The sequence below is a fragment of the Lissotriton vulgaris genome, chromosome 7, assembly GCF_964263255.1.
Source record: "Lissotriton vulgaris chromosome 7, aLisVul1.2, whole genome shotgun sequence".
NCBI classification, from domain to species: domain Eukaryota; kingdom Metazoa; phylum Chordata; class Amphibia; order Caudata; family Salamandridae; genus Lissotriton; species Lissotriton vulgaris.
Genome location: NC_141695.1, coordinates 1,209,029,985 through 1,209,174,163, shown reverse-complemented (window position 1 = coordinate 1,209,174,163; position 144,179 = coordinate 1,209,029,985).

Below are 144,179 nucleotides of genomic sequence, written 5' to 3'. Positions count from 1 at the left end.
AAGGCTGAGGAATGAGCTTTCTTTTTTTTTCCGTCTCAGCAAGCAGGGAAATATTCCTCTGCAACACTGCCTCCGCTGGCCATTCAGTATAATCTGCAGATGGAAAAGTCCACTGTTAGTCTTTTTTTAGAACTTGAATATTTCAAAACCAAATGCAACACTACCAAAAGATGATTTTTATAAAGGGTCAATTAGCACTATGGCATGTCTCATATTGTGAAAATCCAAAACTCACTAAAAATTAAAATCTTAATTTAGATTTCAACCTAGCAGACTTCTTTCAATCCTCTGCCTCATTTGCTGGTACTCTCTACACAACCCTATCACCTATATGAGGACTTAGATAGAAAGCTCTCTTTGGCAGCCAAGAGATAGAGTACCCTTCTCACAGGAAATATTTCAGGTTATGGTACACCATAGCAATTCAGTGACCTGATACGTTAAGGGAGGAAGGTTTATGCTACGGTTCGTGGGAATAATAAAAACAACAGATTCTAACATCTTCATTTTAGCGCATCCCTATCACTTAACCTATAGAGAACTCCAGAATGGTAAGATCAACCACTCCTTCAAACAAATGTATAAGTCTCAAATATTGTCCTAGGTCCTTTCATCTCACCACCTTAGTCTTCAGCTGGGCATTCTGTCCACATTGCTCCATTTTCTATACCTTGATATAAGTATCCTATTGTGTACTAGGCAACTGATTGGCCCTCATGTCAGATGACACCCTGCTGTAGCTTTGTGATGTAATGGCACCACTTGACCAATCGCCCTGGGTGACGATTACACCGGAGGACCAGACATCAGCAATTACAAACTAGGTAACTATCTGTGAATATGACTGCACAGCAAGTAGGAGGTGTAAGGGGGAAGTACAGTGCGCCATTGAAAGTATTGGGCTCCTATTTAAAGAGGGCTAGAGTTAGAAGAAGCAACTGATTAGCCCTCATGTCAGATGACATTCTGCTGTAGCTTTGTGATGTAATGGCACCACTTGACCAATCGCCCTGGGTGACGATTACACTGGAGGACCAGACGTCACCAATTACACACCAGGTAATTATCTGGGAATATGACTGCACAGCAAGTAGGAGTTGTAGGGGGAAGTACAGTGCGCCATTGAAAGTAGTGGGCTCCTATTCAAAGAGGACTAGAGTTAGAAGAACACAGTTTCTAAATAGCAGTCCATCTGGAGTATCAGAGTCCCACTCACAGAGAGCAGGGAAACAGGTTAAATAGCTTCCCTCCATCTGAATGTAAGTCATTTGCTCTAACCTAAGACAGCTCATTCCAGCCTGAAGGATGGTAATTAACTCACAGGACATATTGCCTGCACAAGTATCTAAAGAAGATTTTCTCAGACACTTAGGCAGACAAAGTCTTTGATAAACTATCATGATGGCCATTGCATCATCCATATTGCTACCGTCTTGGAAGATTATATTTATGCGGAAGACCCCACTAAAAGGCACAGAGAGCTATCAGATGCTATGAACTTTTTATTAATGGCAAAATGATTAATTGAGATTTTGACTTACCATATATATTGATTGAGGCATGGAGAAGGCTGAGGAATGAGCTTTCTTTTTTTTTCCGTCTCAGCAAGCAGGGAAATATTCCTCTGCAACACTGCCTCCGCTGGCCATTCAGTATAATCTGCAGATGGAAAAGTCCACTGTTAGTCTTTTTTTAGAACTTGAATATTTCAAAACCAAATGCAACACTACCAAAAGATGATTTTTATAAAGGGTCAATTAGCACTATGGCATGTCTCATATTGTGAAAATCCAAAACTCACTAAAAATTATAATCTTAATTTAGATTTCAACCTAGCAGACTTCTTTCAATCCTCTGCCTCATTTGCTGGTACTCTCTACACAACCCTATCACCTATATGAGGACTTAGATAGAAAGCTCTCTTTGGCAGCCAAGAGATAGAGTACCCTTCTCACAGGAAATATTTCAGGTTATGGTACACCATAGCAATTCAGTGACCTGATACGTTAAGGGAGGAAGGTTTATGCTACGGTTCGTGGGAATAATAAAAACAACAGATTCTAACATCTTCATTTTAGCGCATCCCTATCACTTAACCTATAGAGAACTCCAGAATGGTAAGATCAACCACTCCTTCAAACAAATGTATAAGTCTCAAATATTGTCCTAGGTCCTTTCATCTCACCACCTTAGTCTTCAGCTGGGCATTCTGTCCACATTGCTCCATTTTCTATACCTTGATATAAGTATCCTATTGCGTACTAGGCAACTGATTGGCCCTCATGTCAGATGACACCCTGCTGTAGCTTTGTGATGTAATGGCACCACTTGACCAATCGCCCTGGGTGACGATTACACCGGAGGACCAGACATCAGCAATTACAAACTAGGTAACTATCTGTGAATATGACTGCACAGCAAGTAGGAGGTGTAAGGGGGAAGTACAGTGCGCCATTGAAAGTATTGGGCTCCTATTTAAAGAGGGCTAGAGTTAGAAGAAGCAACTGATTAGCCCTCATGTCAGATGACATTCTGCTGTAGCTTTGTGATGTAATGGCACCACTTGACCAATCGCCCTGGGTGACGATTACACTGGAGGACCAGACGTCACCAATTACACACCAGGTAATTATCTGGGAATATGACTGCACAGCAAGTAGGAGTTGTAGGGGGAAGTACAGTGCGCCATTGAAAGTAGTGGGCTCCTATTCAAAGAGGACTAGAGTTAGAAGAACACAGTTTCTAAATAGCAGTCCATCTGGAGTATCAGAGTCCCACTCACAGAGAGCAGGGAAACAGGTTAAATAGCTTCCCTCCATCTGAATGTAAGTCATTTGCTCTAACCTAAGACAGCTCATTCCAGCCTGAAGGATGGTAATTAACTCACAGGACATATTGCCTGCACAAGTATCTAAAGAAGATTTTCTCAGACACTTAGGCAGACAAAGTATTTGATAAACTATCATGATGGCCATTGCATCATCCATATTGCTACCGTCTTGGAAGATTATATTTATGCGGAAGACCCCACTAAAAGGCACAGAGAGCTATCAGATGCTATGAACTTTTTATTAATGGCAAAATGATTAATTGAGATTTTGACTTACCATATATATTGATTGAGGCATGGAGAAGGCTGAGGAATGAGCTTTCTTTTTTTTTCCGTCTCAGCAAGCAGGGAAATATTCCTCTGCAACACTGCCTCCGCTGGCCATTCAGTATAATCTGCAGATGGAAAAGTCCACTGTTAGTCTTTTTTTAGAACTTGAATATTTCAAAACCAAATGCAACACTACCAAAAGATGATTTTTATAAAGGGTCAATTAGCACTATGGCATGTCTCATATTGTGAAAATCCAAAACTCACTAAAAATTATAATCTTAATTTAGATTTCAACCTAGCAGACTTCTTTCAATCCTCTGCCTCATTTGCTGGTACTCTCTACACAACCCTATCACCTATATGAGGACTTAGATAGAAAGCTCTCTTTGGCAGCCAAGAGATAGAGTACCCTTCTCACAGGAAATATTTCAGGTTATGGTACACCATAGCAATTCAGTGACCTGATACGTTAAGGGAGGAAGGTTTATGCTACGGTTCGTGGGAATAATAAAAACAACAGATTCTAACATCTTCATTTTAGCGCATCCCTATCACTTAACCTATAGAGAACTCCAGAATGGTAAGATCAACCACTCCTTCAAACAAATGTATAAGTCTCAAATATTGTCCTAGGTCCTTTCATCTCACCACCTTAGTCTTCAGCTGGGCATTCTGTCCACATTGCTCCATTTTCTATACCTTGATATAAGTATCCTATTGCGTACTAGGCAACTGATTGGCCCTCATGTCAGATGACACCCTGCTGTAGCTTTGTGATGTAATGGCACCACTTGACCAATCGCCCTGGGTGACGATTACACCGGAGGACCAGACATCAGCAATTACAAACTAGGTAACTATCTGTGAATATGACTGCACAGCAAGTAGGAGGTGTAAGGGGGAAGTACAGTGCGCCATTGAAAGTATTGGGCTCCTATTTAAAGAGGGCTAGAGTTAGAAGAAGCAACTGATTAGCCCTCATGTCAGATGACATTCTGCTGTAGCTTTGTGATGTAATGGCACCACTTGACCAATCGCCCTGGGTGACGATTACACTGGAGGACCAGACGTCACCAATTACACACCAGGTAATTATCTGGGAATATGACTGCACAGCAAGTAGGAGTTGTAGGGGGAAGTACAGTGCGCCATTGAAAGTAGTGGGCTCCTATTCAAAGAGGACTAGAGTTAGAAGAACACAGTTTCTAAATAGCAGTCCATCTGGAGTATCAGAGTCCCACTCACAGAGAGCAGGGAAACAGGTTAAATAGCTTCCCTCCATCTGAATGTAAGTCATTTGCTCTAACCTAAGACAGCTCATTCCAGCCTGAAGGATGGTAATTAACTCACAGGACATATTGCCTGCACAAGTATCTAAAGAAGATTTTCTCAGACACTTAGGCAGACAAAGTCTTTGATAAACTATCATGATGGCCATTGCATCATCCATATTGCTACCGTCTTGGAAGATTATATTTATGCGGAAGACCCCACTAAAAGGCACAGAGAGCTATCAGATGCTATGAACTTTTTATTAATGGCAAAATGATTAATTGAGATTTTGACTTACCATATATATTGATCGAGGCATGGAGAAGGCTGAGGAATGAGCTTTCTTTTTTTTCCGTCTCAGCAAGCAGGGAAATATTCCTCTGCAACACTGCCTCCGCTGGCCATTCAGTATAATCTGCAGATGGAAAAGTCCACTGTTAGTCTTTTTTTTAGAACTTGAATATTTCAAAACCAAATGCAACACTACCAAAAGATGATTTTTATAAAGGGTCAATTAGCACTATGGCATGTCTCATATTGTGAAAATCCAAAACTCACTAAAAATTATAATCTTAATTTAGATTTCAACCTAGCAGACTTCTTTCAATCCTCTGCCTCATTTGCTGGTACTCTCTACACAACCCTATCACCTATATGAGGACTTAGATAGAAAGCTCTCTTTGGCAGCCAAGAGATAGAGTACCCTTCTCACAGGAAATATTTCAGGTTATGGTACACCATAGCAATTCAGTGACCTGATACGTTAAGGGAGGAAGGTTTATGCTACGGTTCGTGGGAATAATAAAAACAACAGATTCTAACATCTTCATTTTAGCGCATCCCTATCACTTAACCTATAGAGAACTCCAGAATGGTAAGATCAACCACTCCTTCAAACAAATGTATAAGTCTCAAATATTGTCCTAGGTCCTTTCATCTCACCACCTTAGTCTTCAGCTGGGCATTCTGTCCACATTGCTCCATTTTCTATACCTTGATATAAGTATCCTATTGCGTACTAGGCAACTGATTGGCCCTCATGTCAGATGACACCCTGCTGTAGCTTTGTGATGTAATGGCACCACTTGACCAATCGCCCTGGGTGACGATTACACCGGAGGACCAGACATCAGCAATTACAAACTAGGTAACTATCTGTGAATATGACTGCACAGCAAGTAGGAGGTGTAAGGGGGAAGTACAGTGCGCCATTGAAAGTATTGGGCTCCTATTTAAAGAGGGCTAGAGTTAGAAGAAGCAACTGATTAGCCCTCATGTCAGATGACATTCTGCTGTAGCTTTGTGATGTAATGGCACCACTTGACCAATCGCCCTGGGTGACGATTACACTGGAGGACCAGACGTCACCAATTACACACCAGGTAATTATCTGGGAATATGACTGCACAGCAAGTAGGAGTTGTAGGGGGAAGTACAGTGCGCCATTGAAAGTAGTGGGCTCCTATTCAAAGAGGACTAGAGTTAGAAGAACACAGTTTCTAAATAGCAGTCCATCTGGAGTATCAGAGTCCCACTCACAGAGAGCAGGGAAACAGGTTAAATAGCTTCCCTCCATCTGAATGTAAGTCATTTGCTCTAACCTAAGACAGCTCATTCCAGCCTGAAGGATGGTAATTAACTCACAGGACATATTGCCTGCACAAGTATCTAAAGAAGATTTTCTCAGACACTTAGGCAGACAAAGTCTTTGATAAACTATCATGATGGCCATTGCATCATCCATATTGCTACCGTCTTGGAAGATTATATTTATGCGGAAGACCCCACTAAAAGGCACAGAGAGCTATCAGATGCTATGAACTTTTTATTAATGGCAAAATGATTAATTGAGATTTTGACTTACCATATATATTGATCGAGGCATGGAGAAGGCTGAGGAATGAGCTTTCTTTTTTTTCCGTCTCAGCAAGCAGGGAAATATTCCTCTGCAACACTGCCTCCGCTGGCCATTCAGTATAATCTGCAGATGGAAAAGTCCACTGTTAGTCTTTTTTTAGAACTTGAATATTTCAAAACCAAATGCAACACTACCAAAACATGATTTTTATAAAGGGTCAATTAGCACTATGGCATGTCTCATATTGTGAAAATCCAAAACTCACTAAAAATTATAATCTTAATTTAGATTTCAACCTAGCAGACTTCTTTCAATCCTCTGCCTCATTTGCTGGTACTCTCTACACAACCCTATCACCTATATGAGGACTTAGATAGAAAGCTCTCTTTGGCAGCCAAGAGATAGAGTACCCTTCTCACAGGAAATATTTCAGGTTATGGTACACCATAGCAATTCAGTGACCTGATACGTTAAGGGAGGAAGGTTTATGCTACGGTTCGTGGGAATAATAAAAACAACAGATTCTAACATCTTCATTTTAGCGCATCCCTATCACTTAACCTATAGAGAACTCCAGAATGGTAAGATCAACCACTCCTTCAAACAAATGTATAAGTCTCAAATATTGTCCTAGGTCCTTTCATCTCACCACCTTAGTCTTCAGCTGGGCATTCTGTCCACATTGCTCCATTTTCTATACCTTGATATAAGTATCCTATTGCGTACTAGGCAACTGATTGGCCCTCATGTCAGATGACACCCTGCTGTAGCTTTGTGATGTAATGGCACCACTTGACCAATCGCCCTGGGTGACGATTACACCGGAGGACCAGACATCAGCAATTACAAACTAGGTAACTATCTGTGAATATGACTGCACAGCAAGTAGGAGGTGTAAGGGGGAAGTACAGTGCGCCATTGAAAGTATTGGGCTCCTATTTAAAGAGGGCTAGAGTTAGAAGAAGCAACTGATTAGCCCTCATGTCAGATGACATTCTGCTGTAGCTTTGTGATGTAATGGCACCACTTGACCAATCGCCCTGGGTGACGATTACACTGGAGGACCAGACGTCACCAATTACACACCAGGTAATTATCTGGGAATATGACTGCACAGCAAGTAGGAGTTGTAGGGGGAAGTACAGTGCGCCATTGAAAGTAGTGGGCTCCTATTCAAAGAGGACTAGAGTTAGAAGAACACAGTTTCTAAATAGCAGTCCATCTGGAGTATCAGAGTCCCACTCACAGAGAGCAGGGAAACAGGTTAAATACCTTCCCTCCATCTGAATGTAAGTCATTTGCTCTAACCTAAGACAGCTCATTCCAGCCTGAAGGATGGTAATTAACTCACAGGACATATTGCCTGCACAAGTATCTAAAGAAGATTTTCTCAGACACTTAGGCAGACAAAGTATTTGATAAACTATCATGATGGCCATTGCGTCATCCATATTGCTACCGTCTTGGAAGATTATATTTATGCGGAAGACCCCACTAAAAGGCACAGAGAGCTATCAGATGCTATGAACTTTTTATTAATGGCAAAATGATTAATTGAGATTTTGACTTACCATATATATTGATCGAGGCATGGAGAAGGCTGAGGAATGAGCTTTCTTTTTTTTTCCGTCTCAGCAAGCAGGGAAATATTCCTCTGCAACACTGCCTCCGCTGGCCATTCAGTATAATCTGCAGATGGAAAAGTCCACTGTTAGTCTTTTTTTAGAACTTGAATATTTCAAAACCAAATGCAACACTACCAAAAGATGATTTTTATAAAGGGTCAATTAGCACTATGGCATGTCTCATATTGTGAAAATCCAAAACTCACTAAAAATTATAATCTTAATTTAGATTTCAACCTAGCAGACTTCTTTCAATCCTCTGCCTCATTTGCTGGTACTCTCTACACAACCCTATCACCTATATGAGGACTTCGATAGAAAGCTCTCTTTGGCAGCCAAGAGATAGAGTACCCTTCTCACAGGAAATATTTCAGGTTATGGTACACCATAGCAATTCAGTGATCTGATACGTTAAGGGAGGAAGGTTTATGCTACGGTTCGTGGGAATAATAAAAACAACAGATTCTAACATCTTCATTTTAGCGCATCCCTATCACTTAACCTATAGAGAACTCCAGAATGGTAAGATCAACCACTCCTTCAAACAAATGTATAAGTCTCAAATATTGTCCTAGGTCCTTTCATCTCACCACCTTAGTCTTCAGCTGGGCATTCTGTCCACATTGCTCCATTTTCTATACCTTGATATAAGTATCCTATTGCGTACTAGGCAACTGATTGGCCCTCATGTCAGATGACACCCTGCTGTAGCTTTGGGATGTAATGGCACCACTTGACCAATCGCCCTGGGTGACAATTACACCGGAGGACCAGACATCAGCAATTACAAACTAGGTAACTATCTGTGAATATGACTGCACAGCAAGTAGGAGGTGTAAGGGGGAAGTACAGTGCGCCATTGAAAGTATTGGGCTCCTATTTAAAGAGGGCTAGAGTTAGAAGAAGCAACTGATTAGCCCTCATGTCAGATGACATTCTGCTGTAGCTTTGTGATGTAATGGCACCACTTGACCAATCGCCCTGGGTGACGATTACACTGGAGGACCAGACGTCACCAATTACACACCAGGTAATTATCTGGGAATATGACTGCACAGCAAGTAGGAGTTGTAGGGGGAAGTACAGTGCGCCATTGAAAGTAGTGGGCTCCTATTCAAAGAGGACTAGAGTTAGAAGAACACAGTTTCTAAATAGCAGTCCATCTGGAGTATCAGAGTCCCACTCACAGAGAGCAGGGAAACAGGTTAAATAGCTTCCCTCCATCTGAATGTAAGTCATTTGCTCTAACCTAAGACAGCTCATTCCAGCCTGAAGGATGGTAATTAACTCACAGGACATATTGCCTGCACAAGTATCTAAAGAAGATTTTCTCAGACACTTAGGCAGACAAAGTCTTTGATAAACTATCATGATGGCCATTGCATCATCCATATTGCTACCGTCTTGGAAGATTATATTTATGCGGAAGACCCCACTAAAAGGCAGAGAGAGCTATCAGATGCTATGAACTTTTTATTAATGGCAAAATGATTAATTGAGATTTTGACTTACCATATATATTGATCGAGGCATGGAGAAGGCTGAGGAATGAGCTTTCTTTTTTTTTCCGTCTCAGCAAGCAGGGAAATATTCCTCTGCAACACTGCCTCCGCTGGCCATTCAGTATAATCTGCAGATGGAAAAGTCCACTGTTAGTCTTTTTTTAGAACTTGAATATTTCAAAACCAAATGCAACACTACCAAAAGATGATTTTTATAAAGGGTCAATTAGCACTATGGCATGTCTCATATTGTGAAAATCCAAAACTCACTAAAAATTATAATCTTAATTTAGATTTCAACCTAGCAGACTTCTTTCAATCCTCTGCCTCATTTGCTGGTACTCTCTACACAACCCTATCACCTATATGAGGACTTCGATAGAAAGCTCTCCTTGGCAGCCAAGAGATAGAGTACCCTTCTCACAGGAAATATTTCAGGTTATGGTACACCATAGCAATTCAGTGATCTGATACGTTAAGGGAGGAAGGTTTATGCTACGGTTCGTGGGAATAATAAAAACAACAGATTCTAACATCTTCATTTTAGCGCATCCCTATCACTTAACCTATAGAGAACTCCAGAATGGTAAGATCAACCACTCCTTCAAACAAATGTATAAGTCTCAAATATTGTCCTAGGTCCTTTCATCTCACCACCTTAGTCTTCAGCTGGGCATTCTGTCCACATTGCTCCATTTTCTATACCTTGATATAAGTATCCTATTGCGTACTAGGCAACTGATTGGCCCTCATGTCAGATGACACCCTGCTGTAGCTTTGTGATGTAATGGCACCACTTGACCAATCGCCCTGGGTGACGATTACACCGGAGGACCAGACATCAGCAATTACAAACTAGGTAACTATCTGTGAATATGACTGCACAGCAAGTAGGAGGTGTAAGGGGGAAGTACAGTGCGCCATTGAAAGTATTGGGCTCCTATTTAAAGAGGGCTAGAGTTAGAAGAAGCAACTGATTAGCCCTCATGTCAGATGACATTCTGCTGTAGCTTTGTGATGTAATGGCACCACTTGACCAATCGCCCTGGGTGACGATTACACTGGAGGACCAGACGTCACCAATTACACACCAGGTAATTATCTGGGAATATGACTGCACAGCAAGTAGGAGTTGTAGGGGGAAGTACAGTGCGCCATTGAAAGTAGTGGGCTCCTATTCAAAGAGGACTAGAGTTAGAAGAACACAGTTTCTAAATAGCAGTCCATCTGGAGTATCAGAGTCCCACTCACAGAGAGCAGGGAAACAGGTTAAATAGCTTCCCTCCATCTGAATGTAAGTCATTTGCTCTAACCTAAGACAGCTCATTCCAGCCTGAAGGATGGTAATTAACTCACAGGACATATTGCCTGCACAAGTATCTAAAGAAGATTTTCTCAGACACTTAGGCAGACAAAGTCTTTGATAAACTATCATGATGGCCATTGCATCATCCATATTGCTACCGTCTTGGAAGATTATATTTATGCGGAAGACCCCACTAAAAGGCAGAGAGAGCTATCAGATGCTATGAACTTTTTATTAATGGCAAAATGATTAATTGAGATTTTGACTTACCATATATATTGATCGAGGCATGGAGAAGGCTGAGGAATGAGCTTTCTTTTTTTTTCCGTCTCAGCAAGCAGGGAAATATTCCTCTGCAACACTGCCTCCGCTGGCCATTCAGTATAATCTGCAGATGGAAAAGTCCACTGTTAGTCTTTTTTTAGAACTTGAATATTTCAAAACCAAATGCAACACTACCAAAAGATGATTTTTATAAAGGGTCAATTAGCACTATGGCATGTCTCATATTGTGAAAATCCAAAACTCACTAAAAATTATAATCTTAATTTAGATTTCAACCTAGCAGACTTCTTTCAATCCTCTGCCTCATTTGCTGGTACTCTCTACACAACCCTATCACCTATATGAGGACTTCGATAGAAAGCTCTCTTTGGCAGCCAAGAGATAGAGTACCCTTCTCACAGGAAATATTTCAGGTTATGGTACACCATAGCAATTCAGTGATCTGATACGTTAAGGGAGGAAGGTTTATGCTACGGTTCGTGGGAATAATAAAAACACCAGATTCTAACATCTTCATTTTAGCGCATCCCTATCACTTAACCTATAGAGAACTCCAGAATGGTAAGATCAACCACTCCTTCAAACAAATGTATAAGTCTCAAATATTGTCCTAGGTCCTTTCATCTCACCACCTTAGTCTTCAGCTGGGCATTCTGTCCACATTGCTCCATTTTCTATACCTTGATATAAGTATCCTATTGCGTACTAGGCAACTGATTGGCCCTCATGTCAGATGACACCCTGCTGTAGCTTTGTGATGTAATGGCACCACTTGACCAATCGCCCTGGGTGACGATTACACCGGAGGACCAGACATCAGCAATTACAAACTAGGTAACTATCTGTGAATATGACTGCACAGCAAGTAGGAGGTGTAAGGGGGAAGTACAGTGCGCCATTGAAAGTATTGGGCTCCTATTTAAAGAGGGCTAGAGTTAGAAGAAGCAACTGATTAGCCCTCATGTCAGATGACATTCTGCTGTAGCTTTGTGATGTAATGGCACCACTTGACCAATCGCCCTGGGTGACGATTACACTGGAGGACCAGACGTCACCAATTACACACCAGGTAATTATCTGGGAATATGACTGCACAGCAAGTAGGAGTTGTAGGGGGAAGTACAGTGCGCCATTGAAAGTAGTGGGCTCCTATTCAAAGAGGACTAGAGTTAGAAGAACACAGTTTCTAAATAGCAGTCCATCTGGAGTATCAGAGTCCCACTCACAGAGAGCAGGGAAACAGGTTAAATAGCTTCCCTCCATCTGAATGTAAGTCATTTGCTCTAACCTAAGACAGCTCATTCCAGCCTGAAGGATGGTAATTAACTCACAGGACATATTGCCTGCACAAGTATCTAAAGAAGATTTTCTCAGACACTTAGGCAGACAAAGTCTTTGATAAACTATCATGATGGCCATTGCATCATCCATATTGCTACCGTCTTGGAAGATTATATTTATGCGGAAGACCCCACTAAAAGGCAGAGAGAGCTATCAGATGCTATGAACTTTTTATTAATGGCAAAATGATTAATTGAGATTTTGACTTACCATATATATTGATCGAGGCATGGAGAAGGCTGAGGAATGAGCTTTCTTTTTTTTTCCGTCTCAGCAAGCAGGGAAATATTCCTCTGCAACACTGCCTCCGCTGGCCATTCAGTATAATCTGCAGATGGAAAAGTCCACTGTTAGTCTTTTTTTAGAACTTGAATATTTCAAAACCAAATGCAATACTACCAAAAGATGATTTTTATAAAGGGTCAATTAGCACTATGGCATGTCTCATATTGTGAAAATCCAAAACTCACTAAAAATTATAATCTTAATTTAGATTTCAACCTAGCAGACTTCTTTCAATCCTCTGCCTCATTTGCTGGTACTCTCTACACAACCCTATCACCTATATGAGGACTTCGATAGAAAGCTCTCTTTGGCAGCCAAGAGATAGAGTACCCTTCTCACAGGAAATATTTCAGGTTATGGTACACCATAGCAATTCAGTGATCTGATACGTTAAGGGAGGAAGGTTTATGCTACGGTTCGTGGGAATAATAAAAACAACAGATTCTAACATCTTCATTTTAGCGCATCCCTATCACTTAACCTATAGAGAACTCCAGAATGGTAAGATCAACCACTCCTTCAAACAAATGTATAAGTCTCAAATATTGTCCTAGGTCCTTTCATCTCACCACCTTAGTCTTCAGCTGGGCATTCTGTCCACATTGCTCCATTTTCTATACCTTGATATAAGTATCCTATTGCGTACTAGGCAACTGATTGGCCCTCATGTCAGATGACACCCTGCTGTAGCTTTGTGATGTAATGGCACCACTTGACCAATCGCCCTGGGTGACGATTACACCGGAGGACCAGACATCAGCAATTACAAACTAGGTAACTATCTGTGAATATGACTGCACAGCAAGTAGGAGGTGTAAGGGGGAAGTACAGTGCGCCATTGAAAGTATTGGGCTCCTATTTAAAGAGGGCTAGAGTTAGAAGAAGCAACTGATTAGCCCTCATGTCAGATGACATTCTGCTGTAGCTTTGTGATGTAATGGCACCACTTGACCAATCGCCCTGGGTGACGATTACACTGGAGGACCAGACGTCACCAATTACACACCAGGTAATTATCTGGGAATATGACTGCACAGCAAGTAGGAGTTGTAGGGGGAAGTACAGTGCGCCATTGAAAGTAGTGGGCTCCTATTCAAAGAGGACTAGAGTTAGAAGAACACAGTTTCTAAATAGCAGTCCATCTGGAGTATCAGAGTCCCACTCACAGAGAGCAGGGAAACAGGTTAAATAGCTTCCCTCCATCTGAATGTAAGTCATTTGCTCTAACCTAAGACAGCTCATTCCAGCCTGAAGGATGGTAATTAACTCACAGGACATATTGCCTGCACAAGTATCTAAAGAAGATTTTCTCAGACACTTAGGCAGACAAAGTCTTTGATAAACTATCATGATGGCCATTGCATCATCCATATTGCTACCGTCTTGGAAGATTATATTTATGCGGAAGACCCCACTAAAAGGCAGAGAGAGCTATCAGATGCTATGAACTTTTTATTAATGGCAAAATGATTAATTGAGATTTTGACTTACCATATATATTGATCGAGGCATGGAGAAGGCTGAGGAATGAGCTTTCTTTTTTTTTCCGTCTCAGCAAGCAGGGAAATATTCCTCTGCAACACTGCCTCCGCTGGCCATTCAGTATAATCTGCAGATGGAAAAGTCCACTGTTAGTCTTTTTTTAGAACTTGAATATTTCAAAACCAAATGCAATACTACCAAAAGATGATTTTTATAAAGGGTCAATTAGCACTATGGCATGTCTCATATTGTGAAAATCCAAAACTCACTAAAAATTATAATCTTAATTTAGATTTCAACCTAGCAGACTTCTTTCAATCCTCTGCCTCATTTGCTGGTACTCTCTACACAACCCTATCACCTATATGAGGACTTCGATAGAAAGCTCTCTTTGGCAGCCAAGAGATAGAGTACCCTTCTCACAGGAAATATTTCAGGTTATGGTACACCATAGCAATTCAGTGATCTGATACGTTAAGGGAGGAAGGTTTATGCTACGGTTCGTGGGAATAATAAAAACAACAGATTCTAACATCTTCATTTTAGCGCATCCCTATCACTTAACCTATAGAGAACTCCAGAATGGTAAGATCAACCACTCCTTCAAACAAATGTATAAGTCTCAAATATTGTCCTAGGTCCTTTCATCTCACCACCTTAGTCTTCAGCTGGGCATTCTGTCCACATTGCTCCATTTTCTATACCTTGATATAAGTATCCTATTGCGTACTAGGCAACTGATTGGCCCTCATGTCAGATGACACCCTGCTGTAGCTTTGTGATGTAATGGCACCACTTGACCAATCGCCCTGGGTGACGATTACACCGGAGGACCAGACATCAGCAATTACAAACTAGGTAACTATCTGTGAATATGACTGCACAGCAAGTAGGAGGTGTAAGGGGGAAGTACAGTGCGCCATTGAAAGTATTGGGCTCCTATTTAAAGAGGGCTAGAGTTAGAAGAAGCAACTGATTAGCCCTCATGTCAGATGACATTCTGCTGTAGCTTTGTGATGTAATGGCACCACTTGACCAATCGCCCTGGGTGACGATTACACTGGAGGACCAGACGTCACCAATTACACACCAGGTAATTATCTGGGAATATGACTGCACAGCAAGTAGGAGTTGTAGGGGGAAGTACAGTGCGCCATTGAAAGTAGTGGGCTCCTATTCAAAGAGGACTAGAGTTAGAAGAACACAGTTTCTAAATAGCAGTCCATCTGGAGTATCAGAGTCCCACTCACAGAGAGCAGGGAAACAGGTTAAATAGCTTCCCTCCATCTGAATGTAAGTCATTTGCTCTAACCTAAGACAGCTCATTCCAGCCTGAAGGATGGTAATTAACTCACAGGACATATTGCCTGCACAAGTATCTAAAGAAGATTTTCTCAGACACTTAGGCAGACAAAGTCTTTGATAAACTATCATGATGGCCATTGCATCATCCATATTGCTACCGTCTTGGAAGATTATATTTATGCGGAAGACCCCACTAAAAGGCAGAGAGAGCTATCAGATGCTATGAACTTTTTATTAATGGCAAAATGATTAATTGAGATTTTGACTTACCATATATATTGATCGAGGCATGGAGAAGGCTGAGGAATGAGCTTTCTTTTTTTTCCGTCTCAGCAAGCAGGGAAATATTCCTCTGCAACACTGCCTCCGCTGGCCATTCAGTATAATCTGCAGATGGAAAAGTCCACTGTTAGTCTTTTTTTAGAACTTGAATATTTCAAAACCAAATGCAACACTACCAAAAGATGATTTTTATAAAGGGTCAATTAGCACTATGGCATGTCTCATATTGTGAAAATCCAAAACTCACTAAAAATTATAATCTTAATTTAGATTTCAACCTAGCAGACTTCTTTCAATCCTCTGCCTCATTTGCTGGTACTCTCTACACAACCCTATCACCTATATGAGGACTTCGATAGAAAGCTCTCTTTGGCAGCCAAGAGATAGAGTACCCTTCTCACAGGAAATATTTCAGGTTATGGTACACCATAGCAATTCAGTGACCTGATACGTTAAGGGAGGAAGGTTTATGCTACGGTTCGTGGGAATAATAAAAACAACAGATTCTAACATCTTCATTTTAGCGCATCCCTATCACTTAACCTATAGAGAACTCCAGAATGGTAAGATCAACCACTCCTTCAAACAAATGTATAAGTCTCAAATATTGTCCTAGGTCCTTTCATCTCACCACCTTAGTCTTCAGCTGGGCATTCTGTCCACATTGCTCCATTTTCTATACCTTGATATAAGTATCCTATTGCGTACTAGGCAACTGATTGGCCCTCATGTCAGATGACACCCTGCTGTAGCTTTGTGATGTAATGGCACCACTTGACCAATCGCCCTGGGTGACGATTACACCGGAGGACCAGACATCAGCAATTACAAACTAGGTAACTATCTGTGAATATGACTGCACAGCAAGTAGGAGGTGTAAGGGGGAAGTACAGTGCGCCATTGAAAGTATTGGGCTCCTATTTAAAGAGGGCTAGAGTTAGAAGAAGCAACTGATTAGCCCTCATGTCAGATGACATTCTGCTGTAGCTTTGTGATGTAATGGCACCACTTGACCAATCGCCCTGGGTGACGATTACACTGGAGGACCAGACGTCACCAATTACACACCAGGTAATTATCTGGGAATATGACTGCACAGCAAGTAGGAGTTGTAGGGGGAAGTACAGTGCGCCATTGAAAGTAGTGGGCTCCTATTCAAAGAGGACTAGAGTTAGAAGAACACAGTTTCTAAATAGCAGTCCATCTGGAGTATCAGAGTCCCACTCACAGAGAGCAGGGAAACAGGTTAAATAGCTTCCCTCCATCTGAATGTAAGTCATTTGCTCTAACCTAAGACAGCTCATTCCAGCCTGAAGGATGGTAATTAACTCACAGGACATATTGCCTGCACAAGTATCTAAAGAAGATTTTCTCAGACACTTAGGCAGACAAAGTCTTTGATAAACTATCATGATGGCCATTGCATCATCCATATTGCTACCGTCTTGGAAGATTATATTTATGCGGAAGACCCCACTAAAAGGCAGAGAGAGCTATCAGATGCTATGAACTTTTTATTAATGGCAAAATGATTAATTGAGATTTTGACTTACCATATATATTGATCGAGGCATGGAGAAGGCTGAGGAATGAGCTTTCTTTTTTTTCCGTCTCAGCAAGCAGGGAAATATTCCTCTGCAACACTGCCTCCGCTGGCCATTCAGTATAATCTGCAGATGGAAAAGTCCACTGTTAGTCTTTTTTTAGAACTTGAATATTTCAAAACCAAATGCAACACTACCAAAAGATGATTTTTATAAAGGGTCAATTAGCACTATGGCATGTCTCATATTGTGAAAATCCAAAACTCACTAAAAATTATAATCTTAATTTAGATTTCAACCTAGCAGACTTCTTTCAATCCTCTGCCTCATTTGCTGGTACTCTCTACACAACCCTATCACCTATATGAGGACTTCGATAGAAAGCTCTCTTTGGCAGCCAAGAGATAGAGTACCCTTCTCACAGGAAATATTTCAGGTTATGGTACACCATAGCAATTCAGTGACCTGATACGTTAAGGGAGGAAGGTTTATGCTACGGTTCGTGGGAATAATAAAAACAACAGATTCTAACATCTTCATTTTAGCGCATCCCTATCACTTAACCTATAGAGAACTCCAGAATGGTAAGATCAACCACTCCTTCAAACAAATGTATAAGTCTCAAATATTGTCCTAGGTCCTTTCATCTCACCACCTTAGTCTTCAGCTGGGCATTCTGTCCACATTGCTCCATTTTCTATACCTTGATATAAGTATCCTATTGCGTACTAGGCAACTGATTGGCCCTCATGTCAGATGACACCCTGCTGTAGCTTTGTGATGTAATGGCACCACTTGACCAATCGCCCTGGGTGACGATTACACCGGAGGACCAGACATCAGCAATTACAAACTAGGTAACTATCTGTGAATATGACTGCACAGCAAGTAGGAGGTGTAAGGGGGAAGTACAGTGCGCCATTGAAAGTATTGGGCTCCTATTTAAAGAGGGCTAGAGTTAGAAGAAGCAACTGATTAGCCCTCATGTCAGATGACATTCTGCTGTAGCTTTGTGATGTAATGGCACCACTTGACCAATCGCCCTGGGTGACGATTACACTGGAGGACCAGACGTCACCAATTACACACCAGGTAATTATCTGGGAATATGACTGCACAGCAAGTAGGAGTTGTAGGGGGAAGTACAGTGCGCCATTGAAAGTAGTGGGCTCCTATTCAAAGAGGACTAGAGTTAGAAGAACACAGTTTCTAAATAGCAGTCCATCTGGAGTATCAGAGTCCCACTCACAGAGAGCAGGGAAACAGGTTAAATAGCTTCCCTCCATCTGAATGTAAGTCATTTGCTCTAACCTAAGACAGCTCATTCCAGCCTGAAGGATGGTAATTAACTCACAGGACATATTGCCTGCACAAGTATCTAAAGAAGATTTTCTCAGACACTTAGGCAGACAAAGTCTTTGATAAACTATCATGATGGCCATTGCATCATCCATATTGCTACCGTCTTGGAAGATTATATTTATGCGGAAGACCCCACTAAAAGGCAGAGAGAGCTATCAGATGCTATGAACTTTTTATTAATGGCAAAATGATTAATTGAGATTTTGACTTACCATATATATTGATCGAGGCATGGAGAAGGCTGAGGAATGAGCTTTCTTTTTTTTTCCGTCTCAGCAAGCAGGGAAATATTCCTCTGCAACACTGCCTCCGCTGGCCATTCAGTATAATCTGCAGATGGAAAAGTCCACTGTTAGTCTTTTTTTAGAACTTGAATATTTCAAAACCAAATGCAACACTACCAAAAGATGATTTTTATAAAGGGTCAATTAGCACTATGGCATGTCTCATATTGTGAAAATCCAAAACTCACTAAAAATTATAATCTTAATTTAGATTTCAACCTAGCAGACTTCTTTCAATCCTCTGCCTCATTTGCTGGTACTCTCTACACAACCCTATCACCTATATGAGGACTTCGATAGAAAGCTCTCTTTGGCAGCCAAGAGATAGAGTACCCTTCTCACAGGAAATATTTCAGGTTATGGTACACCATAGCAATTCAGTGACCTGATACGTTAAGGGAGGAAGGTTTATGCTACGGTTCGTGGGAATAATAAAAACAACAGATTCTAACATCTTCATTTTAGCGCATCCCTATCACTTAACCTATAGAGAACTCCAGAATGGTAAGATCAACCACTCCTTCAAACAAATGTATAAGTCTCAAATATTGTCCTAGGTCCTTTCATCTCACCACCTTAGTCTTCAGCTGGGCATTCTGTCCACATTGCTCCATTTTCTATACCTTGATATAAGTATCCTATTGCGTACTAGGCAACTGATTGGCCCTCATGTCAGATGACACCCTGCTGTAGCTTTGTGATGTAATGGCACCACTTGACCAATCGCCCTGGGTGACGATTACACCGGAGGACCAGACATCAGCAATTACAAACTAGGTAACTATCTGTGAATATGACTGCACAGCAAGTAGGAGGTGTAAGGGGGAAGTACAGTGCGCCATTGAAAGTATTGGGCTCCTATTTAAAGAGGGCTAGAGTTAGAAGAAGCAACTGATTAGCCCTCATGTCAGATGACATTCTGCTGTAGCTTTGTGATGTAATGGCACCACTTGACCAATCGCCCTGGGTGACGATTACACTGGAGGACCAGACGTCACCAATTACACACCAGGTAATTATCTGGGAATATGACTGCACAGCAAGTAGGAGTTGTAGGGGGAAGTACAGTGCGCCATTGAAAGTAGTGGGCTCCTATTCAAAGAGGACTAGAGTTAGAAGAACACAGTTTCTAAATAGCAGTCCATCTGGAGTATCAGAGTCCCACTCACAGAGAGCAGGGAAACAGGTTAAATAGCTTCCCTCCATCTGAATGTAAGTCATTTGCTCTAACCTAAGACAGCTCATTCCAGCCTGAAGGATGGTAATTAACTCACAGGACATATTGCCTGCACAAGTATCTAAAGAAGATTTTCTCAGACACTTAGGCAGACAAAGTATTTGATAAACTATCATGATGGCCATTGCGTCATCCATATTGCTACCGTCTTGGAAGATTATATTTATGCGGAAGACCCCACTAAAAGGCACAGAGAGCTATCAGATGCTATGAACTTTTTATTAATGGCAAAATGATTAATTGAGATTTTGACTTACCATATATATTGATCGAGGCATGGAGAAGGCTGAGGAATGAGCTTTCTTTTTTTTTCCGTCTCAGCAAGCAGGGAAATATTCCTCTGCAACACTGCCTCCGCTGGCCATTCAGTATAATCTGCAGATGGAAAAGTCCACTGTTAGTCTTTTTTTAGAACTTGAATATTTCAAAACCAAATGCAACACTACCAAAAGATGATTTTTATAAAGGGTCAATTAGCACTATGGCATGTCTCATATTGTGAAAATCCAAAACTCACTAAAAATTATAATCTTAATTTAGATTTCAACCTAGCAGACTTCTTTCAATCCTCTGCCTCATTTGCTGGTACTCTCTACACAACCCTATCACCTATATGAGGACTTAGATAGAAAGCTCTCTTTGGCAGCCAAGAGATAGAGTACCCTTCTCACAGGAAATATTTCAGGTTATGGTACACCATAGCAATTCAGTGATCTGATACGTTAAGGGAGGAAGGTTTATGCTACGGTTCGTGGGAATAATAAAAACAACAGATTCTAACATCTTCATTTTAGCGCATCCCTATCACTTAACCTATAGAGAACTCCAGAATGGTAAGATCAACCACTCCTTCAAACAAATGTATAAGTCTCAAATATTGTCCTAGGTCCTTTCATCTCACCACCTTAGTCTTCAGCTGGGCATTCTGTCCACATTGCTCCATTTTCTATACCTTGATATAAGTATCCTATTGCGTACTAGGCAACTGATTGGCCCTCATGTCAGATGACACCCTGCTGTAGCTTTGTGATGTAATGGCACCACTTGACCAATCGCCCTGGGTGACGATTACACCGGAGGACCAGACATCAGCAATTACAAACTAGGTAACTATCTGTGAATATGACTGCACAGCAAGTAGGAGGTGGAAGGGGGAAGTACAGTGCGCCATTGAAAGTATTGGGCTCCTATTTAAAGAGGGCTAGAGTTAGAAGAAGCAACTGATTAGCCCTCATGTCAGATGACATTCTGCTGTAGCTTTGTGATGTAATGGCACCACTTGACCAATCGCCCTGGGTGACGATTACACTGGAGGACCAGACGTCACCAATTACACACCAGGTAATTATCTGGGAATATGACTGCACAGCAAGTAGGAGTTGTAGGGGGAAGTACAGTGCGCCATTGAAAGTAGTGGGCTCCTATTCAAAGAGGACTAGAGTTAGAAGAACACAGTTTCTAAATAGCAGTCCATCTGGAGTATCAGAGTCCCACTCACAGAGAGCAGGGAAACAGGTTAAATACCTTCCCTCCATCTGAATGTAAGTCATTTGCTCTAACCTAAGACAGCTCATTCCAGCCTGAAGGATGGTAATTAACTCACAGGACATATTGCCTGCACAAGTATCTAAAGAAGATTTTCTCAGACACTTAGGCAGACAAAGTATTTGATAAACTATCATGATGGCCATTGCGTCATCCATATTGCTACCGTCTTGGAAGATTATATTTATGCGGAAGACCCCACTAAAAGGCACAGAGAGCTATCAGATGCTATGAACTTTTTATTAATGGCAAAATGATTAATTGAGATTTTGACTTACCATATATATTGATCGAGGCATGGAGAAGGCTGAGGAATGAGCTTTCTTTTTTTTTCCGTCTCAGCAAGCAGGGAAATATTCCTCTGCAACACTGCCTCCGCTGGCCATTCAGTATAATCTGCAGATGGAAAAGTCCACTGTTAGTCTTTTTTTAGAACTTGAATATTTCAAAACCAAATGCAACACTACCAAAAGATGATTTTTATAAAGGGTCAATTAGCACTATGGCATGTCTCATATTGTGAAAATCCAAAACTCACTAAAAATTATAATCTTAATTTAGATTTCAACCTAGCAGACTTCTTTCAATCCTCTGCCTCATTTGCTGGTACTCTCTACACAACCCTATCACCTATATGAGGACTTCGATAGAAAGCTCTCTTTGGCAGCCAAGAGATAGAGTACCCTTCTCACAGGAAATATTTCAGGTTATGGTACACCATAGCAATTCAGTGATCTGATACGTTAAGGGAGGAAGGTTTATGCTACGGTTCGTGGGAATAATAAAAACAACAGATTCTAACATCTTCATTTTAGCGCATCCCTATCACTTAACCTATAGAGAACTCCAGAATGGTAAGATCAACCACTCCTTCAAACAAATGTATAAGTCTCAAATATTGTCCTAGGTCCTTTCATCTCACCACCTTAGTCTTCAGCTGGGCATTCTGTCCACATTGCTCCATTTTCTATACCTTGATATAAGTATCCTATTGCGTACTAGGCAACTGATTGGCCCTCATGTCAGATGACACCCTGCTGTAGCTTTGTGATGTAATGGCACCACTTGACCAATCGCCCTGGGTGACGATTACACCGGAGGACCAGACATCAGCAATTACAAACTAGGTAACTATCTGTGAATATGACTGCACAGCAAGTAGGAGGTGTAAGGGGGAAGTACAGTGCGCCATTGAAAGTATTGGGCTCCTATTTAAAGAGGGCTAGAGTTAGAAGAAGCAACTGATTAGCCCTCATGTCAGATGACATTCTGCTGTAGCTTTGTGATGTAATGGCACCACTTGACCAATCGCCCTGGGTGACGATTACACTGGAGGACCAGACGTCACCAATTACACACCAGGTAATTATCTGGGAATATGACTGCACAGCAAGTAGGAGTTGTAGGGGGAAGTACAGTGCGCCATTGAAAGTAGTGGGCTCCTATTCAAAGAGGACTAGAGTTAGAAGAACACAGTTTCTAAATAGCAGTCCATCTGGAGTATCAGAGTCCCACTCACAGAGAGCAGGGAAACAGGTTAAATAGCTTCCCTCCATCTGAATGTAAGTCATTTGCTCTTACCTAAGACAGCTCATTCCAGCCTGAAGGATGGTAATTAACTCACAGGACATATTGCCTGCACAAGTATCTAAAGAAGATTTTCTCAGACACTTAGGCAGACAAAGTCTTTGATAAACTATCATGATGGCCATTGCATCATCCATATTGCTACCGTCTTGGAAGATTATATTTATGCGGAAGACCCCACTAAAAGGCAGAGAGAGCTATCAGATGCTATGAACTTTTTATTAATGGCAAAATGATTAATTGAGATTTTGACTTACCATATATATTGATCGAGGCATGGAGAAGGCTGAGGAATGAGCTTTCTTTTTTTTTCCGTCTCAGCAAGCAGGGAAATATTCCTCTGCAACACTGCCTCCGCTGGCCATTCAGTATAATCTGCAGATGGAAAAGTCCACTGTTAGTCTTTTTTTAGAACTTGAATATTTCAAAACCAAATGCAACACTACCAAAAGATGATTTTTATAAAGGGTCAATTAGCACTATGGCATGTCTCATATTGTGAAAATCCAAAACTCACTAAAAATTATAATCTTAATTTAGATTTCAACCTAGCAGACTTCTTTCAATCCTCTGCCTCATTTGCTGGTACTCTCTACACAACCCTATCACCTATATGAGGACTTCGATAGAAAGCTCTCTTTGGCAGCCAAGAGATAGAGTACCCTTCTCACAGGAAATATTTCAGGTTATGGTACACCATAGCAATTCAGTGATCTGATACGTTAAGGGAGGAAGGTTTATGCTACGGTTCGTGGGAATAATAAAAACAACAGATTCTAACATCTTCATTTTAGCGCATCCCTATCACTTAACCTATAGAGAACTCCAGAATGGTAAGATCAACCACTCCTTCAAACAAATGTATAAGTCTCAAATATTGTCCTAGGTCCTTTCATCTCACCACCTTAGTCTTCAGCTGGGCATTCTGTCCACATTGCTCCATTTTCTATACCTTGATATAAGTATCCTATTGCGTACTAGGCAACTGATTGGCCCTCATGTCAGATGACACCCTGCTGTAGCTTTGTGATGTAATGGCACCACTTGACCAATCGCCCTGGGTGACGATTACACCGGAGGACCAGACATCAGCAATTACAAACTAGGTAACTATCTGTGAATATGACTGCACAGCAAGTAGGAGGTGTAAGGGGGAAGTACAGTGCGCCATTGAAAGTATTGGGCTCCTATTTAAAGAGGGCTAGAGTTAGAAGAAGCAACTGATTAGCCCTCATGTCAGATGACATTCTGCTGTAGCTTTGTGATGTAATGGCACCACTTGACCAATCGCCCTGGGTGACGATTACACTGGAGGACCAGACGTCACCAATTACACACCAGGTAATTATCTGGGAATATGACTGCACAGCAAGTAGGAGTTGTAGGGGGAAGTACAGTGCGCCATTGAAAGTAGTGGGCTCCTATTCAAAGAGGACTAGAGTTAGAAGAACACAGTTTCTAAATAGCAGTCCATCTGGAGTATCAGAGTCCCACTCACAGAGAGCAGGGAAACAGGTTAAATAGCTTCCCTCCATCTGAATGTAAGTCATTTGCTCTAACCTAAGACAGCTCATTCCAGCCTGAAGGATGGTAATTAACTCACAGGACATATTGCCTGCACAAGTATCTAAAGAAGATTTTCTCAGACACTTAGGCAGACAAAGTCTTTGATAAACTATCATGATGGCCATTGCATCATCCATATTGCTACCGTCTTGGAAGATTATATTTATGCGGAAGACCCCACTAAAAGGCAGAGAGAGCTATCAGATGCTATGAACTTTTTATTAATGGCAAAATGATTAATTGAGATTTTGACTTACCATATATATTGATCGAGGCATGGAGAAGGCTGAGGAATGAGCTTTCTTTTTTTTTCCGTCTCAGCAAGCAGGGAAATATTCCTCTGCAACACTGCCTCCGCTGGCCATTCAGTATAATCTGCAGATGGAAAAATCCACTGTTAGTCTTTTTTTAGAACTTGAATATTTCAAAACCAAATGCAACACTACCAAAAGATGATTTTTATAAAGGGTCAATTAGCACTATGGCATGTCTCATATTGTGAAAATCCAAAACTCACTAAAAATTATAATCTTAATTTAGATTTCAACCTAGCAGACTTCTTTCAATCCTCTGCCTCATTTGCTGGTACTCTCTACACAACCCTATCACCTATATGAGGACTTAGATAGAAAGCTCTCTTTGGCAGCCAAGAGATAGAGTACCCTTCTCACAGGAAATATTTCAGGTTATGGTACACCATAGCAATTCAGTGATCTGATACGTTAAGGGAGGAAGGTTTATGCTACGGTTCGTGGGAATAATAAAAACAACAGATTCTAACATCTTCATTTTAGCGCATCCCTATCACTTAACCTATAGAGAACTCCAGAATGGTAAGATCAACCACTCCTTCAAACAAATGTATAAGTCTCAAATATTGTCCTAGGTCCTTTCATCTCACCACCTTAGTCTTCAGCTGGGCATTCTGTCCACATTGCTCCATTTTCTATACCTTGATATAAGTATCCTATTGCGTACTAGGCAACTGATTGGCCCTCATGTCAGATGACACCCTGCTGTAGCTTTGTGATGTAATGGCACCACTTGACCAATCGCCCTGGGTGACGATTACACCGGAGGACCAGACATCAGCAATTACAAACTAGGTAACTATCTGTGAATATGACTGCACAGCAAGTAGGAGGTGTAAGGGGGAAGTACAGTGCGCCATTGAAAGTATTGGGCTCCTATTTAAAGAGGGCTAGAGTTAGAAGAAGCAACTGATTAGCCCTCATGTCAGATGACATTCTGCTGTAGCTTTGTGATGTAATGGCACCACTTGACCAATCGCCCTGGGTGACGATTACACTGGAGGACCAGACGTCACCAATTACACACCAGGTAATTATCTGGGAATATGACTGCACAGCAAGTAGGAGTTGTAGGGGGAAGTACAGTGCGCCATTGAAAGTAGTGGGCTCCTATTCAAAGAGGACTAGAGTTAGAAGAACACAGTTTCTAAATAGCAGTCCATCTGGAGTATCAGAGTCCCACTCACAGAGAGCAGGGAAACAGGTTAAATACCTTCCCTCCATCTGAATGTAAGTCATTTGCTCTAACCTAAGACAGCTCATTCCAGCCTGAAGGATGGTAATTAACTCACAGGACATATTGCCTGCACAAGTATCTAAAGAAGATTTTCTCAGACACTTAGGCAGACAAAGTATTTGATAAACTATCATGATGGCCATTGCGTCATCCATATTGCTACCGTCTTGGAAGATTATATTTATGCGGAAGACCCCACTAAAAGGCACAGAGAGCTATCAGATGCTATGAACTTTTTATTAATGGCAAAATGATTAATTGAGATTTTGACTTACCATATATATTGATCGAGGCATGGAGAAGGCTGAGGAATGAGCTTTCTTTTTTTTTCCGTCTCAGCAAGCAGGGAAATATTCCTCTGCAACACTGCCTCCGCTGGCCATTCAGTATAATCTGCAGATGGAAAAGTCCACTGTTAGTCTTTTTTTAGAACTTGAATATTTCAAAACCAAATGCAACACTACCAAAAGATGATTTTTATAAAGGGTCAATTAGCACTATGGCATGTCTCATATTGTGAAAATCCAAAACTCACTAAAAATTATAATCTTAATTTAGATTTCAACCTAGCAGACTTCTTTCAATCCTCTGCCTCATTTGCTGGTACTCTCTACACAACCCTATCACCTATATGAGGACTTCGATAGAAAGCTCTCTTTGGCAGCCAAGAGATAGAGTACCCTTCTCACAGGAAATATTTCAGGTTATGGTACACCATAGCAATTCAGTGATCTGATACGTTAAGGGAGGAAGGTTTATGCTACGGTTCGTGGGAATAATAAAAACAACAGATTCTAACATCTTCATTTTAGCGCATCCCTATCACTTAACCTATAGAGAACTCCAGAATGGTAAGATCAACCACTCCTTCAAACAAATGTATAAGTCTCAAATATTGTCCTAGGTCCTTTCATCTCACCACCTTAGTCTTCAGCTGGGCATTCTGTCCACATTGCTCCATTTTCTATACCTTGATATAAGTATCCTATTGCGTACTAGGCAACTGATTGGCCCTCATGTCAGATGACACCCTGCTGTAGCTTTGTGATGTAATGGCACCACTTGACCAATCGCCCTGGGTGACGATTACACCGGAGGACCAGACATCAGCAATTACAAACTAGGTAACTATCTGTGAATATGACTGCACAGCAAGTAGGAGGTGTAAGGGGGAAGTACAGTGCGCCATTGAAAGTATTGGGCTCCTATTTAAAGAGGGCTAGAGTTAGAAGAAGCAACTGATTAGCCCTCATGTCAGATGACATTCTGCTGTAGCTTTGTGATGTAATGGCACCACTTGACCAATCGCCCTGGGTGACGATTACACTGGAGGACCAGACGTCACCAATTACACACCAGGTAATTATCTGGGAATATGACTGCACAGCAAGTAGGAGTTGTAGGGGGAAGTACAGTGCGCCATTGAAAGTAGTGGGCTCCTATTCAAAGAGGACTAGAGTTAGAAGAACACAGTTTCTAAATAGCAGTCCATCTGGAGTATCAGAGTCCCACTCACAGAGAGCAGGGAAACAGGTTAAATAGCTTCCCTCCATCTGAATGTAAGTCATTTGCTCTAACCTAAGACAGCTCATTCCAGCCTGAAGGATGGTAATTAACTCACAGGACATATTGCCTGCACAAGTATCTAAAGAAGATTTTCTCAGACACTTAGGCAGACAAAGTCTTTGATAAACTATCATGATGGCCATTGCATCATCCATATTGCTACCGTCTTGGAAGATTATATTTATGCGGAAGACCCCACTAAAAGGCAGAGAGAGCTATCAGATGCTATGAACTTTTTATTAATGGCAAAATGATTAATTGAGATTTTGACTTACCATATATATTGATCGAGGCATGGAGAAGGCTGAGGAATGAGCTTTCTTTTTTTTCCCGTCTCAGCAAGCAGGGAAATATTCCTCTGCAACACTGCCTCCGCTGGCCATTCAGTATAATCTGCAGATGGAAAAGTCCACTGTTAGTCTTTTTTTAGAACTTGAATATTTCAAAACCAAATGCAACACTACCAAAAGATGATTTTTATAAAGGGTCAATTAGCACTATGGCATGTCTCATATTGTGAAAATCCAAAACTCACTAAAAATTATAATCTTAATTTAGATTTCAACCTAGCAGACTTCTTTCAATCCTCTGCCTCATTTGCTGGTACTCTCTACACAACCCTATCACCTATATGAGGACTTCGATAGAAAGCTCTCTTTGGCAGCCAAGAGATAGAGTACCCTTCTCACAGGAAATATTTCAGGTTATGGTACACCATAGCAATTCAGTGATCTGATACGTTAAGGGAGGAAGGTTTATGCTACGGTTCGTGGGAATAATAAAAACAACAGATTCTAACATCTTCATTTTAGCGCATCCCTATCACTTAACCTATAGAGAACTCCAGAATGGTAAGATCAACCACTCCTTCAAACAAATGTATAAGTCTCAAATATTGTCCTAGGTCCTTTCATCTCACCACCTTAGTCTTCAGCTGGGCATTCTGTCCACATTGCTCCATTTTCTATACCTTGATATAAGTATCCTATTGCGTACTAGGCAACTGATTGGCCCTCATGTCAGATGACACCCTGCTGTAGCTTTGTGATGTAATGGCACCACTTGACCAATCGCCCTGGGTGACGATTACACCGGAGGACCAGACATCAGCAATTACAAACTAGGTAACTATCTGTGAATATGACTGCACAGCAAGTAGGAGGTGTAAGGGGGAAGTACAGTGCGCCATTGAAAGTATTGGGCTCCTATTTAAAGAGGGCTAGAGTTAGAAGAAGCAACTGATTAGCCCTCATGTCAGATGACATTCTGCTGTAGCTTTGTGATGTAATGGCACCACTTGACCAATCGCCCTGGGTGACGATTACACTGGAGGACCAGTCGTCACCAATTACACACCAGGTAATTATCTGGGAATATGACTGCACAGCAAGTAGGAGTTGTAGGGGGAAGTACAGTGCGCCATTGAAAGTAGTGGGCTCCTATTCAAAGAGGACTAGAGTTAGAAGAACACAGTTTCTAAATAGCAGTCCATCTGGAGTATCAGAGTCCCACTCACAGAGAGCAGGGAAACAGGTTAAATAGCTTCCCTCCATCTGAATGTAAGTCATTTGCTCTAACCTAAGACAGCTCATTCCAGCCTGAAGGATGGTAATTAACTCACAGGACATATTGCCTGCACAAGTATCTAAAGAAGATTTTCTCAGACACTTAGGCAGACAAAGTCTTTGATAAACTATCATGATGGCCATTGCATCATCCATATTGCTACCGTCTTGGAAGATTATATTTATGCGGAAGACCCCACTAAAAGGCAGAGAGAGCTATCAGATGCTATGAACTTTTTATTAATGGCAAAATGATTAATTGAGATTTTGACTTACCATATATATTGATCGAGGCATGGAGAAGGCTGAGGAATGAGCTTTCTTTTTTTTTCCGTCTCAGCAAGCAGGGAAATATTCCTCTGCAACACTGCCTCCGCTGGCCATTCAGTATAATCTGCAGATGGAAAAGTCCACTGTTAGTCTTTTTTTAGAACTTGAATATTTCAAAACCAAATGCAACACTACCAAAAGATGATTTTTATAAAGGGTCAATTAGCACTATGGCATGTCTCATATTGTGAAAATCCAAAACTCACTAAAAATTATAATCTTAATTTAGATTTCAACCTAGCAGACTTCTTTCAATCCTCTGCCTCATTTGCTGGTACTCTCTACACAACCCTATCACCTATATGAGGACTTCGATAGAAAGCTCTCTTTGGCAGCCAAGAGATAGAGTACCCTTCTCACAGGAAATATTTCAGGTTATGGTACACCATAGCAATTCAGTGATCTGATACGTTAAGGGAGGAAGGTTTATGCTACGGTTCGTGGGAATAATAAAAACAACAGATTCTAACATCTTCATTTTAGCGCATCCCTATCACTTAACCTATAGAGAACTCCAGAATGGTAAGATCAACCACTCCTTCAAACAAATGTATAAGTCTCAAATATTGTCCTAGGTCCTTTCATCTCACCACCTTAGTCTTCAGCTGGGCATTCTGTCCACATTGCTCCATTTTCTATACCTTGATATAAGTATCCTATTGCGTACTAGGCAACTGATTGGCCCTCATGTCAGATGACACCCTGCTGTAGCTTTGTGATGTAATGGCACCACTTGACCAATCGCCCTGGGTGACGATTACACCGGAGGACCAGACATCAGCAATTACAAACTAGGTAACTATCTGTGAATATGACTGCACAGCAAGTAGGAGGTGTAAGGGGGAAGTACAGTGCGCCATTGAAAGTATTGGGCTCCTATTTAAAGAGGGCTAGAGTTAGAAGAAGCAACTGATTAGCCCTCATGTCAGATGACATTCTGCTGTAGCTTTGTGATGTAATGGCACCACTTGACCAATCGCCCTGGGTGACGATTACACTGGAGGACCAGACGTCACCAATTACACACCAGGTAATTATCTGGGAATATGACTGCACAGCAAGTAGGAGTTGTAGGGGGAAGTACAGTGCGCCATTGAAAGTAGTGGGCTCCTATTCAAAGAGGACTAGAGTTAGAAGAACACAGTTTCTAAATAGCAGTCCATCTGGAGTATCAGAGTCCCACTCACAGAGAGCAGGGAAACAGGTTAAATAGCTTCCCTCCATCTGAATGTAAGTCATTTGCTCTAACCTAAGACAGCTCATTCCAGCCTGAAGGATGGTAATTAACTCACAGGACATATTGCCTGCACAAGTATCTAAAGAAGATTTTCTCAGACACTTAGGCAGACAAAGTCTTTGATAAACTATCATGATGGCCATTGCATCATCCATATTGCTACCGTCTTGGAAGATTATATTTATGCGGAAGACCCCACTAAAAGGCAGAGAGAGCTATCAGATGCTATGAACTTTTTATTAATGGCAAAATGATTAATTGAGATTTTGACTTACCATATATATTGATCGAGGCATGGAGAAGGCTGAGGAATGAGCTTTCTTTTTTTTTCCGTCTCAGCAAGCAGGGAAATATTCCTCTGCAACACTGCCTCCGCTGGCCATTCAGTATAATCTGCAGATGGAAAAATCCACTGTTAGTCTTTTTTTAGAACTTGAATATTTCAAAACCAAATGCAACACTACCAAAAGATGATTTTTATAAAGGGTCAATTAGCACTATGGCATGTCTCATATTGTGAAAATCCAAAACTCACTAAAAATTATAATCTTAATTTAGATTTCAACCTAGCAGACTTCTTTCAATCCTCTGCCTCATTTGCTGGTACTCTCTACACAACCCTATCACCTATATGAGGACTTAGATAGAAAGCTCTCTTTGGCAGCCAAGAGATAGAGTACCCTTCTCACAGGAAATATTTCAGGTTATGGTACACCATAGCAATTCAGTGATCTGATACGTTAAGGGAGGAAGGTTTATGCTACGGTTCGTGGGAATAATAAAAACAACAGATTCTAACATCTTCATTTTAGCGCATCCCTATCACTTAACCTATAGAGAACTCCAGAATGGTAAGATCAACCACTCCTTCAAACAAATGTATAAGTCTCAAATATTGTCCTAGGTCCTTTCATCTCACCACCTTAGTCTTCAGCTGGGCATTCTGTCCACATTGCTCCATTTTCTATACCTTGATATAAGTATCCTATTGCGTACTAGGCAACTGATTGGCCCTCATGTCAGATGACACCCTGCTGTAGCTTTGTGATGTAATGGCACCACTTGACCAATCGCCCTGGGTGACGATTACACCGGAGGACCAGACATCAGCAATTACAAACTAGGTAACTATCTGTGAATATGACTGCACAGCAAGTAGGAGGTGTAAGGGGGAAGTACAGTGCGCCATTGAAAGTATTGGGCTCCTATTTAAAGAGGGCTAGAGTTAGAAGAAGCAACTGATTAGCCCTCATGTCAGATGACATTCTGCTGTAGCTTTGTGATGTAATGGCACCACTTGACCAATCGCCCTGGGTGACGATTACACTGGAGGACCAGACGTCACCAATTACACACCAGGTAATTATCTGGGAATATGACTGCACAGCAAGTAGGAGTTGTAGGGGGAAGTACAGTGCGCCATTGAAAGTAGTGGGCTCCTATTCAAAGAGGACTAGAGTTAGAAGAACACAGTTTCTAAATAGCAGTCCATCTGGAGTATCAGAGTCCCACTCACAGAGAGCAGGGAAACAGGTTAAATACCTTCCCTCCATCTGAATGTAAGTCATTTGCTCTAACCTAAGACAGCTCATTCCAGCCTGAAGGATGGTAATTAACTCACAGGACATATTGCCTGCACAAGTATCTAAAGAAGATTTTCTCAGACACTTAGGCAGACAAAGTATTTGATAAACTATCATGATGGCCATTGCGTCATCCATATTGCTACCGTCTTGGAAGATTATATTTATGCGGAAGACCCCACTAAAAGGCACAGAGAGCTATCAGATGCTATGAACTTTTTATTAATGGCAAAATGATTAATTGAGATTTTGACTTACCATATATATTGATCGAGGCATGGAGAAGGCTGAGGAATGAGCTTTCTTTTTTTTTCCGTCTCAGCAAGCAGGGAAATATTCCTCTGCAACACTGCCTCCGCTGGCCATTCAGTATAATCTGCAGATGGAAAAGTCCACTGTTAGTCTTTTTTTAGAACTTGAATATTTCAAAACCAAATGCAACACTACCAAAAGATGATTTTTATAAAGGGTCAATTAGCACTATGGCATGTCTCATATTGTGAAAATCCAAAACTCACTAAAAATTATAATCTTAATTTAGATTTCAACCTAGCAGACTTCTTTCAATCCTCTGCCTCATTTGCTGGTACTCTCTACACAACCCTATCACCTATATGAGGACTTCGATAGAAAGCTCTCTTTGGCAGCCAAGAGATAGAGTACCCTTCTCACAGGAAATATTTCAGGTTATGGTACACCATAGCAATTCAGTGATCTGATACGTTAAGGGAGGAAGGTTTATGCTACGGTTCGTGGGAATAATAAAAACAACAGATTCTAACATCTTCATTTTAGCGCATCCCTATCACTTAACCTATAGAGAACTCCAGAATGGTAAGATCAACCACTCCTTCAAACAAATGTATAAGTCTCAAATATTGTCCTAGGTCCTTTCATCTCACCACCTTAGTCTTCAGCTGGGCATTCTGTCCACATTGCTCCATTTTCTATACCTTGATATAAGTATCCTATTGCGTACTAGGCAACTGATTGGCCCTCATGTCAGATGACACCCTGCTGTAGCTTTGTGATGTAATGGCACCACTTGACCAATCGCCCTGGGTGACGATTACACCGGAGGACCAGACATCAGCAATTACAAACTAGGTAACTATCTGTGAATATGACTGCACAGCAAGTAGGAGGTGTAAGGGGGAAGTACAGTGCGCCATTGAAAGTATTGGGCTCCTATTTAAAGAGGGCTAGAGTTAGAAGAAGCAACTGATTAGCCCTCATGTCAGATGACATTCTGCTGTAGCTTTGTGATGTAATGGCACCACTTGACCAATCGCCCTGGGTGACGATTACACTGGAGGACCAGACGTCACCAATTACACACCAGGTAATTATCTGGGAATATGACTGCACAGCAAGTAGGAGTTGTAGGGGGAAGTACAGTGCGCCATTGAAAGTAGTGGGCTCCTATTCAAAGAGGACTAGAGTTAGAAGAACACAGTTTCTAAATAGCAGTCCATCTGGAGTATCAGAGTCCCACTCACAGAGAGCAGGGAAACAGGTTAAATAGCTTCCCTCCATCTGAATGTAAGTCATTTGCTCTAACCTAAGACAGCTCATTCCAGCCTGAAGGATGGTAATTAACTCACAGGACATATTGCCTGCACAAGTATCTAAAGAAGATTTTCTCAGACACTTAGGCAGACAAAGTCTTTGATAAACTATCATGATGGCCATTGCATCATCCATATTGCTACCGTCTTGGAAGATTATATTTATGCGGAAGACCCCACTAAAAGGCAGAGAGAGCTATCAGATGCTATGAACTTTTTATTAATGGCAAAATGATTAATTGAGATTTTGACTTACCATATATATTGATCGAGGCATGGAGAAGGCTGAGGAATGAGCTTTCTTTTTTTTCCCGTCTCAGCAAGCAGGGAAATATTCCTCTGCAACACTGCCTCCGCTGGCCATTCAGTATAATCTGCAGATGGAAAAGTCCACTGTTAGTCTTTTTTTAGAACTTGAATATTTCAAAACCAAATGCAACACTACCAAAAGATGATTTTTATAAAGGGTCAATTAGCACTATGGCATGTCTCATATTGTGAAAATCCAAAACTCACTAAAAATTATAATCTTAATTTAGATTTCAACCTAGCAGACTTCTTTCAATCCTCTGCCTCATTTGCTGGTACTCTCTACACAACCCTATCACCTATATGAGGACTTCGATAGAAAGCTCTCTTTGGCAGCCAAGAGATAGAGTACCCTTCTCACAGGAAATATTTCAGGTTATGGTACACCATAGCAATTCAGTGATCTGATACGTTAAGGGAGGAAGGTTTATGCTACGGTTCGTGGGAATAATAAAAACAACAGATTCTAACATCTTCATTTTAGCGCATCCCTATCACTTAACCTATAGAGAACTCCAGAATGGTAAGATCAACCACTCCTTCAAACAAATGTATAAGTCTCAAATATTGTCCTAGGTCCTTTCATCTCACCACCTTAGTCTTCAGCTGGGCATTCTGTCCACATTGCTCCATTTTCTATACCTTGATATAAGTATCCTATTGCGTACTAGGCAACTGATTGGCCCTCATGTCAGATGACACCCTGCTGTAGCTTTGTGATGTAATGGCACCACTTGACCAATCGCCCTGGGTGACGATTACACCGGAGGACCAGACATCAGCAATTACAAACTAGGTAACTATCTGTGAATATGACTGCACAGCAAGTAGGAGGTGTAAGGGGGAAGTACAGTGCGCCATTGAAAGTATTGGGCTCCTATTTAAAGAGGGCTAGAGTTAGAAGAAGCAACTGATTAGCCCTCATGTCAGATGACATTCTGCTGTAGCTTTGTGATGTAATGGCACCACTTGACCAATCGCCCTGGGTGACGATTACACTGGAGGACCAGACGTCACCAATTACACACCAGGTAATTATCTGGGAATATGACTGCACAGCAAGTAGGAGTTGTAGGGGGAAGTACAGTGCGCCATTGAAAGTAGTGGGCTCCTATTCAAAGAGGACTAGAGTTAGAAGAACACAGTTTCTAAATAGCAGTCCATCTGGAGTATCAGAGTCCCACTCACAGAGAGCAGGGAAACAGGTTAAATAGCTTCCCTCCATCTGAATGTAAGTCATTTGCTCTAACCTAAGACAGCTCATTCCAGCCTGAAGGATGGTAATTAACTCACAGGACATATTGCCTGCACAAGTATCTAAAGAAGATTTTCTCAGACACTTAGGCAGACAAAGTCTTTGATAAACTATCATGATGGCCATTGCATCATCCATATTGCTACCGTCTTGGAAGATTATATTTATGCGGAAGACCCCACTAAAAGGCAGAGAGAGCTATCAGATGCTATGAACTTTTTATTAATGGCAAAATGATTAATTGAGATTTTGACTTACCATATATATTGATCGAGGCATGGAGAAGGCTGAGGAATGAGCTTTCTTTTTTTTTCCGTCTCAGCAAGCAGGGAAATATTCCTCTGCAACACTGCCTCCGCTGGCCATTCAGTATAATCTGCAGATGGAAAAATCCACTGTTAGTCTTTTTTTAGAACTTGAATATTTCAAAACCAAATGCAACACTACCAAAAGATGATTTTTATAAAGGGTCAATTAGCACTATGGCATGTCTCATATTGTGAAAATCCAAAACTCACTAAAAATTATAATCTTAATTTAGATTTCAACCTAGCAGACTTCTTTCAATCCTCTGCCTCATTTGCTGGTACTCTCTACACAACCCTATCACCTATATGAGGACTTAGATAGAAAGCTCTCTTTGGCAGCCAAGAGATAGAGTACCCTTCTCACAGGAAATATTTCAGGTTATGGTACACCATAGCAATTCAGTGATCTGATACGTTAAGGGAGGAAGGTTTATGCTACGGTTCGTGGGAATAATAAAAACAACAGATTCTAACATCTTCATTTTAGCGCATCCCTATCACTTAACCTATAGAGAACTCCAGAATGGTAAGATCAACCACTCCTTCAAACAAATGTATAAGTCTCAAATATTGTCCTAGGTCCTTTCATCTCACCACCTTAGTCTTCAGCTGGGCATTCTGTCCACATTGCTCCATTTTCTATACCTTGATATAAGTATCCTATTGCGTACTAGGCAACTGATTGGCCCTCATGTCAGATGACACCCTGCTGTAGCTTTGTGATGTAATGGCACCACTTGACCAATCGCCCTGGGTGACGATTACACCGGAGGACCAGACATCAGCAATTACAAACTAGGTAACTATCTGTGAATATGACTGCACAGCAAGTAGGAGGTGTAAGGGGGAAGTACAGTGCGCCATTGAAAGTATTGGGCTCCTATTTAAAGAGGGCTAGAGTTAGAAGAAGCAACTGATTAGCCCTCATGTCAGATGACATTCTGCTGTAGCTTTGTGATGTAATGGCACCACTTGACCAATCGCCCTGGGTGACGATTACACTGGAGGACCAGACGTCACCAATTACACACCAGGTAATTATCTGGGAATATGACTGCACAGCAAGTAGGAGTTGTAGGGGGAAGTACAGTGCGCCATTGAAAGTAGTGGGCTCCTATTCAAAGAGGACTAGAGTTAGAAGAACACAGTTTCTAAATAGCAGTCCATCTGGAGTATCAGAGTCCCACTCACAGAGAGCAGGGAAACAGGTTAAATACCTTCCCTCCATCTGAATGTAAGTCATTTGCTCTAACCTAAGACAGCTCATTCCAGCCTGAAGGATGGTAATTAACTCACAGGACATATTGCCTGCACAAGTATCTAAAGAAGATTTTCTCAGACACTTAGGCAGACAAAGTATTTGATAAACTATCATGATGGCCATTGCGTCATCCATATTGCTACCGTCTTGGAAGATTATATTTATGCGGAAGACCCCACTAAAAGGCACAGAGAGCTATCAGATGCTATGAACTTTTTATTAATGGCAAAATGATTAATTGAGATTTTGACTTACCATATATATTGATCGAGGCATGGAGAAGGCTGAGGAATGAGCTTTCTTTTTTTTTCCGTCTCAGCAAGCAGGGAAATATTCCTCTGCAACACTGCCTCCGCTGGCCATTCAGTATAATCTGCAGATGGAAAAGTCCACTGTTAGTCTTTTTTTAGAACTTGAATATTTCAAAACCAAATGCAACACTACCAAAAGATGATTTTTATAAAGGGTCAATTAGCACTATGGCATGTCTCATATTGTGAAAATCCAAAACTCACTAAAAATTATAATCTTAATTTAGATTTCAACCTAGCAGACTTCTTTCAATCCTCTGCCTCATTTGCTGGTACTCTCTACACAACCCTATCACCTATATGAGGACTTCGATAGAAAGCTCTCTTTGGCAGCCAAGAGATAGAGTACCCTTCTCACAGGAAATATTTCAGGTTATGGTACACCATAGCAATTCAGTGATCTGATACGTTAAGGGAGGAAGGTTTATGCTACGGTTCGTGGGAATAATAAAAACAACAGATTCTAACATCTTCATTTTAGCGCATCCCTATCACTTAACCTATAGAGAACTCCAGAATGGTAAGATCAACCACTCCTTCAAACAAATGTATAAGTCTCAAATATTGTCCTAGGTCCTTTCATCTCACCACCTTAGTCTTCAGCTGGGCATTCTGTCCACATTGCTCCATTTTCTATACCTTGATATAAGTATCCTATTGCGTACTAGGCAACTGATTGGCCCTCATGTCAGATGACACCCTGCTGTAGCTTTGTGATGTAATGGCACCACTTGACCAATCGCCCTGGGTGACGATTACACCGGAGGACCAGACATCAGCAATTACAAACTAGGTAACTATCTGTGAATATGACTGCACAGCAAGTAGGAGGTGTAAGGGGGAAGTACAGTGCGCCATTGAAAGTATTGGGCTCCTATTTAAAGAGGGCTAGAGTTAGAAGAAGCAACTGATTAGCCCTCATGTCAGATGACATTCTGCTGTAGCTTTGTGATGTAATGGCACCACTTGACCAATCGCCCTGGGTGACGATTACACTGGAGGACCAGACGTCACCAATTACACACCAGGTAATTATCTGGGAATATGACTGCACAGCAAGTAGGAGTTGTAGGGGGAAGTACAGTGCGCCATTGAAAGTAGTGGGCTCCTATTCAAAGAGGACTAGAGTTAGAAGAACACAGTTTCTAAATAGCAGTCCATCTGGAGTATCAGAGTCCCACTCACAGAGAGCAGGGAAACAGGTTAAATACCTTCCCTCCATCTGAATGTAAGTCATTTGCTCTAACCTAAGACAGCTCATTCCAGCCTGAAGGATGGTAATTAACTCACAGGACATATTGCCTGCACAAGTATCTAAAGAAGATTTTCTCAGACACTTAGGCAGACAAAGTATTTGATAAACTATCATGATGGCCATTGCGTCATCCATATTGCTACCGTCTTGGAAGATTATATTTATGCGGAAGACCCCACTAAAAGGCACAGAGAGCTATCAGATGCTATGAACTTTTTATTAATGGCAAAATGATTAATTGAGATTTTGACTTACCATATATATTGATCGAGGCATGGAGAAGGCTGAGGAATGAGCTTTCTTTTTTTTTCCGTCTCAGCAAGCAGGGAAATATTCCTCTGCAACACTGCCTCCGCTGGCCATTCAGTATAATCTGCAGATGGAAAAGTCCACTGTTAGTCTTTTTTTAGAACTTGAATATTTCAAAACCAAATGCAACACTACCAAAAGATGATTTTTATAAAGGGTCAATTAGCACTATGGCATGTCTCATATTGTGAAAATCCAAAACTCACTAAAAATTATAATCTTAATTTAGATTTCAACCTAGCAGACTTCTTTCAATCCTCTGCCTCATTTGCTGGTACTCTCTACACAACCCTATCACCTATATGAGGACTTCGATAGAAAGCTCTCTTTGGCAGCCAAGAGATAGAGTACCCTTCTCACAGGAAATATTTCAGGTTATGGTACACCATAGCAATTCAGTGATCTGATACGTTAAGGGAGGAAGGTTTATGCTACGGTTCGTGGGAATAATAAAAACAACAGATTCTAACATCTTCATTTTAGCGCATCCCTATCACTTAACCTATAGAGAACTCCAGAATGGTAAGATCAACCACTCCTTCAAACAAATGTATAAGTCTCAAATATTGTCCTAGGTCCTTTCATCTCACCACCTTAGTCTTCAGCTGGGCATTCTGTCCACATTGCTCCATTTTCTATACCTTGATATAAGTATCCTATTGCGTACTAGGCAACTGATTGGCCCTCATGTCAGATGACACCCTGCTGTAGCTTTGTGATGTAATGGCACCACTTGACCAATCGCCCTGGGTGACGATTACACCGGAGGACCAGACATCAGCAATTACAAACTAGGTAACTATCTGTGAATATGACTGCACAGCAAGTAGGAGGTGTAAGGGGGAAGTACAGTGCGCCATTGAAAGTATTGGGCTCCTATTTAAAGAGGGCTAGAGTTAGAAGAAGCAACTGATTAGCCCTCATGTCAGATGACATTCTGCTGTAGCTTTGTGATGTAATGGCACCACTTGACCAATCGCCCTGGGTGACGATTACACTGGAGGACCAGACGTCACCAATTACACACCAGGTAATTATCTGGGAATATGACTGCACAGCAAGTAGGAGTTGTAGGGGGAAGTACAGTGCGCCATTGAAAGTAGTGGGCTCCTATTCAAAGAGGACTAGAGTTAGAAGAACACAGTTTCTAAATAGCAGTCCATCTGGAGTATCAGAGTCCCACTCACAGAGAGCAGGGAAACAGGTTAAATACCTTCCCTCCATCTGAATGTAAGTCATTTGCTCTAACCTAAGACAGCTCATTCCAGCCTGAAGGATGGTAATTAACTCACAGGACATATTGCCTGCACAAGTATCTAAAGAAGATTTTCTCAGACACTTAGGCAGACAAAGTATTTGATAAACTATCATGATGGCCATTGCGTCATCCATATTGCTACCGTCTTGGAAGATTATATTTATGCGGAAGACCCCACTAAAAGGCACAGAGAGCTATCAGATGCTATGAACTTTTTATTAATGGCAAAATGATTAATTGAGATTTTGACTTACCATATATATTGATCGAGGCATGGAGAAGGCTGAGGAATGAGCTTTCTTTTTTTTTCCGTCTCAGCAAGCAGGGAAATATTCCTCTGCAACACTGCCTCCGCTGGCCATTCAGTATAATCTGCAGATGGAAAAGTCCACTGTTAGTCTTTTTTTAGAACTTGAATATTTCAAAACCAAATGCAACACTACCAAAAGATGATTTTTATAAAGGGTCAATTAGCACTATGGCATGTCTCATATTGTGAAAATCCAAAACTCACTAAAAATTATAATCTTAATTTAGATTTCAACCTAGCAGACTTCTTTCAATCCTCTGCCTCATTTGCTGGTACTCTCTACACAACCCTATCACCTATATGAGGACTTCGATAGAAAGCTCTCTTTGGCAGCCAAGAGATAGAGTACCCTTCTCACAGGAAATATTTCAGGTTATGGTACACCATAGCAATTCAGTGATCTGATACGTTAAGGGAGGAAGGTTTATGCTACGGTTCGTGGGAATAATAAAAACAACAGATTCTAACATCTTCATTTTAGCGCATCCCTATCACTTAACCTATAGAGAACTCCAGAATGGTAAGATCAACCACTCCTTCAAACAAATGTATAAGTCTCAAATATTGTCCTAGGTCCTTTCATCTCACCACCTTAGTCTTCAGCTGGGCATTCTGTCCACATTGCTCCATTTTCTATACCTTGATATAAGTATCCTATTGCGTACTAGGCAACTGATTGGCCCTCATGTCAGATGACACCCTGCTGTAGCTTTGTGATGTAATGGCACCACTTGACCAATCGCCCTGGGTGACGATTACACCGGAGGACCAGACATCAGCAATTACAAACTAGGTAACTATCTGTGAATATGACTGCACAGCAAGTAGGAGGTGTAAGGGGGAAGTACAGTGCGCCATTGAAAGTATTGGGCTCCTATTTAAAGAGGGCTAGAGTTAGAAGAAGCAACTGATTAGCCCTCATGTCAGATGACATTCTGCTGTAGCTTTGTGATGTAATGGCACCACTTGACCAATCGCCCTGGGTGACGATTACACTGGAGGACCAGACGTCACCAATTACACACCAGGTAATTATCTGGGAATATGACTGCACAGCAAGTAGGAGTTGTAGGGGGAAGTACAGTGCGCCATTGAAAGTAGTGGGCTCCTATTCAAAGAGGACTAGAGTTAGAAGAACACAGTTTCTAAATAGCAGTCCATCTGGAGTATCAGAGTCCCACTCACAGAGAGCAGGGAAACAGGTTAAATAGCTTCCCTCCATCTGAATGTAAGTCATTTGCTCTAACCTAAGACAGCTCATTCCAGCCTGAAGGATGGTAATTAACTCACAGGACATATTGCCTGCACAAGTATCTAAAGAAGATTTTCTCAGACACTTAGGCAGACAAAGTCTTTGATAAACTATCATGATGGCCATTGCATCATCCATATTGCTACCGTCTTGGAAGATTATATTTATGCGGAAGACCCCACTAAAAGGCAGAGAGAGCTATCAGATGCTATGAACTTTTTATTAATGGCAAAATGATTAATTGAGATTTTGACTTACCATATATATTGATCGAGGCATGGAGAAGGCTGAGGAATGAGCTTTCTTTTTTTTTCCGTCTCAGCAAGCAGGGAAATATTCCTCTGCAACACTGCCTCCGCTGGCCATTCAGTATAATCTGCAGATGGAAAAGTCCACTGTTAGTCTTTTTTTAGAACTTGAATATTTCAAAACCAAATGCAACACTACCAAAAGATGATTTTTATAAAGGGTCAATTAGCACTATGGCATGTCTCATATTGTGAAAATCCAAAACTCACTAAAAATTATAATCTTAATTTAGATTTCAACCTAGCAGACTTCTTTCAATCCTCTGCCTCATTTGCTGGTACTCTCTACACAACCCTATCACCTATATGAGGACTTAGATAGAAAGCTCTCTTTGGCAGCCAAGAGATAGAGTACCCTTCTCACAGGAAATATTTCAGGTTATGGTACACCATAGCAATTCAGTGACCTGATACGTTAAGGGAGGAAGGTTTATGCTACGGTTCGTGGGAATAATAAAAACAACAGATTCTAACATCTTCATTTTAGCGCATCCCTATCACTTAACCTATAGAGAACTCCAGAATGGTAAGATCAACCACTCCTTCAAACAAATGTATAAGTCTCAAATATTGTCCTAGGTCCTTTCATCTCACCACCTTAGTCTTCAGCTGGGCATTCTGTCCACATTGCTCCATTTTCTATACCTTGATATAAGTATCCTATTGCGTACTAGGCAACTGATTGGCCCTCATGTCAGATGACACCCTGCTGTAGCTTTGTGATGTAATGGCACCACTTGACCAATCGCCCTGGGTGACGATTACACCGGAGGACCAGACATCAGCAATTACAAACTAGGTAACTATCTGTGAATATGACTGCACAGCAAGTAGGAGGTGTAAGGGGGAAGTACAGTGCGCCATTGAAAGTATTGGGCTCCTATTTAAAGAGGGCTAGAGTTAGAAGAAGCAACTGATTAGCCCTCATGTCAGATGACATTCTGCTGTAGCTTTGTGATGTAATGGCACCACTTGACCAATCGCCCTGGGTGACGATTACACTGGAGGACCAGACGTCACCAATTACACACCAGGTAATTATCTGGGAATATGACTGCACAGCAAGTAGGAGTTGTAGGGGGAAGTACAGTGCGCCATTGAAAGTAGTGGGCTCCTATTCAAAGAGGACTAGAGTTAGAAGAACACAGTTTCTAAATAGCAGTCCATCTGGAGTATCAGAGTCCCACTCACAGAGAGCAGGGAAACAGGTTAAATACCTTCCCTCCATCTGAATGTAAGTCATTTGCTCTAACCTAAGACAGCTCATTCCAGCCTGAAGGATGGTAATTAACTCACAGGACATATTGCCTGCACAAGTATCTAAAGAAGATTTTCTCAGACACTTAGGCAGACAAAGTATTTGATAAACTATCATGATGGCCATTGCGTCATCCATATTGCTACCGTCTTGGAAGATTATATTTATGCGGAAGACCCCACTAAAAGGCACAGAGAGCTATCAGATGCTATGAACTTTTTATTAATGGCAAAATGATTAATTGAGATTTTGACTTACCATATATATTGATCGAGGCATGGAGAAGGCTGAGGAATGAGCTTTCTTTTTTTTTCCGTCTCAGCAAGCAGGGAAATATTCCTCTGCAACACTGCCTCCGCTGGCCATTCAGTATAATCTGCAGATGGAAAAGTCCACTGTTAGTCTTTTTTTAGAACTTGAATATTTCAAAACCAAATGCAACACTACCAAAAGATGATTTTTATAAAGGGTCAATTAGCACTATGGCATGTCTCATATTGTGAAAATCCAAAACTCACTAAAAATTATAATCTTAATTTAGATTTCAACCTAGCAGACTTCTTTCAATCCTCTGCCTCATTTGCTGGTACTCTCTACACAACCCTATCACCTATATGAGGACTTAGATAGAAAGCTCTCTTTGGCAGCCAAGAGATAGAGTACCCTTCTCACAGGAAATATTTCAGGTTATGGTACACCATAGCAATTCAGTGACCTGATACGTTAAGGGAGGAAGGTTTATGCTACGGTTCGTGGGAATAATAAAAACAACAGATTCTAACATCTTCATTTTAGCGCATCCCTATCACTTAACCTATAGAGAACTCCAGAATGGTAAGATCAACCACTCCTTCAAACAAATGTATAAGTCTCAAATATTGTCCTAGGTCCTTTCATCTCACCACCTTAGTCTTCAGCTGGGCATTCTGTCCACATTGCTCCATTTTCTATACCTTGATATAAGTATCCTATTGCGTACTAGGCAACTGATTGGCCCTCATGTCAGATGACACCCTGCTGTAGCTTTGTGATGTAATGGCACCACTTGACCAATCGCCCTGGGTGACGATTACACCGGAGGACCAGACATCAGCAATTACAAACTAGGTAACTATCTGTGAATATGACTGCACAGCAAGTAGGAGGTGTAAGGGGGAAGTACAGTGCGCCATTGAAAGTATTGGGCTCCTATTTAAAGAGGGCTAGAGTTAGAAGAAGCAACTGATTAGCCCTCATGTCAGATGACATTCTGCTGTAGCTTTGTGATGTAATGGCACCACTTGACCAATCGCCCTGGGTGACGATTACACTGGAGGACCAGACGTCACCAATTACACACCAGGTAATTATCTGGGAATATGACTGCACAGCAAGTAGGAGTTGTAGGGGGAAGTACAGTGCGCCATTGAAAGTAGTGGGCTCCTATTCAAAGAGGACTAGAGTTAGAAGAACACAGTTTCTAAATAGCAGTCCATCTGGAGTATCAGAGTCCCACTCACAGAGAGCAGGGAAACAGGTTAAATAGCTTCCCTCCATCTGAATGTAAGTCATTTGCTCTAACCTAAGACAGCTCATTCCAGCCTGAAGGATGGTAATTAACTCACAGGACATATTGCCTGCACAAGTATCTAAAGAAGATTTTCTCAGACACTTAGGCAGACAAAGTCTTTGATAAACTATCATGATGGCCATTGCGTCATCCATATTGCTACCGTCTTGGAAGATTATATTTATGCGGAAGACCCCACTAAAAGGCAGAGAGAGCTATCAGATGCTATGAACTTTTTATTAATGGCAAAATGATTAATTGAGATTTTGACTTACCATATATATTGATCGAGGCATGGAGAAGGCTGAGGAATGAGCTTTCTTTTTTTTTCCGTCTCAGCAAGCAGGGAAATATTCCTCTGCAACACTGCCTCCGCTGGCCATTCAGTATAATCTGCAGATGGAAAAGTCCACTGTTAGTCTTTTTTTAGAACTTGAATATTTCAAAACCAAATGCAACACTACCAAAAGATGATTTTTATAAAGGGTCAATTAGCACTATGGCATGTCTCATATTGTGAAAATCCAAAACTCACTAAAAATTATAATCTTAATTTAGATTTCAACCTAGCAGACTTCTTTCAATCCTCTGCCTCATTTGCTGGTACTCTCTACACAACCCTATCACCTATATGAGGACTTCGATAGAAAGCTCTCTTTGGCAGCCAAGAGATAGAGTACCCTTCTCACAGGAAATATTTCAGGTTATGGTACACCATAGCAATTCAGTGATCTGATACGTTAAGGGAGGAAGGTTTATGCTACGGTTCGTGGGAATAATAAAAACAACAGATTCTAACATCTTCATTTTAGCGCATCCCTATCACTTAACCTATAGAGAACTCCAGAATGGTAAGATCAACCACTCCTTCAAACAAATGTATAAGTCTCAAATATTGTCCTAGGTCCTTTCATCTCACCACCTTAGTCTTCAGCTGGGCATTCTGTCCACATTGCTCCATTTTCTATACCTTGATATAAGTATCCTATTGCGTACTAGGCAACTGATTGGCCCTCATGTCAGATGACACCCTGCTGTAGCTTTGTGATGTAATGGCACCACTTGACCAATCGCCCTGGGTGACGATTACACCGGAGGACCAGACATCAGCAATTACAAACTAGGTAACTATCTGTGAATATGACTGCACAGCAAGTAGGAGGTGTAAGGGGGAAGTACAGTGCGCCATTGAAAGTATTGGGCTCCTATTTAAAGAGGGCTAGAGTTAGAAGAAGCAACTGATTAGCCCTCATGTCAGATGACATTCTGCTGTAGCTTTGTGATGTAATGGCACCACTTGACCAATCGCCCTGGGTGACGATTACACTGGAGGACCAGACGTCACCAATTACACACCAGGTAATTATCTGGGAATATGACTGCACAGCAAGTAGGAGTTGTAGGGGGAAGTACAGTGCGCCATTGAAAGTAGTGGGCTCCTATTCAAAGAGGACTAGAGTTAGAAGAACACAGTTTCTAAATAGCAGTCCATCTGGAGTATCAGAGTCCCACTCACAGAGAGCAGGGAAACAGGTTAAATAGCTTCCCTCCATCTGAATGTAAGTCATTTGCTCTAACCTAAGACAGCTCATTCCAGCCTGAAGGATGGTAATTAACTCACAGGACATATTGCCTGCACAAGTATCTAAAGAAGATTTTCTCAGACACTTAGGCAGACAAAGTCTTTGATAAACTATCATGATGGCCATTGCATCATCCATATTGCTACCGTCTTGGAAGATTATATTTATGCGGAAGACCCCACTAAAAGGCAGAGAGAGCTATCAGATGCTATGAACTTTTTATTAATGGCAAAATGATTAATTGAGATTTTGACTTACCATATATATTGATCGAGGCATGGAGAAGGCTGAGGAATGAGCTTTCTTTTTTTTTCCGTCTCAGCAAGCAGGGAAATATTCCTCTGCAACACTGCCTCCGCTGGCCATTCAGTATAATCTGCAGATGGAAAAATCCACTGTTAGTCTTTTTTTAGAACTTGAATATTTCAAAACCAAATGCAACACTACCAAAAGATGATTTTTATAAAGGGTCAATTAGCACTATGGCATGTCTCATATTGTGAAAATCCAAAACTCACTAAAAATTATAATCTTAATTTAGATTTCAACCTAGCAGACTTCTTTCAATCCTCTGCCTCATTTGCTGGTACTCTCTACACAACCCTATCACCTATATGAGGACTTAGATAGAAAGCTCTCTTTGGCAGCCAAGAGATAGAGTACCCTTCTCACAGGAAATATTTCAGGTTATGGTACACCATAGCAATTCAGTGATCTGATACGTTAAGGGAGGAAGGTTTATGCTACGGTTCGTGGGAATAATAAAAACAACAGATTCTAACATCTTCATTTTAGCGCATCCCTATCACTTAACCTATAGAGAACTCCAGAATGGTAAGATCAACCACTCCTTCAAACAAATGTATAAGTCTCAAATATTGTCCTAGGTCCTTTCATCTCACCACCTTAGTCTTCAGCTGGGCATTCTGTCCACATTGCTCCATTTTCTATACCTTGATATAAGTATCCTATTGCGTACTAGGCAACTGATTGGCCCTCATGTCAGATGACACCCTGCTGTAGCTTTGTGATGTAATGGCACCACTTGACCAATCGCCCTGGGTGACGATTACACCGGAGGACCAGACATCAGCAATTACAAACTAGGTAACTATCTGTGAATATGACTGCACAGCAAGTAGGAGGTGTAAGGGGGAAGTACAGTGCGCCATTGAAAGTATTGGGCTCCTATTTAAAGAGGGCTAGAGTTAGAAGAAGCAACTGATTAGCCCTCATGTCAGATGACATTCTGCTGTAGCTTTGTGATGTAATGGCACCACTTGACCAATCGCCCTGGGTGACGATTACACTGGAGGACCAGACGTCACCAATTACACACCAGGTAATTATCTGGGAATATGACTGCACAGCAAGTAGGAGTTGTAGGGGGAAGTACAGTGCGCCATTGAAAGTAGTGGGCTCCTATTCAAAGAGGACTAGAGTTAGAAGAACACAGTTTCTAAATAGCAGTCCATCTGGAGTATCAGAGTCCCACTCACAGAGAGCAGGGAAACAGGTTAAATACCTTCCCTCCATCTGAATGTAAGTCATTTGCTCTAACCTAAGACAGCTCATTCCAGCCTGAAGGATGGTAATTAACTCACAGGACATATTGCCTGCACAAGTATCTAAAGAAGATTTTCTCAGACACTTAGGCAGACAAAGTATTTGATAAACTATCATGATGGCCATTGCGTCATCCATATTGCTACCGTCTTGGAAGATTATATTTATGCGGAAGACCCCACTAAAAGGCACAGAGAGCTATCAGATGCTATGAACTTTTTATTAATGGCAAAATGATTAATTGAGATTTTGACTTACCATATATATTGATCGAGGCATGGAGAAGGCTGAGGAATGAGCTTTCTTTTTTTTTCCGTCTCAGCAAGCAGGGAAATATTCCTCTGCAACACTGCCTCCGCTGGCCATTCAGTATAATCTGCAGATGGAAAAGTCCACTGTTAGTCTTTTTTTAGAACTTGAATATTTCAAAACCAAATGCAACACTACCAAAAGATGATTTTTATAAAGGGTCAATTAGCACTATGGCATGTCTCATATTGTGAAAATCCAAAACTCACTAAAAATTATAATCTTAATTTAGATTTCAACCTAGCAGACTTCTTTCAATCCTCTGCCTCATTTGCTGGTACTCTCTACACAACCCTATCACCTATATGAGGACTTCGATAGAAAGCTCTCTTTGGCAGCCAAGAGATAGAGTACCCTTCTCACAGGAAATATTTCAGGTTATGGTACACCATAGCAATTCAGTGATCTGATACGTTAAGGGAGGAAGGTTTATGCTACGGTTCGTGGGAATAATAAAAACAACAGATTCTAACATCTTCATTTTAGCGCATCCCTATCACTTAACCTATAGAGAACTCCAGAATGGTAAGATCAACCACTCCTTCAAACAAATGTATAAGTCTCAAATATTGTCCTAGGTCCTTTCATCTCACCACCTTAGTCTTCAGCTGGGCATTCTGTCCACATTGCTCCATTTTCTATACCTTGATATAAGTATCCTATTGCGTACTAGGCAACTGATTGGCCCTCATGTCAGATGACACCCTGCTGTAGCTTTGTGATGTAATGGCACCACTTGACCAATCGCCCTGGGTGACGATTACACCGGAGGACCAGACATCAGCAATTACAAACTAGGTAACTATCTGTGAATATGACTGCACAGCAAGTAGGAGGTGTAAGGGGGAAGTACAGTGCGCCATTGAAAGTATTGGGCTCCTATTTAAAGAGGGCTAGAGTTAGAAGAAGCAACTGATTAGCCCTCATGTCAGATGACATTCTGCTGTAGCTTTGTGATGTAATGGCACCACTTGACCAATCGCCCTGGGTGACGATTACACTGGAGGACCAGACGTCACCAATTACACACCAGGTAATTATCTGGGAATATGACTGCACAGCAAGTAGGAGTTGTAGGGGGAAGTACAGTGCGCCATTGAAAGTAGTGGGCTCCTATTCAAAGAGGACTAGAGTTAGAAGAACACAGTTTCTAAATAGCAGTCCATCTGGAGTATCAGAGTCCCACTCACAGAGAGCAGGGAAACAGGTTAAATAGCTTCCCTCCATCTGAATGTAAGTCATTTGCTCTAACCTAAGACAGCTCATTCCAGCCTGAAGGATGGTAATTAACTCACAGGACATATTGCCTGCACAAGTATCTAAAGAAGATTTTCTCAGACACTTAGGCAGACAAAGTCTTTGATAAACTATCATGATGGCCATTGCATCATCCATATTGCTACCGTCTTGGAAGATTATATTTATGCGGAAGACCCCACTAAAAGGCAGAGAGAGCTATCAGATGCTATGAACTTTTTATTAATGGCAAAATGATTAATTGAGATTTTGACTTACCATATATATTGATCGAGGCATGGAGAAGGCTGAGGAATGAGCTTTCTTTTTTTTCCCGTCTCAGCAAGCAGGGAAATATTCCTCTGCAACACTGCCTCCGCTGGCCATTCAGTATAATCTGCAGATGGAAAAGTCCACTGTTAGTCTTTTTTTAGAACTTGAATATTTCAAAACCAAATGCAACACTACCAAAAGATGATTTTTATAAAGGGTCAATTAGCACTATGGCATGTCTCATATTGTGAAAATCCAAAACTCACTAAAAATTATAATCTTAATTTAGATTTCAACCTAGCAGACTTCTTTCAATCCTCTGCCTCATTTGCTGGTACTCTCTACACAACCCTATCACCTATATGAGGACTTCGATAGAAAGCTCTCTTTGGCAGCCAAGAGATAGAGTACCCTTCTCACAGGAAATATTTCAGGTTATGGTACACCATAGCAATTCAGTGATCTGATACGTTAAGGGAGGAAGGTTTATGCTACGGTTCGTGGGAATAATAAAAACAACAGATTCTAACATCTTCATTTTAGCGCATCCCTATCACTTAACCTATAGAGAACTCCAGAATGGTAAGATCAACCACTCCTTCAAACAAATGTATAAGTCTCAAATATTGTCCTAGGTCCTTTCATCTCACCACCTTAGTCTTCAGCTGGGCATTCTGTCCACATTGCTCCATTTTCTATACCTTGATATAAGTATCCTATTGCGTACTAGGCAACTGATTGGCCCTCATGTCAGATGACACCCTGCTGTAGCTTTGTGATGTAATGGCACCACTTGACCAATCGCCCTGGGTGACGATTACACCGGAGGACCAGACATCAGCAATTACAAACTAGGTAACTATCTGTGAATATGACTGCACAGCAAGTAGGAGGTGTAAGGGGGAAGTACAGTGCGCCATTGAAAGTATTGGGCTCCTATTTAAAGAGGGCTAGAGTTAGAAGAAGCAACTGATTAGCCCTCATGTCAGATGACATTCTGCTGTAGCTTTGTGATGTAATGGCACCACTTGACCAATCGCCCTGGGTGACGATTACACTGGAGGACCAGACGTCACCAATTACACACCAGGTAATTATCTGGGAATATGACTGCACAGCAAGTAGGAGTTGTAGGGGGAAGTACAGTGCGCCATTGAAAGTAGTGGGCTCCTATTCAAAGAGGACTAGAGTTAGAAGAACACAGTTTCTAAATAGCAGTCCATCTGGAGTATCAGAGTCCCACTCACAGAGAGCAGGGAAACAGGTTAAATAGCTTCCCTCCATCTGAATGTAAGTCATTTGCTCTAACCTAAGACAGCTCATTCCAGCCTGAAGGATGGTAATTAACTCACAGGACATATTGCCTGCACAAGTATCTAAAGAAGATTTTCTCAGACACTTAGGCAGACAAAGTCTTTGATAAACTATCATGATGGCCATTGCATCATCCATATTGCTACCGTCTTGGAAGATTATATTTATGCGGAAGACCCCACTAAAAGGCAGAGAGAGCTATCAGATGCTATGAACTTTTTATTAATGGCAAAATGATTAATTGAGATTTTGACTTACCATATATATTGATCGAGGCATGGAGAAGGCTGAGGAATGAGCTTTCTTTTTTTTTCCGTCTCAGCAAGCAGGGAAATATTCCTCTGCAACACTGCCTCCGCTGGCCATTCAGTATAATCTGCAGATGGAAAAATCCACTGTTAGTCTTTTTTTAGAACTTGAATATTTCAAAACCAAATGCAACACTACCAAAAGATGATTTTTATAAAGGGTCAATTAGCACTATGGCATGTCTCATATTGTGAAAATCCAAAACTCACTAAAAATTATAATCTTAATTTAGATTTCAACCTAGCAGACTTCTTTCAATCCTCTGCCTCATTTGCTGGTACTCTCTACACAACCCTATCACCTATATGAGGACTTAGATAGAAAGCTCTCTTTGGCAGCCAAGAGATAGAGTACCCTTCTCACAGGAAATATTTCAGGTTATGGTACACCATAGCAATTCAGTGATCTGATACGTTAAGGGAGGAAGGTTTATGCTACGGTTCGTGGGAATAATAAAAACAACAGATTCTAACATCTTCATTTTAGCGCATCCCTATCACTTAACCTATAGAGAACTCCAGAATGGTAAGATCAACCACTCCTTCAAACAAATGTATAAGTCTCAAATATTGTCCTAGGTCCTTTCATCTCACCACCTTAGTCTTCAGCTGGGCATTCTGTCCACATTGCTCCATTTTCTATACCTTGATATAAGTATCCTATTGCGTACTAGGCAACTGATTGGCCCTCATGTCAGATGACACCCTGCTGTAGCTTTGTGATGTAATGGCACCACTTGACCAATCGCCCTGGGTGACGATTACACCGGAGGACCAGACATCAGCAATTACAAACTAGGTAACTATCTGTGAATATGACTGCACAGCAAGTAGGAGGTGTAAGGGGGAAGTACAGTGCGCCATTGAAAGTATTGGGCTCCTATTTAAAGAGGGCTAGAGTTAGAAGAAGCAACTGATTAGCCCTCATGTCAGATGACATTCTGCTGTAGCTTTGTGATGTAATGGCACCACTTGACCAATCGCCCTGGGTGACGATTACACTGGAGGACCAGACGTCACCAATTACACACCAGGTAATTATCTGGGAATATGACTGCACAGCAAGTAGGAGTTGTAGGGGGAAGTACAGTGCGCCATTGAAAGTAGTGGGCTCCTATTCAAAGAGGACTAGAGTTAGAAGAACACAGTTTCTAAATAGCAGTCCATCTGGAGTATCAGAGTCCCACTCACAGAGAGCAGGGAAACAGGTTAAATACCTTCCCTCCATCTGAATGTAAGTCATTTGCTCTAACCTAAGACAGCTCATTCCAGCCTGAAGGATGGTAATTAACTCACAGGACATATTGCCTGCACAAGTATCTAAAGAAGATTTTCTCAGACACTTAGGCAGACAAAGTATTTGATAAACTATCATGATGGCCATTGCGTCATCCATATTGCTACCGTCTTGGAAGATTATATTTATGCGGAAGACCCCACTAAAAGGCACAGAGAGCTATCAGATGCTATGAACTTTTTATTAATGGCAAAATGATTAATTGAGATTTTGACTTACCATATATATTGATCGAGGCATGGAGAAGGCTGAGGAATGAGCTTTCTTTTTTTTTCCGTCTCAGCAAGCAGGGAAATATTCCTCTGCAACACTGCCTCCGCTGGCCATTCAGTATAATCTGCAGATGGAAAAGTCCACTGTTAGTCTTTTTTTAGAACTTGAATATTTCAAAACCAAATGCAACACTACCAAAAGATGATTTTTATAAAGGGTCAATTAGCACTATGGCATGTCTCATATTGTGAAAATCCAAAACTCACTAAAAATTATAATCTTAATTTAGATTTCAACCTAGCAGACTTCTTTCAATCCTCTGCCTCATTTGCTGGTACTCTCTACACAACCCTATCACCTATATGAGGACTTCGATAGAAAGCTCTCTTTGGCAGCCAAGAGATAGAGTACCCTTCTCACAGGAAATATTTCAGGTTATGGTACACCATAGCAATTCAGTGATCTGATACGTTAAGGGAGGAAGGTTTATGCTACGGTTCGTGGGAATAATAAAAACAACAGATTCTAACATCTTCATTTTAGCGCATCCCTATCACTTAACCTATAGAGAACTCCAGAATGGTAAGATCAACCACTCCTTCAAACAAATGTATAAGTCTCAAATATTGTCCTAGGTCCTTTCATCTCACCACCTTAGTCTTCAGCTGGGCATTCTGTCCACATTGCTCCATTTTCTATACCTTGATATAAGTATCCTATTGCGTACTAGGCAACTGATTGGCCCTCATGTCAGATGACACCCTGCTGTAGCTTTGTGATGTAATGGCACCACTTGACCAATCGCCCTGGGTGACGATTACACCGGAGGACCAGACATCAGCAATTACAAACTAGGTAACTATCTGTGAATATGACTGCACAGCAAGTAGGAGGTGTAAGGGGGAAGTACAGTGCGCCATTGAAAGTATTGGGCTCCTATTTAAAGAGGGCTAGAGTTAGAAGAAGCAACTGATTAGCCCTCATGTCAGATGACATTCTGCTGTAGCTTTGTGATGTAATGGCACCACTTGACCAATCGCCCTGGGTGACGATTACACTGGAGGACCAGACGTCACCAATTACACACCAGGTAATTATCTGGGAATATGACTGCACAGCAAGTAGGAGTTGTAGGGGGAAGTACAGTGCGCCATTGAAAGTAGTGGGCTCCTATTCAAAGAGGACTAGAGTTAGAAGAACACAGTTTCTAAATAGCAGTCCATCTGGAGTATCAGAGTCCCACTCACAGAGAGCAGGGAAACAGGTTAAATACCTTCCCTCCATCTGAATGTAAGTCATTTGCTCTAACCTAAGACAGCTCATTCCAGCCTGAAGGATGGTAATTAACTCACAGGACATATTGCCTGCACAAGTATCTAAAGAAGATTTTCTCAGACACTTAGGCAGACAAAGTATTTGATAAACTATCATGATGGCCATTGCGTCATCCATATTGCTACCGTCTTGGAAGATTATATTTATGCGGAAGACCCCACTAAAAGGCACAGAGAGCTATCAGATGCTATGAACTTTTTATTAATGGCAAAATGATTAATTGAGATTTTGACTTACCATATATATTGATCGAGGCATGGAGAAGGCTGAGGAATGAGCTTTCTTTTTTTTTCCGTCTCAGCAAGCAGGGAAATATTCCTCTGCAACACTGCCTCCGCTGGCCATTCAGTATAATCTGCAGATGGAAAAGTCCACTGTTAGTCTTTTTTTAGAACTTGAATATTTCAAAACCAAATGCAACACTACCAAAAGATGATTTTTATAAAGGGTCAATTAGCACTATGGCATGTCTCATATTGTGAAAATCCAAAACTCACTAAAAATTATAATCTTAATTTAGATTTCAACCTAGCAGACTTCTTTCAATCCTCTGCCTCATTTGCTGGTACTCTCTACACAACCCTATCACCTATATGAGGACTTCGATAGAAAGCTCTCTTTGGCAGCCAAGAGATAGAGTACCCTTCTCACAGGAAATATTTCAGGTTATGGTACACCATAGCAATTCAGTGATCTGATACGTTAAGGGAGGAAGGTTTATGCTACGGTTCGTGGGAATAATAAAAACAACAGATTCTAACATCTTCATTTTAGCGCATCCCTATCACTTAACCTATAGAGAACTCCAGAATGGTAAGATCAACCACTCCTTCAAACAAATGTATAAGTCTCAAATATTGTCCTAGGTCCTTTCATCTCACCACCTTAGTCTTCAGCTGGGCATTCTGTCCACATTGCTCCATTTTCTATACCTTGATATAAGTATCCTATTGCGTACTAGGCAACTGATTGGCCCTCATGTCAGATGACACCCTGCTGTAGCTTTGTGATGTAATGGCACCACTTGACCAATCGCCCTGGGTGACGATTACACCGGAGGACCAGACATCAGCAATTACAAACTAGGTAACTATCTGTGAATATGACTGCACAGCAAGTAGGAGGTGTAAGGGGGAAGTACAGTGCGCCATTGAAAGTATTGGGCTCCTATTTAAAGAGGGCTAGAGTTAGAAGAAGCAACTGATTAGCCCTCATGTCAGATGACATTCTGCTGTAGCTTTGTGATGTAATGGCACCACTTGACCAATCGCCCTGGGTGACGATTACACTGGAGGACCAGACGTCACCAATTACACACCAGGTAATTATCTGGGAATATGACTGCACAGCAAGTAGGAGTTGTAGGGGGAAGTACAGTGCGCCATTGAAAGTAGTGGGCTCCTATTCAAAGAGGACTAGAGTTAGAAGAACACAGTTTCTAAATAGCAGTCCATCTGGAGTATCAGAGTCCCACTCACAGAGAGCAGGGAAACAGGTTAAATACCTTCCCTCCATCTGAATGTAAGTCATTTGCTCTAACCTAAGACAGCTCATTCCAGCCTGAAGGATGGTAATTAACTCACAGGACATATTGCCTGCACAAGTATCTAAAGAAGATTTTCTCAGACACTTAGGCAGACAAAGTATTTGATAAACTATCATGATGGCCATTGCGTCATCCATATTGCTACCGTCTTGGAAGATTATATTTATGCGGAAGACCCCACTAAAAGGCACAGAGAGCTATCAGATGCTATGAACTTTTTATTAATGGCAAAATGATTAATTGAGATTTTGACTTACCATATATATTGATCGAGGCATGGAGAAGGCTGAGGAATGAGCTTTCTTTTTTTTTCCGTCTCAGCAAGCAGGGAAATATTCCTCTGCAACACTGCCTCCGCTGGCCATTCAGTATAATCTGCAGATGGAAAAGTCCACTGTTAGTCTTTTTTTAGAACTTGAATATTTCAAAACCAAATGCAACACTACCAAAAGATGATTTTTATAAAGGGTCAATTAGCACTATGGCATGTCTCATATTGTGAAAATCCAAAACTCACTAAAAATTATAATCTTAATTTAGATTTCAACCTAGCAGACTTCTTTCAATCCTCTGCCTCATTTGCTGGTACTCTCTACACAACCCTATCACCTATATGAGGACTTAGATAGAAAGCTCTCTTTGGCAGCCAAGAGATAGAGTACCCTTCTCACAGGAAATATTTCAGGTTATGGTACACCATAGCAATTCAGTGACCTGATACGTTAAGGGAGGAAGGTTTATGCTACGGTTCGTGGGAATAATAAAAACAACAGATTCTAACATCTTCATTTTAGCGCATCCCTATCACTTAACCTATAGAGAACTCCAGAATGGTAAGATCAACCACTCCTTCAAACAAATGTATAAGTCTCAAATATTGTCCTAGGTCCTTTCATCTCACCACCTTAGTCTTCAGCTGGGCATTCTGTCCACATTGCTCCATTTTCTATACCTTGATATAAGTATCCTATTGCGTACTAGGCAACTGATTGGCCCTCATGTCAGATGACACCCTGCTGTAGCTTTGTGATGTAATGGCACCACTTGACCAATCGCCCTGGGTGACGATTACACCGGAGGACCAGACATCAGCAATTACAAACTAGGTAACTATCTGTGAATATGACTGCACAGCAAGTAGGAGGTGTAAGGGGGAAGTACAGTGCGCCATTGAAAGTATTGGGCTCCTATTTAAAGAGGGCTAGAGTTAGAAGAAGCAACTGATTAGCCCTCATGTCAGATGACATTCTGCTGTAGCTTTGTGATGTAATGGCACCACTTGACCAATCGCCCTGGGTGACGATTACACTGGAGGACCAGACGTCACCAATTACACACCAGGTAATTATCTGGGAATATGACTGCACAGCAAGTAGGAGTTGTAGGGGGAAGTACAGTGCGCCATTGAAAGTAGTGGGCTCCTATTCAAAGAGGACTAGAGTTAGAAGAACACAGTTTCTAAATAGCAGTCCATCTGGAGTATCAGAGTCCCACTCACAGAGAGCAGGGAAACAGGTTAAATAGCTTCCCTCCATCTGAATGTAAGTCATTTGCTCTAACCTAAGACAGCTCATTCCAGCCTGAAGGATGGTAATTAACTCACAGGACATATTGCCTGCACAAGTATCTAAAGAAGATTTTCTCAGACACTTAGGCAGACAAAGTCTTTGATAAACTATCATGATGGCCATTGCGTCATCCATATTGCTACCGTCTTGGAAGATTATATTTATGCGGAAGACCCCACTAAAAGGCAGAGAGAGCTATCAGATGCTATGAACTTTTTATTAATGGCAAAATGATTAATTGAGATTTTGACTTACCATATATATTGATCGAGGCATGGAGAAGGCTGAGGAATGAGCTTTCTTTTTTTTTCCGTCTCAGCAAGCAGGGAAATATTCCTCTGCAACACTGCCTCCGCTGGCCATTCAGTATAATCTGCAGATGGAAAAGTCCACTGTTAGTCTTTTTTTAGAACTTGAATATTTCAAAACCAAATGCAACACTACCAAAAGATGATTTTTATAAAGGGTCAATTAGCACTATGGCATGTCTCATATTGTGAAAATCCAAAACTCACTAAAAATTATAATCTTAATTTAGATTTCAACCTAGCAGACTTCTTTCAATCCTCTGCCTCATTTGCTGGTACTCTCTACACAACCCTATCACCTATATGAGGACTTAGATAGAAAGCTCTCTTTGGCAGCCAAGAGATAGAGTACCCTTCTCACAGGAAATATTTCAGGTTATGGTACACCATAGCAATTCAGTGACCTGATACGTTAAGGGAGGAAGGTTTATGCTACGGTTCGTGGGAATAATAAAAACAACAGATTCTAACATCTTCATTTTAGCGCATCCCTATCACTTAACCTATAGAGAACTCCAGAATGGTAAGATCAACCACTCCTTCAAACAAATGTATAAGTCTCAAATATTGTCCTAGGTCCTTTCATCTCACCACCTTAGTCTTCAGCTGGGCATTCTGTCCACATTGCTCCATTTTCTATACCTTGATATAAGTATCCTATTGCGTACTAGGCAACTGATTGGCCCTCATGTCAGATGACACCCTGCTGTAGCTTTGTGATGTAATGGCACCACTTGACCAATCGCCCTGGGTGACGATTACACCGGAGGACCAGACATCAGCAATTACAAACTAGGTAACTATCTGTGAATATGACTGCACAGCAAGTAGGAGGTGTAAGGGGGAAGTACAGTGCGCCATTGAAAGTATTGGGCTCCTATTTAAAGAGGGCTAGAGTTAGAAGAAGCAACTGATTAGCCCTCATGTCAGATGACATTCTGCTGTAGCTTTGTGATGTAATGGCACCACTTGACCAATCGCCCTGGGTGACGATTACACTGGAGGACCAGACGTCACCAATTACACACCAGGTAATTATCTGGGAATATGACTGCACAGCAAGTAGGAGTTGTAGGGGGAAGTACAGTGCGCCATTGAAAGTAGTGGGCTCCTATTCAAAGAGGACTAGAGTTAGAAGAACACAGTTTCTAAATAGCAGTCCATCTGGAGTATCAGAGTCCCACTCACAGAGAGCAGGGAAACAGGTTAAATACCTTCCCTCCATCTGAATGTAAGTCATTTGCTCTAACCTAAGACAGCTCATTCCAGCCTGAAGGATGGTAATTAACTCACAGGACATATTGCCTGCACAAGTATCTAAAGAAGATTTTCTCAGACACTTAGGCAGACAAAGTCTTTGATAAACTATCATGATGGCCATTGCGTCATCCATATTGCTACCGTCTTGGAAGATTATATTTATGCGGAAGACCCCACTAAAAGGCACAGAGAGCTATCAGATGCTATGAACTTTTTATTAATGGCAAAATGATTAATTGAGATTTTGACTTACCATATATATTGATCGAGGCATGGAGAAGGCTGAGGAATGAGCTTTCTTTTTTTTTCCGTCTCAGCAAGCAGGGAAATATTCCTCTGCAACACTGCCTCCGCTGGCCATTCAGTATAATCTGCAGATGGAAAAGTCCACTGTTAGTCTTTTTTTAGAACTTGAATATTTCAAAACCAAATGCAACACTACCAAAAGATGATTTTTATAAAGGGTCAATTAGCACTATGGCATGTCTCATATTGTGAAAATCCAAAACTCACTAAAAATTATAATCTTAATTTAGATTTCAACCTAGCAGACTTCTTTCAATCCTCTGCCTCATTTGCTGGTACTCTCTACACAACCCTATCACCTATATGAGGACTTCGATAGAAAGCTCTCTTTGGCAGCCAAGAGATAGAGTACCCTTCTCACAGGAAATATTTCAGGTTATGGTACACCATAGCAATTCAGTGATCTGATACGTTAAGGGAGGAAGGTTTATGCTACGGTTCGTGGGAATAATAAAAACAACAGATTCTAACATCTTCATTTTAGCGCATCCCTATCACTTAACCTATAGAGAACTCCAGAATGGTAAGATCAACCACTCCTTCAAACAAATGTATAAGTCTCAAATATTGTCCTAGGTCCTTTCATCTCACCACCTTAGTCTTCAGCTGGGCATTCTGTCCACATTGCTCCATTTTCTATACCTTGATATAAGTATCCTATTGCGTACTAGGCAACTGATTGGCCCTCATGTCAGATGACACCCTGCTGTAGCTTTGTGATGTAATGGCACCACTTGACCAATCGCCCTGGGTGACGATTACACCGGAGGACCAGACATCAGCAATTACAAACTAGGTAACTATCTGTGAATATGACTGCACAGCAAGTAGGAGGTGTAAGGGGGAAGTACAGTGCGCCATTGAAAGTATTGGGCTCCTATTTAAAGAGGGCTAGAGTTAGAAGAAGCAACTGATTAGCCCTCATGTCAGATGACATTCTGCTGTAGCTTTGTGATGTAATGGCACCACTTGACCAATCGCCCTGGGTGACGATTACACTGGAGGACCAGACGTCACCAATTACACACCAGGTAATTATCTGGGAATATGACTGCACAGCAAGTAGGAGTTGTAGGGGGAAGTACAGTGCGCCATTGAAAGTAGTGGGCTCCTATTCAAAGAGGACTAGAGTTAGAAGAACACAGTTTCTAAATAGCAGTCCATCTGGAGTATCAGAGTCCCACTCACAGAGAGCAGGGAAACAGGTTAAATAGCTTCCCTCCATCTGAATGTAAGTCATTTGCTCTAACCTAAGACAGCTCATTCCAGCCTGAAGGATGGTAATTAACTCACAGGACATATTGCCTGCACAAGTATCTAAAGAAGATTTTCTCAGACACTTAGGCAGACAAAGTCTTTGATAAACTATCATGATGGCCATTGCGTCATCCATATTGCTACCGTCTTGGAAGATTATATTTATGCGGAAGACCCCACTAAAAGGCAGAGAGAGCTATCAGATGCTATGAACTTTTTATTAATGGCAAAATGATTAATTGAGATTTTGACTTACCATATATATTGATCGAGGCATGGAGAAGGCTGAGGAATGAGCTTTCTTTTTTTTTCCGTCTCAGCAAGCAGGGAAATATTCCTCTGCAACACTGCCTCCGCTGGCCATTCAGTATAATCTGCAGATGGAAAAGTCCACTGTTAGTCTTTTTTTAGAACTTGAATATTTCAAAACCAAATGCAACACTACCAAAAGATGATTTTTATAAAGGGTCAATTAGCACTATGGCATGTCTCATATTGTGAAAATCCAAAACTCACTAAAAATTATAATCTTAATTTAGATTTCAACCTAGCAGACTTCTTTCAATCCTCTGCCTCATTTGCTGGTACTCTCTACACAACCCTATCACCTATATGAGGACTTAGATAGAAAGCTCTCTTTGGCAGCCAAGAGATAGAGTACCCTTCTCACAGGAAATATTTCAGGTTATGGTACACCATAGCAATTCAGTGACCTGATACGTTAAGGGAGGAAGGTTTATGCTACGGTTCGTGGGAATAATAAAAACAACAGATTCTAACATCTTCATTTTAGCGCATCCCTATCACTTAACCTATAGAGAACTCCAGAATGGTAAGATCAACCACTCCTTCAAACAAATGTATAAGTCTCAAATATTGTCCTAGGTCCTTTCATCTCACCACCTTAGTCTTCAGCTGGGCATTCTGTCCACATTGCTCCATTTTCTATACCTTGATATAAGTATCCTATTGCGTACTAGGCAACTGATTGGCCCTCATGTCAGATGACACCCTGCTGTAGCTTTGTGATGTAATGGCACCACTTGACCAATCGCCCTGGGTGACGATTACACCGGAGGACCAGACATCAGCAATTACAAACTAGGTAACTATCTGTGAATATGACTGCACAGCAAGTAGGAGGTGTAAGGGGGAAGTACAGTGCGCCATTGAAAGTATTGGGCTCCTATTTAAAGAGGGCTAGAGTTAGAAGAAGCAACTGATTAGCCCTCATGTCAGATGACATTCTGCTGTAGCTTTGTGATGTAATGGCACCACTTGACCAATCGCCCTGGGTGACGATTACACTGGAGGACCAGACGTCACCAATTACACACCAGGTAATTATCTGGGAATATGACTGCACAGCAAGTAGGAGTTGTAGGGGGAAGTACAGTGCGCCATTGAAAGTAGTGGGCTCCTATTCAAAGAGGACTAGAGTTAGAAGAACACAGTTTCTAAATAGCAGTCCATCTGGAGTATCAGAGTCCCACTCACAGAGAGCAGGGAAACAGGTTAAATACCTTCCCTCCATCTGAATGTAAGTCATTTGCTCTAACCTAAGACAGCTCATTCCAGCCTGAAGGATGGTAATTAACTCACAGGACATATTGCCTGCACAAGTATCTAAAGAAGATTTTCTCAGACACTTAGGCAGACAAAGTATTTGATAAACTATCATGATGGCCATTGCGTCATCCATATTGCTACCGTCTTGGAAGATTATATTTATGCGGAAGACCCCACTAAAAGGCACAGAGAGCTATCAGATGCTATGAACTTTTTATTAATGGCAAAATGATTAATTGAGATTTTGACTTACCATATATATTGATCGAGGCATGGAGAAGGCTGAGGAATGAGCTTTCTTTTTTTTTCCGTCTCAGCAAGCAGGGAAATATTCCTCTGCAACACTGCCTCCGCTGGCCATTCAGTATAATCTGCAGATGGAAAAGTCCACTGTTAGTCTTTTTTTAGAACTTGAATATTTCAAAACCAAATGCAACACTACCAAAAGATGATTTTTATAAAGGGTCAATTAGCACTATGGCATGTCTCATATTGTGAAAATCCAAAACTCACTAAAAATTATAATCTTAATTTAGATTTCAACCTAGCAGACTTCTTTCAATCCTCTGCCTCATTTGCTGGTACTCTCTACACAACCCTATCACCTATATGAGGACTTAGATAGAAAGCTCTCTTTGGCAGCCAAGAGATAGAGTACCCTTCTCACAGGAAATATTTCAGGTTATGGTACACCATAGCAATTCAGTGACCTGATACGTTAAGGGAGGAAGGTTTATGCTACGGTTCGTGGGAATAATAAAAACAACAGATTCTAACATCTTCATTTTAGCGCATCCCTATCACTTAACCTATAGAGAACTCCAGAATGGTAAGATCAACCACTCCTTCAAACAAATGTATAAGTCTCAAATATTGTCCTAGGTCCTTTCATCTCACCACCTTAGTCTTCAGCTGGGCATTCTGTCCACATTGCTCCATTTTCTATACCTTGATATAAGTATCCTATTGCGTACTAGGCAACTGATTGGCCCTCATGTCAGATGACACCCTGCTGTAGCTTTGTGATGTAATGGCACCACTTGACCAATCGCCCTGGGTGACGATTACACCGGAGGACCAGACATCAGCAATTACAAACTAGGTAACTATCTGTGAATATGACTGCACAGCAAGTAGGAGGTGTAAGGGGGAAGTACAGTGCGCCATTGAAAGTATTGGGCTCCTATTTAAAGAGGGCTAGAGTTAGAAGAAGCAACTGATTAGCCCTCATGTCAGATGACATTCTGCTGTAGCTTTGTGATGTAATGGCACCACTTGACCAATCGCCCTGGGTGACGATTACACTGGAGGACCAGACGTCACCAATTACACACCAGGTAATTATCTGGGAATATGACTGCACAGCAAGTAGGAGTTGTAGGGGGAAGTACAGTGCGCCATTGAAAGTAGTGGGCTCCTATTCAAAGAGGACTAGAGTTAGAAGAACACAGTTTCTAAATAGCAGTCCATCTGGAGTATCAGAGTCCCACTCACAGAGAGCAGGGAAACAGGTTAAATAGCTTCCCTCCATCTGAATGTAAGTCATTTGCTCTAACCTAAGACAGCTCATTCCAGCCTGAAGGATGGTAATTAACTCACAGGACATATTGCCTGCACAAGTATCTAAAGAAGATTTTCTCAGACACTTAGGCAGACAAAGTCTTTGATAAACTATCATGATGGCCATTGCGTCATCCATATTGCTACCGTCTTGGAAGATTATATTTATGCGGAAGACCCCACTAAAAGGCAGAGAGAGCTATCAGATGCTATGAACTTTTTATTAATGGCAAAATGATTAATTGAGATTTTGACTTACCATATATATTGATCGAGGCATGGAGAAGGCTGAGGAATGAGCTTTCTTTTTTTTTCCGTCTCAGCAAGCAGGGAAATATTCCTCTGCAACACTGCCTCCGCTGGCCATTCAGTATAATCTGCAGATGGAAAAGTCCACTGTTAGTCTTTTTTTAGAACTTGAATATTTCAAAACCAAATGCAACACTACCAAAAGATGATTTTTATAAAGGGTCAATTAGCACTATGGCATGTCTCATATTGTGAAAATCCAAAACTCACTAAAAATTATAATCTTAATTTAGATTTCAACCTAGCAGACTTCTTTCAATCCTCTGCCTCATTTGCTGGTACTCTCTACACAACCCTATCACCTATATGAGGACTTAGATAGAAAGCTCTCTTTGGCAGCCAAGAGATAGAGTACCCTTCTCACAGGAAATATTTCAGGTTATGGTACACCATAGCAATTCAGTGACCTGATACGTTAAGGGAGGAAGGTTTATGCTACGGTTCGTGGGAATAATAAAAACAACAGATTCTAACATCTTCATTTTAGCGCATCCCTATCACTTAACCTATAGAGAACTCCAGAATGGTAAGATCAACCACTCCTTCAAACAAATGTATAAGTCTCAAATATTGTCCTAGGTCCTTTCATCTCACCACCTTAGTCTTCAGCTGGGCATTCTGTCCACATTGCTCCATTTTCTATACCTTGATATAAGTATCCTATTGCGTACTAGGCAACTGATTGGCCCTCATGTCAGATGACACCCTGCTGTAGCTTTGTGATGTAATGGCACCACTTGACCAATCGCCCTGGGTGACGATTACACCGGAGGACCAGACATCAGCAATTACAAACTAGGTAACTATCTGTGAATATGACTGCACAGCAAGTAGGAGGTGTAAGGGGGAAGTACAGTGCGCCATTGAAAGTATTGGGCTCCTATTTAAAGAGGGCTAGAGTTAGAAGAAGCAACTGATTAGCCCTCATGTCAGATGACATTCTGCTGTAGCTTTGTGATGTAATGGCACCACTTGACCAATCGCCCTGGGTGACGATTACACTGGAGGACCAGACGTCACCAATTACACACCAGGTAATTATCTGGGAATATGACTGCACAGCAAGTAGGAGTTGTAGGGGGAAGTACAGTGCGCCATTGAAAGTAGTGGGCTCCTATTCAAAGAGGACTAGAGTTAGAAGAACACAGTTTCTAAATAGCAGTCCATCTGGAGTATCAGAGTCCCACTCACAGAGAGCAGGGAAACAGGTTAAATACCTTCCCTCCATCTGAATGTAAGTCATTTGCTCTAACCTAAGACAGCTCATTCCAGCCTGAAGGATGGTAATTAACTCACAGGACATATTGCCTGCACAAGTATCTAAAGAAGATTTTCTCAGACACTTAGGCAGACAAAGTCTTTGATAAACTATCATGATGGCCATTGCGTCATCCATATTGCTACCGTCTTGGAAGATTATATTTATGCGGAAGACCCCACTAAAAGGCACAGAGAGCTATCAGATGCTATGAACTTTTTATTAATGGCAAAATGATTAATTGAGATTTTGACTTACCATATATATTGATCGAGGCATGGAGAAGGCTGAGGAATGAGCTTTCTTTTTTTTTCCGTCTCAGCAAGCAGGGAAATATTCCTCTGCAACACTGCCTCCGCTGGCCATTCAGTATAATCTGCAGATGGAAAAGTCCACTGTTAGTCTTTTTTTAGAACTTGAATATTTCAAAACCAAATGCAACACTACCAAAAGATGATTTTTATAAAGGGTCAATTAGCACTATGGCATGTCTCATATTGTGAAAATCCAAAACTCACTAAAAATTATAATCTTAATTTAGATTTCAACCTAGCAGACTTCTTTCAATCCTCTGCCTCATTTGCTGGTACTCTCTACACAACCCTATCACCTATATGAGGACTTCGATAGAAAGCTCTCTTTGGCAGCCAAGAGATAGAGTACCCTTCTCACAGGAAATATTTCAGGTTATGGTACACCATAGCAATTCAGTGATCTGATACGTTAAGGGAGGAAGGTTTATGCTACGGTTCGTGGGAATAATAAAAACAACAGATTCTAACATCTTCATTTTAGCGCATCCCTATCACTTAACCTATAGAGAACTCCAGAATGGTAAGATCAACCACTCCTTCAAACAAATGTATAAGTCTCAAATATTGTCCTAGGTCCTTTCATCTCACCACCTTAGTCTTCAGCTGGGCATTCTGTCCACATTGCTCCATTTTCTATACCTTGATATAAGTATCCTATTGCGTACTAGGCAACTGATTGGCCCTCATGTCAGATGACACCCTGCTGTAGCTTTGTGATGTAATGGCACCACTTGACCAATCGCCCTGGGTGACGATTACACCGGAGGACCAGACATCAGCAATTACAAACTAGGTAACTATCTGTGAATATGACTGCACAGCAAGTAGGAGGTGTAAGGGGGAAGTACAGTGCGCCATTGAAAGTATTGGGCTCCTATTTAAAGAGGGCTAGAGTTAGAAGAAGCAACTGATTAGCCCTCATGTCAGATGACATTCTGCTGTAGCTTTGTGATGTAATGGCACCACTTGACCAATCGCCCTGGGTGACGATTACACTGGAGGACCAGACGTCACCAATTACACACCAGGTAATTATCTGGGAATATGACTGCACAGCAAGTAGGAGTTGTAGGGGGAAGTACAGTGCGCCATTGAAAGTAGTGGGCTCCTATTCAAAGAGGACTAGAGTTAGAAGAACACAGTTTCTAAATAGCAGTCCATCTGGAGTATCAGAGTCCCACTCACAGAGAGCAGGGAAACAGGTTAAATAGCTTCCCTCCATCTGAATGTAAGTCATTTGCTCTAACCTAAGACAGCTCATTCCAGCCTGAAGGATGGTAATTAACTCACAGGACATATTGCCTGCACAAGTATCTAAAGAAGATTTTCTCAGACACTTAGGCAGACAAAGTCTTTGATAAACTATCATGATGGCCATTGCGTCATCCATATTGCTACCGTCTTGGAAGATTATATTTATGCGGAAGACCCCACTAAAAGGCAGAGAGAGCTATCAGATGCTATGAACTTTTTATTAATGGCAAAATGATTAATTGAGATTTTGACTTACCATATATATTGATCGAGGCATGGAGAAGGCTGAGGAATGAGCTTTCTTTTTTTTTCCGTCTCAGCAAGCAGGGAAATATTCCTCTGCAACACTGCCTCCGCTGGCCATTCAGTATAATCTGCAGATGGAAAAGTCCACTGTTAGTCTTTTTTTAGAACTTGAATATTTCAAAACCAAATGCAACACTACCAAAAGATGATTTTTATAAAGGGTCAATTAGCACTATGGCATGTCTCATATTGTGAAAATCCAAAACTCACTAAAAATTATAATCTTAATTTAGATTTCAACCTAGCAGACTTCTTTCAATCCTCTGCCTCATTTGCTGGTACTCTCTACACAACCCTATCACCTATATGAGGACTTAGATAGAAAGCTCTCTTTGGCAGCCAAGAGATAGAGTACCCTTCTCACAGGAAATATTTCAGGTTATGGTACACCATAGCAATTCAGTGACCTGATACGTTAAGGGAGGAAGGTTTATGCTACGGTTCGTGGGAATAATAAAAACAACAGATTCTAACATCTTCATTTTAGCGCATCCCTATCACTTAACCTATAGAGAACTCCAGAATGGTAAGATCAACCACTCCTTCAAACAAATGTATAAGTCTCAAATATTGTCCTAGGTCCTTTCATCTCACCACCTTAGTCTTCAGCTGGGCATTCTGTCCACATTGCTCCATTTTCTATACCTTGATATAAGTATCCTATTGCGTACTAGGCAACTGATTGGCCCTCATGTCAGATGACACCCTGCTGTAGCTTTGTGATGTAATGGCACCACTTGACCAATCGCCCTGGGTGACGATTACACCGGAGGACCAGACATCAGCAATTACAAACTAGGTAACTATCTGTGAATATGACTGCACAGCAAGTAGGAGGTGTAAGGGGGAAGTACAGTGCGCCATTGAAAGTATTGGGCTCCTATTTAAAGAGGGCTAGAGTTAGAAGAAGCAACTGATTAGCCCTCATGTCAGATGACATTCTGCTGTAGCTTTGTGATGTAATGGCACCACTTGACCAATCGCCCTGGGTGACGATTACACTGGAGGACCAGACGTCACCAATTACACACCAGGTAATTATCTGGGAATATGACTGCACAGCAAGTAGGAGTTGTAGGGGGAAGTACAGTGCGCCATTGAAAGTAGTGGGCTCCTATTCAAAGAGGACTAGAGTTAGAAGAACACAGTTTCTAAATAGCAGTCCATCTGGAGTATCAGAGTCCCACTCACAGAGAGCAGGGAAACAGGTTAAATAGCTTCCCTCCATCTGAATGTAAGTCATTTGCTCTAACCTAAGACAGCTCATTCCAGCCTGAAGGATGGTAATTAACTCACAGGACATATTGCCTGCACAAGTATCTAAAGAAGATTTTCTCAGACACTTAGGCAGACAAAGTCTTTGATAAACTATCATGATGGCCATTGCATCATCCATATTGCTACCGTCTTGGAAGATTATATTTATGCGGAAGACCCCACTAAAAGGCAGAGAGAGCTATCAGATGCTATGAACTTTTTATTAATGGCAAAATGATTAATTGAGATTTTGACTTACCATATATATTGATCGAGGCATGGAGAAGGCTGAGGAATGAGCTTTCTTTTTTTTTCCGTCTCAGCAAGCAGGGAAATATTCCTCTGCAACACTGCCTCCGCTGGCCATTCAGTATAATCTGCAGATGGAAAAATCCACTGTTAGTCTTTTTTTAGAACTTGAATATTTCAAAACCAAATGCAACACTACCAAAAGATGATTTTTATAAAGGGTCAATTAGCACTATGGCATGTCTCATATTGTGAAAATCCAAAACTCACTAAAAATTATAATCTTAATTTAGATTTCAACCTAGCAGACTTCTTTCAATCCTCTGCCTCATTTGCTGGTACTCTCTACACAACCCTATCACCTATATGAGGACTTAGATAGAAAGCTCTCTTTGGCAGCCAAGAGATAGAGTACCCTTCTCACAGGAAATATTTCAGGTTATGGTACACCATAGCAATTCAGTGATCTGATACGTTAAGGGAGGAAGGTTTATGCTACGGTTCGTGGGAATAATAAAAACAACAGATTCTAACATCTTCATTTTAGCGCATCCCTATCACTTAACCTATAGAGAACTCCAGAATGGTAAGATCAACCACTCCTTCAAACAAATGTATAAGTCTCAAATATTGTCCTAGGTCCTTTCATCTCACCACCTTAGTCTTCAGCTGGGCATTCTGTCCACATTGCTCCATTTTCTATACCTTGATATAAGTATCCTATTGCGTACTAGGCAACTGATTGGCCCTCATGTCAGATGACACCCTGCTGTAGCTTTGTGATGTAATGGCACCACTTGACCAATCGCCCTGGGTGACGATTACACCGGAGGACCAGACATCAGCAATTACAAACTAGGTAACTATCTGTGAATATGACTGCACAGCAAGTAGGAGGTGTAAGGGGGAAGTACAGTGCGCCATTGAAAGTATTGGGCTCCTATTTAAAGAGGGCTAGAGTTAGAAGAAGCAACTGATTAGCCCTCATGTCAGATGACATTCTGCTGTAGCTTTGTGATGTAATGGCACCACTTGACCAATCGCCCTGGGTGACGATTACACTGGAGGACCAGACGTCACCAATTACACACCAGGTAATTATCTGGGAATATGACTGCACAGCAAGTAGGAGTTGTAGGGGGAAGTACAGTGCGCCATTGAAAGTAGTGGGCTCCTATTCAAAGAGGACTAGAGTTAGAAGAACACAGTTTCTAAATAGCAGTCCATCTGGAGTATCAGAGTCCCACTCACAGAGAGCAGGGAAACAGGTTAAATACCTTCCCTCCATCTGAATGTAAGTCATTTGCTCTAACCTAAGACAGCTCATTCCAGCCTGAAGGATGGTAATTAACTCACAGGACATATTGCCTGCACAAGTATCTAAAGAAGATTTTCTCAGACACTTAGGCAGACAAAGTATTTGATAAACTATCATGATGGCCATTGCGTCATCCATATTGCTACCGTCTTGGAAGATTATATTTATGCGGAAGACCCCACTAAAAGGCACAGAGAGCTATCAGATGCTATGAACTTTTTATTAATGGCAAAATGATTAATTGAGATTTTGACTTACCATATATATTGATCGAGGCATGGAGAAGGCTGAGGAATGAGCTTTCTTTTTTTTTCCGTCTCAGCAAGCAGGGAAATATTCCTCTGCAACACTGCCTCCGCTGGCCATTCAGTATAATCTGCAGATGGAAAAGTCCACTGTTAGTCTTTTTTTAGAACTTGAATATTTCAAAACCAAATGCAACACTACCAAAAGATGATTTTTATAAAGGGTCAATTAGCACTATGGCATGTCTCATATTGTGAAAATCCAAAACTCACTAAAAATTATAATCTTAATTTAGATTTCAACCTAGCAGACTTCTTTCAATCCTCTGCCTCATTTGCTGGTACTCTCTACACAACCCTATCACCTATATGAGGACTTCGATAGAAAGCTCTCTTTGGCAGCCAAGAGATAGAGTACCCTTCTCACAGGAAATATTTCAGGTTATGGTACACCATAGCAATTCAGTGATCTGATACGTTAAGGGAGGAAGGTTTATGCTACGGTTCGTGGGAATAATAAAAACAACAGATTCTAACATCTTCATTTTAGCGCATCCCTATCACTTAACCTATAGAGAACTCCAGAATGGTAAGATCAACCACTCCTTCAAACAAATGTATAAGTCTCAAATATTGTCCTAGGTCCTTTCATCTCACCACCTTAGTCTTCAGCTGGGCATTCTGTCCACATTGCTCCATTTTCTATACCTTGATATAAGTATCCTATTGCGTACTAGGCAACTGATTGGCCCTCATGTCAGATGACACCCTGCTGTAGCTTTGTGATGTAATGGCACCACTTGACCAATCGCCCTGGGTGACGATTACACCGGAGGACCAGACATCAGCAATTACAAACTAGGTAACTATCTGTGAATATGACTGCACAGCAAGTAGGAGGTGTAAGGGGGAAGTACAGTGCGCCATTGAAAGTATTGGGCTCCTATTTAAAGAGGGCTAGAGTTAGAAGAAGCAACTGATTAGCCCTCATGTCAGATGACATTCTGCTGTAGCTTTGTGATGTAATGGCACCACTTGACCAATCGCCCTGGGTGACGATTACACTGGAGGACCAGACGTCACCAATTACACACCAGGTAATTATCTGGGAATATGACTGCACAGCAAGTAGGAGTTGTAGGGGGAAGTACAGTGCGCCATTGAAAGTAGTGGGCTCCTATTCAAAGAGGACTAGAGTTAGAAGAACACAGTTTCTAAATAGCAGTCCATCTGGAGTATCAGAGTCCCACTCACAGAGAGCAGGGAAACAGGTTAAATACCTTCCCTCCATCTGAATGTAAGTCATTTGCTCTAACCTAAGACAGCTCATTCCAGCCTGAAGGATGGTAATTAACTCACAGGACATATTGCCTGCACAAGTATCTAAAGAAGATTTTCTCAGACACTTAGGCAGACAAAGTATTTGATAAACTATCATGATGGCCATTGCGTCATCCATATTGCTACCGTCTTGGAAGATTATATTTATGCGGAAGACCCCACTAAAAGGCACAGAGAGCTATCAGATGCTATGAACTTTTTATTAATGGCAAAATGATTAATTGAGATTTTGACTTACCATATATATTGATCGAGGCATGGAGAAGGCTGAGGAATGAGCTTTCTTTTTTTTTCCGTCTCAGCAAGCAGGGAAATATTCCTCTGCAACACTGCCTCCGCTGGCCATTCAGTATAATCTGCAGATGGAAAAGTCCACTGTTAGTCTTTTTTTAGAACTTGAATATTTCAAAACCAAATGCAACACTACCAAAAGATGATTTTTATAAAGGGTCAATTAGCACTATGGCATGTCTCATATTGTGAAAATCCAAAACTCACTAAAAATTATAATCTTAATTTAGATTTCAACCTAGCAGACTTCTTTCAATCCTCTGCCTCATTTGCTGGTACTCTCTACACAACCCTATCACCTATATGAGGACTTCGATAGAAAGCTCTCTTTGGCAGCCAAGAGATAGAGTACCCTTCTCACAGGAAATATTTCAGGTTATGGTACACCATAGCAATTCAGTGATCTGATACGTTAAGGGAGGAAGGTTTATGCTACGGTTCGTGGGAATAATAAAAACAACAGATTCTAACATCTTCATTTTAGCGCATCCCTATCACTTAACCTATAGAGAACTCCAGAATGGTAAGATCAACCACTCCTTCAAACAAATGTATAAGTCTCAAATATTGTCCTAGGTCCTTTCATCTCACCACCTTAGTCTTCAGCTGGGCATTCTGTCCACATTGCTCCATTTTCTATACCTTGATATAAGTATCCTATTGCGTACTAGGCAACTGATTGGCCCTCATGTCAGATGACACCCTGCTGTAGCTTTGTGATGTAATGGCACCACTTGACCAATCGCCCTGGGTGACGATTACACCGGAGGACCAGACATCAGCAATTACAAACTAGGTAACTATCTGTGAATATGACTGCACAGCAAGTAGGAGGTGTAAGGGGGAAGTACAGTGCGCCATTGAAAGTATTGGGCTCCTATTTAAAGAGGGCTAGAGTTAGAAGAAGCAACTGATTAGCCCTCATGTCAGATGACATTCTGCTGTAGCTTTGTGATGTAATGGCACCACTTGACCAATCGCCCTGGGTGACGATTACACTGGAGGACCAGACGTCACCAATTACACACCAGGTAATTATCTGGGAATATGACTGCACAGCAAGTAGGAGTTGTAGGGGGAAGTACAGTGCGCCATTGAAAGTAGTGGGCTCCTATTCAAAGAGGACTAGAGTTAGAAGAACACAGTTTCTAAATAGCAGTCCATCTGGAGTATCAGAGTCCCACTCACAGAGAGCAGGGAAACAGGTTAAATACCTTCCCTCCATCTGAATGTAAGTCATTTGCTCTAACCTAAGACAGCTCATTCCAGCCTGAAGGATGGTAATTAACTCACAGGACATATTGCCTGCACAAGTATCTAAAGAAGATTTTCTCAGACACTTAGGCAGACAAAGTATTTGATAAACTATCATGATGGCCATTGCGTCATCCATATTGCTACCGTCTTGGAAGATTATATTTATGCGGAAGACCCCACTAAAAGGCACAGAGAGCTATCAGATGCTATGAACTTTTTATTAATGGCAAAATGATTAATTGAGATTTTGACTTACCATATATATTGATCGAGGCATGGAGAAGGCTGAGGAATGAGCTTTCTTTTTTTTTCCGTCTCAGCAAGCAGGGAAATATTCCTCTGCAACACTGCCTCCGCTGGCCATTCAGTATAATCTGCAGATGGAAAAGTCCACTGTTAGTCTTTTTTTAGAACTTGAATATTTCAAAACCAAATGCAACACTACCAAAAGATGATTTTTATAAAGGGTCAATTAGCACTATGGCATGTCTCATATTGTGAAAATCCAAAACTCACTAAAAATTATAATCTTAATTTAGATTTCAACCTAGCAGACTTCTTTCAATCCTCTGCCTCATTTGCTGGTACTCTCTACACAACCCTATCACCTATATGAGGACTTCGATAGAAAGCTCTCTTTGGCAGCCAAGAGATAGAGTACCCTTCTCACAGGAAATATTTCAGGTTATGGTACACCATAGCAATTCAGTGATCTGATACGTTAAGGGAGGAAGGTTTATGCTACGGTTCGTGGGAATAATAAAAACAACAGATTCTAACATCTTCATTTTAGCGCATCCCTATCACTTAACCTATAGAGAACTCCAGAATGGTAAGATCAACCACTCCTTCAAACAAATGTATAAGTCTCAAATATTGTCCTAGGTCCTTTCATCTCACCACCTTAGTCTTCAGCTGGGCATTCTGTCCACATTGCTCCATTTTCTATACCTTGATATAAGTATCCTATTGCGTACTAGGCAACTGATTGGCCCTCATGTCAGATGACACCCTGCTGTAGCTTTGTGATGTAATGGCACCACTTGACCAATCGCCCTGGGTGACGATTACACCGGAGGACCAGACATCAGCAATTACAAACTAGGTAACTATCTGTGAATATGACTGCACAGCAAGTAGGAGGTGTAAGGGGGAAGTACAGTGCGCCATTGAAAGTATTGGGCTCCTATTTAAAGAGGGCTAGAGTTAGAAGAAGCAACTGATTAGCCCTCATGTCAGATGACATTCTGCTGTAGCTTTGTGATGTAATGGCACCACTTGACCAATCGCCCTGGGTGACGATTACACTGGAGGACCAGACGTCACCAATTACACACCAGGTAATTATCTGGGAATATGACTGCACAGCAAGTAGGAGTTGTAGGGGGAAGTACAGTGCGCCATTGAAAGTAGTGGGCTCCTATTCAAAGAGGACTAGAGTTAGAAGAACACAGTTTCTAAATAGCAGTCCATCTGGAGTATCAGAGTCCCACTCACAGAGAGCAGGGAAACAGGTTAAATAGCTTCCCTCCATCTGAATGTAAGTCATTTGCTCTAACCTAAGACAGCTCATTCCAGCCTGAAGGATGGTAATTAACTCACAGGACATATTGCCTGCACAAGTATCTAAAGAAGATTTTCTCAGACACTTAGGCAGACAAAGTCTTTGATAAACTATCATGATGGCCATTGCATCATCCATATTGCTACCGTCTTGGAAGATTATATTTATGCGGAAGACCCCACTAAAAGGCAGAGAGAGCTATCAGATGCTATGAACTTTTTATTAATGGCAAAATGATTAATTGAGATTTTGACTTACCATATATATTGATCGAGGCATGGAGAAGGCTGAGGAATGAGCTTTCTTTTTTTTTCCGTCTCAGCAAGCAGGGAAATATTCCTCTGCAACACTGCCTCCGCTGGCCATTCAGTATAATCTGCAGATGGAAAAGTCCACTGTTAGTCTTTTTTTAGAACTTGAATATTTCAAAACCAAATGCAACACTACCAAAAGATGATTTTTATAAAGGGTCAATTAGCACTATGGCATGTCTCATATTGTGAAAATCCAAAACTCACTAAAAATTATAATCTTAATTTAGATTTCAACCTAGCAGACTTCTTTCAATCCTCTGCCTCATTTGCTGGTACTCTCTACACAACCCTATCACCTATATGAGGACTTAGATAGAAAGCTCTCTTTGGCAGCCAAGAGATAGAGTACCCTTCTCACAGGAAATATTTCAGGTTATGGTACACCATAGCAATTCAGTGACCTGATACGTTAAGGGAGGAAGGTTTATGCTACGGTTCGTGGGAATAATAAAAACAACAGATTCTAACATCTTCATTTTAGCGCATCCCTATCACTTAACCTATAGAGAACTCCAGAATGGTAAGATCAACCACTCCTTCAAACAAATGTATAAGTCTCAAATATTGTCCTAGGTCCTTTCATCTCACCACCTTAGTCTTCAGCTGGGCATTCTGTCCACATTGCTCCATTTTCTATACCTTGATATAAGTATCCTATTGCGTACTAGGCAACTGATTGGCCCTCATGTCAGATGACACCCTGCTGTAGCTTTGTGATGTAATGGCACCACTTGACCAATCGCCCTGGGTGACGATTACACCGGAGGACCAGACATCAGCAATTACAAACTAGGTAACTATCTGTGAATATGACTGCACAGCAAGTAGGAGGTGTAAGGGGGAAGTACAGTGCGCCATTGAAAGTATTGGGCTCCTATTTAAAGAGGGCTAGAGTTAGAAGAAGCAACTGATTAGCCCTCATGTCAGATGACATTCTGCTGTAGCTTTGTGATGTAATGGCACCACTTGACCAATCGCCCTGGGTGACGATTACACTGGAGGACCAGACGTCACCAATTACACACCAGGTAATTATCTGGGAATATGACTGCACAGCAAGTAGGAGTTGTAGGGGGAAGTACAGTGCGCCATTGAAAGTAGTGGGCTCCTATTCAAAGAGGACTAGAGTTAGAAGAACACAGTTTCTAAATAGCAGTCCATCTGGAGTATCAGAGTCCCACTCACAGAGAGCAGGGAAACAGGTTAAATACCTTCCCTCCATCTGAATGTAAGTCATTTGCTCTAACCTAAGACAGCTCATTCCAGCCTGAAGGATGGTAATTAACTCACAGGACATATTGCCTGCACAAGTATCTAAAGAAGATTTTCTCAGACACTTAGGCAGACAAAGTATTTGATAAACTATCATGATGGCCATTGCGTCATCCATATTGCTACCGTCTTGGAAGATTATATTTATGCGGAAGACCCCACTAAAAGGCACAGAGAGCTATCAGATGCTATGAACTTTTTATTAATGGCAAAATGATTAATTGAGATTTTGACTTACCATATATATTGATCGAGGCATGGAGAAGGCTGAGGAATGAGCTTTCTTTTTTTTTCCGTCTCAGCAAGCAGGGAAATATTCCTCTGCAACACTGCCTCCGCTGGCCATTCAGTATAATCTGCAGATGGAAAAGTCCACTGTTAGTCTTTTTTTAGAACTTGAATATTTCAAAACCAAATGCAACACTACCAAAAGATGATTTTTATAAAGGGTCAATTAGCACTATGGCATGTCTCATATTGTGAAAATCCAAAACTCACTAAAAATTATAATCTTAATTTAGATTTCAACCTAGCAGACTTCTTTCAATCCTCTGCCTCATTTGCTGGTACTCTCTACACAACCCTATCACCTATATGAGGACTTAGATAGAAAGCTCTCTTTGGCAGCCAAGAGATAGAGTACCCTTCTCACAGGAAATATTTCAGGTTATGGTACACCATAGCAATTCAGTGACCTGATACGTTAAGGGAGGAAGGTTTATGCTACGGTTCGTGGGAATAATAAAAACAACAGATTCTAACATCTTCATTTTAGCGCATCCCTATCACTTAACCTATAGAGAACTCCAGAATGGTAAGATCAACCACTCCTTCAAACAAATGTATAAGTCTCAAATATTGTCCTAGGTCCTTTCATCTCACCACCTTAGTCTTCAGCTGGGCATTCTGTCCACATTGCTCCATTTTCTATACCTTGATATAAGTATCCTATTGCGTACTAGGCAACTGATTGGCCCTCATGTCAGATGACACCCTGCTGTAGCTTTGTGATGTAATGGCACCACTTGACCAATCGCCCTGGGTGACGATTACACCGGAGGACCAGACATCAGCAATTACAAACTAGGTAACTATCTGTGAATATGACTGCACAGCAAGTAGGAGGTGTAAGGGGGAAGTACAGTGCGCCATTGAAAGTATTGGGCTCCTATTTAAAGAGGGCTAGAGTTAGAAGAAGCAACTGATTAGCCCTCATGTCAGATGACATTCTGCTGTAGCTTTGTGATGTAATGGCACCACTTGACCAATCGCCCTGGGTGACGATTACACTGGAGGACCAGACGTCACCAATTACACACCAGGTAATTATCTGGGAATATGACTGCACAGCAAGTAGGAGTTGTAGGGGGAAGTACAGTGCGCCATTGAAAGTAGTGGGCTCCTATTCAAAGAGGACTAGAGTTAGAAGAACACAGTTTCTAAATAGCAGTCCATCTGGAGTATCAGAGTCCCACTCACAGAGAGCAGGGAAACAGGTTAAATAGCTTCCCTCCATCTGAATGTAAGTCATTTGCTCTAACCTAAGACAGCTCATTCCAGCCTGAAGGATGGTAATTAACTCACAGGACATATTGCCTGCACAAGTATCTAAAGAAGATTTTCTCAGACACTTAGGCAGACAAAGTCTTTGATAAACTATCATGATGGCCATTGCGTCATCCATATTGCTACCGTCTTGGAAGATTATATTTATGCGGAAGACCCCACTAAAAGGCAGAGAGAGCTATCAGATGCTATGAACTTTTTATTAATGGCAAAATGATTAATTGAGATTTTGACTTACCATATATATTGATCGAGGCATGGAGAAGGCTGAGGAATGAGCTTTCTTTTTTTTTCCGTCTCAGCAAGCAGGGAAATATTCCTCTGCAACACTGCCTCCGCTGGCCATTCAGTATAATCTGCAGATGGAAAAGTCCACTGTTAGTCTTTTTTTAGAACTTGAATATTTCAAAACCAAATGCAACACTACCAAAAGATGATTTTTATAAAGGGTCAATTAGCACTATGGCATGTCTCATATTGTGAAAATCCAAAACTCACTAAAAATTATAATCTTAATTTAGATTTCAACCTAGCAGACTTCTTTCAATCCTCTGCCTCATTTGCTGGTACTCTCTACACAACCCTATCACCTATATGAGGACTTAGATAGAAAGCTCTCTTTGGCAGCCAAGAGATAGAGTACCCTTCTCACAGGAAATATTTCAGGTTATGGTACACCATAGCAATTCAGTGACCTGATACGTTAAGGGAGGAAGGTTTATGCTACGGTTCGTGGGAATAATAAAAACAACAGATTCTAACATCTTCATTTTAGCGCATCCCTATCACTTAACCTATAGAGAACTCCAGAATGGTAAGATCAACCACTCCTTCAAACAAATGTATAAGTCTCAAATATTGTCCTAGGTCCTTTCATCTCACCACCTTAGTCTTCAGCTGGGCATTCTGTCCACATTGCTCCATTTTCTATACCTTGATATAAGTATCCTATTGCGTACTAGGCAACTGATTGGCCCTCATGTCAGATGACACCCTGCTGTAGCTTTGTGATGTAATGGCACCACTTGACCAATCGCCCTGGGTGACGATTACACCGGAGGACCAGACATCAGCAATTACAAACTAGGTAACTATCTGTGAATATGACTGCACAGCAAGTAGGAGGTGTAAGGGGGAAGTACAGTGCGCCATTGAAAGTATTGGGCTCCTATTTAAAGAGGGCTAGAGTTAGAAGAAGCAACTGATTAGCCCTCATGTCAGATGACATTCTGCTGTAGCTTTGTGATGTAATGGCACCACTTGACCAATCGCCCTGGGTGACGATTACACTGGAGGACCAGACGTCACCAATTACACACCAGGTAATTATCTGGGAATATGACTGCACAGCAAGTAGGAGTTGTAGGGGGAAGTACAGTGCGCCATTGAAAGTAGTGGGCTCCTATTCAAAGAGGACTAGAGTTAGAAGAACACAGTTTCTAAATAGCAGTCCATCTGGAGTATCAGAGTCCCACTCACAGAGAGCAGGGAAACAGGTTAAATACCTTCCCTCCATCTGAATGTAAGTCATTTGCTCTAACCTAAGACAGCTCATTCCAGCCTGAAGGATGGTAATTAACTCACAGGACATATTGCCTGCACAAGTATCTAAAGAAGATTTTCTCAGACACTTAGGCAGACAAAGTCTTTGATAAACTATCATGATGGCCATTGCGTCATCCATATTGCTACCGTCTTGGAAGATTATATTTATGCGGAAGACCCCACTAAAAGGCACAGAGAGCTATCAGATGCTATGAACTTTTTATTAATGGCAAAATGATTAATTGAGATTTTGACTTACCATATATATTGATCGAGGCATGGAGAAGGCTGAGGAATGAGCTTTCTTTTTTTTTCCGTCTCAGCAAGCAGGGAAATATTCCTCTGCAACACTGCCTCCGCTGGCCATTCAGTATAATCTGCAGATGGAAAAGTCCACTGTTAGTCTTTTTTTAGAACTTGAATATTTCAAAACCAAATGCAACACTACCAAAAGATGATTTTTATAAAGGGTCAATTAGCACTATGGCATGTCTCATATTGTGAAAATCCAAAACTCACTAAAAATTATAATCTTAATTTAGATTTCAACCTAGCAGACTTCTTTCAATCCTCTGCCTCATTTGCTGGTACTCTCTACACAACCCTATCACCTATATGAGGACTTCGATAGAAAGCTCTCTTTGGCAGCCAAGAGATAGAGTACCCTTCTCACAGGAAATATTTCAGGTTATGGTACACCATAGCAATTCAGTGATCTGATACGTTAAGGGAGGAAGGTTTATGCTACGGTTCGTGGGAATAATAAAAACAACAGATTCTAACATCTTCATTTTAGCGCATCCCTATCACTTAACCTATAGAGAACTCCAGAATGGTAAGATCAACCACTCCTTCAAACAAATGTATAAGTCTCAAATATTGTCCTAGGTCCTTTCATCTCACCACCTTAGTCTTCAGCTGGGCATTCTGTCCACATTGCTCCATTTTCTATACCTTGATATAAGTATCCTATTGCGTACTAGGCAACTGATTGGCCCTCATGTCAGATGACACCCTGCTGTAGCTTTGTGATGTAATGGCACCACTTGACCAATCGCCCTGGGTGACGATTACACCGGAGGACCAGACATCAGCAATTACAAACTAGGTAACTATCTGTGAATATGACTGCACAGCAAGTAGGAGGTGTAAGGGGGAAGTACAGTGCGCCATTGAAAGTATTGGGCTCCTATTTAAAGAGGGCTAGAGTTAGAAGAAGCAACTGATTAGCCCTCATGTCAGATGACATTCTGCTGTAGCTTTGTGATGTAATGGCACCACTTGACCAATCGCCCTGGGTGACGATTACACTGGAGGACCAGACGTCACCAATTACACACCAGGTAATTATCTGGGAATATGACTGCACAGCAAGTAGGAGTTGTAGGGGGAAGTACAGTGCGCCATTGAAAGTAGTGGGCTCCTATTCAAAGAGGACTAGAGTTAGAAGAACACAGTTTCTAAATAGCAGTCCATCTGGAGTATCAGAGTCCCACTCACAGAGAGCAGGGAAACAGGTTAAATAGCTTCCCTCCATCTGAATGTAAGTCATTTGCTCTAACCTAAGACAGCTCATTCCAGCCTGAAGGATGGTAATTAACTCACAGGACATATTGCCTGCACAAGTATCTAAAGAAGATTTTCTCAGACACTTAGGCAGACAAAGTCTTTGATAAACTATCATGATGGCCATTGCGTCATCCATATTGCTACCGTCTTGGAAGATTATATTTATGCGGAAGACCCCACTAAAAGGCAGAGAGAGCTATCAGATGCTATGAACTTTTTATTAATGGCAAAATGATTAATTGAGATTTTGACTTACCATATATATTGATCGAGGCATGGAGAAGGCTGAGGAATGAGCTTTCTTTTTTTTTCCGTCTCAGCAAGCAGGGAAATATTCCTCTGCAACACTGCCTCCGCTGGCCATTCAGTATAATCTGCAGATGGAAAAGTCCACTGTTAGTCTTTTTTTAGAACTTGAATATTTCAAAACCAAATGCAACACTACCAAAAGATGATTTTTATAAAGGGTCAATTAGCACTATGGCATGTCTCATATTGTGAAAATCCAAAACTCACTAAAAATTATAATCTTAATTTAGATTTCAACCTAGCAGACTTCTTTCAATCCTCTGCCTCATTTGCTGGTACTCTCTACACAACCCTATCACCTATATGAGGACTTAGATAGAAAGCTCTCTTTGGCAGCCAAGAGATAGAGTACCCTTCTCACAGGAAATATTTCAGGTTATGGTACACCATAGCAATTCAGTGACCTGATACGTTAAGGGAGGAAGGTTTATGCTACGGTTCGTGGGAATAATAAAAACAACAGATTCTAACATCTTCATTTTAGCGCATCCCTATCACTTAACCTATAGAGAACTCCAGAATGGTAAGATCAACCACTCCTTCAAACAAATGTATAAGTCTCAAATATTGTCCTAGGTCCTTTCATCTCACCACCTTAGTCTTCAGCTGGGCATTCTGTCCACATTGCTCCATTTTCTATACCTTGATATAAGTATCCTATTGCGTACTAGGCAACTGATTGGCCCTCATGTCAGATGACACCCTGCTGTAGCTTTGTGATGTAATGGCACCACTTGACCAATCGCCCTGGGTGACGATTACACCGGAGGACCAGACATCAGCAATTACAAACTAGGTAACTATCTGTGAATATGACTGCACAGCAAGTAGGAGGTGTAAGGGGGAAGTACAGTGCGCCATTGAAAGTATTGGGCTCCTATTTAAAGAGGGCTAGAGTTAGAAGAAGCAACTGATTAGCCCTCATGTCAGATGACATTCTGCTGTAGCTTTGTGATGTAATGGCACCACTTGACCAATCGCCCTGGGTGACGATTACACTGGAGGACCAGACGTCACCAATTACACACCAGGTAATTATCTGGGAATATGACTGCACAGCAAGTAGGAGTTGTAGGGGGAAGTACAGTGCGCCATTGAAAGTAGTGGGCTCCTATTCAAAGAGGACTAGAGTTAGAAGAACACAGTTTCTAAATAGCAGTCCATCTGGAGTATCAGAGTCCCACTCACAGAGAGCAGGGAAACAGGTTAAATACCTTCCCTCCATCTGAATGTAAGTCATTTGCTCTAACCTAAGACAGCTCATTCCAGCCTGAAGGATGGTAATTAACTCACAGGACATATTGCCTGCACAAGTATCTAAAGAAGATTTTCTCAGACACTTAGGCAGACAAAGTATTTGATAAACTATCATGATGGCCATTGCGTCATCCATATTGCTACCGTCTTGGAAGATTATATTTATGCGGAAGACCCCACTAAAAGGCAGAGAGAGCTATCAGATGCTATGAACTTTTTATTAATGGCAAAATGATTAATTGAGATTTTGACTTACCATATATATTGATCGAGGCATGGAGAAGGCTGAGGAATGAGCTTTCTTTTTTTTTCCGTCTCAGCAAGCAGGGAAATATTCCTCTGCAACACTGCCTCCGCTGGCCATTCAGTATAATCTGCAGATGGAAAAGTCCACTGTTAGTCTTTTTTTAGAACTTGAATATTTCAAAACCAAATGCAACACTACCAAAAGATGATTTTTATAAAGGGTCAATTAGCACTATGGCATGTCTCATATTGTGAAAATCCAAAACTCACTAAAAATTATAATCTTAATTTAGATTTCAACCTAGCAGACTTCTTTCAATCCTCTGCCTCATTTGCTGGTACTCTCTACACAACCCTATCACCTATATGAGGACTTAGATAGAAAGCTCTCTTTGGCAGCCAAGAGATAGAGTACCCTTCTCACAGGAAATATTTCAGGTTATGGTACACCATAGCAATTCAGTGACCTGATACGTTAAGGGAGGAAGGTTTATGCTACGGTTCGTGGGAATAATAAAAACAACAGATTCTAACATCTTCATTTTAGCGCATCCCTATCACTTAACCTATAGAGAACTCCAGAATGGTAAGATCAACCACTCCTTCAAACAAATGTATAAGTCTCAAATATTGTCCTAGGTCCTTTCATCTCACCACCTTAGTCTTCAGCTGGGCATTCTGTCCACATTGCTCCATTTTCTATACCTTGATATAAGTATCCTATTGCGTACTAGGCAACTGATTGGCCCTCATGTCAGATGACACCCTGCTGTAGCTTTGTGATGTAATGGCACCACTTGACCAATCGCCCTGGGTGACGATTACACCGGAGGACCAGACATCAGCAATTACAAACTAGGTAACTATCTGTGAATATGACTGCACAGCAAGTAGGAGGTGTAAGGGGGAAGTACAGTGCGCCATTGAAAGTATTGGGCTCCTATTTAAAGAGGGCTAGAGTTAGAAGAAGCAACTGATTAGCCCTCATGTCAGATGACATTCTGCTGTAGCTTTGTGATGTAATGGCACCACTTGACCAATCGCCCTGGGTGACGATTACACTGGAGGACCAGACGTCACCAATTACACACCAGGTAATTATCTGGGAATATGACTGCACAGCAAGTAGGAGTTGTAGGGGGAAGTACAGTGCGCCATTGAAAGTAGTGGGCTCCTATTCAAAGAGGACTAGAGTTAGAAGAACACAGTTTCTAAATAGCAGTCCATCTGGAGTATCAGAGTCCCACTCACAGAGAGCAGGGAAACAGGTTAAATACCTTCCCTCCATCTGAATGTAAGTCATTTGCTCTAACCTAAGACAGCTCATTCCAGCCTGAAGGATGGTAATTAACTCACAGGACATATTGCCTGCACAAGTATCTAAAGAAGATTTTCTCAGACACTTAGGCAGACAAAGTATTTGATAAACTATCATGATGGCCATTGCGTCATCCATATTGCTACCGTCTTGGAAGATTATATTTATGCGGAAGACCCCACTAAAAGGCACAGAGAGCTATCAGATGCTATGAACTTTTTATTAATGGCAAAATGATTAATTGAGATTTTGACTTACCATATATATTGATCGAGGCATGGAGAAGGCTGAGGAATGAGCTTTCTTTTTTTTTCCGTCTCAGCAAGCAGGGAAATATTCCTCTGCAACACTGCCTCCGCTGGCCATTCAGTATAATCTGCAGATGGAAAAGTCCACTGTTAGTCTTTTTTTAGAACTTGAATATTTCAAAACCAAATGCAACACTACCAAAAGATGATTTTTATAAAGGGTCAATTAGCACTATGGCATGTCTCATATTGTGAAAATCCAAAACTCACTAAAAATTATAATCTTAATTTAGATTTCAACCTAGCAGACTTCTTTCAATCCTCTGCCTCATTTGCTGGTACTCTCTACACAACCCTATCACCTATATGAGGACTTAGATAGAAAGCTCTCTTTGGCAGCCAAGAGATAGAGTACCCTTCTCACAGGAAATATTTCAGGTTATGGTACACCATAGCAATTCAGTGACCTGATACGTTAAGGGAGGAAGGTTTATGCTACGGTTCGTGGGAATAATAAAAACAACAGATTCTAACATCTTCATTTTAGCGCATCCCTATCACTTAACCTATAGAGAACTCCAGAATGGTAAGATCAACCACTCCTTCAAACAAATGTATAAGTCTCAAATATTGTCCTAGGTCCTTTCATCTCACCACCTTAGTCTTCAGCTGGGCATTCTGTCCACATTGCTCCATTTTCTATACCTTGATATAAGTATCCTATTGCGTACTAGGCAACTGATTGGCCCTCATGTCAGATGACACCCTGCTGTAGCTTTGTGATGTAATGGCACCACTTGACCAATCGCCCTGGGTGACGATTACACCGGAGGACCAGACATCAGCAATTACAAACTAGGTAACTATCTGTGAATATGACTGCACAGCAAGTAGGAGGTGTAAGGGGGAAGTACAGTGCGCCATTGAAAGTATTGGGCTCCTATTTAAAGAGGGCTAGAGTTAGAAGAAGCAACTGATTAGCCCTCATGTCAGATGACATTCTGCTGTAGCTTTGTGATGTAATGGCACCACTTGACCAATCGCCCTGGGTGACGATTACACTGGAGGACCAGACGTCACCAATTACACACCAGGTAATTATCTGGGAATATGACTGCACAGCAAGTAGGAGTTGTAGGGGGAAGTACAGTGCGCCATTGAAAGTAGTGGGCTCCTATTCAAAGAGGACTAGAGTTAGAAGAACACAGTTTCTAAATAGCAGTCCATCTGGAGTATCAGAGTCCCACTCACAGAGAGCAGGGAAACAGGTTAAATACCTTCCCTCCATCTGAATGTAAGTCATTTGCTCTAACCTAAGACAGCTCATTCCAGCCTGAAGGATGGTAATTAACTCACAGGACATATTGCCTGCACAAGTATCTAAAGAAGATTTTCTCAGACACTTAGGCAGACAAAGTATTTGATAAACTATCATGATGGCCATTGCGTCATCCATATTGCTACCGTCTTGGAAGATTATATTTATGCGGAAGACCCCACTAAAAGGCACAGAGAGCTATCAGATGCTATGAACTTTTTATTAATGGCAAAATGATTAATTGAGATTTTGACTTACCATATATATTGATCGAGGCATGGAGAAGGCTGAGGAATGAGCTTTCTTTTTTTTTCCGTCTCAGCAAGCAGGGAAATATTCCTCTGCAACACTGCCTCCGCTGGCCATTCAGTATAATCTGCAGATGGAAAAGTCCACTGTTAGTCTTTTTTTAGAACTTGAATATTTCAAAACCAAATGCAACACTACCAAAAGATGATTTTTATAAAGGGTCAATTAGCACTATGGCATGTCTCATATTGTGAAAATCCAAAACTCACTAAAAATTATAATCTTAATTTAGATTTCAACCTAGCAGACTTCTTTCAATCCTCTGCCTCATTTGCTGGTACTCTCTACACAACCCTATCACCTATATGAGGACTTAGATAGAAAGCTCTCTTTGGCAGCCAAGAGATAGAGTACCCTTCTCACAGGAAATATTTCAGGTTATGGTACACCATAGCAATTCAGTGACCTGATACGTTAAGGGAGGAAGGTTTATGCTACGGTTCGTGGGAATAATAAAAACAACAGATTCTAACATCTTCATTTTAGCGCATCCCTATCACTTAACCTATAGAGAACTCCAGAATGGTAAGATCAACCACTCCTTCAAACAAATGTATAAGTCTCAAATATTGTCCTAGGTCCTTTCATCTCACCACCTTAGTCTTCAGCTGGGCATTCTGTCCACATTGCTCCATTTTCTATACCTTGATATAAGTATCCTATTGCGTACTAGGCAACTGATTGGCCCTCATGTCAGATGACACCCTGCTGTAGCTTTGTGATGTAATGGCACCACTTGACCAATCGCCCTGGGTGACGATTACACCGGAGGACCAGACATCAGCAATTACAAACTAGGTAACTATCTGTGAATATGACTGCACAGCAAGTAGGAGGTGTAAGGGGGAAGTACAGTGCGCCATTGAAAGTATTGGGCTCCTATTTAAAGAGGGCTAGAGTTAGAAGAAGCAACTGATTAGCCCTCATGTCAGATGACATTCTGCTGTAGCTTTGTGATGTAATGGCACCACTTGACCAATCGCCCTGGGTGACGATTACACCGGAGGACCAGACGTCACCAATTACACACCAGGTAATTATCTGGGAATATGACTGCACAGCAAGTAGGAGTTGTAGGGGGAAGTACAGTGCGCCATTGAAAGTAGTGGGCTCCTATTCAAAGAGGACTAGAGTTCGAAGAACACAGTTTCTAAATAGCAGTCCATCTGGAGTATCAGAGTCCCACTCACAGAGAGCAGGGAAACAGGTTAAATAGCTTCCCTCCATCTGAATGTAAGTCATTTGCTCTAACCTAAGACAGCTCATTCCAGCCTGAAGGATGGTAATTAACTCACAGGACATATTGCCTGCACAAGTATCTAAAGAAGATTTTCTCAGACACTTAGGCAGACAAAGTCTTTGATAAACTATCATGATGGCCATTGCATCATCCATATTGCTACCGTCTTGGAAGATTATATTTATGCGGAAGACCCCACTAAAAGGCACAGAGAGCTATCAGATGCTATGAACTTTTTATTAATGGCAAAATGAATAATTGAGATTTTGACTTACCATATATATTGATCGAGGCATGGAGAAGGCTGAGGAATGAGCTTTCTTTTTTTTTCCGTCTCAGCAAGCAGAGAAATATTCCTCTGCAACACTGCCTCTGCTGGCCATTCAGTATAATCTGCAGATGGAAAAGTCCACTGTTAGTCTTTTTTTAGAACTTGAATATTTCAAAACCAAATGCAACACTACCAAAACATGATTTTTATAAAGGGTCAATTAGCACTATGGCATGTCTCATATTGTGAAAATCCAAAACTCACTAAAAATTATAATCTTAATTTAGATTTCAACCTAGCAGACTTCTTTCAATCCTCTGCCTCATTTGCTGGTACTCTCTACACAACCCTATCACCTATATGAGGACTTAGATAGAAAGCTCTCTTTGGCAGCCAAGAGATAGAGTACCCTTCTCACAGGAATTATTTCAGGTTATGGTACACCATAGCAATTCAGTGATCTGATACGTTAAGGGAGGAAGGTTTATGCTACGGTTCGTGGGAATAATAAAAACAACAGATTCTAACATCTTCATTTTAGCGCATCCCTATCACTTAACCTATAGAGAACTCCAGAATGGTAAGATCAACCACTCCTTCAAACAAATGTATAAGTCTCAAATATTGTCCTAGGTCCTTTCATCTCACCACCTTAGTCTTCAGCTGGGCATTCTGTCCACATTGCTCCATTTTCTATACCTTGATATAAGTATCCTATTGCGTACTAGGCAACTGATTGGCCCTCATGTCAGATGACACCCTGCTGTAGCTTTGTGATGTAATGGCACCACTTGACCAATCGCCCTGGGTGACGATTACACCGGAGGACCAGACATCAGCAATTACAAACTAGGTAACTATCTGTGAATATGACTGCACAGCAAGTAGGAGGTGTAAGGGGGAAGTACAGTGCGCCATTGAAAGTATTGGGCTCCTATTTAAAGAGGGCTAGAGTTAGAAGAAGCAACTGATTAGCCCTCATGTCAGATGACATTCTGCTGTAGCTTTGTGATGTAATGGCACCACTTGACCAATCGCCCTGGGTGACGATTACACTGGAGGACCAGACGTCACCAATTACACACCAGGTAATTATCTGGGAATATGACTGCACAGCAAGTAGGAGTTGTAGGGGGAAGTACAGTGCGCCATTGAAAGTAGTGGGCTCCTATTCAAAGAGGACTAGAGTTAGAAGAACACAGTTTCTAAATAGCAGTCCATCTGGAGTATCAGAGTCCCACTCACAGAGAGCAGGGAAACAGGTTAAATAGCTTCCCTCCATCTGAATGTAAGTCATTTGCTCTAACCTAAGACAGCTCATTCCAGCCTGAAGGATGGTAATTAACTCACAGGACATATTGCCTGCACAAGTATCTAAAGAAGATTTTCTCAGACACTTAGGCAGACAAAGTCTTTGATAAACTATCATGATGGCCATTGCATCATCCATATTGCTACCGTCTTGGAAGATTATATTTATGCGGAAGACCCCACTAAAAGGCAGAGAGAGCTATCAGATGCTATGAACTTTTTATTAATGGCAAAATGATTAATTGAGATTTTGACTTACCATATATATTGATCGAGGCATGGAGAAGGCTGAGGAATGAGCTTTCTTTTTTTTTCCGTCTCAGCAAGCAGGGAAATATTCCTCTGCAACACTGCCTCCGCTGGCCATTCAGTATAATCTGCAGATGGAAAAGTCCACTGTTAGTCTTTTTTTAGAACTTGAATATTTCAAAACCAAATGCAACACTACCAAAAGATGATTTTTATAAAGGGTCAATTAGCACTATGGCATGTCTCATATTGTGAAAATCCAAAACTCACTAAAAATTATAATCTTAATTTAGATTTCAACCTAGCAGACTTCTTTCAATCCTCTGCCTCATTTGCTGGTACTCTCTACACAACCCTATCACCTATATGAGGACTTAGATAGAAAGCTCTCTTTGGCAGCCAAGAGATAGAGTACCCTTCTCACAGGAAATATTTCAGGTTATGGTACACCATAGCAATTCAGTGACCTGATACGTTAAGGGAGGAAGGTTTATGCTACGGTTCGTGGGAATAATAAAAACAACAGATTCTAACATCTTCATTTTAGCGCATCCCTATCACTTAACCTATAGAGAACTCCAGAATGGTAAGATCAACCACTCCTTCAAACAAATGTATAAGTCTCAAATATTGTCCTAGGTCCTTTCATCTCACCACCTTAGTCTTCAGCTGGGCATTCTGTCCACATTGCTCCATTTTCTATACCTTGATATAAGTATCCTATTGCGTACTAGGCAACTGATTGGCCCTCATGTCAGATGACACCCTGCTGTAGCTTTGTGATGTAATGGCACCACTTGACCAATCGCCCTGGGTGACGATTACACCGGAGGACCAGACATCAGCAATTACAAACTAGGTAACTATCTGTGAATATGACTGCACAGCAAGTAGGAGGTGTAAGGGGGAAGTACAGTGCGCCATTGAAAGTATTGGGCTCCTATTTAAAGAGGGCTAGAGTTAGAAGAAGCAACTGATTAGCCCTCATGTCAGATGACATTCTGCTGTAGCTTTGTGATGTAATGGCACCACTTGACCAATCGCCCTGGGTGACGATTACACTGGAGGACCAGACGTCACCAATTACACACCAGGTAATTATCTGGGAATATGACTGCACAGCAAGTAGGAGTTGTAGGGGGAAGTACAGTGCGCCATTGAAAGTAGTGGGCTCCTATTCAAAGAGGACTAGAGTTAGAAGAACACAGTTTCTAAATAGCAGTCCATCTGGAGTATCAGAGTCCCACTCACAGAGAGCAGGGAAACAGGTTAAATACCTTCCCTCCATCTGAATGTAAGTCATTTGCTCTAACCTAAGACAGCTCATTCCAGCCTGAAGGATGGTAATTAACTCACAGGACATATTGCCTGCACAAGTATCTAAAGAAGATTTTCTCAGACACTTAGGCAGACAAAGTATTTGATAAACTATCATGATGGCCATTGCGTCATCCATATTGCTACCGTCTTGGAAGATTATATTTATGCGGAAGACCCCACTAAAAGGCACAGAGAGCTATCAGATGCTATGAACTTTTTATTAATGGCAAAATGATTAATTGAGATTTTGACTTACCATATATATTGATCGAGGCATGGAGAAGGCTGAGGAATGAGCTTTCTTTTTTTTTCCGTCTCAGCAAGCAGGGAAATATTCCTCTGCAACACTGCCTCCGCTGGCCATTCAGTATAATCTGCAGATGGAAAAGTCCACTGTTAGTCTTTTTTTAGAACTTGAATATTTCAAAACCAAATGCAACACTACCAAAAGATGATTTTTATAAAGGGTCAATTAGCACTATGGCATGTCTCATATTGTGAAAATCCAAAACTCACTAAAAATTATAATCTTAATTTAGATTTCAACCTAGCAGACTTCTTTCAATCCTCTGCCTCATTTGCTGGTACTCTCTACACAACCCTATCACCTATATGAGGACTTAGATAGAAAGCTCTCTTTGGCAGCCAAGAGATAGAGTACCCTTCTCACAGGAAATATTTCAGGTTATGGTACACCATAGCAATTCAGTGATCTGATACGTTAAGGGAGGAAGGTTTATGCTACGGTTCGTGGGAATAATAAAAACAACAGATTCTAACATCTTCATTTTAGCGCATCCCTATCACTTAACCTATAGAGAACTCCAGAATGGTAAGATCAACCACTCCTTCAAACAAATGTATAAGTCTCAAATATTGTCCTAGGTCCTTTCATCTCACCACCTTAGTCTTCAGCTGGGCATTCTGTCCACATTGCTCCATTTTCTATACCTTGATATAAGTATCCTATTGCGTACTAGGCAACTGATTGGCCCTCATGTCAGATGACACCCTGCTGTAGCTTTGTGATGTAATGGCACCACTTGACCAATCGCCCTGGGTGACGATTACACCGGAGGACCAGACATCAGCAATTACAAACTAGGTAACTATCTGTGAATATGACTGCACAGCAAGTAGGAGGTGTAAGGGGGAAGTACAGTGCGCCATTGAAAGTATTGGGCTCCTATTTAAAGAGGGCTAGAGTTAGAAGAAGCAACTGATTAGCCCTCATGTCAGATGACATTCTGCTGTAGCTTTGTGATGTAATGGCACCACTTGACCAATCGCCCTGGGTGACGATTACACTGGAGGACCAGACGTCACCAATTACACACCAGGTAATTATCTGGGAATATGACTGCACAGCAAGTAGGAGTTGTAGGGGGAAGTACAGTGCGCCATTGAAAGTAGTGGGCTCCTATTCAAAGAGGACTAGAGTTAGAAGAACACAGTTTCTAAATAGCAGTCCATCTGGAGTATCAGAGTCCCACTCACAGAGAGCAGGGAAACAGGTTAAATACCTTCCCTCCATCTGAATGTAAGTCATTTGCTCTAACCTAAGACAGCTCATTCCAGCCTGAAGGATGGTAATTAACTCACAGGACATATTGCCTGCACAAGTATCTAAAGAAGATTTTCTCAGACACTTAGGCAGACAAAGTCTTTGATAAACTATCATGATGGCCATTGCGTCATCCATATTGCTACCGTCTTGGAAGATTATATTTATGCGGAAGACCCCACTAAAAGGCACAGAGAGCTATCAGATGCTATGAACTTTTTATTAATGGCAAAATGATTAATTGAGATTTTGACTTACCATATATATTGATCGAGGCATGGAGAAGGCTGAGGAATGAGCTTTCTTTTTTTTTCCGTCTCAGCAAGCAGGGAAATATTCCTCTGCAACACTGCCTCCGCTGGCCATTCAGTATAATCTGCAGATGGAAAAGTCCACTGTTAGTCTTTTTTTAGAACTTGAATATTTCAAAACCAAATGCAACACTACCAAAAGATGATTTTTATAAAGGGTCAATTAGCACTATGGCATGTCTCATATTGTGAAAATCCAAAACTCACTAAAAATTATAATCTTAATTTAGATTTCAACCTAGCAGACTTCTTTCAATCCTCTGCCTCATTTGCTGGTACTCTCTACACAACCCTATCACCTATATGAGGACTTAGATAGAAAGCTCTCTTTGGCAGCCAAGAGATAGAGTACCCTTCTCACAGGAAATATTTCAGGTTATGGTACACCATAGCAATTCAGTGACCTGATACGTTAAGGGAGGAAGGTTTATGCTACGGTTCGTGGGAATAATAAAAACAACAGATTCTAACATCTTCATTTTAGCGCATCCCTATCACTTAACCTATAGAGAACTCCAGAATGGTAAGATCAACCACTCCTTCAAACAAATGTATAAGTCTCAAATATTGTCCTAGGTCCTTTCATCTCACCACCTTAGTCTTCAGCTGGGCATTCTGTCCACATTGCTCCATTTTCTATACCTTGATATAAGTATCCTATTGCGTACTAGGCAACTGATTGGCCCTCATGTCAGATGACACCCTGCTGTAGCTTTGTGATGTAATGGCACCACTTGACCAATCGCCCTGGGTGACGATTACACCGGAGGACCAGACATCAGCAATTACAAACTAGGTAACTATCTGTGAATATGACTGCACAGCAAGTAGGAGGTGTAAGGGGGAAGTACAGTGCGCCATTGAAAGTATTGGGCTCCTATTTAAAGAGGGCTAGAGTTAGAAGAAGCAACTGATTAGCCCTCATGTCAGATGACATTCTGCTGTAGCTTTGTGATGTAATGGCACCACTTGACCAATCGCCCTGGGTGACGATTACACTGGAGGACCAGACGTCACCAATTACACACCAGGTAATTATCTGGGAATATGACTGCACAGCAAGTAGGAGTTGTAGGGGGAAGTACAGTGCGCCATTGAAAGTAGTGGGCTCCTATTCAAAGAGGACTAGAGTTAGAAGAACACAGTTTCTAAATAGCAGTCCATCTGGAGTATCAGAGTCCCACTCACAGAGAGCAGGGAAACAGGTTAAATAGCTTCCCTCCATCTGAATGTAAGTCATTTGCTCTAACCTAAGACAGCTCATTCCAGCCTGAAGGATGGTAATTAACTCACAGGACATATTGCCTGCACAAGTATCTAAAGAAGATTTTCTCAGACACTTAGGCAGACAAAGTCTTTGATAAACTATCATGATGGCCATTGCGTCATCCATATTGCTACCGTCTTGGAAGATTATATTTATGCGGAAGACCCCACTAAAAGGCAGAGAGAGCTATCAGATGCTATGAACTTTTTATTAATGGCAAAATGATTAATTGAGATTTTGACTTACCATATATATTGATCGAGGCATGGAGAAGGCTGAGGAATGAGCTTTCTTTTTTTTTCCGTCTCAGCAAGCAGGGAAATATTCCTCTGCAACACTGCCTCCGCTGGCCATTCAGTATAATCTGCAGATGGAAAAGTCCACTGTTAGTCTTTTTTTAGAACTTGAATATTTCAAAACCAAATGCAACACTACCAAAAGATGATTTTTATAAAGGGTCAATTAGCACTATGGCATGTCTCATATTGTGAAAATCCAAAACTCACTAAAAATTATAATCTTAATTTAGATTTCAACCTAGCAGACTTCTTTCAATCCTCTGCCTCATTTGCTGGTACTCTCTACACAACCCTATCACCTATATGAGGACTTAGATAGAAAGCTCTCTTTGGCAGCCAAGAGATAGAGTACCCTTCTCACAGGAAATATTTCAGGTTATGGTACACCATAGCAATTCAGTGACCTGATACGTTAAGGGAGGAAGGTTTATGCTACGGTTCGTGGGAATAATAAAAACAACAGATTCTAACATCTTCATTTTAGCGCATCCCTATCACTTAACCTATAGAGAACTCCAGAATGGTAAGATCAACCACTCCTTCAAACAAATGTATAAGTCTCAAATATTGTCCTAGGTCCTTTCATCTCACCACCTTAGTCTTCAGCTGGGCATTCTGTCCACATTGCTCCATTTTCTATACCTTGATATAAGTATCCTATTGCGTACTAGGCAACTGATTGGCCCTCATGTCAGATGACACCCTGCTGTAGCTTTGTGATGTAATGGCACCACTTGACCAATCGCCCTGGGTGACGATTACACCGGAGGACCAGACATCAGCAATTACAAACTAGGTAACTATCTGTGAATATGACTGCACAGCAAGTAGGAGGTGTAAGGGGGAAGTACAGTGCGCCATTGAAAGTATTGGGCTCCTATTTAAAGAGGGCTAGAGTTAGAAGAAGCAACTGATTAGCCCTCATGTCAGATGACATTCTGCTGTAGCTTTGTGATGTAATGGCACCACTTGACCAATCGCCCTGGGTGACGATTACACTGGAGGACCAGACGTCACCAATTACACACCAGGTAATTATCTGGGAATATGACTGCACAGCAAGTAGGAGTTGTAGGGGGAAGTACAGTGCGCCATTGAAAGTAGTGGGCTCCTATTCAAAGAGGACTAGAGTTAGAAGAACACAGTTTCTAAATAGCAGTCCATCTGGAGTATCAGAGTCCCACTCACAGAGAGCAGGGAAACAGGTTAAATACCTTCCCTCCATCTGAATGTAAGTCATTTGCTCTAACCTAAGACAGCTCATTCCAGCCTGAAGGATGGTAATTAACTCACAGGACATATTGCCTGCACAAGTATCTAAAGAAGATTTTCTCAGACACTTAGGCAGACAAAGTATTTGATAAACTATCATGATGGCCATTGCGTCATCCATATTGCTACCGTCTTGGAAGATTATATTTATGCGGAAGACCCCACTAAAAGGCACAGAGAGCTATCAGATGCTATGAACTTTTTATTAATGGCAAAATGATTAATTGAGATTTTGACTTACCATATATATTGATCGAGGCATGGAGAAGGCTGAGGAATGAGCTTTCTTTTTTTTTCCGTCTCAGCAAGCAGGGAAATATTCCTCTGCAACACTGCCTCCGCTGGCCATTCAGTATAATCTGCAGATGGAAAAGTCCACTGTTAGTCTTTTTTTAGAACTTGAATATTTCAAAACCAAATGCAACACTACCAAAAGATGATTTTTATAAAGGGTCAATTAGCACTATGGCATGTCTCATATTGTGAAAATCCAAAACTCACTAAAAATTATAATCTTAATTTAGATTTCAACCTAGCAGACTTCTTTCAATCCTCTGCCTCATTTGCTGGTACTCTCTACACAACCCTATCACCTATATGAGGACTTAGATAGAAAGCTCTCTTTGGCAGCCAAGAGATAGAGTACCCTTCTCACAGGAAATATTTCAGGTTATGGTACACCATAGCAATTCAGTGATCTGATACGTTAAGGGAGGAAGGTTTATGCTACGGTTCGTGGGAATAATAAAAACAACAGATTCTAACATCTTCATTTTAGCGCATCCCTATCACTTAACCTATAGAGAACTCCAGAATGGTAAGATCAACCACTCCTTCAAACAAATGTATAAGTCTCAAATATTGTCCTAGGTCCTTTCATCTCACCACCTTAGTCTTCAGCTGGGCATTCTGTCCACATTGCTCCATTTTCTATACCTTGATATAAGTATCCTATTGCGTACTAGGCAACTGATTGGCCCTCATGTCAGATGACACCCTGCTGTAGCTTTGTGATGTAATGGCACCACTTGACCAATCGCCCTGGGTGACGATTACACCGGAGGACCAGACATCAGCAATTACAAACTAGGTAACTATCTGTGAATATGACTGCACAGCAAGTAGGAGGTGTAAGGGGGAAGTACAGTGCGCCATTGAAAGTATTGGGCTCCTATTTAAAGAGGGCTAGAGTTAGAAGAAGCAACTGATTAGCCCTCATGTCAGATGACATTCTGCTGTAGCTTTGTGATGTAATGGCACCACTTGACCAATCGCCCTGGGTGACGATTACACTGGAGGACCAGACGTCACCAATTACACACCAGGTAATTATCTGGGAATATGACTGCACAGCAAGTAGGAGTTGTAGGGGGAAGTACAGTGCGCCATTGAAAGTAGTGGGCTCCTATTCAAAGAGGACTAGAGTTAGAAGAACACAGTTTCTAAATAGCAGTCCATCTGGAGTATCAGAGTCCCACTCACAGAGAGCAGGGAAACAGGTTAAATACCTTCCCTCCATCTGAATGTAAGTCATTTGCTCTAACCTAAGACAGCTCATTCCAGCCTGAAGGATGGTAATTAACTCACAGGACATATTGCCTGCACAAGTATCTAAAGAAGATTTTCTCAGACACTTAGGCAGACAAAGTATTTGATAAACTATCATGATGGCCATTGCGTCATCCATATTGCTACCGTCTTGGAAGATTATATTTATGCGGAAGACCCCACTAAAAGGCACAGAGAGCTATCAGATGCTATGAACTTTTTATTAATGGCAAAATGATTAATTGAGATTTTGACTTACCATATATATTGATCGAGGCATGGAGAAGGCTGAGGAATGAGCTTTCTTTTTTTTTCCGTCTCAGCAAGCAGGGAAATATTCCTCTGCAACACTGCCTCCGCTGGCCATTCAGTATAATCTGCAGATGGAAAAGTCCACTGTTAGTCTTTTTTTAGAACTTGAATATTTCAAAACCAAATGCAACACTACCAAAAGATGATTTTTATAAAGGGTCAATTAGCACTATGGCATGTCTCATATTGTGAAAATCCAAAACTCACTAAAAATTATAATCTTAATTTAGATTTCAACCTAGCAGACTTCTTTCAATCCTCTGCCTCATTTGCTGGTACTCTCTACACAACCCTATCACCTATATGAGGACTTAGATAGAAAGCTCTCTTTGGCAGCCAAGAGATAGAGTACCCTTCTCACAGGAAATATTTCAGGTTATGGTACACCATAGCAATTCAGTGACCTGATACGTTAAGGGAGGAAGGTTTATGCTACGGTTCGTGGGAATAATAAAAACAACAGATTCTAACATCTTCATTTTAGCGCATCCCTATCACTTAACCTATAGAGAACTCCAGAATGGTAAGATCAACCACTCCTTCAAACAAATGTATAAGTCTCAAATATTGTCCTAGGTCCTTTCATCTCACCACCTTAGTCTTCAGCTGGGCATTCTGTCCACATTGCTCCATTTTCTATACCTTGATATAAGTATCCTATTGCGTACTAGGCAACTGATTGGCCCTCATGTCAGATGACACCCTGCTGTAGCTTTGTGATGTAATGGCACCACTTGACCAATCGCCCTGGGTGACGATTACACCGGAGGACCAGACATCAGCAATTACAAACTAGGTAACTATCTGTGAATATGACTGCACAGCAAGTAGGAGGTGTAAGGGGGAAGTACAGTGCGCCATTGAAAGTATTGGGCTCCTATTTAAAGAGGGCTAGAGTTAGAAGAAGCAACTGATTAGCCCTCATGTCAGATGACATTCTGCTGTAGCTTTGTGATGTAATGGCACCACTTGACCAATCGCCCTGGGTGACGATTACACTGGAGGACCAGACGTCACCAATTACACACCAGGTAATTATCTGGGAATATGACTGCACAGCAAGTAGGAGTTGTAGGGGGAAGTACAGTGCGCCATTGAAAGTAGTGGGCTCCTATTCAAAGAGGACTAGAGTTAGAAGAACACAGTTTCTAAATAGCAGTCCATCTGGAGTATCAGAGTCCCACTCACAGAGAGCAGGGAAACAGGTTAAATAGCTTCCCTCCATCTGAATGTAAGTCATTTGCTCTAACCTAAGACAGCTCATTCCAGCCTGAAGGATGGTAATTAACTCACAGGACATATTGCCTGCACAAGTATCTAAAGAAGATTTTCTCAGACACTTAGGCAGACAAAGTCTTTGATAAACTATCATGATGGCCATTGCGTCATCCATATTGCTACCGTCTTGGAAGATTATATTTATGCGGAAGACCCCACTAAAAGGCAGAGAGAGCTATCAGATGCTATGAACTTTTTATTAATGGCAAAATGATTAATTGAGATTTTGACTTACCATATATATTGATCGAGGCATGGAGAAGGCTGAGGAATGAGCTTTCTTTTTTTTTCCGTCTCAGCAAGCAGGGAAATATTCCTCTGCAACACTGCCTCCGCTGGCCATTCAGTATAATCTGCAGATGGAAAAGTCCACTGTTAGTCTTTTTTTAGAACTTGAATATTTCAAAACCAAATGCAACACTACCAAAAGATGATTTTTATAAAGGGTCAATTAGCACTATGGCATGTCTCATATTGTGAAAATCCAAAACTCACTAAAAATTATAATCTTAATTTAGATTTCAACCTAGCAGACTTCTTTCAATCCTCTGCCTCATTTGCTGGTACTCTCTACACAACCCTATCACCTATATGAGGACTTAGATAGAAAGCTCTCTTTGGCAGCCAAGAGATAGAGTACCCTTCTCACAGGAAATATTTCAGGTTATGGTACACCATAGCAATTCAGTGACCTGATACGTTAAGGGAGGAAGGTTTATGCTACGGTTCGTGGGAATAATAAAAACAACAGATTCTAACATCTTCATTTTAGCGCATCCCTATCACTTAACCTATAGAGAACTCCAGAATGGTAAGATCAACCACTCCTTCAAACAAATGTATAAGTCTCAAATATTGTCCTAGGTCCTTTCATCTCACCACCTTAGTCTTCAGCTGGGCATTCTGTCCACATTGCTCCATTTTCTATACCTTGATATAAGTATCCTATTGCGTACTAGGCAACTGATTGGCCCTCATGTCAGATGACACCCTGCTGTAGCTTTGTGATGTAATGGCACCACTTGACCAATCGCCCTGGGTGACGATTACACCGGAGGACCAGACATCAGCAATTACAAACTAGGTAACTATCTGTGAATATGACTGCACAGCAAGTAGGAGGTGTAAGGGGGAAGTACAGTGCGCCATTGAAAGTATTGGGCTCCTATTTAAAGAGGGCTAGAGTTAGAAGAAGCAACTGATTAGCCCTCATGTCAGATGACATTCTGCTGTAGCTTTGTGATGTAATGGCACCACTTGACCAATCGCCCTGGGTGACGATTACACTGGAGGACCAGACGTCACCAATTACACACCAGGTAATTATCTGGGAATATGACTGCACAGCAAGTAGGAGTTGTAGGGGGAAGTACAGTGCGCCATTGAAAGTAGTGGGCTCCTATTCAAAGAGGACTAGAGTTAGAAGAACACAGTTTCTAAATAGCAGTCCATCTGGAGTATCAGAGTCCCACTCACAGAGAGCAGGGAAACAGGTTAAATACCTTCCCTCCATCTGAATGTAAGTCATTTGCTCTAACCTAAGACAGCTCATTCCAGCCTGAAGGATGGTAATTAACTCACAGGACATATTGCCTGCACAAGTATCTAAAGAAGATTTTCTCAGACACTTAGGCAGACAAAGTATTTGATAAACTATCATGATGGCCATTGCGTCATCCATATTGCTACCGTCTTGGAAGATTATATTTATGCGGAAGACCCCACTAAAAGGCACAGAGAGCTATCAGATGCTATGAACTTTTTATTAATGGCAAAATGATTAATTGAGATTTTGACTTACCATATATATTGATCGAGGCATGGAGAAGGCTGAGGAATGAGCTTTCTTTTTTTTTCCGTCTCAGCAAGCAGGGAAATATTCCTCTGCAACACTGCCTCCGCTGGCCATTCAGTATAATCTGCAGATGGAAAAGTCCACTGTTAGTCTTTTTTTAGAACTTGAATATTTCAAAACCAAATGCAACACTACCAAAAGATGATTTTTATAAAGGGTCAATTAGCACTATGGCATGTCTCATATTGTGAAAATCCAAAACTCACTAAAAATTATAATCTTAATTTAGATTTCAACCTAGCAGACTTCTTTCAATCCTCTGCCTCATTTGCTGGTACTCTCTACACAACCCTATCACCTATATGAGGACTTCGATAGAAAGCTCTCTTTGGCAGCCAAGAGATAGAGTACCCTTCTCACAGGAAATATTTCAGGTTATGGTACACCATAGCAATTCAGTGATCTGATACGTTAAGGGAGGAAGGTTTATGCTACGGTTCGTGGGAATAATAAAAACAACAGATTCTAACATCTTCATTTTAGCGCATCCCTATCACTTAACCTATAGAGAACTCCAGAATGGTAAGATCAACCACTCCTTCAAACAAATGTATAAGTCTCAAATATTGTCCTAGGTCCTTTCATCTCACCACCTTAGTCTTCAGCTGGGCATTCTGTCCACATTGCTCCATTTTCTATACCTTGATATAAGTATCCTATTGCGTACTAGGCAACTGATTGGCCCTCATGTCAGATGACACCCTGCTGTAGCTTTGTGATGTAATGGCACCACTTGACCAATCGCCCTGGGTGACGATTACACCGGAGGACCAGACATCAGCAATTACAAACTAGGTAACTATCTGTGAATATGACTGCACAGCAAGTAGGAGGTGTAAGGGGGAAGTACAGTGCGCCATTGAAAGTATTGGGCTCCTATTTAAAGAGGGCTAGAGTTAGAAGAAGCAACTGATTAGCCCTCATGTCAGATGACATTCTGCTGTAGCTTTGTGATGTAATGGCACCACTTGACCAATCGCCCTGGGTGACGATTACACTGGAGGACCAGACGTCACCAATTACACACCAGGTAATTATCTGGGAATATGACTGCACAGCAAGTAGGAGTTGTAGGGGGAAGTACAGTGCGCCATTGAAAGTAGTGGGCTCCTATTCAAAGAGGACTAGAGTTAGAAGAACACAGTTTCTAAATAGCAGTCCATCTGGAGTATCAGAGTCCCACTCACAGAGAGCAGGGAAACAGGTTAAATAGCTTCCCTCCATCTGAATGTAAGTCATTTGCTCTAACCTAAGACAGCTCATTCCAGCCTGAAGGATGGTAATTAACTCACAGGACATATTGCCTGCACAAGTATCTAAAGAAGATTTTCTCAGACACTTAGGCAGACAAAGTCTTTGATAAACTATCATGATGGCCATTGCGTCATCCATATTGCTACCGTCTTGGAAGATTATATTTATGCGGAAGACCCCACTAAAAGGCAGAGAGAGCTATCAGATGCTATGAACTTTTTATTAATGGCAAAATGATTAATTGAGATTTTGACTTACCATATATATTGATCGAGGCATGGAGAAGGCTGAGGAATGAGCTTTCTTTTTTTTTCCGTCTCAGCAAGCAGGGAAATATTCCTCTGCAACACTGCCTCCGCTGGCCATTCAGTATAATCTGCAGATGGAAAAGTCCACTGTTAGTCTTTTTTTAGAACTTGAATATTTCAAAACCAAATGCAACACTACCAAAAGATGATTTTTATAAAGGGTCAATTAGCACTATGGCATGTCTCATATTGTGAAAATCCAAAACTCACTAAAAATTATAATCTTAATTTAGATTTCAACCTAGCAGACTTCTTTCAATCCTCTGCCTCATTTGCTGGTACTCTCTACACAACCCTATCACCTATATGAGGACTTAGATAGAAAGCTCTCTTTGGCAGCCAAGAGATAGAGTACCCTTCTCACAGGAAATATTTCAGGTTATGGTACACCATAGCAATTCAGTGACCTGATACGTTAAGGGAGGAAGGTTTATGCTACGGTTCGTGGGAATAATAAAAACAACAGATTCTAACATCTTCATTTTAGCGCATCCCTATCACTTAACCTATAGAGAACTCCAGAATGGTAAGATCAACCACTCCTTCAAACAAATGTATAAGTCTCAAATATTGTCCTAGGTCCTTTCATCTCACCACCTTAGTCTTCAGCTGGGCATTCTGTCCACATTGCTCCATTTTCTATACCTTGATATAAGTATCCTATTGCGTACTAGGCAACTGATTGGCCCTCATGTCAGATGACACCCTGCTGTAGCTTTGTGATGTAATGGCACCACTTGACCAATCGCCCTGGGTGACGATTACACCGGAGGACCAGACATCAGCAATTACAAACTAGGTAACTATCTGTGAATATGACTGCACAGCAAGTAGGAGGTGTAAGGGGGAAGTACAGTGCGCCATTGAAAGTATTGGGCTCCTATTTAAAGAGGGCTAGAGTTAGAAGAAGCAACTGATTAGCCCTCATGTCAGATGACATTCTGCTGTAGCTTTGTGATGTAATGGCACCACTTGACCAATCGCCCTGGGTGACGATTACACTGGAGGACCAGACGTCACCAATTACACACCAGGTAATTATCTGGGAATATGACTGCACAGCAAGTAGGAGTTGTAGGGGGAAGTACAGTGCGCCATTGAAAGTAGTGGGCTCCTATTCAAAGAGGACTAGAGTTAGAAGAACACAGTTTCTAAATAGCAGTCCATCTGGAGTATCAGAGTCCCACTCACAGAGAGCAGGGAAACAGGTTAAATACCTTCCCTCCATCTGAATGTAAGTCATTTGCTCTAACCTAAGACAGCTCATTCCAGCCTGAAGGATGGTAATTAACTCACAGGACATATTGCCTGCACAAGTATCTAAAGAAGATTTTCTCAGACACTTAGGCAGACAAAGTATTTGATAAACTATCATGATGGCCATTGCGTCATCCATATTGCTACCGTCTTGGAAGATTATATTTATGCGGAAGACCCCACTAAAAGGCACAGAGAGCTATCAGATGCTATGAACTTTTTATTAATGGCAAAATGATTAATTGAGATTTTGACTTACCATATATATTGATCGAGGCATGGAGAAGGCTGAGGAATGAGCTTTCTTTTTTTTTCCGTCTCAGCAAGCAGGGAAATATTCCTCTGCAACACTGCCTCCGCTGGCCATTCAGTATAATCTGCAGATGGAAAAGTCCACTGTTAGTCTTTTTTTAGAACTTGAATATTTCAAAACCAAATGCAACACTACCAAAAGATGATTTTTATAAAGGGTCAATTAGCACTATGGCATGTCTCATATTGTGAAAATCCAAAACTCACTAAAAATTATAATCTTAATTTAGATTTCAACCTAGCAGACTTCTTTCAATCCTCTGCCTCATTTGCTGGTACTCTCTACACAACCCTATCACCTATATGAGGACTTAGATAGAAAGCTCTCTTTGGCAGCCAAGAGATAGAGTACCCTTCTCACAGGAAATATTTCAGGTTATGGTACACCATAGCAATTCAGTGATCTGATACGTTAAGGGAGGAAGGTTTATGCTACGGTTCGTGGGAATAATAAAAACAACAGATTCTAACATCTTCATTTTAGCGCATCCCTATCACTTAACCTATAGAGAACTCCAGAATGGTAAGATCAACCACTCCTTCAAACAAATGTATAAGTCTCAAATATTGTCCTAGGTCCTTTCATCTCACCACCTTAGTCTTCAGCTGGGCATTCTGTCCACATTGCTCCATTTTCTATACCTTGATATAAGTATCCTATTGCGTACTAGGCAACTGATTGGCCCTCATGTCAGATGACACCCTGCTGTAGCTTTGTGATGTAATGGCACCACTTGACCAATCGCCCTGGGTGACGATTACACCGGAGGACCAGACATCAGCAATTACAAACTAGGTAACTATCTGTGAATATGACTGCACAGCAAGTAGGAGGTGTAAGGGGGAAGTACAGTGCGCCATTGAAAGTATTGGGCTCCTATTTAAAGAGGGCTAGAGTTAGAAGAAGCAACTGATTAGCCCTCATGTCAGATGACATTCTGCTGTAGCTTTGTGATGTAATGGCACCACTTGACCAATCGCCCTGGGTGACGATTACACTGGAGGACCAGACATCACCAATTACACACCAGGTAATTATCTGGGAATATGACTGCACAGCAAGTAGGAGTTGTAGGGGGAAGTACAGTGCGCCATTGAAAGTAGTGGGCTCCTATTCAAAGAGGACTAGAGTTAGAAGAACACAGTTTCTAAATAGCAGTCCATCTGGAGTATCAGAGTCCCACTCACAGAGAGCAGGGAAACAGGTTAAATACCTTCCCTCCATCTGAATGTAAGTCATTTGCTCTAACCTAAGACAGCTCATTCCAGCCTGAAGGATGGTAATTAACTCACAGGACATATTGCCTGCACAAGTATCTAAAGAAGATTTTCTCAGACACTTAGGCAGACAAAGTATTTGATAAACTATCATGATGGCCATTGCGTCATCCATATTGCTACCGTCTTGGAAGATTATATTTATGCGGAAGACCCCACTAAAAGGCACAGAGAGCTATCAGATGCTATGAACTTTTTATTAATGGCAAAATGATTAATTGAGATTTTGACTTACCATATATATTGATCGAGGCATGGAGAAGGCTGAGGAATGAGCTTTCTTTTTTTTTCCGTCTCAGCAAGCAGGGAAATATTCCTCTGCAACACTGCCTCTGCTGGCCATTCAGTATAATCTGCAGATGGAAAAGTCCACTGTTAGTCTTTTTTTAGAACTTGAATATTTCAAAACCAAATGCAACACTACCAAAAGATGATTTTTATAAAGGGTCAATTAGCACTATGGCATGTCTCATATTGTGAAAATCCAAAACTCACTAAAAATTATAATCTTAATTTAGATTTCAACCTAGCAGACTTCTTTCAATCCTCTGCCTCATTTGCTGGTACTCTCTACACAACCCTATCACCTATATGAGGACTTCGATAGAAAGCTCTCTTTGGCAGCCAAGAGATAGAGTACCCTTCTCACAGGAAATATTTCAGGTTATGGTACACCATAGCAATTCAGTGATCTGATACGTTAAGGGAGGAAGGTTTATGCTACGGTTCGTGGGAATAATAAAAACAACAGATTCTAACATCTTCATTTTAGCGCATCCCTATCACTTAACCTATAGAGAACTCCAGAATGGTAAGATCAACCACTCCTTCAAACAAATGTATAAGTCTCAAATATTGTCCTAGGTCCTTTCATCTCACCACCTTAGTCTTCAGCTGGGCATTCTGTCCACATTGCTCCATTTTCTATACCTTGATATAAGTATCCTATTGCGTACTAGGCAACTGATTGGCCCTCATGTCAGATGACACCCTGCTGTAGCTTTGTGATGTAATGGCACCACTTGACCAATCGCCCTGGGTGACGATTACACCGGAGGACCAGACATCAGCAATTACAAACTAGGTAACTATCTGTGAATATGACTGCACAGCAAGTAGGAGGTGTAAGGGGGAAGTACAGTGCGCCATTGAAAGTATTGGGCTCCTATTTAAAGAGGGCTAGAGTTAGAAGAAGCAACTGATTAGCCCTCATGTCAGATGACATTCTGCTGTAGCTTTGTGATGTAATGGCACCACTTGACCAATCGCCCTGGGTGACGATTACACTGGAGGACCAGACGTCACCAATTACACACCAGGTAATTATCTGGGAATATGACTGCACAGCAAGTAGGAGTTGTAGGGGGAAGTACAGTGCGCCATTGAAAGTAGTGGGCTCCTATTCAAAGAGGACTAGAGTTAGAAGAACACAGTTTCTAAATAGCAGTCCATCTGGAGTATCAGAGTCCCACTCACAGAGAGCAGGGAAACAGGTTAAATAGCTTCCCTCCATCTGAATGTAAGTCATTTGCTCTAACCTAAGACAGCTCATTCCAGCCTGAAGGATGGTAATTAACTCACAGGACATATTGCCTGCACAAGTATCTAAAGAAGATTTTCTCAGACACTTAGGCAGACAAAGTCTTTGATAAACTATCATGATGGCCATTGCATCATCCATATTGCTACCGTCTTGGAAGATTATATTTATGCGGAAGACCCCACTAAAAGGCAGAGAGAGCTATCAGATGCTATGAACTTTTTATTAATGGCAAAATGATTAATTGAGATTTTGACTTACCATATATATTGATCGAGGCATGGAGAAGGCTGAGGAATGAGCTTTCTTTTTTTTTCCGTCTCAGCAAGCAGGGAAATATTCCTCTGCAACACTGCCTCCGCTGGCCATTCAGTATAATCTGCAGATGGAAAAGTCCACTGTTAGTCTTTTTTTAGAACTTGAATATTTCAAAACCAAATGCAACACTACCAAAAGATGATTTTTATAAAGGGTCAATTAGCACTATGGCATGTCTCATATTGTGAAAATCCAAAACTCACTAAAAATTATAATCTTAATTTAGATTTCAACCTAGCAGACTTCTTTCAATCCTCTGCCTCATTTGCTGGTACTCTCTACACAACCCTATCACCTATATGAGGACTTAGATAGAAAGCTCTCTTTGGCAGCCAAGAGATAGAGTACCCTTCTCACAGGAAATATTTCAGGTTATGGTACACCATAGCAATTCAGTGACCTGATACGTTAAGGGAGGAAGGTTTATGCTACGGTTCGTGGGAATAATAAAAACAACAGATTCTAACATCTTCATTTTAGCGCATCCCTATCACTTAACCTATAGAGAACTCCAGAATGGTAAGATCAACCACTCCTTCAAACAAATGTATAAGTCTCAAATATTGTCCTAGGTCCTTTCATCTCACCACCTTAGTCTTCAGCTGGGCATTCTGTCCACATTGCTCCATTTTCTATACCTTGATATAAGTATCCTATTGCGTACTAGGCAACTGATTGGCCCTCATGTCAGATGACACCCTGCTGTAGCTTTGTGATGTAATGGCACCACTTGACCAATCGCCCTGGGTGACGATTACACCGGAGGACCAGACATCAGCAATTACAAACTAGGTAACTATCTGTGAATATGACTGCACAGCAAGTAGGAGGTGTAAGGGGGAAGTACAGTGCGCCATTGAAAGTATTGGGCTCCTATTTAAAGAGGGCTAGAGTTAGAAGAAGCAACTGATTAGCCCTCATGTCAGATGACATTCTGCTGTAGCTTTGTGATGTAATGGCACCACTTGACCAATCGCCCTGGGTGACGATTACACTGGAGGACCAGACGTCACCAATTACACACCAGGTAATTATCTGGGAATATGACTGCACAGCAAGTAGGAGTTGTAGGGGGAAGTACAGTGCGCCATTGAAAGTAGTGGGCTCCTATTCAAAGAGGACTAGAGTTAGAAGAACACAGTTTCTAAATAGCAGTCCATCTGGAGTATCAGAGTCCCACTCACAGAGAGCAGGGAAACAGGTTAAATACCTTCCCTCCATCTGAATGTAAGTCATTTGCTCTAACCTAAGACAGCTCATTCCAGCCTGAAGGATGGTAATTAACTCACAGGACATATTGCCTGCACAAGTATCTAAAGAAGATTTTCTCAGACACTTAGGCAGACAAAGTATTTGATAAACTATCATGATGGCCATTGCGTCATCCATATTGCTACCGTCTTGGAAGATTATATTTATGCGGAAGACCCCACTAAAAGGCACAGAGAGCTATCAGATGCTATGAACTTTTTATTAATGGCAAAATGATTAATTGAGATTTTGACTTACCATATATATTGATCGAGGCATGGAGAAGGCTGAGGAATGAGCTTTCTTTTTTTTTCCGTCTCAGCAAGCAGGGAAATATTCCTCTGCAACACTGCCTCCGCTGGCCATTCAGTATAATCTGCAGATGGAAAAGTCCACTGTTAGTCTTTTTTTAGAACTTGAATATTTCAAAACCAAATGCAACACTACCAAAAGATGATTTTTATAAAGGGTCAATTAGCACTATGGCATGTCTCATATTGTGAAAATCCAAAACTCACTAAAAATTATAATCTTAATTTAGATTTCAACCTAGCAGACTTCTTTCAATCCTCTGCCTCATTTGCTGGTACTCTCTACACAACCCTATCACCTATATGAGGACTTAGATAGAAAGCTCTCTTTGGCAGCCAAGAGATAGAGTACCCTTCTCACAGGAAATATTTCAGGTTATGGTACACCATAGCAATTCAGTGATCTGATACGTTAAGGGAGGAAGGTTTATGCTACGGTTCGTGGGAATAATAAAAACAACAGATTCTAACATCTTCATTTTAGCGCATCCCTATCACTTAACCTATAGAGAACTCCAGAATGGTAAGATCAACCACTCCTTCAAACAAATGTATAAGTCTCAAATATTGTCCTAGGTCCTTTCATCTCACCACCTTAGTCTTCAGCTGGGCATTCTGTCCACATTGCTCCATTTTCTATACCTTGATATAAGTATCCTATTGCGTACTAGGCAACTGATTGGCCCTCATGTCAGATGACACCCTGCTGTAGCTTTGTGATGTAATGGCACCACTTGACCAATCGCCCTGGGTGACGATTACACCGGAGGACCAGACATCAGCAATTACAAACTAGGTAACTATCTGTGAATATGACTGCACAGCAAGTAGGAGGTGTAAGGGGGAAGTACAGTGCGCCATTGAAAGTATTGGGCTCCTATTTAAAGAGGGCTAGAGTTAGAAGAAGCAACTGATTAGCCCTCATGTCAGATGACATTCTGCTGTAGCTTTGTGATGTAATGGCACCACTTGACCAATCGCCCTGGGTGACGATTACACTGGAGGACCAGACGTCACCAATTACACACCAGGTAATTATCTGGGAATATGACTGCACAGCAAGTAGGAGTTGTAGGGGGAAGTACAGTGCGCCATTGAAAGTAGTGGGCTCCTATTCAAAGAGGACTAGAGTTAGAAGAACACAGTTTCTAAATAGCAGTCCATCTGGAGTATCAGAGTCCCACTCACAGAGAGCAGGGAAACAGGTTAAATACCTTCCCTCCATCTGAATGTAAGTCATTTGCTCTAACCTAAGACAGCTCATTCCAGCCTGAAGGATGGTAATTAACTCACAGGACATATTGCCTGCACAAGTATCTAAAGAAGATTTTCTCAGACACTTAGGCAGACAAAGTATTTGATAAACTATCATGATGGCCATTGCGTCATCCATATTGCTACCGTCTTGGAAGATTATATTTATGCGGAAGACCCCACTAAAAGGCACAGAGAGCTATCAGATGCTATGAACTTTTTATTAATGGCAAAATGATTAATTGAGATTTTGACTTACCATATATATTGATCGAGGCATGGAGAAGGCTGAGGAATGAGCTTTCTTTTTTTTTCCGTCTCAGCAAGCAGGGAAATATTCCTCTGCAACACTGCCTCCGCTGGCCATTCAGTATAATCTGCAGATGGAAAAGTCCACTGTTAGTCTTTTTTTAGAACTTGAATATTTCAAAACCAAATGCAACACTACCAAAAGATGATTTTTATAAAGGGTCAATTAGCACTATGGCATGTCTCATATTGTGAAAATCCAAAACTCACTAAAAATTATAATCTTAATTTAGATTTCAACCTAGCAGACTTCTTTCAATCCTCTGCCTCATTTGCTGGTACTCTCTACACAACCCTATCACCTATATGAGGACTTAGATAGAAAGCTCTCTTTGGCAGCCAAGAGATAGAGTACCCTTCTCACAGGAAATATTTCAGGTTATGGTACACCATAGCAATTCAGTGACCTGATACGTTAAGGGAGGAAGGTTTATGCTACGGTTCGTGGGAATAATAAAAACAACAGATTCTAACATCTTCATTTTAGCGCATCCCTATCACTTAACCTATAGAGAACTCCAGAATGGTAAGATCAACCACTCCTTCAAACAAATGTATAAGTCTCAAATATTGTCCTAGGTCCTTTCATCTCACCACCTTAGTCTTCAGCTGGGCATTCTGTCCACATTGCTCCATTTTCTATACCTTGATATAAGTATCCTATTGCGTACTAGGCAACTGATTGGCCCTCATGTCAGATGACACCCTGCTGTAGCTTTGTGATGTAATGGCACCACTTGACCAATCGCCCTGGGTGACGATTACACCGGAGGACCAGACATCAGCAATTACAAACTAGGTAACTATCTGTGAATATGACTGCACAGCAAGTAGGAGGTGTAAGGGGGAAGTACAGTGCGCCATTGAAAGTATTGGGCTCCTATTTAAAGAGGGCTAGAGTTAGAAGAAGCAACTGATTAGCCCTCATGTCAGATGACATTCTGCTGTAGCTTTGTGATGTAATGGCACCACTTGACCAATCGCCCTGGGTGACGATTACACTGGAGGACCAGACGTCACCAATTACACACCAGGTAATTATCTGGGAATATGACTGCACAGCAAGTAGGAGTTGTAGGGGGAAGTACAGTGCGCCATTGAAAGTAGTGGGCTCCTATTCAAAGAGGACTAGAGTTAGAAGAACACAGTTTCTAAATAGCAGTCCATCTGGAGTATCAGAGTCCCACTCACAGAGAGCAGGGAAACAGGTTAAATAGCTTCCCTCCATCTGAATGTAAGTCATTTGCTCTAACCTAAGACAGCTCATTCCAGCCTGAAGGATGGTAATTAACTCACAGGACATATTGCCTGCACAAGTATCTAAAGAAGATTTTCTCAGACACTTAGGCAGACAAAGTCTTTGATAAACTATCATGATGGCCATTGCATCATCCATATTGCTACCGTCTTGGAAGATTATATTTATGCGGAAGACCCCACTAAAAGGCAGAGAGAGCTATCAGATGCTATGAACTTTTTATTAATGGCAAAATGATTAATTGAGATTTTGACTTACCATATATATTGATCGAGGCATGGAGAAGGCTGAGGAATGAGCTTTCTTTTTTTTTCCGTCTCAGCAAGCAGGGAAATATTCCTCTGCAACACTGCCTCCGCTGGCCATTCAGTATAATCTGCAGATGGAAAAGTCCACTGTTAGTCTTTTTTTAGAACTTGAATATTTCAAAACCAAATGCAACACTACCAAAAGATGATTTTTATAAAGGGTCAATTAGCACTATGGCATGTCTCATATTGTGAAAATCCAAAACTCACTAAAAATTATAATCTTAATTTAGATTTCAACCTAGCAGACTTCTTTCAATCCTCTGCCTCATTTGCTGGTACTCTCTACACAACCCTATCACCTATATGAGGACTTAGATAGAAAGCTCTCTTTGGCAGCCAAGAGATAGAGTACCCTTCTCACAGGAAATATTTCAGGTTATGGTACACCATAGCAATTCAGTGACCTGATACGTTAAGGGAGGAAGGTTTATGCTACGGTTCGTGGGAATAATAAAAACAACAGATTCTAACATCTTCATTTTAGCGCATCCCTATCACTTAACCTATAGAGAACTCCAGAATGGTAAGATCAACCACTCCTTCAAACAAATGTATAAGTCTCAAATATTGTCCTAGGTCCTTTCATCTCACCACCTTAGTCTTCAGCTGGGCATTCTGTCCACATTGCTCCATTTTCTATACCTTGATATAAGTATCCTATTGCGTACTAGGCAACTGATTGGCCCTCATGTCAGATGACACCCTGCTGTAGCTTTGTGATGTAATGGCACCACTTGACCAATCGCCCTGGGTGACGATTACACCGGAGGACCAGACATCAGCAATTACAAACTAGGTAACTATCTGTGAATATGACTGCACAGCAAGTAGGAGGTGTAAGGGGGAAGTACAGTGCGCCATTGAAAGTATTGGGCTCCTATTTAAAGAGGGCTAGAGTTAGAAGAAGCAACTGATTAGCCCTCATGTCAGATGACATTCTGCTGTAGCTTTGTGATGTAATGGCACCACTTGACCAATCGCCCTGGGTGACGATTACACTGGAGGACCAGACGTCACCAATTACACACCAGGTAATTATCTGGGAATATGACTGCACAGCAAGTAGGAGTTGTAGGGGGAAGTACAGTGCGCCATTGAAAGTAGTGGGCTCCTATTCAAAGAGGACTAGAGTTAGAAGAACACAGTTTCTAAATAGCAGTCCATCTGGAGTATCAGAGTCCCACTCACAGAGAGCAGGGAAACAGGTTAAATACCTTCCCTCCATCTGAATGTAAGTCATTTGCTCTAACCTAAGACAGCTCATTCCAGCCTGAAGGATGGTAATTAACTCACAGGACATATTGCCTGCACAAGTATCTAAAGAAGATTTTCTCAGACACTTAGGCAGACAAAGTATTTGATAAACTATCATGATGGCCATTGCGTCATCCATATTGCTACCGTCTTGGAAGATTATATTTATGCGGAAGACCCCACTAAAAGGCACAGAGAGCTATCAGATGCTATGAACTTTTTATTAATGGCAAAATGATTAATTGAGATTTTGACTTACCATATATATTGATCGAGGCATGGAGAAGGCTGAGGAATGAGCTTTCTTTTTTTTTCCGTCTCAGCAAGCAGGGAAATATTCCTCTGCAACACTGCCTCCGCTGGCCATTCAGTATAATCTGCAGATGGAAAAGTCCACTGTTAGTCTTTTTTTAGAACTTGAATATTTCAAAACCAAATGCAACACTACCAAAAGATGATTTTTATAAAGGGTCAATTAGCACTATGGCATGTCTCATATTGTGAAAATCCAAAACTCACTAAAAATTATAATCTTAATTTAGATTTCAACCTAGCAGACTTCTTTCAATCCTCTGCCTCATTTGCTGGTACTCTCTACACAACCCTATCACCTATATGAGGACTTCGATAGAAAGCTCTCTTTGGCAGCCAAGAGATAGAGTACCCTTCTCACAGGAAATATTTCAGGTTATGGTACACCATAGCAATTCAGTGATCTGATACGTTAAGGGAGGAAGGTTTATGCTACGGTTCGTGGGAATAATAAAAACAACAGATTCTAACATCTTCATTTTAGCGCATCCCTATCACTTAACCTATAGAGAACTCCAGAATGGTAAGATCAACCACTCCTTCAAACAAATGTATAAGTCTCAAATATTGTCCTAGGTCCTTTCATCTCACCACCTTAGTCTTCAGCTGGGCATTCTGTCCACATTGCTCCATTTTCTATACCTTGATATAAGTATCCTATTGCGTACTAGGCAACTGATTGGCCCTCATGTCAGATGACACCCTGCTGTAGCTTTGTGATGTAATGGCACCACTTGACCAATCGCCCTGGGTGACGATTACACCGGAGGACCAGACATCAGCAATTACAAACTAGGTAACTATCTGTGAATATGACTGCACAGCAAGTAGGAGGTGTAAGGGGGAAGTACAGTGCGCCATTGAAAGTATTGGGCTCCTATTTAAAGAGGGCTAGAGTTAGAAGAAGCAACTGATTAGCCCTCATGTCAGATGACATTCTGCTGTAGCTTTGTGATGTAATGGCACCACTTGACCAATCGCCCTGGGTGACGATTACACTGGAGGACCAGACGTCACCAATTACACACCAGGTAATTATCTGGGAATATGACTGCACAGCAAGTAGGAGTTGTAGGGGGAAGTACAGTGCGCCATTGAAAGTAGTGGGCTCCTATTCAAAGAGGACTAGAGTTAGAAGAACACAGTTTCTAAATAGCAGTCCATCTGGAGTATCAGAGTCCCACTCACAGAGAGCAGGGAAACAGGTTAAATAGCTTCCCTCCATCTGAATGTAAGTCATTTGCTCTAACCTAAGACAGCTCATTCCAGCCTGAAGGATGGTAATTAACTCACAGGACATATTGCCTGCACAAGTATCTAAAGAAGATTTTCTCAGACACTTAGGCAGACAAAGTCTTTGATAAACTATCATGATGGCCATTGCATCATCCATATTGCTACCGTCTTGGAAGATTATATTTATGCGGAAGACCCCACTAAAAGGCAGAGAGAGCTATCAGATGCTATGAACTTTTTATTAATGGCAAAATGATTAATTGAGATTTTGACTTACCATATATATTGATCGAGGCATGGAGAAGGCTGAGGAATGAGCTTTCTTTTTTTTTCCGTCTCAGCAAGCAGGGAAATATTCCTCTGCAACACTGCCTCCGCTGGCCATTCAGTATAATCTGCAGATGGAAAAGTCCACTGTTAGTCTTTTTTTAGAACTTGAATATTTCAAAACCAAATGCAACACTACCAAAAGATGATTTTTATAAAGGGTCAATTAGCACTATGGCATGTCTCATATTGTGAAAATCCAAAACTCACTAAAAATTATAATCTTAATTTAGATTTCAACCTAGCAGACTTCTTTCAATCCTCTGCCTCATTTGCTGGTACTCTCTACACAACCCTATCACCTATATGAGGACTTAGATAGAAAGCTCTCTTTGGCAGCCAAGAGATAGAGTACCCTTCTCACAGGAAATATTTCAGGTTATGGTACACCATAGCAATTCAGTGACCTGATACGTTAAGGGAGGAAGGTTTATGCTACGGTTCGTGGGAATAATAAAAACAACAGATTCTAACATCTTCATTTTAGCGCATCCCTATCACTTAACCTATAGAGAACTCCAGAATGGTAAGATCAACCACTCCTTCAAACAAATGTATAAGTCTCAAATATTGTCCTAGGTCCTTTCATCTCACCACCTTAGTCTTCAGCTGGGCATTCTGTCCACATTGCTCCATTTTCTATACCTTGATATAAGTATCCTATTGCGTACTAGGCAACTGATTGGCCCTCATGTCAGATGACACCCTGCTGTAGCTTTGTGATGTAATGGCACCACTTGACCAATCGCCCTGGGTGACGATTACACCGGAGGACCAGACATCAGCAATTACAAACTAGGTAACTATCTGTGAATATGACTGCACAGCAAGTAGGAGGTGTAAGGGGGAAGTACAGTGCGCCATTGAAAGTATTGGGCTCCTATTTAAAGAGGGCTAGAGTTAGAAGAAGCAACTGATTAGCCCTCATGTCAGATGACATTCTGCTGTAGCTTTGTGATGTAATGGCACCACTTGACCAATCGCCCTGGGTGACGATTACACTGGAGGACCAGACGTCACCAATTACACACCAGGTAATTATCTGGGAATATGACTGCACAGCAAGTAGGAGTTGTAGGGGGAAGTACAGTGCGCCATTGAAAGTAGTGGGCTCCTATTCAAAGAGGACTAGAGTTAGAAGAACACAGTTTCTAAATAGCAGTCCATCTGGAGTATCAGAGTCCCACTCACAGAGAGCAGGGAAACAGGTTAAATAGCTTCCCTCCATCTGAATGTAAGTCATTTGCTCTAACCTAAGACAGCTCATTCCAGCCTGAAGGATGGTAATTAACTCACAGGACATATTGCCTGCACAAGTATCTAAAGAAGATTTTCTCAGACACTTAGGCAGACAAAGTCTTTGATAAACTATCATGATGGCCATTGCATCATCCATATTGCTACCGTCTTGGAAGATTATATTTATGCGGAAGACCCCACTAAAAGGCAGAGAGAGCTATCAGATGCTATGAACTTTTTATTAATGGCAAAATGATTAATTGAGATTTTGACTTACCATATATATTGATCGAGGCATGGAGAAGGCTGAGGAATGAGCTTTCTTTTTTTTTCCGTCTCAGCAAGCAGGGAAATATTCCTCTGCAACACTGCCTCCGCTGGCCATTCAGTATAATCTGCAGATGGAAAAGTCCACTGTTAGTCTTTTTTTAGAACTTGAATATTTCAAAACCAAATGCAACACTACCAAAAGATGATTTTTATAAAGGGTCAATTAGCACTATGGCATGTCTCATATTGTGAAAATCCAAAACTCACTAAAAATTATAATCTTAATTTAGATTTCAACCTAGCAGACTTCTTTCAATCCTCTGCCTCATTTGCTGGTACTCTCTACACAACCCTATCACCTATATGAGGACTTAGATAGAAAGCTCTCTTTGGCAGCCAAGAGATAGAGTACCCTTCTCACAGGAAATATTTCAGGTTATGGTACACCATAGCAATTCAGTGACCTGATACGTTAAGGGAGGAAGGTTTATGCTACGGTTCGTGGGAATAATAAAAACAACAGATTCTAACATCTTCATTTTAGCGCATCCCTATCACTTAACCTATAGAGAACTCCAGAATGGTAAGATCAACCACTCCTTCAAACAAATGTATAAGTCTCAAATATTGTCCTAGGTCCTTTCATCTCACCACCTTAGTCTTCAGCTGGGCATTCTGTCCACATTGCTCCATTTTCTATACCTTGATATAAGTATCCTATTGCGTACTAGGCAACTGATTGGCCCTCATGTCAGATGACACCCTGCTGTAGCTTTGTGATGTAATGGCACCACTTGACCAATCGCCCTGGGTGACGATTACACCGGAGGACCAGACATCAGCAATTACAAACTAGGTAACTATCTGTGAATATGACTGCACAGCAAGTAGGAGGTGTAAGGGGGAAGTACAGTGCGCCATTGAAAGTATTGGGCTCCTATTTAAAGAGGGCTAGAGTTAGAAGAAGCAACTGATTAGCCCTCATGTCAGATGACATTCTGCTGTAGCTTTGTGATGTAATGGCACCACTTGACCAATCGCCCTGGGTGACGATTACACTGGAGGACCAGACGTCACCAATTACACACCAGGTAATTATCTGGGAATATGACTGCACAGCAAGTAGGAGTTGTAGGGGGAAGTACAGTGCGCCATTGAAAGTAGTGGGCTCCTATTCAAAGAGGACTAGAGTTAGAAGAACACAGTTTCTAAATAGCAGTCCATCTGGAGTATCAGAGTCCCACTCACAGAGAGCAGGGAAACAGGTTAAATAGCTTCCCTCCATCTGAATGTAAGTCATTTGCTCTAACCTAAGACAGCTCATTCCAGCCTGAAGGATGGTAATTAACTCACAGGACATATTGCCTGCACAAGTATCTAAAGAAGATTTTCTCAGACACTTAGGCAGACAAAGTCTTTGATAAACTATCATGATGGCCATTGCATCATCCATATTGCTACCGTCTTGGAAGATTATATTTATGCGGAAGACCCCACTAAAAGGCAGAGAGAGCTATCAGATGCTATGAACTTTTTATTAATGGCAAAATGATTAATTGAGATTTTGACTTACCATATATATTGATCGAGGCATGGAGAAGGCTGAGGAATGAGCTTTCTTTTTTTTTCCGTCTCAGCAAGCAGGGAAATATTCCTCTGCAACACTGCCTCCGCTGGCCATTCAGTATAATCTGCAGATGGAAAAGTCCACTGTTAGTCTTTTTTTAGAACTTGAATATTTCAAAACCAAATGCAACACTACCAAAAGATGATTTTTATAAAGGGTCAATTAGCACTATGGCATGTCTCATATTGTGAAAATCCAAAACTCACTAAAAATTATAATCTTAATTTAGATTTCAACCTAGCAGACTTCTTTCAATCCTCTGCCTCATTTGCTGGTACTCTCTACACAACCCTATCACCTATATGAGGACTTAGATAGAAAGCTCTCTTTGGCAGCCAAGAGATAGAGTACCCTTCTCACAGGAAATATTTCAGGTTATGGTACACCATAGCAATTCAGTGACCTGATACGTTAAGGGAGGAAGGTTTATGCTACGGTTCGTGGGAATAATAAAAACAACAGATTCTAACATCTTCATTTTAGCGCATCCCTATCACTTAACCTATAGAGAACTCCAGAATGGTAAGATCAACCACTCCTTCAAACAAATGTATAAGTCTCAAATATTGTCCTAGGTCCTTTCATCTCACCACCTTAGTCTTCAGCTGGGCATTCTGTCCACATTGCTCCATTTTCTATACCTTGATATAAGTATCCTATTGCGTACTAGGCAACTGATTGGCCCTCATGTCAGATGACACCCTGCTGTAGCTTTGTGATGTAATGGCACCACTTGACCAATCGCCCTGGGTGACGATTACACCGGAGGACCAGACATCAGCAATTACAAACTAGGTAACTATCTGTGAATATGACTGCACAGCAAGTAGGAGGTGTAAGGGGGAAGTACAGTGCGCCATTGAAAGTATTGGGCTCCTATTTAAAGAGGGCTAGAGTTAGAAGAAGCAACTGATTAGCCCTCATGTCAGATGACATTCTGCTGTAGCTTTGTGATGTAATGGCACCACTTGACCAATCGCCCTGGGTGACGATTACACTGGAGGACCAGACGTCACCAATTACACACCAGGTAATTATCTGGGAATATGACTGCACAGCAAGTAGGAGTTGTAGGGGGAAGTACAGTGCGCCATTGAAAGTAGTGGGCTCCTATTCAAAGAGGACTAGAGTTAGAAGAACACAGTTTCTAAATAGCAGTCCATCTGGAGTATCAGAGTCCCACTCACAGAGAGCAGGGAAACAGGTTAAATACCTTCCCTCCATCTGAATGTAAGTCATTTGCTCTAACCTAAGACAGCTCATTCCAGCCTGAAGGATGGTAATTAACTCACAGGACATATTGCCTGCACAAGTATCTAAAGAAGATTTTCTCAGACACTTAGGCAGACAAAGTATTTGATAAACTATCATGATGGCCATTGCGTCATCCATATTGCTACCGTCTTGGAAGATTATATTTATGCGGAAGACCCCACTAAAAGGCACAGAGAGCTATCAGATGCTATGAACTTTTTATTAATGGCAAAATGATTAATTGAGATTTTGACTTACCATATATATTGATCGAGGCATGGAGAAGGCTGAGGAATGAGCTTTCTTTTTTTTTCCGTCTCAGCAAGCAGGGAAATATTCCTCTGCAACACTGCCTCCGCTGGCCATTCAGTATAATCTGCAGATGGAAAAGTCCACTGTTAGTCTTTTTTTAGAACTTGAATATTTCAAAACCAAATGCAACACTACCAAAAGATGATTTTTATAAAGGGTCAATTAGCACTATGGCATGTCTCATATTGTGAAAATCCAAAACTCACTAAAAATTATAATCTTAATTTAGATTTCAACCTAGCAGACTTCTTTCAATCCTCTGCCTCATTTGCTGGTACTCTCTACACAACCCTATCACCTATATGAGGACTTCGATAGAAAGCTCTCTTTGGCAGCCAAGAGATAGAGTACCCTTCTCACAGGAAATATTTCAGGTTATGGTACACCATAGCAATTCAGTGATCTGATACGTTAAGGGAGGAAGGTTTATGCTACGGTTCGTGGGAATAATAAAAACAACAGATTCTAACATCTTCATTTTAGCGCATCCCTATCACTTAACCTATAGAGAACTCCAGAATGGTAAGATCAACCACTCCTTCAAACAAATGTATAAGTCTCAAATATTGTCCTAGGTCCTTTCATCTCACCACCTTAGTCTTCAGCTGGGCATTCTGTCCACATTGCTCCATTTTCTATACCTTGATATAAGTATCCTATTGCGTACTAGGCAACTGATTGGCCCTCATGTCAGATGACACCCTGCTGTAGCTTTGTGATGTAATGGCACCACTTGACCAATCGCCCTGGGTGACGATTACACCGGAGGACCAGACATCAGCAATTACAAACTAGGTAACTATCTGTGAATATGACTGCACAGCAAGTAGGAGGTGTAAGGGGGAAGTACAGTGCGCCATTGAAAGTATTGGGCTCCTATTTAAAGAGGGCTAGAGTTAGAAGAAGCAACTGATTAGCCCTCATGTCAGATGACATTCTGCTGTAGCTTTGTGATGTAATGGCACCACTTGACCAATCGCCCCGGGTGACGATTACACTGGAGGACCAGACGTCACCAATTACACACCAGGTAATTATCTGGGAATATGACTGCACAGCAAGTAGGAGTTGTAGGGGGAAGTACAGTGCGCCATTGAAAGTAGTGGGCTCCTATTCAAAGAGGACTAGAGTTAGAAGAACACAGTTTCTAAATAGCAGTCCATCTGGAGTATCAGAGTCCCACTCACAGAGAGCAGGGAAACAGGTTAAATACCTTCCCTCCATCTGAATGTAAGTCATTTGCTCTAACCTAAGACAGCTCATTCCAGCCTGAAGGATGGTAATTAACTCACAGGACATATTGCCTGCACAAGTATCTAAAGAAGATTTTCTCAGACACTTAGGCAGACAAAGTATTTGATAAACTATCATGATGGCCATTGCGTCATCCATATTGCTACCGTCTTGGAAGATTATATTTATGCGGAAGACCCCACTAAAAGGCACAGAGAGCTATCAGATGCTATGAACTTTTTATTAATGGCAAAATGATTAATTGAGATTTTGACTTACCATATATATTGATCGAGGCATGGAGAAGGCTGAGGAATGAGCTTTCTTTTTTTTTCCGTCTCAGCAAGCAGGGAAATATTCCTCTGCAACACTGCCTCCGCTGGCCATTCAGTATAATCTGCAGATGGAAAAGTCCACTGTTAGTCTTTTTTTAGAACTTGAATATTTCAAAACCAAATGCAACACTACCAAAAGATGATTTTTATAAAGGGTCAATTAGCACTATGGCATGTCTCATATTGTGAAAATCCAAAACTCACTAAAAATTATAATCTTAATTTAGATTTCAACCTAGCAGACTTCTTTCAATCCTCTGCCTCATTTGCTGGTACTCTCTACACAACCCTATCACCTATATGAGGACTTAGATAGAAAGCTCTCTTTGGCAGCCAAGAGATAGAGTACCCTTCTCACAGGAAATATTTCAGGTTATGGTACACCATAGCAATTCAGTGATCTGATACGTTAAGGGAGGAAGGTTTATGCTACGGTTCGTGGGAATAATAAAAACAACAGATTCTAACATCTTCATTTTAGCGCATCCCTATCACTTAACCTATAGAGAACTCCAGAATGGTAAGATCAACCACTCCTTCAAACAAATGTATAAGTCTCAAATATTGTCCTAGGTCCTTTCATCTCACCACCTTAGTCTTCAGCTGGGCATTCTGTCCACATTGCTCCATTTTCTATACCTTGATATAAGTATCCTATTGCGTACTAGGCAACTGATTGGCCCTCATGTCAGATGACACCCTGCTGTAGCTTTGTGATGTAATGGCACCACTTGACCAATCGCCCTGGGTGACGATTACACCGGAGGACCAGACATCAGCAATTACAAACTAGGTAACTATCTGTGAATATGACTGCACAGCAAGTAGGAGGTGTAAGGGGGAAGTACAGTGCGCCATTGAAAGTATTGGGCTCCTATTTAAAGAGGGCTAGAGTTAGAAGAAGCAACTGATTAGCCCTCATGTCAGATGACATTCTGCTGTAGCTTTGTGATGTAATGGCACCACTTGACCAATCGCCCTGGGTGACGATTACACTGGAGGACCAGACGTCACCAATTACACACCAGGTAATTATCTGGGAATATGACTGCACAGCAAGTAGGAGTTGTAGGGGGAAGTACAGTGCGCCATTGAAAGTAGTGGGCTCCTATTCAAAGAGGACTAGAGTTAGAAGAACACAGTTTCTAAATAGCAGTCCATCTGGAGTATCAGAGTCCCACTCACAGAGAGCAGGGAAACAGGTTAAATACCTTCCCTCCATCTGAATGTAAGTCATTTGCTCTAACCTAAGACAGCTCATTCCAGCCTGAAGGATGGTAATTAACTCACAGGACATATTGCCTGCACAAGTATCTAAAGAAGATTTTCTCAGACACTTAGGCAGACAAAGTATTTGATAAACTATCATGATGGCCATTGCGTCATCCATATTGCTACCGTCTTGGAAGATTATATTTATGCGGAAGACCCCACTAAAAGGCACAGAGAGCTATCAGATGCTATGAACTTTTTATTAATGGCAAAATGATTAATTGAGATTTTGACTTACCATATATATTGATCGAGGCATGGAGAAGGCTGAGGAATGAGCTTTCTTTTTTTTTCCGTCTCAGCAAGCAGGGAAATATTCCTCTGCAACACTGCCTCCGCTGGCCATTCAGTATAATCTGCAGATGGAAAAGTCCACTGTTAGTCTTTTTTTAGAACTTGAATATTTCAAAACCAAATGCAACACTACCAAAAGATGATTTTTATAAAGGGTCAATTAGCACTATGGCATGTCTCATATTGTGAAAATCCAAAACTCACTAAAAATTATAATCTTAATTTAGATTTCAACCTAGCAGACTTCTTTCAATCCTCTGCCTCATTTGCTGGTACTCTCTACACAACCCTATCACCTATATGAGGACTTCGATAGAAAGCTCTCTTTGGCAGCCAAGAGATAGAGTACCCTTCTCACAGGAAATATTTCAGGTTATGGTACACCATAGCAATTCAGTGATCTGATACGTTAAGGGAGGAAGGTTTATGCTACGGTTCGTGGGAATAATAAAAACAACAGATTCTAACATCTTCATTTTAGCGCATCCCTATCACTTAACCTATAGAGAACTCCAGAATGGTAAGATCAACCACTCCTTCAAACAAATGTATAAGTCTCAAATATTGTCCTAGGTCCTTTCATCTCACCACCTTAGTCTTCAGCTGGGCATTCTGTCCACATTGCTCCATTTTCTATACCTTGATATAAGTATCCTATTGCGTACTAGGCAACTGATTGGCCCTCATGTCAGATGACACCCTGCTGTAGCTTTGTGATGTAATGGCACCACTTGACCAATCGCCCTGGGTGACGATTACACCGGAGGACCAGACATCAGCAATTACAAACTAGGTAACTATCTGTGAATATGACTGCACAGCAAGTAGGAGGTGTAAGGGGGAAGTACAGTGCGCCATTGAAAGTATTGGGCTCCTATTTAAAGAGGGCTAGAGTTAGAAGAAGCAACTGATTAGCCCTCATGTCAGATGACATTCTGCTGTAGCTTTGTGATGTAATGGCACCACTTGACCAATCGCCCTGGGTGACGATTACACTGGAGGACCAGACGTCACCAATTACACACCAGGTAATTATCTGGGAATATGACTGCACAGCAAGTAGGAGTTGTAGGGGGAAGTACAGTGCGCCATTGAAAGTAGTGGGCTCCTATTCAAAGAGGACTAGAGTTAGAAGAACACAGTTTCTAAATAGCAGTCCATCTGGAGTATCAGAGTCCCACTCACAGAGAGCAGGGAAACAGGTTAAATAGCTTCCCTCCATCTGAATGTAAGTCATTTGCTCTAACCTAAGACAGCTCATTCCAGCCTGAAGGATGGTAATTAACTCACAGGACATATTGCCTGCACAAGTATCTAAAGAAGATTTTCTCAGACACTTAGGCAGACAAAGTCTTTGATAAACTATCATGATGGCCATTGCATCATCCATATTGCTACCGTCTTGGAAGATTATATTTATGCGGAAGACCCCACTAAAAGGCAGAGAGAGCTATCAGATGCTATGAACTTTTTATTAATGGCAAAATGATTAATTGAGATTTTGACTTACCATATATATTGATCGAGGCATGGAGAAGGCTGAGGAATGAGCTTTCTTTTTTTTTCCGTCTCAGCAAGCAGGGAAATATTCCTCTGCAACACTGCCTCCGCTGGCCATTCAGTATAATCTGCAGATGGAAAAGTCCACTGTTAGTCTTTTTTTAGAACTTGAATATTTCAAAACCAAATGCAACACTACCAAAAGATGATTTTTATAAAGGGTCAATTAGCACTATGGCATGTCTCATATTGTGAAAATCCAAAACTCACTAAAAATTATAATCTTAATTTAGATTTCAACCTAGCAGACTTCTTTCAATCCTCTGCCTCATTTGCTGGTACTCTCTACACAACCCTATCACCTATATGAGGACTTAGATAGAAAGCTCTCTTTGGCAGCCAAGAGATAGAGTACCCTTCTCACAGGAAATATTTCAGGTTATGGTACACCATAGCAATTCAGTGACCTGATACGTTAAGGGAGGAAGGTTTATGCTACGGTTCGTGGGAATAATAAAAACAACAGATTCTAACATCTTCATTTTAGCGCATCCCTATCACTTAACCTATAGAGAACTCCAGAATGGTAAGATCAACCACTCCTTCAAACAAATGTATAAGTCTCAAATATTGTCCTAGGTCCTTTCATCTCACCACCTTAGTCTTCAGCTGGGCATTCTGTCCACATTGCTCCATTTTCTATACCTTGATATAAGTATCCTATTGCGTACTAGGCAACTGATTGGCCCTCATGTCAGATGACACCCTGCTGTAGCTTTGTGATGTAATGGCACCACTTGACCAATCGCCCTGGGTGACGATTACACCGGAGGACCAGACATCAGCAATTACAAACTAGGTAACTATCTGTGAATATGACTGCACAGCAAGTAGGAGGTGTAAGGGGGAAGTACAGTGCGCCATTGAAAGTATTGGGCTCCTATTTAAAGAGGGCTAGAGTTAGAAGAAGCAACTGATTAGCCCTCATGTCAGATGACATTCTGCTGTAGCTTTGTGATGTAATGGCACCACTTGACCAATCGCCCTGGGTGACGATTACACTGGAGGACCAGACGTCACCAATTACACACCAGGTAATTATCTGGGAATATGACTGCACAGCAAGTAGGAGTTGTAGGGGGAAGTACAGTGCGCCATTGAAAGTAGTGGGCTCCTATTCAAAGAGGACTAGAGTTAGAAGAACACAGTTTCTAAATAGCAGTCCATCTGGAGTATCAGAGTCCCACTCACAGAGAGCAGGGAAACAGGTTAAATACCTTCCCTCCATCTGAATGTAAGTCATTTGCTCTAACCTAAGACAGCTCATTCCAGCCTGAAGGATGGTAATTAACTCACAGGACATATTGCCTGCACAAGTATCTAAAGAAGATTTTCTCAGACACTTAGGCAGACAAAGTATTTGATAAACTATCATGATGGCCATTGCGTCATCCATATTGCTACCGTCTTGGAAGATTATATTTATGCGGAAGACCCCACTAAAAGGCACAGAGAGCTATCAGATGCTATGAACTTTTTATTAATGGCAAAATGATTAATTGAGATTTTGACTTACCATATATATTGATCGAGGCATGGAGAAGGCTGAGGAATGAGCTTTCTTTTTTTTTCCGTCTCAGCAAGCAGGGAAATATTCCTCTGCAACACTGCCTCCGCTGGCCATTCAGTATAATCTGCAGATGGAAAAGTCCACTGTTAGTCTTTTTTTAGAACTTGAATATTTCAAAACCAAATGCAACACTACCAAAAGATGATTTTTATAAAGGGTCAATTAGCACTATGGCATGTCTCATATTGTGAAAATCCAAAACTCACTAAAAATTATAATCTTAATTTAGATTTCAACCTAGCAGACTTCTTTCAATCCTCTGCCTCATTTGCTGGTACTCTCTACACAACCCTATCACCTATATGAGGACTTAGATAGAAAGCTCTCTTTGGCAGCCAAGAGATAGAGTACCCTTCTCACAGGAAATATTTCAGGTTATGGTACACCATAGCAATTCAGTGACCTGATACGTTAAGGGAGGAAGGTTTATGCTACGGTTCGTGGGAATAATAAAAACAACAGATTCTAACATCTTCATTTTAGCGCATCCCTATCACTTAACCTATAGAGAACTCCAGAATGGTAAGATCAACCACTCCTTCAAACAAATGTATAAGTCTCAAATATTGTCCTAGGTCCTTTCATCTCACCACCTTAGTCTTCAGCTGGGCATTCTGTCCACATTGCTCCATTTTCTATACCTTGATATAAGTATCCTATTGCGTACTAGGCAACTGATTGGCCCTCATGTCAGATGACACCCTGCTGTAGCTTTGTGATGTAATGGCACCACTTGACCAATCGCCCTGGGTGACGATTACACCGGAGGACCAGACATCAGCAATTACAAACTAGGTAACTATCTGTGAATATGACTGCACAGCAAGTAGGAGGTGTAAGGGGGAAGTACAGTGCGCCATTGAAAGTATTGGGCTCCTATTTAAAGAGGGCTAGAGTTAGAAGAAGCAACTGATTAGCCCTCATGTCAGATGACATTCTGCTGTAGCTTTGTGATGTAATGGCACCACTTGACCAATCGCCCTGGGTGACGATTACACTGGAGGACCAGACGTCACCAATTACACACCAGGTAATTATCTGGGAATATGACTGCACAGCAAGTAGGAGTTGTAGGGGGAAGTACAGTGCGCCATTGAAAGTAGTGGGCTCCTATTCAAAGAGGACTAGAGTTAGAAGAACACAGTTTCTAAATAGCAGTCCATCTGGAGTATCAGAGTCCCACTCACAGAGAGCAGGGAAACAGGTTAAATACCTTCCCTCCATCTGAATGTAAGTCATTTGCTCTAACCTAAGACAGCTCATTCCAGCCTGAAGGATGGTAATTAACTCACAGGACATATTGCCTGCACAAGTATCTAAAGAAGATTTTCTCAGACACTTAGGCAGACAAAGTATTTGATAAACTATCATGATGGCCATTGCGTCATCCATATTGCTACCGTCTTGGAAGATTATATTTATGCGGAAGACCCCACTAAAAGGCACAGAGAGCTATCAGATGCTATGAACTTTTTATTAATGGCAAAATGATTAATTGAGATTTTGACTTACCATATATATTGATCGAGGCATGGAGAAGGCTGAGGAATGAGCTTTCTTTTTTTTTCCGTCTCAGCAAGCAGGGAAATATTCCTCTGCAACACTGCCTCCGCTGGCCATTCAGTATAATCTGCAGATGGAAAAGTCCACTGTTAGTCTTTTTTTAGAACTTGAATATTTCAAAACCAAATGCAACACTACCAAAAGATGATTTTTATAAAGGGTCAATTAGCACTATGGCATGTCTCATATTGTGAAAATCCAAAACTCACTAAAAATTATAATCTTAATTTAGATTTCAACCTAGCAGACTTCTTTCAATCCTCTGCCTCATTTGCTGGTACTCTCTACACAACCCTATCACCTATATGAGGACTTAGATAGAAAGCTCTCTTTGGCAGCCAAGAGATAGAGTACCCTTCTCACAGGAAATATTTCAGGTTATGGTACACCATAGCAATTCAGTGATCTGATACGTTAAGGGAGGAAGGTTTATGCTACGGTTCGTGGGAATAATAAAAACAACAGATTCTAACATCTTCATTTTAGCGCATCCCTATCACTTAACCTATAGAGAACTCCAGAATGGTAAGATCAACCACTCCTTCAAACAAATGTATAAGTCTCAAATATTGTCCTAGGTCCTTTCATCTCACCACCTTAGTCTTCAGCTGGGCATTCTGTCCACATTGCTCCATTTTCTATACCTTGATATAAGTATCCTATTGCGTACTAGGCAACTGATTGGCCCTCATGTCAGATGACACCCTGCTGTAGCTTTGTGATGTAATGGCACCACTTGACCAATCGCCCTGGGTGACGATTACACCGGAGGACCAGACATCAGCAATTACAAACTAGGTAACTATCTGTGAATATGACTGCACAGCAAGTAGGAGGTGTAAGGGGGAAGTACAGTGCGCCATTGAAAGTATTGGGCTCCTATTTAAAGAGGGCTAGAGTTAGAAGAAGCAACTGATTAGCCCTCATGTCAGATGACATTCTGCTGTAGCTTTGTGATGTAATGGCACCACTTGACCAATCGCCCTGGGTGACGATTACACTGGAGGACCAGACGTCACCAATTACACACCAGGTAATTATCTGGGAATATGACTGCACAGCAAGTAGGAGTTGTAGGGGGAAGTACAGTGCGCCATTGAAAGTAGTGGGCTCCTATTCAAAGAGGACTAGAGTTAGAAGAACACAGTTTCTAAATAGCAGTCCATCTGGAGTATCAGAGTCCCACTCACAGAGAGCAGGGAAACAGGTTAAATACCTTCCCTCCATCTGAATGTAAGTCATTTGCTCTAACCTAAGACAGCTCATTCCAGCCTGAAGGATGGTAATTAACTCACAGGACATATTGCCTGCACAAGTATCTAAAGAAGATTTTCTCAGACACTTAGGCAGACAAAGTATTTGATAAACTATCATGATGGCCATTGCGTCATCCATATTGCTACCGTCTTGGAAGATTATATTTATGCGGAAGACCCCACTAAAAGGCACAGAGAGCTATCAGATGCTATGAACTTTTTATTAATGGCAAAATGATTAATTGAGATTTTGACTTACCATATATATTGATCGAGGCATGGAGAAGGCTGAGGAATGAGCTTTCTTTTTTTTTCCGTCTCAGCAAGCAGGGAAATATTCCTCTGCAACACTGCCTCCGCTGGCCATTCAGTATAATCTGCAGATGGAAAAGTCCACTGTTAGTCTTTTTTTAGAACTTGAATATTTCAAAACCAAATGCAACACTACCAAAAGATGATTTTTATAAAGGGTCAATTAGCACTATGGCATGTCTCATATTGTGAAAATCCAAAACTCACTAAAAATTATAATCTTAATTTAGATTTCAACCTAGCAGACTTCTTTCAATCCTCTGCCTCATTTGCTGGTACTCTCTACACAACCCTATCACCTATATGAGGACTTCGATAGAAAGCTCTCTTTGGCAGCCAAGAGATAGAGTACCCTTCTCACAGGAAATATTTCAGGTTATGGTACACCATAGCAATTCAGTGATCTGATACGTTAAGGGAGGAAGGTTTATGCTACGGTTCGTGGGAATAATAAAAACAACAGATTCTAACATCTTCATTTTAGCGCATCCCTATCACTTAACCTATAGAGAACTCCAGAATGGTAAGATCAACCACTCCTTCAAACAAATGTATAAGTCTCAAATATTGTCCTAGGTCCTTTCATCTCACCACCTTAGTCTTCAGCTGGGCATTCTGTCCACATTGCTCCATTTTCTATACCTTGATATAAGTATCCTATTGCGTACTAGGCAACTGATTGGCCCTCATGTCAGATGACACCCTGCTGTAGCTTTGTGATGTAATGGCACCACTTGACCAATCGCCCTGGGTGACGATTACACCGGAGGACCAGACATCAGCAATTACAAACTAGGTAACTATCTGTGAATATGACTGCACAGCAAGTAGGAGGTGTAAGGGGGAAGTACAGTGCGCCATTGAAAGTATTGGGCTCCTATTTAAAGAGGGCTAGAGTTAGAAGAAGCAACTGATTAGCCCTCATGTCAGATGACATTCTGCTGTAGCTTTGTGATGTAATGGCACCACTTGACCAATCGCCCTGGGTGACGATTACACTGGAGGACCAGACGTCACCAATTACACACCAGGTAATTATCTGGGAATATGACTGCACAGCAAGTAGGAGTTGTAGGGGGAAGTACAGTGCGCCATTGAAAGTAGTGGGCTCCTATTCAAAGAGGACTAGAGTTAGAAGAACACAGTTTCTAAATAGCAGTCCATCTGGAGTATCAGAGTCCCACTCACAGAGAGCAGGGAAACAGGTTAAATAGCTTCCCTCCATCTGAATGTAAGTCATTTGCTCTAACCTAAGACAGCTCATTCCAGCCTGAAGGATGGTAATTAACTCACAGGACATATTGCCTGCACAAGTATCTAAAGAAGATTTTCTCAGACACTTAGGCAGACAAAGTCTTTGATAAACTATCATGATGGCCATTGCATCATCCATATTGCTACCGTCTTGGAAGATTATATTTATGCGGAAGACCCCACTAAAAGGCAGAGAGAGCTATCAGATGCTATGAACTTTTTATTAATGGCAAAATGATTAATTGAGATTTTGACTTACCATATATATTGATCGAGGCATGGAGAAGGCTGAGGAATGAGCTTTCTTTTTTTTTCCGTCTCAGCAAGCAGGGAAATATTCCTCTGCAACACTGCCTCCGCTGGCCATTCAGTATAATCTGCAGATGGAAAAGTCCACTGTTAGTCTTTTTTTAGAACTTGAATATTTCAAAACCAAATGCAACACTACCAAAAGATGATTTTTATAAAGGGTCAATTAGCACTATGGCATGTCTCATATTGTGAAAATCCAAAACTCACTAAAAATTATAATCTTAATTTAGATTTCAACCTAGCAGACTTCTTTCAATCCTCTGCCTCATTTGCTGGTACTCTCTACACAACCCTATCACCTATATGAGGACTTAGATAGAAAGCTCTCTTTGGCAGCCAAGAGATAGAGTACCCTTCTCACAGGAAATATTTCAGGTTATGGTACACCATAGCAATTCAGTGACCTGATACGTTAAGGGAGGAAGGTTTATGCTACGGTTCGTGGGAATAATAAAAACAACAGATTCTAACATCTTCATTTTAGCGCATCCCTATCACTTAACCTATAGAGAACTCCAGAATGGTAAGATCAACCACTCCTTCAAACAAATGTATAAGTCTCAAATATTGTCCTAGGTCCTTTCATCTCACCACCTTAGTCTTCAGCTGGGCATTCTGTCCACATTGCTCCATTTTCTATACCTTGATATAAGTATCCTATTGCGTACTAGGCAACTGATTGGCCCTCATGTCAGATGACACCCTGCTGTAGCTTTGTGATGTAATGGCACCACTTGACCAATCGCCCTGGGTGACGATTACACCGGAGGACCAGACATCAGCAATTACAAACTAGGTAACTATCTGTGAATATGACTGCACAGCAAGTAGGAGGTGTAAGGGGGAAGTACAGTGCGCCATTGAAAGTATTGGGCTCCTATTTAAAGAGGGCTAGAGTTAGAAGAAGCAACTGATTAGCCCTCATGTCAGATGACATTCTGCTGTAGCTTTGTGATGTAATGGCACCACTTGACCAATCGCCCTGGGTGACGATTACACTGGAGGACCAGACGTCACCAATTACACACCAGGTAATTATCTGGGAATATGACTGCACAGCAAGTAGGAGTTGTAGGGGGAAGTACAGTGCGCCATTGAAAGTAGTGGGCTCCTATTCAAAGAGGACTAGAGTTAGAAGAACACAGTTTCTAAATAGCAGTCCATCTGGAGTATCAGAGTCCCACTCACAGAGAGCAGGGAAACAGGTTAAATAGCTTCCCTCCATCTGAATGTAAGTCATTTGCTCTAACCTAAGACAGCTCATTCCAGCCTGAAGGATGGTAATTAACTCACAGGACATATTGCCTGCACAAGTATCTAAAGAAGATTTTCTCAGACACTTAGGCAGACAAAGTCTTTGATAAACTATCATGATGGCCATTGCATCATCCATATTGCTACCGTCTTGGAAGATTATATTTATGCGGAAGACCCCACTAAAAGGCAGAGAGAGCTATCAGATGCTATGAACTTTTTATTAATGGCAAAATGATTAATTGAGATTTTGACTTACCATATATATTGATCGAGGCATGGAGAAGGCTGAGGAATGAGCTTTCTTTTTTTTTCCGTCTCAGCAAGCAGGGAAATATTCCTCTGCAACACTGCCTCCGCTGGCCATTCAGTATAATCTGCAGATGGAAAAGTCCACTGTTAGTCTTTTTTTAGAACTTGAATATTTCAAAACCAAATGCAACACTACCAAAAGATGATTTTTATAAAGGGTCAATTAGCACTATGGCATGTCTCATATTGTGAAAATCCAAAACTCACTAAAAATTATAATCTTAATTTAGATTTCAACCTAGCAGACTTCTTTCAATCCTCTGCCTCATTTGCTGGTACTCTCTACACAACCCTATCACCTATATGAGGACTTAGATAGAAAGCTCTCTTTGGCAGCCAAGAGATAGAGTACCCTTCTCACAGGAAATATTTCAGGTTATGGTACACCATAGCAATTCAGTGACCTGATACGTTAAGGGAGGAAGGTTTATGCTACGGTTCGTGGGAATAATAAAAACAACAGATTCTAACATCTTCATTTTAGCGCATCCCTATCACTTAACCTATAGAGAACTCCAGAATGGTAAGATCAACCACTCCTTCAAACAAATGTATAAGTCTCAAATATTGTCCTAGGTCCTTTCATCTCACCACCTTAGTCTTCAGCTGGGCATTCTGTCCACATTGCTCCATTTTCTATACCTTGATATAAGTATCCTATTGCGTACTAGGCAACTGATTGGCCCTCATGTCAGATGACACCCTGCTGTAGCTTTGTGATGTAATGGCACCACTTGACCAATCGCCCTGGGTGACGATTACACCGGAGGACCAGACATCAGCAATTACAAACTAGGTAACTATCTGTGAATATGACTGCACAGCAAGTAGGAGGTGTAAGGGGGAAGTACAGTGCGCCATTGAAAGTATTGGGCTCCTATTTAAAGAGGGCTAGAGTTAGAAGAAGCAACTGATTAGCCCTCATGTCAGATGACATTCTGCTGTAGCTTTGTGATGTAATGGCACCACTTGACCAATCGCCCTGGGTGACGATTACACTGGAGGACCAGACGTCACCAATTACACACCAGGTAATTATCTGGGAATATGACTGCACAGCAAGTAGGAGTTGTAGGGGGAAGTACAGTGCGCCATTGAAAGTAGTGGGCTCCTATTCAAAGAGGACTAGAGTTAGAAGAACACAGTTTCTAAATAGCAGTCCATCTGGAGTATCAGAGTCCCACTCACAGAGAGCAGGGAAACAGGTTAAATAGCTTCCCTCCATCTGAATGTAAGTCATTTGCTCTAACCTAAGACAGCTCATTCCAGCCTGAAGGATGGTAATTAACTCACAGGACATATTGCCTGCACAAGTATCTAAAGAAGATTTTCTCAGACACTTAGGCAGACAAAGTCTTTGATAAACTATCATGATGGCCATTGCATCATCCATATTGCTACCGTCTTGGAAGATTATATTTATGCGGAAGACCCCACTAAAAGGCAGAGAGAGCTATCAGATGCTATGAACTTTTTATTAATGGCAAAATGATTAATTGAGATTTTGACTTACCATATATATTGATCGAGGCATGGAGAAGGCTGAGGAATGAGCTTTCTTTTTTTTTCCGTCTCAGCAAGCAGGGAAATATTCCTCTGCAACACTGCCTCCGCTGGCCATTCAGTATAATCTGCAGATGGAAAAGTCCACTGTTAGTCTTTTTTTAGAACTTGAATATTTCAAAACCAAATGCAACACTACCAAAAGATGATTTTTATAAAGGGTCAATTAGCACTATGGCATGTCTCATATTGTGAAAATCCAAAACTCACTAAAAATTATAATCTTAATTTAGATTTCAACCTAGCAGACTTCTTTCAATCCTCTGCCTCATTTGCTGGTACTCTCTACACAACCCTATCACCTATATGAGGACTTAGATAGAAAGCTCTCTTTGGCAGCCAAGAGATAGAGTACCCTTCTCACAGGAAATATTTCAGGTTATGGTACACCATAGCAATTCAGTGATCTGATACGTTAAGGGAGGAAGGTTTATGCTACGGTTCGTGGGAATAATAAAAACAACAGATTCTAACATCTTCATTTTAGCGCATCCCTATCACTTAACCTATAGAGAACTCCAGAATGGTAAGATCAACCACTCCTTCAAACAAATGTATAAGTCTCAAATATTGTCCTAGGTCCTTTCATCTCACCACCTTAGTCTTCAGCTGGGCATTCTGTCCACATTGCTCCATTTTCTATACCTTGATATAAGTATCCTATTGCGTACTAGGCAACTGATTGGCCCTCATGTCAGATGACACCCTGCTGTAGCTTTGTGATGTAATGGCACCACTTGACCAATCGCCCTGGGTGACGATTACACCGGAGGACCAGACATCAGCAATTACAAACTAGGTAACTATCTGTGAATATGACTGCACAGCAAGTAGGAGGTGTAAGGGGGAAGTACAGTGCGCCATTGAAAGTATTGGGCTCCTATTTAAAGAGGGCTAGAGTTAGAAGAAGCAACTGATTAGCCCTCATGTCAGATGACATTCTGCTGTAGCTTTGTGATGTAATGGCACCACTTGACCAATCGCCCTGGGTGACGATTACACTGGAGGACCAGACGTCACCAATTACACACCAGGTAATTATCTGGGAATATGACTGCACAGCAAGTAGGAGTTGTAGGGGGAAGTACAGTGCGCCATTGAAAGTAGTGGGCTCCTATTCAAAGAGGACTAGAGTTAGAAGAACACAGTTTCTAAATAGCAGTCCATCTGGAGTATCAGAGTCCCACTCACAGAGAGCAGGGAAACAGGTTAAATAGCTTCCCTCCATCTGAATGTAAGTCATTTGCTCTAACCTAAGACAGCTCATTCCAGCCTGAAGGATGGTAATTAACTCACAGGACATATTGCCTGCACAAGTATCTAAAGAAGATTTTCTCAGACACTTAGGCAGACAAAGTCTTTGATAAACTATCATGATGGCCATTGCATCATCCATATTGCTACCGTCTTGGAAGATTATATTTATGCGGAAGACCCCACTAAAAGGCAGAGAGAGCTATCAGATGCTATGAACTTTTTATTAATGGCAAAATGATTAATTGAGATTTTGACTTACCATATATATTGATCGAGGCATGGAGAAGGCTGAGGAATGAGCTTTCTTTTTTTTTCCGTCTCAGCAAGCAGGGAAATATTCCTCTGCAACACTGCCTCCGCTGGCCATTCAGTATAATCTGCAGATGGAAAAGTCCACTGTTAGTCTTTTTTTAGAACTTGAATATTTCAAAACCAAATGCAACACTACCAAAAGATGATTTTTATAAAGGGTCAATTAGCACTATGGCATGTCTCATATTGTGAAAATCCAAAACTCACTAAAAATTATAATCTTAATTTAGATTTCAACCTAGCAGACTTCTTTCAATCCTCTGCCTCATTTGCTGGTACTCTCTACACAACCCTATCACCTATATGAGGACTTAGATAGAAAGCTCTCTTTGGCAGCCAAGAGATAGAGTACCCTTCTCACAGGAAATATTTCAGGTTATGGTACACCATAGCAATTCAGTGACCTGATACGTTAAGGGAGGAAGGTTTATGCTACGGTTCGTGGGAATAATAAAAACAACAGATTCTAACATCTTCATTTTAGCGCATCCCTATCACTTAACCTATAGAGAACTCCAGAATGGTAAGATCAACCACTCCTTCAAACAAATGTATAAGTCTCAAATATTGTCCTAGGTCCTTTCATCTCACCACCTTAGTCTTCAGCTGGGCATTCTGTCCACATTGCTCCATTTTCTATACCTTGATATAAGTATCCTATTGCGTACTAGGCAACTGATTGGCCCTCATGTCAGATGACACCCTGCTGTAGCTTTGTGATGTAATGGCACCACTTGACCAATCGCCCTGGGTGACGATTACACCGGAGGACCAGACATCAGCAATTACAAACTAGGTAACTATCTGTGAATATGACTGCACAGCAAGTAGGAGGTGTAAGGGGGAAGTACAGTGCGCCATTGAAAGTATTGGGCTCCTATTTAAAGAGGGCTAGAGTTAGAAGAAGCAACTGATTAGCCCTCATGTCAGATGACATTCTGCTGTAGCTTTGTGATGTAATGGCACCACTTGACCAATCGCCCTGGGTGACGATTACACTGGAGGACCAGACGTCACCAATTACACACCAGGTAATTATCTGGGAATATGACTGCACAGCAAGTAGGAGTTGTAGGGGGAAGTACAGTGCGCCATTGAAAGTAGTGGGCTCCTATTCAAAGAGGACTAGAGTTAGAAGAACACAGTTTCTAAATAGCAGTCCATCTGGAGTATCAGAGTCCCACTCACAGAGAGCAGGGAAACAGGTTAAATAGCTTCCCTCCATCTGAATGTAAGTCATTTGCTCTAACCTAAGACAGCTCATTCCAGCCTGAAGGATGGTAATTAACTCACAGGACATATTGCCTGCACAAGTATCTAAAGAAGATTTTCTCAGACACTTAGGCAGACAAAGTCTTTGATAAACTATCATGATGGCCATTGCATCATCCATATTGCTACCGTCTTGGAAGATTATATTTATGCGGAAGACCCCACTAAAAGGCAGAGAGAGCTATCAGATGCTATGAACTTTTTATTAATGGCAAAATGATTAATTGAGATTTTGACTTACCATATATATTGATCGAGGCATGGAGAAGGCTGAGGAATGAGCTTTCTTTTTTTTTCCGTCTCAGCAAGCAGGGAAATATTCCTCTGCAACACTGCCTCCGCTGGCCATTCAGTATAATCTGCAGATGGAAAAGTCCACTGTTAGTCTTTTTTTAGAACTTGAATATTTCAAAACCAAATGCAACACTACCAAAAGATGATTTTTATAAAGGGTCAATTAGCACTATGGCATGTCTCATATTGTGAAAATCCAAAACTCACTAAAAATTATAATCTTAATTTAGATTTCAACCTAGCAGACTTCTTTCAATCCTCTGCCTCATTTGCTGGTACTCTCTACACAACCCTATCACCTATATGAGGACTTAGATAGAAAGCTCTCTTTGGCAGCCAAGAGATAGAGTACCCTTCTCACAGGAAATATTTCAGGTTATGGTACACCATAGCAATTCAGTGACCTGATACGTTAAGGGAGGAAGGTTTATGCTACGGTTCGTGGGAATAATAAAAACAACAGATTCTAACATCTTCATTTTAGCGCATCCCTATCACTTAACCTATAGAGAACTCCAGAATGGTAAGATCAACCACTCCTTCAAACAAATGTATAAGTCTCAAATATTGTCCTAGGTCCTTTCATCTCACCACCTTAGTCTTCAGCTGGGCATTCTGTCCACATTGCTCCATTTTCTATACCTTGATATAAGTATCCTATTGCGTACTAGGCAACTGATTGGCCCTCATGTCAGATGACACCCTGCTGTAGCTTTGTGATGTAATGGCACCACTTGACCAATCGCCCTGGGTGACGATTACACCGGAGGACCAGACATCAGCAATTACAAACTAGGTAACTATCTGTGAATATGACTGCACAGCAAGTAGGAGGTGTAAGGGGGAAGTACAGTGCGCCATTGAAAGTATTGGGCTCCTATTTAAAGAGGGCTAGAGTTAGAAGAAGCAACTGATTAGCCCTCATGTCAGATGACATTCTGCTGTAGCTTTGTGATGTAATGGCACCACTTGACCAATCGCCCTGGGTGACGATTACACTGGAGGACCAGACGTCACCAATTACACACCAGGTAATTATCTGGGAATATGACTGCACAGCAAGTAGGAGTTGTAGGGGGAAGTACAGTGCGCCATTGAAAGTAGTGGGCTCCTATTCAAAGAGGACTAGAGTTAGAAGAACACAGTTTCTAAATAGCAGTCCATCTGGAGTATCAGAGTCCCACTCACAGAGAGCAGGGAAACAGGTTAAATAGCTTCCCTCCATCTGAATGTAAGTCATTTGCTCTAACCTAAGACAGCTCATTCCAGCCTGAAGGATGGTAATTAACTCACAGGACATATTGCCTGCACAAGTATCTAAAGAAGATTTTCTCAGACACTTAGGCAGACAAAGTCTTTGATAAACTATCATGATGGCCATTGCATCATCCATATTGCTACCGTCTTGGAAGATTATATTTATGCGGAAGACCCCACTAAAAGGCAGAGAGAGCTATCAGATGCTATGAACTTTTTATTAATGGCAAAATGATTAATTGAGATTTTGACTTACCATATATATTGATCGAGGCATGGAGAAGGCTGAGGAATGAGCTTTCTTTTTTTTTCCGTCTCAGCAAGCAGGGAAATATTCCTCTGCAACACTGCCTCCGCTGGCCATTCAGTATAATCTGCAGATGGAAAAGTCCACTGTTAGTCTTTTTTTAGAACTTGAATATTTCAAAACCAAATGCAACACTACCAAAAGATGATTTTTATAAAGGGTCAATTAGCACTATGGCATGTCTCATATTGTGAAAATCCAAAACTCACTAAAAATTATAATCTTAATTTAGATTTCAACCTAGCAGACTTCTTTCAATCTTCTGCCTCATTTGCTGGTACTCTCTACACAACCCTATCACCTATATGAGGACTTAGATAGAAAGCTCTCTTTGGCAGCCAAGAGATAGAGTACCCTTCTCACAGGAAATATTTCAGGTTATGGTACACCATAGCAATTCAGTGACCTGATACGTTAAGGGAGGAAGGTTTATGCTACGGTTCGTGGGAATAATAAAAACAACAGATTCTAACATCTTCATTTTAGCGCATCCCTATCACTTAACCTATAGAGAACTCCAGAATGGTAAGATCAACCACTCCTTCAAACAAATGTATAAGTCTCAAATATTGTCCTAGGTCCTTTCATCTCACCACCTTAGTCTTCAGCTGGGCATTCTGTCCACATTGCTCCATTTTCTATACCTTGATATAAGTATCCTATTGCGTACTAGGCAACTGATTGGCCCTCATGTCAGATGACACCCTGCTGTAGCTTTGTGATGTAATGGCACCACTTGACCAATCGCCCTGGGTGACGATTACACCGGAGGACCAGACATCAGCAATTACAAACTAGGTAACTATCTGTGAATATGACTGCACAGCAAGTAGGAGGTGTAAGGGGGAAGTACAGTGCGCCATTGAAAGTATTGGGCTCCTATTTAAAGAGGGCTAGAGTTAGAAGAAGCAACTGATTAGCCCTCATGTCAGATGACATTCTGCTGTAGCTTTGTGATGTAATGGCACCACTTGACCAATCGCCCTGGGTGACGATTACACTGGAGGACCAGACGTCACCAATTACACACCAGGTAATTATCTGGGAATATGACTGCACAGCAAGTAGGAGTTGTAGGGGGAAGTACAGTGCGCCATTGAAAGTAGTGGGCTCCTATTCAAAGAGGACTAGAGTTAGAAGAACACAGTTTCTAAATAGCAGTCCATCTGGAGTATCAGAGTCCCACTCACAGAGAGCAGGGAAACAGGTTAAATAGCTTCCCTCCATCTGAATGTAAGTCATTTGCTCTAACCTAAGACAGCTCATTCCAGCCTGAAGGATGGTAATTAACTCACAGGACATATTGCCTGCACAAGTATCTAAAGAAGATTTTCTCAGACACTTAGGCAGACAAAGTCTTTGATAAACTATCATGATGGCCATTGCATCATCCATATTGCTACCGTCTTGGAAGATTATATTTATGCGGAAGACCCCACTAAAAGGCAGAGAGAGCTATCAGATGCTATGAACTTTTTATTAATGGCAAAATGATTAATTGAGATTTTGACTTACCATATATATTGATCGAGGCATGGAGAAGGCTGAGGAATGAGCTTTCTTTTTTTTTCCGTCTCAGCAAGCAGGGAAATATTCCTCTGCAACACTGCCTCCGCTGGCCATTCAGTATAATCTGCAGATGGAAAAGTCCACTGTTAGTCTTTTTTTAGAACTTGAATATTTCAAAACCAAATGCAACACTACCAAAAGATGATTTTTATAAAGGGTCAATTAGCACTATGGCATGTCTCATATTGTGAAAATCCAAAACTCACTAAAAATTATAATCTTAATTTAGATTTCAACCTAGCAGACTTCTTTCAATCCTCTGCCTCATTTGCTGGTACTCTCTACACAACCCTATCACCTATATGAGGACTTAGATAGAAAGCTCTCTTTGGCAGCCAAGAGATAGAGTACCCTTCTCACAGGAAATATTTCAGGTTATGGTACACCATAGCAATTCAGTGACCTGATACGTTAAGGGAGGAAGGTTTATGCTACGGTTCGTGGGAATAATAAAAACAACAGATTCTAACATCTTCATTTTAGCGCATCCCTATCACTTAACCTATAGAGAACTCCAGAATGGTAAGATCAACCACTCCTTCAAACAAATGTATAAGTCTCAAATATTGTCCTAGGTCCTTTCATCTCACCACCTTAGTCTTCAGCTGGGCATTCTGTCCACATTGCTCCATTTTCTATACCTTGATATAAGTATCCTATTGCGTACTAGGCAACTGATTGGCCCTCATGTCAGATGACACCCTGCTGTAGCTTTGTGATGTAATGGCACCACTTGACCAATCGCCCTGGGTGACGATTACACCGGAGGACCAGACATCAGCAATTACAAACTAGGTAACTATCTGTGAATATGACTGCACAGCAAGTAGGAGGTGTAAGGGGGAAGTACAGTGCGCCATTGAAAGTATTGGGCTCCTATTTAAAGAGGGCTAGAGTTAGAAGAAGCAACTGATTAGCCCTCATGTCAGATGACATTCTGCTGTAGCTTTGTGATGTAATGGCACCACTTGACCAATCGCCCTGGGTGACGATTACACTGGAGGACCAGACGTCACCAATTACACACCAGGTAATTATCTGGGAATATGACTGCACAGCAAGTAGGAGTTGTAGGGGGAAGTACAGTGCGCCATTGAAAGTAGTGGGCTCCTATTCAAAGAGGACTAGAGTTAGAAGAACACAGTTTCTAAATAGCAGTCCATCTGGAGTATCAGAGTCCCACTCACAGAGAGCAGGGAAACAGGTTAAATAGCTTCCCTCCATCTGAATGTAAGTCATTTGCTCTAACCTAAGACAGCTCATTCCAGCCTGAAGGATGGTAATTAACTCACAGGACATATTGCCTGCACAAGTATCTAAAGAAGATTTTCTCAGACACTTAGGCAGACAAAGTCTTTGATAAACTATCATGATGGCCATTGCATCATCCATATTGCTACCGTCTTGGAAGATTATATTTATGCGGAAGACCCCACTAAAAGGCAGAGAGAGCTATCAGATGCTATGAACTTTTTATTAATGGCAAAATGATTAATTGAGATTTTGACTTACCATATATATTGATCGAGGCATGGAGAAGGCTGAGGAATGAGCTTTCTTTTTTTTTCCGTCTCAGCAAGCAGGGAAATATTCCTCTGCAACACTGCCTCCGCTGGCCATTCAGTATAATCTGCAGATGGAAAAGTCCACTGTTAGTCTTTTTTTAGAACTTGAATATTTCAAAACCAAATGCAACACTACCAAAAGATGATTTTTATAAAGGGTCAATTAGCACTATGGCATGTCTCATATTGTGAAAATCCAAAACTCACTAAAAATTATAATCTTAATTTAGATTTCAACCTAGCAGACTTCTTTCAATCCTCTGCCTCATTTGCTGGTACTCTCTACACAACCCTATCACCTATATGAGGACTTAGATAGAAAGCTCTCTTTGGCAGCCAAGAGATAGAGTACCCTTCTCACAGGAAATATTTCAGGTTATGGTACACCATAGCAATTCAGTGACCTGATACGTTAAGGGAGGAAGGTTTATGCTACGGTTCGTGGGAATAATAAAAACAACAGATTCTAACATCTTCATTTTAGCGCATCCCTATCACTTAACCTATAGAGAACTCCAGAATGGTAAGATCAACCACTCCTTCAAACAAATGTATAAGTCTCAAATATTGTCCTAGGTCCTTTCATCTCACCACCTTAGTCTTCAGCTGGGCATTCTGTCCACATTGCTCCATTTTCTATACCTTGATATAAGTATCCTATTGCGTACTAGGCAACTGATTGGCCCTCATGTCAGATGACACCCTGCTGTAGCTTTGTGATGTAATGGCACCACTTGACCAATCGCCCTGGGTGACGATTACACCGGAGGACCAGACATCAGCAATTACAAACTAGGTAACTATCTGTGAATATGACTGCACAGCAAGTAGGAGGTGTAAGGGGGAAGTACAGTGCGCCATTGAAAGTATTGGGCTCCTATTTAAAGAGGGCTAGAGTTAGAAGAAGCAACTGATTAGCCCTCATGTCAGATGACATTCTGCTGTAGCTTTGTGATGTAATGGCACCACTTGACCAATCGCCCTGGGTGACGATTACACTGGAGGACCAGACGTCACCAATTACACACCAGGTAATTATCTGGGAATATGACTGCACAGCAAGTAGGAGTTGTAGGGGGAAGTACAGTGCGCCATTGAAAGTAGTGGGCTCCTATTCAAAGAGGACTAGAGTTAGAAGAACACAGTTTCTAAATAGCAGTCCATCTGGAGTATCAGAGTCCCACTCACAGAGAGCAGGGAAACAGGTTAAATAGCTTCCCTCCATCTGAATGTAAGTCATTTGCTCTAACCTAAGACAGCTCATTCCAGCCTGAAGGATGGTAATTAACTCACAGGACATATTGCCTGCACAAGTATCTAAAGAAGATTTTCTCAGACACTTAGGCAGACAAAGTCTTTGATAAACTATCATGATGGCCATTGCATCATCCATATTGCTACCGTCTTGGAAGATTATATTTATGCGGAAGACCCCACTAAAAGGCAGAGAGAGCTATCAGATGCTATGAACTTTTTATTAATGGCAAAATGATTAATTGAGATTTTGACTTACCATATATATTGATCGAGGCATGGAGAAGGCTGAGGAATGAGCTTTCTTTTTTTTTCCGTCTCAGCAAGCAGGGAAATATTCCTCTGCAACACTGCCTCCGCTGGCCATTCAGTATAATCTGCAGATGGAAAAGTCCACTGTTAGTCTTTTTTTAGAACTTGAATATTTCAAAACCAAATGCAACACTACCAAAAGATGATTTTTATAAAGGGTCAATTAGCACTATGGCATGTCTCATATTGTGAAAATCCAAAACTCACTAAAAATTATAATCTTAATTTAGATTTCAACCTAGCAGACTTCTTTCAATCCTCTGCCTCATTTGCTGGTACTCTCTACACAACCCTATCACCTATATGAGGACTTAGATAGAAAGCTCTCTTTGGCAGCCAAGAGATAGAGTACCCTTCTCACAGGAAATATTTCAGGTTATGGTACACCATAGCAATTCAGTGACCTGATACGTTAAGGGAGGAAGGTTTATGCTACGGTTCGTGGGAATAATAAAAACAACAGATTCTAACATCTTCATTTTAGCGCATCCCTATCACTTAACCTATAGAGAACTCCAGAATGGTAAGATCAACCACTCCTTCAAACAAATGTATAAGTCTCAAATATTGTCCTAGGTCCTTTCATCTCACCACCTTAGTCTTCAGCTGGGCATTCTGTCCACATTGCTCCATTTTCTATACCTTGATATAAGTATCCTATTGCGTACTAGGCAACTGATTGGCCCTCATGTCAGATGACACCCTGCTGTAGCTTTGTGATGTAATGGCACCACTTGACCAATCGCCCTGGGTGACGATTACACCGGAGGACCAGACATCAGCAATTACAAACTAGGTAACTATCTGTGAATATGACTGCACAGCAAGTAGGAGGTGTAAGGGGAAAGTACAGTGCGCCATTGAAAGTATTGGGCTCCTATTTAAAGAGGGCTAGAGTTAGAAGAAGCAACTGATTAGCCCTCATGTCAGATGACATTCTGCTGTAGCTTTGTGATGTAATGGCACCACTTGACCAATCGCCCTGGGTGACGATTACACTGGAGGACCAGACGTCACCAATTACACACCAGGTAATTATCTGGGAATATGACTGCACAGCAAGTAGGAGTTGTAGGGGGAAGTACAGTGCGCCATTGAAAGTAGTGGGCTCCTATTCAAAGAGGACTAGAGTTAGAAGAACACAGTTTCTAAATAGCAGTCCATCTGGAGTATCAGAGTCCCACTCACAGAGAGCAGGGAAACAGGTTAAATACCTTCCCTCCATCTGAATGTAAGTCATTTGCTCTAACCTAAGACAGCTCATTCCAGCCTGAAGGATGGTAATTAACTCACAGGACATATTGCCTGCACAAGTATCTAAAGAAGATTTTCTCAGACACTTAGGCAGACAAAGTATTTGATAAACTATCATGATGGCCATTGCGTCATCCATATTGCTACCGTCTTGGAAGATTATATTTATGCGGAAGACCCCACTAAAAGGCACAGAGAGCTATCAGATGCTATGAACTTTTTATTAATGGCAAAATGATTAATTGAGATTTTGACTTACCATATATATTGATCGAGGCATGGAGAAGGCTGAGGAATGAGCTTTCTTTTTTTTTCCGTCTCAGCAAGCAGGGAAATATTCCTCTGCAACACTGCCTCCGCTGGCCATTCAGTATAATCTGCAGATGGAAAAGTC